The sequence below is a fragment of the Ostrea edulis genome, chromosome 9 (assembly GCF_947568905.1).
Source record: "Ostrea edulis chromosome 9, xbOstEdul1.1, whole genome shotgun sequence".
Taxonomy (NCBI): Eukaryota; Metazoa; Mollusca; class Bivalvia; order Ostreida; family Ostreidae; genus Ostrea; species Ostrea edulis.
The window spans coordinates 35,734,751-35,878,929 of NC_079172.1; the positions used below are offsets into that span (position 1 = coordinate 35,734,751).

The following is a 144,179-nucleotide window of genomic DNA, read 5'->3' on the forward strand; positions in this document are numbered from 1 at the left end:
TTTTTTTTTAAAAAAGCATCTTCTGCATTTGGTTCTCACCGTATCCGACGCAGGTAAGTAAGGCGTAAACTAACTCATTTCATTGATAATTTCACGGTAAACACGTGGTACATCTTGATTTATTCCATTTGATGTTACTGGTAAAATAGGATCGGGCTCTGGGGCCATAAAACGTTTGATCTAAGTACTCAGAGTGCATGTATGTGTATGTCTTGGTCGACTTTTAAGATAGGAACGTTATTTTCAATTATTTGAAAAACTTTCAGATTTCTAGGACTGTGTTGAAATGATTGATGGAGTTATTTTTCACTGTAAGGAGAGCCTATCTATCGTGTGATTGTCTGATTGATCCGGTTTAGAATCAATCCTCAGTACCCCTTCCTTGTCGTAAGAGGCGACTAAATGGGGCGGTCCTTCGGTAAACTGGTACCCTGTTTGACCTCGCTTCTCTCGTGTGTAACACCAAACAGCGGGTCCTTCGGACGAGACCGTAGTCTTGATCACTAATGAGACCGCATATAAAACCGAGGTTACGTGTCACAGCAAGTGTGGCACGATAAAGATCCCTCCCTGCTCAATGGCCGTAATCGCCGAGCATAGGCCTAAATTTGCAGCCCTTCACCGGCAATGGTGACGTCTCGATATGAGTGAAAAATTCTCGAAAGCGACGTTAATTATACAATCAATCAATTTTATTCCGTTTTGCATTAATTCGATACTTAGCAAATCTTTGTATGTGTAATTCTGTGAGACAAGCGTCCTGACCCTAAGACCATAAACTGAGAATATTTTGATTAGTTACACCTTAAGATTTACAGCATAGATGTTTAAAAAAAATATGCAGGTTTATTAAAAAAAAAAAATCAAATACAAACATTAAAAATCTTATTTGTTTATGAAAATTATTTCAATAGTTAGCGGGATTTGAAATTTAGACTTAAGAATATTCTCAGTTTCTGGATCTTAACATATTTCTATTCGAAACTAGATTAGATAATGAATATGATTAAAGAGGATTAAAGTATCACTTTTATTTTGAAATGCTCACGTTATGATGTGTATAGGAACTTACATATTAAAAATTATAACTGGTATCATGGGTATAGGCTAAGTATGTATAAACTTCTACAATTATTGTCTACAGAAAATTTCAATGAATTAAGTAATGCAGGGAAATTCCTACAGAGAGCAGTTCTTAACACTTAAAGACTCATTTTAATTGTTAACTAAGATCTCTTTTGATTTCTTGGGGAGGGGGGGGGGATATTGGTAAATTAAATTGTTTTTGGTATATATAGGCTACGTCATTTACTTTTATCATCATATGCTATGAACTAACAAAGGGATGCGGAATTGTGTCCAAATTTTACTATTAGTCCTATTGATTTTTAAGTTTTTTCCCCATTTTTCAATAAACTTTACTACTGGTGTACATGTATCACTAAATGGAAAGTCTTCAAGTTATAATATGATTACCATTTATGCACTAGGGTATTGTGTGTGCTAAATATTGTTCCTAGAATTGTCAATCTTTACCCAGAGTTGTCGTCCCTTGCTCTCACTTACACCTATGTTAACGTCTCAAAATAAGCAATGTTATTCCACATGTAAATCCATTTTGTTTTGTTTTTTTACGGCTAAAAAAAAACTAAGAACTATTTTATAAAATATCGGGAAAATATAGGACAAGCAACTATTAATTTTGTAGATTTTTTCCCATTACTATATATTCTTCATGTACCTATGTATAGGCCTGGTGCAATAGAACAACCCAATATCCACATGTCAACCCAAATCAATGCTTCTTGTGTCACAAAAAGACTTGATATCTGCTCAATATTTATTTATTTACGTATATTTTTGTAACGGAAGTGAAAACCATACATTATTTGAGCATACGTGCCATTTTACAAAAATCTTGTAAAACCCTTGAGACGTTGACAGAGGTGTAAGTGAGTGTAAGGAACGATAACTCAGAGAGAGAGAGAGGGGAGAGAGAGAGAGAGAGAGAGAGAGAGAGAGAGATCTTTGTCGTTAAAATAGCTTTGCCTAAAATAACTGCATTATATAGTGCCAGTTTATGATGTCCATTCAATGAAATTTAAAATCCTTTTTGAATTTCAAATGTCGAATATCACTTTAATGTTCATCATATATATATGCACATGTAGTAGACGGTTTAGGATATTCTTTGTTATCAGTAACATTTACCATATGTATCAGTCGAAAACAACTTTTAAAAATTCGTAGAATGAATGTAAAGTCAGTCCTTGTACACACGGTTGGCATAAAACACTTTGGAAAATAATTTTGTAAAAAAATTTTATATTGGAAATTTACAAGAAACCCCGATTTCAATGGAATAATCCAGGAGCTTCCGGGGGCTTCGCCCCCTGAGTTATCATTGATCAGGACTTTGCCTTAAACCCACTGGGGGCCTCAAGGCGGCCCTCAGACCCCTCGCCATAATTTGCGTACACTTCATTTTCTTTCTGGCTACGCGCCTGCGGAGAATTTACTTTACATGGATACCCACCTCGGTGCATGCCAACTCGGGGTTGTACTCATTGTACTCATAATTAACCCGCGGAACAAAATCTCACAGCGCGTGACATTGGCAAGTGAAATGGAAGAGCGGCATAGGCACCGGAAGTGTGGATAGCTTGTATACTAGTAGATATTATGTACATACCCCCCCCCCCCCACACACTTCTAAAAAGAAATTATTTTTATACAGAACCAATAATTTATCTGAAATATATTATTTCCTCATAAGTCGTTCTTATTAACTCTTGAATTTCTATTAGAACACAGCGCGATATGGGGGGGGGGGGGGGGGGGGGGGGGGGGGGGGGGGGGGGAATAATCGTATGATAACACATATGAAAATCAATAATATCAATCTGACTTTGGTTTTGGGACATATATTTTCTATAAGATAATTTCTTATTGTGGTATTTATTTCCTTACAATATTTTTTTTCATGAATTGATTGTTTTCCTGTTTTGGAAAACTTTGAAGATAAAACAATATTATGTCATCAATTTTATGACAAACAAAGTAATGTGTAACTTTTGTTGCGTTTACGACGATAGGTGATATCGTTTTCAGCCATAGCGTTTAAAACAGATCAGATGAAAGATGAAACCACATAATTTTTAGGTAAAAAACGTAAAATCTGGCCTACTGGATTTTTAAAATATTCCATGCATTACGCAATATTTAGTGGGCTTGGCATTGCAAAAAATAAAATGTAAACAAAACATCCCATAATTCAACTCATTTCCTGCCCAGTTTCCATGGTTTTGGTCTCAGTATCTGTCTCAAGTTAGAAAATGCTAAATGAGCTAAAACTAGCTTTATGGCACACCAAAAGTGAGACGGTCTAAGTTGAGTTTAAAAAGTGAGATTTTTTTTATAATCTCAAAAGTGAGCTAGCTAAGTTTTATGGCCCCGGAGCTGAATGGTCAGTTTCAACCTCCTGTAAGCTCTAGAGCCACTTGAGAGATGCTAATATATGTAGGTGTGCAACAAATCATGTAAACAGGGGGCTACCTGCTTCGAGACCGATTCATGGGGTATAAACCAACTTTATCGAAGGAATTTCTGCGAATATAGTTCTATAGATGACAATACATCATACATAAATATATTTCTATATCATGTTATTTGATATTTTAAAAACGGCTTACGAGATCAGAATTTCTTTCTCTTCTGAGTTGAGTAGCCAAAATAGATTTTGTTCATTATCTAAGCAGAAAAATTTGGATATTTTTTCAATAAATTGAAATATTTCTTTTCTTTCGTTATCATATTTTTCACATGTTATAAAAAAATGCAGTTCTTTTTAAATAGTATTAAATTTGCATTTAGTGCCTATTCGGTCCCTTCTGGGGGTATTGGTAAACCTACCCATTTCGATTTTGAACCCGTGAGAAGAAAGTCTTATTTTGCACACTGATCTTCTGTGATAATTTCTAACTATTATACCTGCGCGACTCGACTGCCACGTCCCTCTGTACAATAAATTCCCTAAAAACGAAAAATATGACACGTAATTTATGTATAATTGCAAACCATGAATTCTTTTGTGTCAACATTTTTTTTTTTCTACATTCATATGCATCATTGAAACCTTCCCAACTCAGATAGTACTGCAAACTTTGTACTTTTCATTGAAACCTTCCCAACTCAGATAGTACTGCAAACTTTGTACTTTTCATTGAAACCTTCCCAACTCAGATAGTACTGCAAACTTTGTACTTTTTTGTGAACAAGGATATATTTACAATTAATATGTGAGGTGGATTTCTCACACGGTAAATTTTTACAGCAGTTTCAACATGATAAACTCGATCTTAACAAAAGTATTTTAAACTGATTTATACGCATGCTACTTTGGAGAGGGTGGAGGCAAACTATTATTATATATATATAAAACACAGTATTACACACACAGTTCTCAAAGTAAAAGACTAATTTCACAGGACCAATGTATCCGTAAAATAAGATAAAATATACTATAAAGGTATTAACGTTTTTTATTTTTACTTTCTCTAATATGCACTGACCAGCAAATGGTCACAAAGGACGATAACCCAAACAGTGCTGTGAAAACATGTGTAATGGATTATCTCTCCACTCTCTCGACACATGTGGGTTATCTTTCTTTAAAGTTAACCGCATGTAGATGTGTATGTATTGAACGTCTGTACACAGTTAAAATTGAAAATCTATATCTAATATACAAGATGATAAAAATTCGATTAAACAATAATTAGAAAACACATATTAATAATATTTTAAAATCATAATATTTTGAATTTATTGGTAAATAAAAGAAAATTACAAGACTCATTTCTCTTGAATGAAAATATTCACAAGTTTTAATCAGTTAATAACAAGTATCCTATTTAAACATTAATAGAACAGTTATTAATTAAGATCATACTCTTAGGGATCATTTCTATAGTATGTATCGCCGGGACACCAGGTAAAACTGTGTGGACCAGAAACCACGACGATGAGTCAGAGTGGCCTCTTCTGAGCGTGAAGCGGGCGAGGGCTGCTGGGCTTCACCGCCCAGCTCGGCCCTCGTCATTGATGACCGTTCCTCTCTCCCTTAAGTGGTGAGTTGGAGGAAGGGGTCACATTCTGAGTGGTTTCAAAAAACTCTTAAAAAGAAATAGTAGCACACAATACAATTACTACTACTTTAATAGGGTCACGAAAAAGTGGTGGGAGGATTTATTTTTTAATATTTATTTTTTGAGAAAAATATTAAAGACCACCACTTTTTTTTTCAGCAGAAGTGCATCATTTAATGCTAGATGGATACATGTATCAACCTATGCTATTTTCACAGACAAATTCTAGTTTAAGCTCACCCAACTTCTTCAAGATTTATGCCTGTAAGAGCACGAGAAATTAAGAAAACCATATAGATTTCTCTTCATGTGGCTTTTCACGTTGCTATACCGGAAATGTAGTTGGACATGAAAATTTTCCGGAAATCTCAAGTTTCGCAAAATAAAAAAAATTCGGGGGGGGGGGGGGGGGGGGGGGGGGGAGTTGCATTGGCCTTAACTCGAAATTTATAATCTAAATCATTAAAAACTAAGTACTATTATACAATGCATAATAGTACTTAGTTTTTAATGATAACCAGAGTTGTTGGCTCCCCCTATTTTGACAATGTGAACTGCCTGCCCCCTCCCTTTTTATACAGTGAATGAGAATGCGACGCGTTGTGCCCCCCCCCCCCCCCCCCCCCTAAATTGAAGCTTGGGGAAATTATTTTTGGCAGCATTATATAAATTGATGAAGACACTATTATCCATCCTCCCTTCTCCAAAAATTTAGGTCTCTATTTTTTGCTAGTCTAGAAAATTTCAATCAGACGTTCTCCTCCGGCATCTTCACAAGTCAAGGGTTATTAATCGTTACCTCGTACTTTTAGGAGGTATGCTACACCAGAGAAATTTAATATGGATGAAAAGTGGGGGATATGTACAATATTTTGATATTGGAAATTTCAATATTTACTTTATTTAGTCAAAAAACGCAGTTTTAGTCGAAAGCAATTTGGAAAAAAATTCAAAACTCCTACCCGCGATCTACATTTCAGCAGTCGACGTGCTGTTTTTGTTTTTTCATCTTTTATTTCGACATGCTTACCTACCGAGCTACTCAGCTAGACGATAACCTTTTAAATGAATAGACAAATATTGCTAATATATATATTTTCATTTATGTTTTAGAAGGAAGTCAGCCATTATGACGACGTAGAGAACATCCTTAATAGTGCAAGGTTACTAATCAAGATCCCAAAGTATCAGGATTACGGGAATGCACATACATCAGTGACGTCTCCATTAAGGTGGCTCACTACACCCAGAAATAGATTCTCAAATCAGTAATTACAAAAGATATGATGATATACAGTAAGTATATACACTGTATGCCAAAACATTTATAAATCTGGATAAAAGCATGATTTCAAAAAAATTATTTCAACACACTCTGAGGGATTTGAACTCGAGATCTGCGGTTCACCAGCCCAATGTTTTAACCAACGAGCTACGATGATATACAAAGAAATCAATCCATACAAATAATTTAACAAACCATTTTCACCATCTTGTGACGTGGTGCCATACAGAGTATAAGCTAAATAGTGCAGTGAGCTACCTTAAACAAAGCATTCTCGGATATCCCAGGACGTGCGACAACAAACAAAACAAGAGGCCCAGGGGCCTTATAGGTCACCTGAGTATCATGTAACAACCTTCCAATGTTTGAATTAGGTTTGTGTTTAAATATAAGAATTTTACTTTTGGATGGAAGAAACATTGAATAGCTATGTGGTCATGAAGTACATGTGTCATTTTTATGTTCAATCAATAATCCTTTTTAAAAAACCTAGGTCCGAGACATCATAAAGAAAAGGGTTATTTACTCCTTAGATAAAACCAATATAAGAAGATTTTCAAAGAATTTCTACATTTTCACTATATGACCAATAGAGCCCCACCCTAACACAAGAACCCCTGCCCCAGGGGCCATGAATTTCACAATTTTGGTAGAGGGCTCAACGCTCATTATAATTATGCCCACAGTTTGGCTTCTTGATGTCCAGGAGTAAAGAAGATTTTTTAAAATTACACTCATTTTTATGGTTTTTGCCCCACCCCTCAGGCCCCAGGGGGGCAGGGACCACGAATTTCACAATTTTTGTTCCCCTCCACCCACAGATGCTATATGCCAAAATTGGTTGAAATTGGTTCAGGGGTTTCAGAGAAGAAGCTGAAAATGTTCAAATGTTAACGCAGCACGATGACGGACAAAAACAGATAGCAATAGGTCACTTAAATGATTCAGGTGACCTAATAAATATATCCACTGATCTGTGCAGTGGTTGTTAGTATGGTAACCATTAAATACTTGACATCGCATTTTCGGGCGCGGGCCTTTCCGGCAAGCGAAAAATGGCAAGCTTGCCAGAGACCCAAGGGGCTGCGAATGTTACCGCAGACTTGTGTTCGTGACTGATCATACGAGGTACACATTTTACTTTTATACATCAGTCTACCCCTAAATTGGAACGATCCTATATAGATTTACAAAACTAAATGAGGAGCACCTATTGGGAATAGAATAAAATTACTAGACGCCGATAAAAAGAAAAACGTCAATAGTTTTTCAAACATTTTATTGTTTTCCAAAAATAATCATTAAATAAAATGAACAATAAAACAATTTAAAAAAAATCATGTAAACACAATGTATAACTGTAGAAAAACTATGAATGATGACGTATGTCTAAATGTAGCACAAGGCAAGACTTTTACGTTTTCAACTCTTTCATTTTCTGATTGACAAAATGTAACACATCTAATGTTACAGGAATTCTCCACTTTTATTCAGCCAATGAACCAAAAATTAACAAACTGGGCTAATAAAATCTTATTCTGTTGTTTTTGTTTCATTCCTTATATTCTTGTGGAATACATTCTTTAAAAACAAGTCATTTCATTATTTTTTCTTATTCTTCTGCAAATTCATTTTTTAAAACAAATTAAAAATGGCATTCACAACTTGGCTGGGATTCATTTGCCAAGTACTGATCTAATACAGAACAGAAAGTCTAGATTTTTACAGATACACTTTGTAATAAAAAACTTTCATAGGTTTTCACGATGAGATTCTTGCACAAAACCAAAGATTTCAGAAACAGTGTCGAAAAGCTTATTGAATTCATTTTATTGATAAAACATAGAGAATAAACAGTCCATAGAGAGTTGATATAAAAGTCTTGATTGACTGGACATACTGGTATAAATATGATTATCACAGATCCAAGCTGTCGACATTTCACAGGACATGAACACAGAGGGATTCCCAAATTAAAAATCTCTAACATCTTTTCATTCAAACCTCTCATTACACTCACATCATACAGCAATTTAATCACCCCCTCCCCCACTTTCGTTTCACTGTCCTTGGAAGAATATGTCACAATTGCTTTAGAGTGTTTCGTGCACTTGACTTAATATCATCTGGTTTCCATGGTGAGGCTGTTGCGTTTCCTGCCCTCCACTTGTATCATTGAAGTCTGAAACTGTTCCAACATTTGTATTAGCACCTTTTTCTTGAAGCGTTCAGCTTCGCGTATGACGTCTTTGACAAAAGCACACTTGAGTTGTACATTTCCCTGAATTGAATTCAGCTGGTGGAACAAGGTATCATAATCTGAAAGACATTGAAAACATAGCATAAAATTAATTCAGCTGGTGGAAATAAAGTATCGTAATCTAAAAGAAATAAAGGACTTTACATAAAATGCACTACAGACAAGAAATTCATTTAAAATAACAAGCAAGAAAAAACTCTAAATTTTGAATCCAACTAACTTTTGAAATGATTTTCACAAATACAATTTTCAGTAAATGTTTGTATTTAATTTCTTTATAAACCAGCATTTCTTTTTAAACATCTGCGCTATATAGATCTTAAGGTATAAGTAATCAAAATTTTGACATAAGTTTATTCTCAGTTTATGGTCTCGAGACCTGGTTTTAATCAAATTGATCTTTTCATGGCGTCCAAAAAGTTGTGGTGAAATGAATGAACAAATGCAAGCACGGACATCTTAATACATGCAGGTCTCTTGCAAGTGAAATTTTGCTGCAACGGGACAATACATTTATTGTAAGTTCCAAAATCTATGAAGAAAAGTTTCCGAGGACTTACTTCTGCCAGGTTTTTTGAGCTCCTTGAACACCGAATGTTTTAAGCGGGTATTGTGAGTCCATATCAGAGAGTCCTTTTTACTGTTATGAACACCCCTCTGTCGTGAATTCACAGAATTATACAACAGCTGCTCTTCCATTTGGCTCCCCGGGACATTGTTTTCCTTGATATGATTTTTCCGCGAATCGTCTTGTTCCGGTTCAGCGATTATCAATGGCTGATCCTCATCCTCCTGCTCCGAGACGTTGTTTTCCTCGACTTCGTTATCTGTAGAGTATGAAAGAACAGTACAGCCAGGGGAGGACTTGCAGATTTACCGGCAGTTTACGGGTCGCCTCTATGGCTTAGTATTCAAAGCTTACTTCGTTATTCTATCAGTCCCTTGTGTGTGCATCATTTAATGTAAACAATTTATACTAATGCCACCATGTCTCAGTTTAAGGGTGATTTAGTACAAACACTACTGATGCCCTCGCTACGGTACACGTGTGATTTTATTAAAAATGGCACAATTTAGATACCTAGCATTTTCTAACCTTGAGAAACCCTAGGACTTTTATGATTAAAGGACACTGAGACTTCTTCTGATACTAGTACAGTAAAACATGGTTATAGCAAACCTCCAGAGCCAGCGAAAAACAGGTCATTATAACCAAACTTCATTATACAGTAAAACATAGTTATAGTGAACCTCCAGGGTCAGTCAAAAATAGTTCATTATAACCAAACTTCATTATACAGTAAAACATGGTTATAACAAACCTCCAGTGCCAGCAAAAAACAGGTCATTATAGCCAAACTTAGTTATGCCCAGTAAATGTTTTTGTTATTTTCCTCTCATTGAGGAATAAGTATCACTTTGCAGTATGTGTAAATTTATTATAAGTATGTTCATTATAAGTGTAAATTACTGTAAATTGGTCCATAACTATATATTTTGCAACAAAATTCTCATACATGTACATGTATAATTAGAGGTTTCTAGTCATATCAATACTACACACAGTCTGTGGGAAATAAGCCTCAATTATATCTATAATACACACTATCAGTGGGACCCACCGAAAATAAGCCTTAGGGCTTTCATGGGTTATCCTGCTAAAACAATGTCATACTTTTTATTCAAACAGTTTAAAAATATTTATGTTCTCTGATATTTTAAATTGTTATTTTATTGATGGTGTTAATTACATGTACAGTATAATCTGTCTAAACTGGATATGTGTGGTTCCAAAGAAATTGGCCGGTTTGCACAGAGTCCGGAGTGCAGAATGTTGACAAGAATGAGAGTTGCTTCCCTTGTATTCACTATCTATGCATACGTGTGTAATGATTGCTAACGTTTTAATATATCACAAAAGAATTCAAAATGTAAAATATAAATATCAGTGTTTTATTGACGTGTTCATTTGAAAAAGTTTCAATTTTTATTAAACAGTTTAAAATCTGGGAATTATTCGCGCAATTTTCTGTTGGTAAATTGTCGATTTCGTCTACATCATCGCCGTTATCAAGTGCTACATTATGTACGTTCGTCAAGTTTGTGTTGTGTTCGTTTAAAATTTGTCTTTCCCAGCTTTCATTGTAAATGTATCGCTTTCAACTGTCTCAATTTGTGAAACGGAAACTAATACAATGCCGAGTGATCGACCGGACATTGCGAGTTATGCTAACTAACTGCATATCATCACTGTCTGACTTGCCGTAGAGCTCCGAGAAGTCCACGAGGGGAAACCCTACTTTTAAAAAACATAACGGAATTGTTGCCGATTTTGCTTCATTCCAAGAATGTATCGAATCCATCGATTAATTGAATTTTGTCTTTTAATGTCAGTTCTCGTCTCTGTTGTTAGGGGGAGGGCGCCATTACCTCGAGCGTGGTGCTGTCATAATTGAAAAGTGCACCCCATAAAAATCGGGTTTTATTTTAAACTGATCGCGACTCATCGCCAGTTGCACTCTTTTACTTACCTGTGGCTTCTCTTGAGACACCTTTTGTGTACACCGCGTGTGATCGACCGAATACCGACAGGTTGGTCATCGTGGGGTGGCTGGTTTAAATGCGATAATTAGAGCTAATTACGAGCAGTTGGGACCTTGTGTACACCGAATACAATTGACCACAACCTTTAGGGTGGTGTATCATCGAGGGGCCGGTTTACACAGGATAATTAAAGTTAATTGATAGCAGTTGGGACTGTGTGAGCCGGCCGATATACAGAATACGCAGTATCCGGAGTACAGGGAATTATTAATAAAGGATTTGTTAAAGAAATGTTAGGGACTATATTTTATGGCCGGAATTGACAGAGCGCCGGAGTACTCAGAGGCCGGTTTGGACAAATTATACTGTATATAAAAGTTTGTTTAATGTTATAAACGACTGTAAAAATTGTATTATATATTTGACATTGTATACCAAATAAATCTAACTTTGACTTTGTGAGTGGAGGTCTTTATAGTAAACAAACCTGGAGGTTCAGGGTCCACATTAAATTCTGCCTCCATCATCTGGTCAGGCACCGGAGACGAGGGCGGGGAGGGTGTGGGGGTCCTACTGAACACATAATCCTTTGGGATGGGTCCTGCATAAAAGGAATATACAAATTTATATTGCAAGTTCTACATGACATTTGTACTGTCACATGTTGAAATCATAGAGAAGATATCGTATTTTAGAATAATCCCATAATCTAAACATGTTCTATTGAATCCCATAATCTGAACATGTTCTACTGAACCCAATAATAAAACCCGTTCTACCATATCCCATAATCTGAACATGTTCTACCAAATCCCATAATCTAAACCCTGTCTACTGAATCCCATAATCTGAACATGTTCTACCGAATCCCATAACCAGAACATGTTCCACTGAATCCCATAACCTGAATCTGTTCTATAATCCCATAACCTGAACCCATTCTATAGAATCCCATAACCTGAGCCTGTTCTATAGAGTCCCACTTGAGCATGTTCTATAGAATTCCATAATCTGATTTCGTTCTATTGATACTGACCAACTTTACGCCTTTTGGGACCAGGGGGAGGAGTTTCTAAACTTCGACGTTTGGACGGTTTGTCTATTGTGGGGTCATCTGCCTCATCAACCATATTCATCTGAAGAAACAAAATTAACATAGATACATAATGCAAATGATGTGTGATACAAGCAATGTGTGTGTGGATATTACAAGGTGTGTGTGTATGTGTGTGATGTAACAAAGTGTGAGTGTGTGCTTGTGTGTGATGGTACAAGTGGTGAGGTTACAAGGTGTGTGTGTGTGTGATGGTACAAGTTACGTAGGGAGGTTACAAGGTGTGTGTGTGTGTGATGGTACAAGTTAAGTGGTGAGGTTACAAGGTGTGTGTGTGTGTGATGGTACAAGTTACGTAGGGAGGTTACAAGGTGTGTCTGTGTGTGATGGTACAAGTTAAGTGGTGAGGTTACAAGGTGTGTGAGTGTGTGATGGTACAAGTTACGTAGGGAGGTTACAAGGTGTGTGTGTGATGGTACAAGTTACGTAGGGAGGTTACAAGGTGTGTGTGTGTGTGTGATGGTACAAGTTATGTAGGGAGGTTACAAGGTGTGTGTGTGTGTGTGATGGTACAAGTTACGTAGGGAGGTTACAAGGTGTGTGTGTGTGTGATGGTACAAGTTATGTAGGGAGGTTACAAGGTGTGTGTGTGTGTGTGATTGTACAAGTTACGTAGGGAGGTTACAAGGTGTGTGTGTGTGTGTGATGGTACAAGTTAAGTGGTGAGGTTACAAGGTGTGTGTGTGTGTGTGATGGTACAAGTTACGTAGGGAGTTTACAAGGTGTGTCTGTGTGTGATGGTACAAGTTACGCAGAGAGGTTACAAGGTGTGTGTGTGTGTGATGGTACAAGTTACGTAGGGAGGTTACAAGGTGTGTGTGTGATGGTACAAGTTACGTAGGGAGGTTACAAGGTGTGTACAGTGTTACCCTAGACTCTTCCTATTTGTAACTGTTGCACTTGCCTTAACTTTGAATGGATTTCCGAAGGTGTGAAGCCTTGTAGGCGAGGTCTCCAGCTCCCGTAGCGGGGCTGGCTGTTTCTTCAGGTAGTCTTGGTAATTACCCATCTGTTGAACAGGAATACTGTGTGCCTGATCTATGAACAAAGAAATTCACATCCATTGGTGATTAGAACAAGTTTCTACATCAGGCATTGATTCATCCACCAACAAATTTATATCCATTGGTGATGAGCAACTTTACACATAATTTTCTACATCCTGTTCAGCAACTTTACACATAATTTTCTACATCCGGTACCAATTTTTTGTTAGAAATTTATGTCTAGTGGTGAATGAAATGTTATATTCGATTCTCTACATCTGGTACCCGACTCACGAAAATCATTTTTTCTTCTTTCAGCAAGAACAATCCAAGTGTCATCTTATAATCAGATGCATAATTATACCTTCAAATGAGAGCTCACAGAAATATGTAGAGTTTGAAAATGCTTTGACAGAAACACTGCCATTTCCTACAGTTTTCAAAATACTCCATTATAAACTTTGAATGGTGACAACATTCATACCATCATCCACAAGTTTCGTCCTGTGGTAGGATTTTTGCAAAAAATTTGATCTCATCCTGGCTATTTGGTCTATTAGGTTTTTTCGAGGTATATCGTATGGATTCCTACAAATAAAGCATGGAAGTTTTTAAACACACAGAATCAAGTGATTAGGAACACACAGAACCGGGAAAATGTATGTACAGAATCAAGTGATCTGGAACACACAGAAATGGGAAAATGTATGGCTGTCATATGAAAATTAAACTGCACATATATTTCAACTGAATAACGAATGATTAGAGGTGACAATATGCATACAGTCTATGCGAAAGATATCGGACCGTCGGACCTGACCGATGTGCAGTGCCTCAGGTCCGATGCGGCAATTTTTATACCGGACCGGAATGTCCAATATCTCAGTGTTCGGTTTTGTGCTTTACTATTTTGCCGCGGAGTCATTTAAATGTTTGGTTTAAGTAAAAAAATATCACACAAATCCAAATACGTAAATGAATGTGATTAAAACCGCATGGACCGTCTAAAGTATCATGCAGGAGGGATCCCTGGTATAGTATTACTAGTATAATAAATAAGATTTCCTTGGTTTTGCATTTCCAAGTGTTTCACTTTTTTACATTAGGTTTTTCGGTCTGACAAAATTTGGTTCGGTCCGGTGTGTTTATTGATTACACAGGACCGAATATCCTGTGTGGTCCAAAACACTTTCGCATAGACTGTGCATAGATGATACATGTCTGCCACACTTGCAATTCTTAATATGCTGTAATGAAAGGTGAAGATAACGAACAGTGATCAATCTCGTAACGCCTAGATCAGGAATATAAATCAAGAGTTGAGTAAACATGGTCCACTGGATATACCAGAGGTGGGATCAGGTGCCTAGGAAGAGTAAACATGGACCACTGGGTATACCAGAGGTGGGATCAGGTGCCTAGGAATAGTAAACATAGTCCACTGGATATACCAGAGGTGGGATCAGGTGCCTAGGAAGAGTAAACATGGACCACTGGATGTACCAGAAGTTGGAACAGGTGCCTAAGAAGAGTAAACATGGTCCACTGGATATACCAGAAGTGGGATCAGGTGCCTAGGAAGAGTAAACATCCTCTGTAATAATTCCTTTTTAAATCAGCGAAGCAAGGTTCTAAAGGTAACACTTATGTAAAAGCAAAAATGACAAAATCAGCTAACGAATACAGACAATCTATTATCTCTATTCATTTGCTGATTTTGTCATATAGTACTGTGGTGATGACATACCTATAGTATTGTGGTAATGTCCTACCAATAGTACTGTGGTCTGATGACGTACCTATAGTAATGTGGTAATGTCCTTCCTATAGTACCGTGGTCTGATGACCTACTGTGGTACTATAGTACTGTGGTAATGACCTACCTATAGTACCGTGGTCTGATGACCTACTGTGGTACTATAGTACTGTGGTAATGACCTACCTATAGTACTGTGGTCTGATGACCTACCTATAGTACTGTGGTCTGATGACCTACCTATAGTACTGTGGTCTGATGTCCTTGTCGGCCACAGCTACAGTAAATGTGTTGAAGTCCGTCAGCTCCTGCTTCAGATTCTGCAGATTCCCACCTGCACTCTGTAACAACTGATTAAAGTCTCGTCGTTGTAGAATGGAAGTTTTTGTTCTGAAGGATGAATAAATCATACAATTACAGTTTATTCTGAAAAGAATTCCAGTGCAGAGTCGGCAGTCACACACTGGGACTCAAACTCATTCTCTCTCTCTCTCTCTCTCTCTCTATATATATATATATATATACAGTCAAACTTGTGTTAGCGGCCACTTGAAATCAGCAGTCAAAAAAGCCTAAAAGGTGGCAACATATACACTTTCTTGATTGTTAATCTAAATTAGAAAAAGTTTTTCTACTTTAAACACATAATAGTGCGAGTATAGAGCCACCTTAATACACTGGAGTAACCTAATAGGCGTTAATGGTTAAAGGGACTGGTTCACGATTTTTGATAAAAATATTTTTCATTTTTTGATGTTAAACATTAGAAATATAACTCATTTAATGTTGACAGCCAAAATTTTGACCTTCTGAATGCATGAATGAAAGCAATATTTTAGCCTTAAATATGTGTTATGTAAACAAAGACTCGAGTCTTTTTATGTAAACAAACAAACAAGTGAAATATTGATTTTGTAATATAATGCATCTTAATTTTGCATAGTCACAAATTTTAACTTTTAGATGACACATTTCACCCAAAAAATGCTTGAAAAATGAAAGATATAATAATGCTTAGATCGATATCCATTTCTTTTGAAAATTCCGTAAACAATAACATATTGCAATCTTTGTTTACAAAACAAATAATAAACTCTCTAAAATGAGCTTCTGTGATGATGTATAACCTTAATTTTTATGTGAACTCTTTCAAACACATTATACAGTAGATTTTGATCATTAAAAGTGAAAAACAAAATTTAAGGTAAAATCGTGAATCAGTCCCTTTAAAAGAACAAAAAATATATATTTGAAAATTTATTTATGGCGTATTTCAGTTTAGAAAACCTGTGAGAATGTGTTAATGTCCTACCTGATCTACATGTATAAAAGTGTACATAAAACAGAACATACCTGGAATCAACTTTAATGCCTTCATGGACGGGGATCTTTTGACCCACAGAGGCGATTAATCGGTCCATTTCTATCTTGGCCTGTGTAAAAAATAACAAGAGGTACATGCATTTTGTTTCCTCTCACATCAGACATGGCTCAGTAATGGAATCACAAAGACTGGTGACTCTCTCACATCAAACACTGCTCAGTAATGGAATCACAAAGACTGGTGACTCTCTCACATCAGACACGGCTCAGTAATGGAATCACAAAGACTGGTGACTCTCTCACATCAGACACTGCTCAGTAATGGAATCACAAAGACTGGTGACTCTCTCACATCAGACACGCCTCAGTAATGGAATCACAAAGACTGGTGACTCTCTCACATCAGACACTGCTCAGTAATGGAATCACAAAGACTGGTGACTCTCTCACATCAAACACTGCTCAGTAATGGAATCACAAAGACTGGTGACTCTCTCACATCAGACACGCCTCAGTAATGGAATCACAAAGACTGGTGACTCTCTCACATCAGACACGCCTCAGTAATGGAATCACAAAGACTGGTGACTCTCTCACATCAGACACGCCTCAGTAATGGAATCACAAAGACTGGTGACTCTCTCACATCAAACACTGCTCAGTAATGGAATCACAAAGACTGGTGACTCTCTCACATCAGACACGCTCAGTAATGGAATCACAAAGACTGGTGACTCTCTCACATCAGACACGCCTCAGTAATGGAATCACAAAGACTGGTGACTCTCTCACATCAGACACGCCTCAGTAATGGAATCACAAAGACTGGTGACTCTCTCACATCAGACACGCCTCAGTAATGGAATCACAAAGACTGGTGACTCTCTCACATCAAACACTGCTCAGTAATGGAATCACAAAGACTGGTGACTCTCTCACATCAGACACGCCTCAGTAATGGAATCACAAAGACTGGTGACTCTCTCACATCAAACACTGCTCAGTAATGGAATCACAAAGACTGGTGACTCTCTCACATCAGACACGCCTCAGTAATGGAATCACAAAGACTGGTGACTCTCTCACATCAAACACTGCTCAGTAATGGAATCACAAAGACTGGTGACTCTCTCACATCAAACACTGCTCAGTAATGGAATCACAAAGACTGGTGACTCTCTCACATCAGACACGCCTCAGTAATGGAATCACAAAGACTGGTGACTCTCTCACATCAGACACGCCTCAGTAATGGAATCACAAAGACTGGTGACTCTCTCACATCAGACACGCCTCAGTAATGGAATCACAAAGACTGGTGACTCTCTCACATCAAACACTGCTCAGTAATGGAATCACAAAGACTGGTGACTCTCTCACATCAGACACGCCTCAGTAATGGAATCACAAAGACTGGTGACTCTCTCACATCAAACACTGCTCAGTAATGGAATCACAAAGACTGGTGACTCTCTCACATCAGACACGCCTCAGTAATGGAATCACAAAGACTGGTGACTCTCTCACATCAAACACTGCTCAGTAATGGAATCACAAAGACTGGTGACTCTCTCACATCAGACACGCCTCAGTAATGGAATCACAGAGACTGGTGACTCTCTCACATCAAACACTGCTCAGTAATGGAATCACAAAGACTGGTGACTCTCTCACATCAGACACGGCTCAGTAATGGAATCACAAAGACAGGTGACTCTCTCACATCAGACACGCCTCAGTAATGGAATCACAAAGACTGGTGACTCTCTCACATCAGACACGGCTCAGTAATGGAATCACAAAGACTGGTGACTCTCTCACATCAGACACGCCTCAGTAATGGAATCACAAAGACTGGTGACTCTCTCACATCAGACACGGCTCAGTAATGGAATCACAAAGACTGGTGACTCTCTCACATCTCTAAAGCATATTATCTAAAATTTACATGTTCAGGCTTCCATTTCTTAAAAAAACTTAGGTAATCAAAACTTGGGACTGGAGTCTGGCATTTTAACAAAAATTGTGACTGCTCAAAATAAAAGAAAATTCAAACTTAAATTTTGAGTTTCCTCAACTAAGAAATGACACTGTAACTCGGACTGACCTGATTTCTGAGTTTCTTCAGGTAAGTGACTTAACTTTTAACTTGAACTGACCTGATTTTTGAGTTTCTTCAGGTAAGTAATGACACTGTAACTCAGACTGTTGTCCATGTTCTCAGGCACCAGATTAGGGGCTCCCATCCGTGCTAGGGCTCTCTTTAGTGGCTGTAAATAAACAAAACTATTTTTAAATCTGGGGTGTTCAGGTACTGTAAGTACTTACAACCTTTAAACACAAGGTTATTTTCTCTTAGTTCATATTACAAAACTCTTAAAAACGGTTGTCAGAAGACAACATAGCTGCAATAATGTAGCCCTCTCTGATTTTGGGGGTGGGGGGGGGGGCTACATCTCCTTAGGATCTCCGTAATGGTGCAAATGCTGTAGTGATTGACTCCCGCAACATTTTCAATCATTCTAAACATTTGCTGACTTTCTTTACGTAAATAAAATGATAATCTATGTTTCTTAGTCAATATATAAATTTACAACCTTCAACTTACGATTTGTGAGGCTCCATTCTACTGTTTTCAACAATTTCAATATATTCCAATTTCTCGATTCATATTTGTGTGCCATGTTTGATGTACTGAAGTTTCAACTTTTGATTGTCAAGTTATTTGCATATGCCATTTAAGGTAGTATTTACATCAATGGACAAGTACGGAGGAGAAAGATATTTCATCAGTATTAAAAAAGGTTTAGATTTAATATCAAGTTAAAAAACTAACAGCAGAGTTTAAATTCTTTCTGCAACCATATGGTTTTCCTTTCTTTGTCAGAGTGGCTCGAGTAACTACATTTTCGCGCAGATTGTCAAAGTTTAAGTTTTTCGTAGATCCACCTACGAGATCTCACGATAACAAGCATGGCGAAGCAGACGAAGAATTCTGCATGCTGTACATGCTGTTTAATGAAAAACACCTTTATTAGACATGCCCAAGCACAAAGTTGGTACTCCTTTTGGTGTAAACAACATTTGGGACTACCTGTAATATACGGAGCTTATCATTGGTTATTCATAAAATAATTTTGCACCATTACGGAGATCCTATGGAATTGTAGCCCTATCCCAAATGTCAGAATTAAAAAAAAAATTGTATAGTGCTACATTATTGCAGCTAAAGACAACATAGCTAGCTGGGAAGCATGACTCTACTGAACCTATCACCTTTGATTCAAAAGGTAACTTTTTGAAAAGTAAGTCAAAGGCCAAGGTCAATAGTCTTGGTACTAAAGGAAATATATCATCCTGAGGCATTTATTTGTGAGATATCAAAACCCTATTCCCCTTTGTTCCAAAAATATACATGTAATCAAGGTTAAAGTTTTAGAAAAGTAGGCCAAAGTCCAAAGTAAAGGTCATTAGGTCATAAGATTTGGTACCAAATGAAATGCCAGGTCATGACAAATCTACATGTGAAATATCAAAGCCCTACCCCCCTTAGTTTAAAATATAGATAAGAATAAAGTTTCTTTCTTTGAAGTGTGGCGCTGACGTCACAGTCATGACAATAGCTCTGTGGACATTTGTCCGGGTGAGTTAAAAATCCCCTCAAAAGATTTCTGCAAGCACAATCCATTTTAAGAGCAAGTTAAACCCAATATTTACGACTCAGTATATGCATTAAGAGGGTTTGTCATGTGATAAGAAATTTAAGTATTTACCCTGGCACAGTTTCACATGATAGTAGAGTGGGTTTGTCATGTGATAAGAAATTTAAAGTGTTTACCCCAGCATAGTAAGATGGCATCGTTTTCAAGTAAGCATCAAACTGGCCACGCCATTTCTGTGTTGGTTTGAACTTGTGAACTTTGAATAATTCATCTGAAAGGCAAGACCAAAACAATGTACAGAATTGTGAACAATTGTCAAGTGAGAAGGAAATAAAGTGTTGTTATATAACTGCTTATATTGTCAGCAGGCTGGACAGAGATCTGAAAATTGAACATATTAAACTATAAACTGTTATCGAACACCTTACATACTCTTTCTGGAGATTTGTATTAACACACATTCTCGTGATTATGATAAAACAACATGCACTTGCACAATGAGGCAAATACAGTTACATGTATTATACCTCCACTGTGTAATTTCTTTCTTATAATATCAATTTCGCATTTAAATTCACTCATATTTAACCATTTAAGTGGTGTTCATTGTTTACATGGAAATCTAATCAGTTTCTAATGTAACCATGTCTTTTGGAGGGAAAATGCCTCACTTGTGTGTGGACTGAGGAAGAGGCTGTTGCCATCCACTGTCCAATCAGAAGATGGCTTTAAGGTGCCATGGCAACCAGCTGGAATCCCATCGGACAGAGGGGAAGCTGCCTCGACAGGCTGAATTAAGAAGACAAAATCTGACATTGATTAGTCTTCAAAATGTGCAAAGCTCATATCACTCTCATGTACAAATCAATAATTAAACAAGGTGGTTCATGAATGGTGCAAGTTGCCCACATCAATTTTCCAAAAAATTAAGAAGTTACCGGTGATATACAGTTCCTTTACGATGAGAAACAGGAAGTTGACATGAGTCATATTGGTGATATATAGTTCCTTTATGATAAGAAACAGGAAGTTGACATGAATCATACTGGTGATATATAGTTCCTTTACCTGTACTCAAACATGATTCACATCCTACATCTATGAGCTACATGCATCACAAATGACATAATCTGTGTCATCCTTCCAAAATTCTTGAAAATGGATAAAGTGTGTTAATTCCTAGTCTTTTGATCAATTTTTCAAACATGCCTAAAACTTTGATTCAATTTTTTAAAAAGATTGGTAAAAAGAGCATTAATAGGTAATTAGCAATCAATAAAATGTTTTGAATCATTGACTGGGGCGATATAAATACCTGCTGTTAAACATCCACTTATAGGCTTGTTCTTAATAAAATCACAAAGTGTACTAAGTTGATTGCCTTGTACTACCATATATTAACTAATAGATATAAGTTTGGAATAAATAAAAATAATCAAAAGTCAACTCCTGACAGTTCTGCATAAAATATAATAAAACTTGACCATCATAAAATCGGATATCAACAGTGCCGGATTATACCATTCATGATCCTGCCTCTTTCATTACGTAAACAAGTCATTGTTTTCAGATTTGACTTAATATGACACAAGAAGAAACTGAAATGAACCACCTAAATGACATATGTCTGCTTGCATTCATTGGGCATGGCCATTCTTTCATATTTCCTACCAGACCATTTCACTCTGCAAAGTTGCAAGTTCCCGATTGCTATTCATTTTTACCAATAAAAAAATATACACTGTATAATGGTCTAATTGCTTATAAATTTTCAATGAAACCTTTGACATGAAAGTGAACACTTTTATTTGAAAAAGAAATATGTTTCATTACAAAAAATAAACTGCCTAGTTTTTTTGTAAAATGGGGGATGTGAAGACCGTGGAGGTATGGGGTATTAATTCATGTGCTACAGACTCTGCCAATTTTACACTACTCCAGGCTTCCATTGCTTCATTTAAGAAATAAATTCCTATTTTGAAAGTACATGAGGGTATGAACTGCAGTGCTTCACACCAGCATACTTCATCCAGCACAAAGTATGCTGGTGTGAAGTCTTGCAGTTCATACCCTCATGTTTATGAAAAATGAAATTTTAATTTTCATATGAACATTCTACTTTCATTTCAGTCAGAATTTCTAGCTGTTAAGGAGGTACTCTACATCGTCATAATGGCTGACTTCCTTTTAAAACATGGATGAAAATATAAATATCAGCAATATTTGACTATTCTTTTCAAAATTCATCACCTAGCTGAATAGCTCATCACGTCAACTTCTGAACTAAAGAGAGCAGGTTCGATTCCAGCAAGGGTTTTTAATTTTTTTTCAGATTGCTTTCTACTAAAACTGCATTTTTTGACTAAACAAAGTAAATTTGAGTTTTCAATTTTAAAATATTGTTGTAAATATCCTCCACTTTTCATCCATATCAAATTTCTCTGGTGTAGCATACCTCCTTAAAATAGATGTAATATAATCATCAAGATTTATACGTGCATTGTTCACAACTGCAGTTTATTAATGAGAAAATAGATTTATTACAATTTGTAAAAATATAGAAGACAAAACATTGGAAATGTAAGTATATCCCTAAAACACACACAAATAAAATACTAATTTCTTAAATACATACTTAAATATGTTTATACTTTGTTTAATAAGAACAGTGCAGACAAAAAATATTGTTTCTATATAAATTCATATTTTGAAATTAATTTCATTGTTTACTTTCAACAATGACCGGAATAACAATCCCTCATTCAACACGGACTGAAATAGCAAGCCTTCATTCAACACAGACTGAAATAGCAAGCCTTCATTCAACATGGACTGAAATAGCAAGCCTTCATTCAACACGGACTGAAATAGCAAACTTCACCTTCAATCTGTATATAATTTGTCAGGAATAAGATATGGAGAGCACCTTCGTTCTGTATATAATTTGTCAGGAATATGATATGGAGGGCTAGCATCACTGCTTTTCTGGTCTTCAGCCATCATTAATACACACAGTGCACTATTTGACACTTACCTAGCAATGGAAGCAGGACGGGGTAGTTGTAAGGCATGAGGAAAAGATTGACACAGCTTAATGTGCTGCTAGCCTTCAAGTATCCAAAGGGGTGTCCCACATCACTATATTTAGCACTGCCGTTTATAAACACCTGCCAACACGAGTTGGGCTGCCTCCTCTCTAGGATGTACTGAGTAAGGGGGGAGGGCTCCAGCTCGTACTTGTCAAAGGGGAGGTTTCCAATCACCATAGGCTCGCATGGAGTGCAATAAAACTTGACCACCGGGTGAGCTGAACGAGGAGGCTACAGAGATAAAATAAATTAATACAAATAAACTATAGCTGACTAGTGTAATGACTAGAATTCCTTATAACTGATGCCGATAAAATAAATTAATACAAATAAACTATAGCTGACCAGTGACTAAAATTCCTTATATAACCGAAACTGATAAAATAAATTATTACAAACAAGCATTCTGAGAGTATTGCATGGCAATACATAGTCCCCTACCAGTTGCAAAAATCACTGTACCACAACAATATTCAAAGTTCATTATGTAGGTTATGGTAAAAGGGAAAATTGGGGAACCAGGATACGAATGATTGGAAATCAACTACTATTCGAGTAGAGACTAGACCAAGAAAAAAGACAAATTTATAATTAGGTTTAGGTCTTTAACCAAGTCAATAAACTGTGTCATGTAGATAATCATGAATAATTATCTATATTGTAGTATTACTATGCTAGAAGTTTTAATGAGGGTAGTATTCTTAATTCTTATCTACAGAGATAAACTTGGATGTAAACTAACAATTCATGCTATTTTTCTACGTCCAAGGGCCATAACTTAATGGAAAATCAACAGACCAAGATGAAATTCAAACTTGATCTGTAACTTGTTATGGCAAAGCAATGTACCACATCAAATGAATATCTGCAAGCACAACCAAAAAAAGTCTGGAAAACTGATTATTCATGCTATTTTTCTAAATCCAAGGGCCAGAACTAAGTGAAAAATCAATGGACCGAGACAAAATTCGAACTTGATCTGTAACTTGTTATGGCAAAGCCACATACCAACTATAAAATAAATATCTGCAAGAACAGAGAAAAAAAGTGTGGAAAACTGGACTGACGGACAGACCGCAAACCTAAATCCCCTTGACTTCGTCGGTAGGGGACTAATAAACTATAGCTGACTAGTGCAGAAACTAGAATTCCTTATATAACTGATGCCGATAAAATAAATTAATACAAATAAACTATAGCTGACTAGTGACTAGAATTCCTTATATAACTGATACCAATAAACAGCTACATTCCCAATGCCAAACACTGTTGATCCCCCCCCCCCCCCCCCCCCCCCTCCAATTTTGAGGCTAAAAAACTTCCAATCACAGTATGAGTTAAAGGTATGCTATGTATAACGAAATGAGATTGGACAGTTTTGAAAGAAAATGCTTCTTGTCAAATGAAAAGAAAGCAGAAGTAAGCAAGCTCACATACCCCAATCTCCCAACATTGCTTGACAATGTCTCACATCATGAATGATAATGCATAAATGGTGATGCTATGCATTACTACAAGAACAGGACAGACTGGCTCGAAATTCTAAGTTCCATAGGGGCAAAACTCCCAGAAATATTATTGAATCAGAATTTCCTGGGAACATGCCCATCTACACAGTATGTCTTTATTAACTACAAAGTTTCATGAAATTCTGTTGAGCAGTCCCAGAGGAATTGCGCTGACAAGAACAGGACAGATGGGCTTGAAATTCCAAGATTAAAAGGGGGTATAACTCCCAAAAAATTATTGAGTTACTTTTAGAATTTCCTTGGAATATGCACATCTACAGTGCGTGTTTAAGAACTACAAAGTTTCACGAAATTCTGTTGAGCGGTCTCAGAGGAGTTGCGCTGACAAAAAAGGGACTGACGGATGGGTAAAACACAAAAATTAACACTCTCCGCAAAATATAATAACGATTAAAATCAAATTCACATGACTGGTTGGTAAATGATTAGAAGCTGATCTTTCGCACTTGAGTTTATGCTATTTTTCCCAATTAAATTGAATGGGTATACGGTAGGAAAAAAACAACAGCCAAAAACAACCGCTATATATATGTAAATATTTCAGCTTACTAGTGTGGAGTTGGTGCTGTCTGGCCAGAAAGCCTCAGGGATAGGCCAGTGCCCGACAGAGTATCCTTTCTGAGCTGAGCGTGGGACGTAAATGAGGCGGCGACAGTTATGCCAGCTGTTGCTGGGGAGGATCTGACCCGTCAGTCCTACCATTGGAGAGTGCGCCTTCTTCTCCTCCTCCACCTCCATCTTGATTGGCATGTTAATGTCCTGGTTCTCTACAAAACCATAAAAATTTAAATGACATTTGTTGATATGAAAGAAAATTCCCAATGTTCTATTTTGACACGATTTTTCCATCTGAATGGGTATGGGTACCATTTCTATGTAGCAGGGGAAAATAAGCTGCATAAGTAGATGAAGAAGAAATTTAGTCACACAGATTTTATGGATATAACGAATTAGAGGTAATTTGTTACAAATATGAAATGAATTGAGATTTGCCAGGACTTTTCCTTCAACACATCCAACAACTGAACAATAACACCTCTACCCACCTTTACTATTTCCATTGCTGTCTAGTCCGTTCTCAATCTTAATCTCAATGGGGGGTGGATCCGGCCCAATCTTCTCAAAGTTGATCACCACCCCTCCTTGAACTTTCTGTACTAGACTCTCCAATGCCCCATTCAGCATCTTTTGGGTGTGGACAGCATAGGAACGACCTGTGACATACATACACAGATGCACATTCAAATCGTTGCATAATGTGGAAATTTTTTATTTTACAGTGTAGTAAATAAAGCGAGTCAAAAAGACAGCCGATTTTACCTTAGTGTTGTAAATACAGCGAGTCATAAAGACAGCTGATTTTACTTTACAGTGTTGTAAATACAGCGAGTCATAAAGACTGCCTTTGAGGAGAGCAGAAAGTCCACATTTTATCACCTCATATGGAATAGTTCTAAAACTTTAATTCAGCTCCATGATAAACGGGTTCCCTGCTGTGCTGTTATTACATCAGTCAACACGAAACCAATTTAGCTCTGTGATACCTGTACTCAATATATTCCCTGATCTTCATTTTGACTCCATCATGATCATTGTGTATATGTGATGTGCTGGCGGTTCTAACCTCTGACAATTTACCGTCATTTCTTACTTTGTGCTATTTACTTACCTAAGCAGCACAATATCAATCCTCTACATCACGTACCTCCTGTGACATCACACATGGCATCCAGTGGATGATTCTCCGCAGATGGAATGTATGTATTGGTTGTCATGTCAACAGGAATGTTTCCTGGCAACCTCAGCACCAGTCCGAATATCCTCTGATCCCATCTGAACGGTTCCTTGGTTAGCTCTGATCCGGGGACTACTGAGTTCATGGGCAAATTGATCTACAAAACATGGGGACAATCGTCAAAACTTACAACAGTGGACCTAAAAAAAAAAAACAACTTTGCATTGAAACTTGAACATATTACTGCAATCAAGTCAAAGTTATAGAATAACAAAACGCTTTTGACAGACTCATCTTTGTATGGAAACTTCTTGTTTGAATTAGGAATAAGGGGGTTATACAGACTGAAACTGATTTTATAAAAACATTTTTAAAGCTGTTTTAGATAAATTCAAATTTATTTGTATTTCCTTTCCACTGCTTCTGAAAGCTAAAACAGATGCAAAGTGTTAAAATTGAATATATACGTTGAAATGCAGCAAATTTTCCAAGTTCCACGTGTTGCCTGTCATTAACTTGAAATTTTACCTAATTATGGAGGCCCCATCTCTCACGCTTATGACAATGTAAAGTGTTACAGATGGACACATGTAAGACACGTGCATCCATACATCACACATTGCTTTGCGGGAGACGGAAATTAAGAATGTCTCTGAAGGCTGAAAGAGTTATCAGAAAACAACAGCTATCACATAGTGTCTTAAAATGTGTGACAGCGATAGCGCAGGTGTCAGATGAATATGACAAGACTCCCAAATGACATTTGCGTAATTCCAAATCTGATCACATATTTCATGAACTGCATCCTAGCAGTTTTTAGAAGATTTTCAAAGTTTTTCCCCCTATTTATTCCTATGCAAAACTCTGAACCCATATTGTAACCCCCAGGATCATACATTAAAGCAATACAAGCTGTCACTGACAGCATTTTTTTCAATTATCCAATTATGAATCAATTAACTCCTATTGGTATAACTGATATAATCCCCAAGATCTGAAGAAAAATTCAACAAAATAAACAAGGGATATTGTTTGAGAGCATACCTACAATGAGCGTTTCGTATAAACCGCCATTGTGTCATATATACAGGTACAATGTATACAGGAACGATGATTGCCGAACATAATCGGGTTGCTGAGACCGACGTCATATACAAAGATGGAAACTGACGTGAGTGACTACACGTTTTGTTTGTTTAAAATATTACATCGTTTCATGAATGACAAGAAGTACTATAAGTGTAAGAAAGCAATAATTACGCAAATGTGCAACCGAAATGAAATTTTGACAGTGAATTTTCTATAAAATTGGCATATAAAATTGGCATGTAAAATTGTTTAGAAATCCGATACGTGCTCAGTGCCTCTCTTTCGCTTTTTTCCGAACTGGTGACCTCCGAGGTCAATGCACATCGGAGATTATGAGCAGGAATTACTGACAGGATGACAATGATTCATGAATCGACATTTTCTGCTGATTTGACGGGTTTATTGCTTCGGATTCACTCTGTTTCTATGAAGTTGTATGTATTTAATCAAAAATATTTGCTCTTTTATTTTTCAATTTATTTACCGTCAGTTACAGGTTGTATTGCTTTAAACAATAATGTACCTATGGAAATTTTAATGGAAGTTTTATTTCATCATACTTTGAGATTTCTTTTTTTAAAAATGCTACTTTCGGAATTGAACATGTCCCTTGACTCTGTAGTGAGATTGGTTGAAACTGGTCCTGAAGGAGAAGCTGAAAATATGAAACATTAACAAATCCCAATGACTGACAACAGACAAATCTTGATGAGAAAAGTTCAATGGAGGATGGGCTCCCGGGAGTTAAACACAACATGTCATCCATCTCATATCTGTTTGATGTTTCTTCAGGATTAATGTGTTTGACATATTTCTGACTAAAGTATCAGTGTTTTTCACACCAATTTTAAAAGCTACCTCATGCCTTATTGATTTGGGAATTTTTTGGGGGATAATATGAATTTTTCAATGTTGAATTCTTCCACGTTTGAAAATTTACATACAAATATACAACTATTGATTTTTGTAACTATAGCTTTTTTTTATTACATATATACAACTATTGATTTTTGTAACTATAGCTTTGTTCTGCGTAAAATGCTTCAAATTCTGTGACATGGCATACACGTCAGAAAGTTGATACTATAAAATATTCTACAAAGGTTTAATGAAACTATGAAAAATATCCTGTCAGTATCTACTATTTCCCTTTATATCCAGACACTATTTTCAGAAAGTTTGAAATAAATCTTTAATCACTTTTACTCCTTTGGAATTTTTGGCACTATTTGGGGAATTTTGACACTTTTTGTGATGAGAAACTGCCTGAATAATGTAGCAATTGTTAAATATATATATATATATAAATCACTGACTATCATTAGTACAGCTATGTGAAATCACCTATCCAGTACCTCTGGTTGTACGCCATTCATCGTGGTCAACTTCCCTCCATCAGTGATGACAATTATCACAGCTGGCTCAAGGTAAAATGGACACCGCCCCTAACAAAGATAAATTACAACACTTCTATTTCATCAAAAAATATATGATGTGCTTCTTGTCAACTGATATTTTGAAATTTGAAGACCAAAACTAATGTAAAATTGATTGGCAAAGATATTCAAAGTCAATATAAAAACCAAACTTCCGAAAGAAACGGAGTTCAACTGACACATGAGTCTGGGTACGACTAGTTTTTCTAATTTATATCCCTCTTCTGTTTTGGATTATTACCTGTCCATAGGTGTCTATGCCAGTCTGCATCCTGTTAATATTCAGAAGATCAAAAGCGTGCTTCAGGGCGGGGCCCATCAGGGTGAGCCCCTGGGTCTGTAAATTCTTCAGTTCATTCACAAATGTAGCATGACTCTCCTTCCAACCGGCCTGTGTAGCAAAATTCAAATCTTTACCATACAGTTTATCACTTCTGTGTAGCAAATACCATACAGATTATCACTTCTGTTAAGAGCATCAAGGCACTTAGAAATAAAATTGTACCATTACATAGATCTATAATAAAAGTAGGAGAAAAGTTCATGTCAATGACCAGACAATTCTCTCAAGAATGTTCACCTTGAGCTTCTGCAAGTTCAATTTATTCACTCAAACCATATAATGGTACACGAGGAACATACATATCATTACAATTATACATTAGACTTGTCAGAGGTATATGAGAGATAATATGTAGGCTCAAATATACAAAGTATGTTATAATGGAAAGAGACATGGAAGGCATGGTGGACAGACTATCCAACTACATCATATATTTTTTTAAATAAACAAATAGATTTTTTAATGTTCATATGCAAGGCTTTAATTTTTATTCATCAATTAAAGCATTACATTACAGAGGGGGTCTCAACCATATGTCAATAACAATTTATATTGTACTTGTCAGTGTCTCCAATTAGTATCCGAGTCATTATTGAGCAATATGCTTGTCCATCTACTAATTTGTATACATTTGATATAGATCTGTGATCTTTTTTCTTCTGTATTATACATGTTGCCTCCACTGGGCCCATTTGGGAAATAATGTAATCATGGTAGAGTGCATATTTTTTTTCTGCAAGGAAGTTGTTCAGGCAGCAAGTTTCGCAGTAATACAGCAAACAAAAACATAGCAAAAAATTAATCCAATACGAGGGGAAATACTTCCTGGTAAAGCTCCCTCTAGATCTTGTGTGGGTGGGCATCTGGGGGGGGGGGGGGGGGGGGGGAGGTTTAGTGATTTAAATGCACCTGATGTGGATCAGTGGATGCATGCTTCATTTTTATACTCCACTTACTGCACACATCTAGGCTGCAGATCGTTTTGTAATGAATTCTGATTCAAAGAAGCTTTGTAGTTTATAGTTTTGTCTCCCCTCTTTCAGGGGAGACATTTTCTCAGCCTGTCTCACCAAATCTTGTGTACATTTTCCCTCCTGAATGGCTCATCAAATAGACTTGACTATAGACATATTTGTACAATGCTTCATTGCCATTTGTAGATGTGCATATTGGTGGGACAGGAGGATCCAATCATTTTCCTAAAAGTTACAGTGGATCTAATAGGGGTGGAGGATGTAAAATAGCTTAAGAGCACTTCTCCTCCTGTATTATCTGACTTATATCCGAAAGACAAAAAACTTTGTACAATATTTCATTGCCATTTGCATAATGTCAGAACAGGAGGATCCAATTATTATCATTAATAGTTTTAGTTGAACTAAAAGGGGTGGAGGGTGTAAAATAGATTGTGAGCACCTCTCCTTCTATGTAGAATGGCTTAAATCCGATATACTTGAAACTTTGTATAATGCTTCAATGCCATTTGCAGATGTGCATTTTGTCAGTATAGGAGGATCCTATTTTTATCCTTAGTTATAGTGGATCTATAAGGAGTGGAGAATGCAAAATAGCTTGTTAACACTTCTCCCATTTGGCTTATTGACCTTAAAAATTTGTAACTTACTTCAATATCATTTAATGATGTTCACATTGTTCTAACCCTGGGATCTAATATTTTCCTACAATTGACAGTGGATCAAAGAGGAGTGTTTTATAGCTTTTTTTTTCATGTACAACAGTATGTTCACTTTCCTACTGGTCTTCAGCATAACAGTCATTATTTTTGTATCATATACAACAACATTTGTTACATCGATGTTTAATCTTTTTTTCTATCTTTTTCCTTAATGCACAAAGTGTAGTTCTAATGTATATGTGTTCCTGTGCATGTTTTCTTCTCCACACCATACAGTACATTAAGGGGAGGTGTGTAATTTGGTACACTTTGAATTTGGGGAAACATTTCTTTTTAACAATATTTTGTTGTTGAAATTTTCTATTAAAACAGTTCCCGACACTAATTTTATAAGGACCTCATTCTGTCTCGCCAACATTTAATTTTCTCATTATGATGGGGAATTGTGTCTTCAGGTGAAAAAATTGAAAATCCCTTTCCACAATTGGAAATTTTGTGTCAAGTTGAGTTGAAAGCAGTCCTATAAATTTTTATATGCGACTTCATAAATAAGGCCATCAACAGGAAATTGTGAGATTGTTTAAAAAAATCAACTTCAACCTCAATATTAGGTGAGGAAACAAGAGGCTCATTGGTCACATTGCTCATCTGAATCAAAGTGGTCCATTGTTCAGCTGTTGTGATTTTTAAAGTTTTTTTTTATCTATCTTTATTCTCACGTAAATGTTGACCCTATATTGTTGCCCCAAGGGATCACAACAAACTCAAAATGAATTCACATAACACAGAGAATCTGAAATGCATCAATACCAATATGACTAACATGACCTTACTGTTCTGGATAAGGCCAAGGTCACAGATCATGGTATGATATGAAAGACCTTGCCATAAGAAATCTAGTATATACAAAATACGACTGATTTATCTTAAAGGGACTGGTTCCCGTTTTTTTTTAACAAAATATTTTTCGTTTTTAATGTTAAATATCAAAAATATAACCCATTTAAAGTTTAGACCTTCTGAATGCAAGGATAAAAGCAATATTTTAGCCTTCACTCTGTATTATGTAAACAAAGACTCGAGTCTTTTTATGTTAACAAACAACCAGTGATATGTTAATTTTGCTATTTAAAGCATCTTAATTTTGCAGTTACCAATTGCACTTTCAGACGACACATTTTCCCTAAAGGTGCTTGAAATGTTATAGATACAAACTTAAATCGATATTCAATTCTTTTGAAATCTTCGTAAACAATAACACACTGCAGTCTTTGTTTACAAAACAAATAATAAACTCTCTAAATTGAGCTTCTGTGATAATGTATAACCTTAATGTTTTTGTAAACCCTTTCAAATACATTAGACAGCTAGTAGATTTTGATCATTAAAAATGAAAAAAAAAAAATATATGGCAAAAAATTGTGAGTCAGTCAAGGTCACAATATCAAACATCAAAGTATATCAAGGTCTTGCCATAAAGAACCTACATTAAATAATATGAAAGCCCTACCATAAATAATTAAGGAGATATTGAATGGGTCAGGTTTTTTTTTTTAAAGTGGGTCAAACTCCAAGGCCAAAAGATCAAAGAACATTATGTATGCAAGGTCTTGCTGTAAAGAATCTATGTACAGAATATGAAAGCCCCTAAATACAATAGCTTTAGAGATGTTTAATAGGTTACGTTTTCTTAAAAGTAGGTAAAACTTTTAAGTTCAAGGTTAATCAATCCTGGTGTGATGTCATGGGTTTTTGCAAAAATTCTTATATTAAACTTTGCGCATGATAGAAAAATATCTTTCAGAGGAATTTTATTCACTGCATAAAATAAAGAATTTGGTAAACTATTGATTTTGAATTTTTTTTAGATTTTCCATAGATAATCAATTCTTTGTAATTAAAAAAATGTTGTCAAGGGCAATATATTTCTTCTACTGCATGTCTATTATACATGATTTCCCTAATATCCACAATCAATTTATACATATTTATGAATTAATTTTCTTTTTAAACTGTTGACATTTAAAATTTGTCATTTCAACAAGTTTTTATCTATTTTAATTATTCTGTATAACGAAAATGTGTGATTTTCTGATGTTAACATATTAGATGTCGGACATAAAAAAAACAGAAGTATATCATATACTTCTGTTTTTTTTTTATGTCCGACATCTTTAAAAATGTGGCAACATGCACATTTTCTTTGGTTTATATTGATTAAATTCAACTATCTTTAATGCAGATTTTGCACTTTTAACCATTAATATTGATAAGTCACATGAGGATCGACCCACCTTAAATAGTTAAAGAGATATTTTTAAAGATATTTCGAATCCTGTTTATCAGCTTACAACAATTTTGATCTCCAATTGAGGCCCCACCCTACATCCGGAGACCAAGAATTGCTCAAATGTGGATATACTTTATGGCCAACCCAATTTTTGCATTTTCATGATTATTCCCCCTTTGAAGGGGGCATGGCCCTACATTTACACAAACTTGACTCTCTTCACCCAAGGATGATTTGTACCAAGTTTGATTGAAATTGACCTTGTGATTCTGGTTATACATACAGTGTATATTATGTTCCTCTCTGGTATTTAAGAAAGTTGCATTGTTCCATATATGAACCTGTGACGATTTTTCTTGCATGAATTATATTTCTTGTACCTCATGTACCTTTTAACATGGTTTGAGCAAATAAATTGAATTGAGAAGAAAATGAAAATGTGGAAAGTTTACAGACAGACAAAAGGTGATCAGAATAGCTCACTGTTAGGTGGGTTAAAAAAAACCACAGCACTGTGACAGCAGAATATTACTTTGATATATATCATACAAATAATTTTTCTTTGAATGTTTGAATTGATCCAACTCACAGGAGTATATTCTGCACTTTGATTTATTTATAAATGTATTTATTCATGTATTTGTTATTGAGTAGATTTTTTTGTTTTAAATTGCGATATATAAAAATTTGAATCCATATTGTGGCCTAAACCTACCTCTGGGGCACTAATTTGACAAAACTTAAGTTTGCACTCCTACAGATGAAACATATTAAATATGGTATATCTAATACTCATCCTGTTGGTCTTGAAAATAAGATGTTTAAAGATTTGCTCCTTTAATTATATTAAGTAAAACTATGATGAGAAATTTTCTGGAGTTTGGAGACTTCTTACTATATATCTCCATGTAAACCTTTGATCCCCTATCATTGGCCCCACCTGCTACAAGTTCCCGGCGAGATACTTTTGACTTGGCGCCGCGAAGGTATATAAGGGACGTTAACCAAGGCTCCAACTTGTTGGGAGCATGGCCCTACCCTACCACCTGGACCACAAATAGATCAAATGAATCTGTACTTTCTGAGGCCACATTTAAAAATATGTTTGTTTCCCCTCTCCCGACCCTAAATTTCAGAGGAAGGTCGGTAGGTAGGTAAAAAGTTTGTTTTTTTTTTAGCTAGCAGAATTTTATTTATTATGAAATTCCCATAACCATTAACAATGCCCGATACCAAACGTCGTGAAGCACATCATCCATGTTTCCTCATCAAACTCGTATAGTCAGTTCTCGCGTAAATTCTGCTTTGATTGCCACGTTTTGCAATTAGGGAAGGTGTCGATATTTCGGACAGTACTTCATGTATTTTGGAAATGCTCATTATCTAACCACTAAACTTAGGCATTGGACTACATGTATACATATTGGTTGATTCGACGAACATTGGGTTTCATCAGAATTTTCTCTGCTATTTATGCCACATACTAACACTTAAATAAAGTTAGGGAGAATGTTGCAACTATGGACAATGGTGTTAGTTTTGGACACATGGTGTTATAAAATTGGTAAACTCCGTTGCGGTCTTTTATTTATGGTTCACTGACATTTTATGCTTTTGTTTTTTGCACATTATCTTAATTTGTATATGATAGTGATTTTGATTATATTTTTAAATGATATCGGTAGATCTAGTTTACCAGAAAACGTTTTAACGGGACTTGATTTTGCCGATCAAACAAAATGGATGCTGACATCAACCAATCAGAGCTGAGTTACACATGTGCATATAATTAGGTGTTTTCCAGTTTGTAAATATAGCATTAGTTCAGAAATAAGTTAAATTGAGAATGCTTCTGATTGACTGTCAAAAATATCGCATCCGTCCGAAATATCAACACTTTCCCCTACTGAAGAACACAACTTGCACACTGGATGTCCCGAATTCTCTTGTTTCCTCGCTCCTCGTATAGACAACATTTCTCCATCTCGATCTTGCAGATCACTAGTCCGAATTGCAAGCCGAATTCAATGTTAAACTCACTTGTAACTTATCAATAAAACAATCATGATTCTTGTACTTATTAATATCGATTAAAAGAAAATATCAATCCAAAATTCGATATTAAACAGAAACCAACAGTTGTAGTCAACCGAATTTTCACTGCCATTTGAGCAAACGAGTCTCGTGACTCAAAACAAAGCTCGACAGTTTGATAAAATGTTTTCAAGAGACTGTTTATGTGATGAAAGAACCCATAAAATCGATATTAGTAAGTACAAGAAGAATCGTTTTATTGATTAGTTATGAGCTTAAAATTGAATTCGGCTTGTAAGCATTTGAAATCAGCCAGAGAATGCCGCCTCCAGCTGGAGGCGGCGAAATTTCTAGATTTCGGACCAGAACACCTCCTGTATTCGTATTATTATTTTTTAATTTTGGATCGAAACCAAAGAAGATATAGAAAATTTTTGTCATTATAAAATACTGATCTGCACCAGAAATGACCTTGAAATTTTCTTAAAATCAAAAAAAAAAACTTCACCAGAATGGCGTAATAAAAACTTATGGGTCGGTGTGAATTTTCAGACTCGGTCGGGCGAGGGGAAACAAACAATATTTTTATTTTGGCCTGAGGAGGCTCACATAATAGGGTGGGTATTTTTACCGCCAGACACGCTCGATCACCTTAAATATTATGTATATATTAAAATAAATACCCAAAATAGACCATATGTGAATAATTCAACGTATTTAATTCTCATAATGAACTTATATTATTAATGTGATAGAATACTGTAAAAGTTTTGTACAACCAACGCCAAACATCTGTATACTACTGTCGAACACCTAAGATGTGCTTTATAGTATGAAAGGTGGGTATCATGATTCTTGTAACAAATATCATAAATAAACTACGATGTTTTTAGCATTTTTCAAAACCTAAAAATAGGAAAATGCAACAAATTTCGTGTGTATCTAGGCCTATCTGTGACCCGATAAATCACCGCCTAAGTGGTCTTGCGGAAAAGTGCTCTGGTAACATTTCATAATTCAGCGCCAAGTAGGCCTACTCACTTTTTGTAGGTGTTTATGCCTCAAGTTAACTGAATAAATATAAAACTTTGGAATACAAAGTGTATTCTTTCATTATTTTTGGAAATACATCAAGTGTTTGGAGGTTTTGCAGTGTTCGGCTGTGTCTGGCAGTAAAAATACCTACCGCACATAATAGGATTAATCATGCATGGTCAGGTCATGTTGCTTAAGGAAAAGATTTAAAAAATATTTTTCCTTATTACTACCATATAAAACTTTTGTTTCTCTATTGTGGCCCCATCCTAATGCTCATGCCCACGAGTTTGAACAAACTTGAATTTACAATACCCAGGGATGCCTACATATATGACTAATCATGGCCCTGCTGTTCTTGACAAGTTTTTTCCTGTATACCTTTACGTCATGACATCAGGGATTTTTTTTACCCCTTGATTCCAGGGGCCAAGGCCTTCAAGTTTGGGAAAAATAACGATATTTCATTGAAATTGGGAAATTTGTTTCATACAAATAAATAAGAAAAACAAGGAAAAACTTAACCATTTCATAATCAAGGTGGCTTAAACAAGCTTTAATTTCTAGTTTTTGACAGAGAGAAAAAAATGTTTTGCAACAGAATGGCACCAAGGTTGGATGGCGCCTCATGGCATATTCTCATGAAAGCATCCATCATTAGGGAATTTTAAGGCATCATTTTAAGAAAAACACCTGCTCTTTAGCATTGGGAATGGGGTCGAATTTCGACCCTCTATAGACCCTTAAAAAAGTCCCTGGACATGCAAGACTTTCATTCCATATTGCAGTCTTGTCCTACCCCCAGGGATCATGAATAGACAAAATTGAATTTTCCATATTTAAAAAAGCATCCACATAAATTTAGTCTTTGTTGACCCAGTGGTTCTCAAGATTTTTAAATGATCCCTACTCAAGATTTGGCTTTTCTTGATCATCTTCATTTGAACTAAGCATATTCTGACAGATGAAATTTTTAAAGCTGATGATGCCAACTGACAAAGCTCAATTGTTGGAGCATTTGGTTCTGGTGAGCTTAAAAACTGCTCTGCAATCAATAGCTAAACTTGGCATAATATATGGTTATTTCGCCATAGCTAAACACCTGCACTTTACAGGTTTAATATCTAATACATGTTACTTTTGGCTTTTACCCGTAATGACCTAAATCATCCCTCCCCCACCTGTCATCCTGTGATGGAAAACCATTGAACCATGACTCAGACTGCATGCTACGTGCGTCTTCGGACTGTATGCTAAGTGTATACCTTTCTTCTTGTTCTTATACATAAATTGCTTTCAATTCAAGGCAATATATAGACTAGCTTTTTTTTTATTTATTGACATATCAAAATAGCAACAGAAAGTAACAAAAGGGTTGAAAATCTTTGATCCACCACCATTTAATTCCCCGTGTTAAACATTTCCTGTCTTCTCTCTCTCTCTCTCTCTCTTTTTTTCCTTCATATTTTAGATCTACAGCCTTGTCATCATTTCGATGTAAAATATCTTAAAACAACACTTTATGTCCTAGGTTTTGTGAGTTGTAAGAGAGTTTTTGTAAAATTACCCCTTGGTAGCCCCAAATACATTATGCAAATTAACGACAATAACCCACAATGCATTTTCCTTCCCTGCCAGAAGCAAATGGCGGAGAAACAGTAACAAGCAAGTCAGTTGTTCTCCAGATTTTATTCAACGAAAGCGCGGCGTGATAGCTGTTATCATTATCTTGTTTGGTCTACAGCGACTGTCCTGTTATGGAATTTACATTTACGGATGGAATTCCACGCGTCTTGCTCAAATAAACGAAATATTTACCTTGATATTTGCAGGCGGGTCTTCGAAAGTCAGGAGCATGTATCGATCCCATCTGCAATTTGGATCCCTTGATCTTATCTAAACATAATAAAATTACACACACTATAAAATCGAAACTTACGACCTAAAGCGACCTTCGGATCGTCTTAATTCGAGTGTTTTTACCTTCATGAAAGTCTCTACCGAGGCTTTGGCAATATCAATCAGAGAAGTTCCCAAATAAGAACGCTGGTTCATAGAAGCACTTGTATCAACGAGAAATAAAATGATTGTCATGATTAGAATTCATCTGAAGGACCTGATATGTCTTAGATGAGGAGATTAAAGCTGTCATTCAGAGCTTGACATACCCCGTCCGCTACGTACCGCGGCGCACTACAAAGTGCTGCCTTACAAAGCCGTTTGCACGCCACGATAATATGTCACGTGATCTCTTCGCCATTACGCATTTTCATTGGATTAGACGGGGAGTTGCAGTAATTTGTTCTTTCATTTTCTATAGGTAGTTTATGATTTACTGAATTTTGAAATAGAATTGTGTATAATTGAAATATTTAGTGTTTTCAATGCGTTAATCTTCATTTAACCCTTGTCATGTGTATTTCTAATCCTTGAAATCACTCTGGCAGGACCTCCGAGATACAATTAGTACTCCCTTCCAGTAGTGCTGATCAATCGACACATTCGAGTCATATTTGTTAATTAACGTTCGTCATGTTACACAAGTCTTTGATTCGTGATGTGTTTGATTATTTTTACAATATTTTTTTTAATTCATTGACAGGATTTCCTTGATACGATCGAAATGTAATTGAAAATACCCCGGATGTAAACATCTAAATATATATTCCACGTGGTATTGTTTACAACTACGAGCACGTGTTTATGGAATCGCTGTTACTGTCTTTCCTTGGGATAATGGTGGGCATGACACACGCATGTCCAGAGGTATGCAGGTGCTCAGGAAAAACACTGGACTGTAGCCTCAGAGAGCTGACTGACTGTCCTGTTGTAGTTGAGGATGATTTTCAGATTTGGAATTTTAGTGGAAATGAAATACCTAGCTTAACATCCAGAAGTGTTATAAATAGTGTCACCAACGTTGCAAATGTTCTTGATATTAGCAACAATAAAATCACAATCGCTGAAGAAAACTTTTTTTTGAACTTCAAAAACTTGGGGGAGTTGCGGATTTCAAACAACAATGTGAATAATTTTGGATTCATCCTTCCTCCAGCACTTGAAATACTAATAGCTAGTAATAATTCAATTCAAAGATGGCCAGATATTAATTTACTGCAGCTGCAGCATTTAAAGAAAGTTTATTTTGATCATAATTTTCTCAAGAGTGTGAGCTGTTCCTCAGATACTAACTTAATATTTAATAGACTTGAAAAATTAGACCTATCCTCAAATAAAATTGATCACATAGATATTTGTGTATTGCAAAGCATGCCTATTTTACATGAATTAGATATATCATTTAATAAATTGGAGACATTAACAGATGGATTATTCAACTCTAATGCACAATTAGAGAGGCTAGATTTTTCTGATAATTTGCTAAGAAGCATTCCAAAAGGAATTTTTGAAAAACTACCAAATCTTGCCATCTTGTTATTGTCAGGAAATAGACTTGTGACTTTTCCCGTACAACTGCCTATACTTGAAGTTCTGGATCTTTCATTTAATCAGATCTCCAATATCAGGGAGCATAACAAAGAGAATGTCTACCCCCACGAGTTTCTGTTCCTGGGGGGAAACCCATTTCATTGTGACTGTGGAGTTCAGTGGCTAAAAGAATTCCTGGACACAAGAGAATATCAGTTGCATTACTTGAACATTCCAGAGGAAAAGTTCATTCCTGTGTGTCAGAGTCCATCTGATTTGATGAACGAATCCTGGAATTACCTAAGTAGTGATTTGTTTGTATGCGATTTCCAAAACCCTCGAAAGGAAACGGAGTTTGACGATTTAGAAATTCAAAAGAAACTGGAATTAGAAGTGGTTGACATTGGAGATACGTCGGTCAAGTTACGATGGAATAGTTTTCGGGACATGACTGTAGCCGAGTCGACTTACCAGTTAAAATACCATCAATTTGGCCACAAAGATAAACAGACCACACACACCTTTAGATCCCCCTCTTTGTCATATATTCTCCAGAATCTCACAGCTGGTACAGCCTATGTTATTTGCCTAAGAGAGCTTGTCACATATTCAGAGAACTTAGAATTTGACTGTGTAGAGATTATAATGAAAGAGGACAATGTCCTATTTGCATATATGATTTTTGCATGCATATTGTCAATGTTGTTTTATGTCTTCAAGGTGTGAGTAATAAAACTTTAAATGTCTGCATTTTGCTGTCCTTAAATCCTCAATGAGGAGGGGACCTTGGTTTGTTGTCCTGAAATCCTCAATGAGGTGGTGACCTTGGTTTTTTGTCCTGAAATCCTCAATGAGGTGGTGACCTTGGTTTTTTGTCCGGAAGTCCTCAATGAGGAGAGTGACTTTGGTTTGTTGTCCTGAAATCCCTAATGAGGTGGTGACCTTGGTTTGTTGTCCTGAAATCCTCAATGAGGTGGTGACCTTGGTTTTGTCCTGAAATCCTCAATGAGGTGGTGACCTTGGTTTTTTGTCTGGAAGTCCTCAATGAGGAGAGTGACTTTGGTTTGTTGTCCTGAAATCCTCAATGAGGTGGTGGCCTTGGCTTTTTGTCCTGAAATCCTCAATGAGGTGGTGACCTTGGCTTTTTTTCCTGAAATCCTCAATGAGGTGGTGACTTTGATCAATGAATAGATCGACCTTGTTTTTTTTTTATGGATGATTATCTATGCATTTGTTGTAAAACATATTGGGAGTTTTAACTTTGTTACTTTTAAAAACTGCATTTACACATGAATGATGCATGATATTAATGTTGGAATCTTATGAGATACACAATATATAAATAAAATTAGACATTCGATTTCATCAACAATTTACACTACAGTAAACTCAACTACTCCTCTCCACTTCAGATTCATTAGGTATGTCACCACATTGTAAATTTTAAATCTAAAGCATTGGATACAGATTGGTTTTGTTTCTTTGATGTTCCTTTGAGAGTATTTCACTCATATCAGATGTTTAACCAGGAATAAAATGAAGTGTACTCAAAGTACTGCAGATGATCTAGGGGCTGCCTTGAGGTCCCCAGTGGGTCCAGGGCGAAGTCCTGGTGGGGTTCCAGGGAGTGAAGCCCCCCAGAAGCTCCCGAGTTTTACCAATGAAATCAATCTAATTAGTGTAATGATATACATGAGCAGATCAAAGGATCTAATTTTAATTAGATTGCAAGGAAATCTCATATTTTTCAAGGTTAAAAATTTGGTTTCTTGTCAATTTCCAAAACAAAAAGAATTCACAAAATTATTCTCTATTAAAAGTGTTTTATAATGCCAACTTGTACTGACTTTAATAAATACATTGTACATTTAAATGTTACTGTAACTGATAAAGAAAATCCTAAATCTGTTTACTACATGTACATATTATATGTTAATATTTGACATTTGCAAGTAAGGAAGATTAGTGATTGGAAATTCATAAAGGACTTTAAATTTGACTGAATGGGCATTATGATGTTTGAGGCAGATATTTTAACGGCAGCTATATTTTCTCTTGGCAAATGATGTGTACACAGCACTTACTTGCGTATCTGCATGCATATCAAGACATCACCAGCAGTAGGTGAAGGACCACAAATTTAGACCTGGACCCCAGGGTCATAGCAGTGAGGGTTCTTGAACATGACAAAGTCTGGCAATACACATGCCCTCTGTTTTTATGATCATATTCAAAAGACCTGGGACTCTCAATTCAATTTTAATATTGAGTCTTTGACAGTAGAGAAATCACTGCCTATTTTTACGTTTTAGATTTGAAGCTATCATGGTATGAGAAGGGCTCAGACAAATGACCTCTCCATCATGCAGCAAATGCTTTTAGCTTTAACCACTGAGCTACTTTGACTGGTGAAGATTAATCTTATAAAGAGTAATTAAATCTACAGCACAATCTAGAAACATTTTTATATTTTAAGGTTTCCAACCCATATTATAGTAGGTAGTGCCACAATCTACTTAACGTAGTTCCACAGTCCTGTGACGTCATAGGATTTTGCAAAGTCAATGATTTAATGACTGGAACATAAATTTTGTTGGAGTCTTTTTCAATAGTTATTGTAAAAAATCCTTTTAACCATAACATATCAAAAGTCTTGGTTATATTTGAATAGTCAATGATATGGTTCAAAATATTGAATACAAGGACAATAACTCTGTTTTCATTAAATTATTTATCAAGTCCATTATGCGATAGATTTCCTTTATTTTTCACAAACATTTTACCAAGGTGATAAAGAATCATTAGCTGTGTCCTTTCATGAAATTACATGAAATTTTAATCCACAAGTGATTTTGAATAGCTCAGCTGTATGGTGCCAGACTTCAATTTTTTATGGGGGTATACATACTCTGGAAGCTATAGATTTGAAATTATCAAGGAAAGGTATGGATTTGTTTTCATAAATAACTATAACAGATGTACATCTACTAATATAAACAGAAAAAATGATATGTAAACCATGCTATAAGAAAAATGTGTCCACATTTATATGTTTTTTAATATTTTGGAAGTAACGCTAATTCAATAATTTTGCACATATTATTCTAAAACTTGATGAACATATTGAAAATGACACGTGTTTTAGTTATTGACATGTTTCCTGATAAATAAATGCAATTCAAAAAATATTTTGTTGTTTTTATTTTAAAATAACAGCAAATAACTCTTTCCAATGAATTTCATAAAAATCTACATATAGGGGTACATGACTTCAGTAGTGCCTGTAATGAAAATTAATAAGGAAAACCTTCACTGTTTTGCCTTTTATCATTACTCTGAATGTCAATTTATTGATTCCAAACACAAAAATGATACCTAAACCCCAAAAATCCAGGACTAAGGACCCACCTTAAAATTAGATCCTATGATCCACTCATCTACTATCGCTACACATACTGTAATAAGATTGATAGTGTCATTAATATTTATAAATGAAAGAACAGATTACTAAAGTCTCTGTATCATTTTGAAAAACATGATTCAAATGTTCTACTCTGTATTTTCAAAATGATAAATACTTTTGATCAACATGGTTTCTTAAAGTTTGTGTTGATGCCAGTGGGATTAAATCCTCTGATGAAATATTGCTTTACAAGAGCTCTGCAAGGCAGAACATATCCTTTCGCAATGAGTGTCTACATACTTTTTCTATGAAGTTGCATAGTGACCTTGACCTTTGGATCTCAAAATCAATAGGATCCTTCTCTTGATAACAAAGCTACATGTGAAGCATGCAATTAATCAAGCAAATAATGTGGCCTGTAGAGTGTCTACAAGCTTTTTCTATGAAGTCCCATAGTGACCTTGAACTTCGACCTTTTGACGTCAAACTCAAAAGGGTTTGTCTTCTTTTGGTAACAAAGCTTCATGTGAGGTATCAAATTAATCAAGCAAAAAATGTGAGTGTCTACAAGCTTGTTCTATGAAATCCTGTATTGTATGTAATATATCATGTAATCTTGTGGATGTAATGTTGTGTATATAAAATCGTGTATGTATTGTCATGTATATAATATAGTATATGTAATAATATGAAATTTAATATGAATGTGTTACGTGTGTAATATACTGTACTCTGTTTATTGTTTGTTTTACTTCCCTTGGACAATTTTCACTATATTGAGACGTCACCAGCTCTAGGTGAAGTACCACAAATTTCAACCTACGCTTAGCGTTCAGTGAAGGTTCTTTAATGTGCTAACACCTGCCGCGACACAGGACTTCCATATTCAAGTCACATCTGAAAGACCTGTGATTCTCGCATGTAAATACCCGGCATTTGGCAACGTCTTTCATGTCTTGGGTTTGGCGTGAACTCGCAGCCTCCTAGTCATGAAGCGAATGCTCCTACCACTACTAAGCTCCTGTAATGGTACTCTATACAATGTAATAATGTGTACCAGTATGTAAGATTGATACAGTGTTTGTAATATACATGTATAGTGTATGTACATGTGTAATATCATGAATATAGTGTATCATATGATACAGTGTTTGTAATATATAGTGTATGTAATATCATGAATATAGTGTATCATATGATACAGTGTTTGTAATATATAGTGTATGTAATATCATGAATATAGTGTATCATATGATACAGTGTTTGTAATATATAGTGTATGTAATATCATAAATATAGTGTATCATATGATACAGTGTTTGTAATATATAGTGTATGTAATATCATGAATATAGTGTATCATATGATACAGTGTTTGTAATATTTTGTATGTTTATATTTCATGTATGTAATATTGTACTATGTAATACGGTGTACTATGTAAGATAGTATATGTAATATTGTGTATTAATATCAGTCAATTGAAATGGTTTTTTTTTTTATTTTAAATTAAAACAAAATCAAACTTAATACAAAAACAAATATAGGAAGCTATTATACATCACATCATAAATATACCCTTGGAATGTTTGGATTTCCTATAGTTATAACACCCCTATTCAGTGCTGTATTGGAAGCCTGGTACACTAGTGCCACCATCTAATGAGTACTGTACTTATAGGTACATCACATACAATGTTGCATAGCACTAAAATATCAGTCCTGTTAATGTTCATCATTTTGGCTGTTTTATTCAACCCCCCAAAAAACTCTTGCATGTAGGTATTTTAGTATTTCCTGCATGTTTTTCGAAACGAAATAGGAAATGCATCTCTTTTGAGAGAAAAAAACCCCACACCTCATTGATTTTCTACACACTGGAGGTCAAGAAGTCAAGGTCAACAGAACACTGGTCAGCCTCCACATGTGGTTCTCCGTCTGATGTTATGAGTTATTTTCAGAGGATTCATTCTCTGTGTCTAGATCTTGAGTATCGTCCTCTTCCTCAAAATCGTCTTTACATGTAGGAAGTTTATCCTTCTCTTCCTTTTCAGCCTGACATAATTCAAAATTCCCCTGAGCTTCGAGTTCAGGCATCAGAACACCCCCCTCGCCACTGTCCACATTTAAGGGAGTGTTTAAATTGGCCTCTTTATCCACTGTCACTTTAACGCGGGCAGTGTCTTTTGCACCCGCTTTCCCACCTAGCACAGGAATCTGCGTTCTGTATGTTTTTATGGCTTGAAATTTACATTTGGTGAATGATATGATGCAGTGTAGGTTTCCCCCAATTTTCTTGGTTTTTCGTCGCTGCATACCTTTCTCTAACCTACGGATGTCCAAAAAGTCAGGGTTCACACAGCCAATGTCTGTCACAATGTCTGTCCATCTGCCAAAAAACCAAAAAATATGTTAACAACAAATAGAATTGGTTTCAATGTTTTTAATATTATTTTTGGTGATTGTCCATTACAAAATTCCAACAAAGTAATAAATTTCATAATTTTATATACCAAGCAATATATATATTTATGTTGCAAACAAAACAGATCACCATCTTTTGAGGGTGTATTACAATATATTAGGATGAAATATGAAATTGAACATTGTATATTTTCAAAAAACTGTAATTTTAAAAAATTCAGTACAATCTGGGCTGTATGGAAAAATATTTTTGATTAATGCCTTTCCTCTCTTTACTTGGTACTGTCAACCTTATTATGTTATTATAAATAACTATGTGTGTGAATGTATGTATGAATGTTATTATCAAATACTAAAATTTGCAAATAAAAAAAAAAAAAAAAAAAAATATGTTAAAGAAAATTACTCTTGCTTGTAAATATAATGCATAAATAGGACTGGACAGAAATGACATCTAAAATCTTTCACGCTCACGAGAGACTGCAATGTGTACAATATATTTTTAAATGGATTCACACTCACGAGAGACTGCAATGTGTACAATATATTTATAAATGGATTCACACTCACGAGAGACTGCAATGTGTACAATATATTTATAAATGGATTCACACTCACGAGAGACTGCAATGTGTACAGTATATTTAGAAATGGATTCACTCATGAGAGACTGCAATGTGTACCATATATTTAGAAATGGAAACCAAACACAGCTGTAGTGTGTATTTTTAATAAGGATTTCAATAACTATGAATAAATGTCTATTCGCGGGTACGTTAAGGCAGGTTATGAAAATTTTTACTGGGATAAAATCCGCCAAACAATGTGACGTCATAATTGAAATAAGTATAACACTAAGTATATATTAAATTCCGATTTTATTTTTTATTTTAGTTTTATTTATGCATAAAATAAACCATGCAGCTACTAAGATCCAACGAAATTCGAAATGCTATACTGCTGTTGTGTAATTTTTGTCTGATCGATATGAAAGTAAACTGATGACGTCATGACTATACATCGAGTGACGTTGACACATGCAAGGAATTTGTTTATGTGTGCCATGCAAATATCGACAAAATGTGGAGTATTTGAAATATATGACATGGGATATATGGAATATATATGTGAAACGCTGAGAATTTATTGATATTAAGAAGGTATGTTGATATCATTCATTGACAATTTTGTTTAACGAAGAAAACATTCCATTTAGCATGTCGATCCGATTTTCCTCTGTCACACACTGAAATAAAACGGCAAAAGTAACACATTAGGCCGCATACTTTTAGAGACTTTTTATACACCGTGTGAAAGGTCATAAACTAATGTACATGGCAATTACTGATAGAATCGTCTGTTAAGAAAACTTTTAAAGAAAACTGCACAGCATCAGTGAAAAATGTAAATCATGGGCTAGATGGTTTCGTGTTTAAATGTTCAATAATTATTTCTTATTGAAAGTGGTAGGATTCTATCAGTAATTCTGATATACCACGGGTATTTTACCGTCATTATCGCCAGTTAGACCAATATTTAAATCTTGGGATAATGTGCTACTTTTACATTTTCTATTAAGGTACCTCCATGATCTATTTATAACAGTCATGTAATGACATCATACGGAAGCGCATGTTTGTCATGTTGTTATGATACAAAATGTTCTCATGTAAACAACCAAAATAGTTTTTAAGAGTTAGCAGCTCCCTCTCTCTTTGTAAGACAGATTTTAAAAATTATGCAGTTTACGTGCATAAATGAAGCATGACCTGCCTTAACATACCCGCATTTCCACCCATTTTAGAAATGAGATATTTACAATTCCTGACCAAATCTCTGAACAGGATCCAGACATTACAATTTGTGTTACATATCCCTCTACTTTGTGATGATATAACTGATTTGATATGTGAGGGTTTGTTCTGTGTATGATCAATTTTTAAACTGAGGCAGACTACTTACAATCCCGAATAGGATTCAGATGTTACAATTTATAGTGTATAGCTGGATGTCCACTGGCTGGATCTCTGATTAGGATCCAGGTGTTACAAATTGTGACATACCTTTTACAGTGTATAGCTGGATGTATATTGGCCAGATCTCTGATTAGGATCCAGGCAGGTGTTACAAAGTGTGACATACCTTTTACAGTGTATAGCTGGATGTCCACTGGCCGGATCTCCAATCAGGATCCAGGTATTCAAATCCTCCTGGGATAGTCCACACCTAAAAATTAATAACCGTGGATGTGTGTAAAGCACAAATGTAGAAAGGAAGAGTTTAAGATTATGTTATTGTATTCAGAGCAGAAGAGGCCATGGCTCACCTGAATAGCCTTGTATGGCTCACTTGAAAAGCCTTGTTCATACTTATATATTTACTTAGTACATGGAGCACTTAAGTTCTACACTGTAAATCTCCTATTGCAGTCCAGCCCTGGTACTATGATTCATCATTAAGGTTTAAATTAATGGGGATCATTATCACTCCATGGGACTCCAGGTGAAAAGGGAAATAACTTATGGCAAGGAAACCAATCTTTCCACAGTCAGACAAATGAATGGACCTGGTTCCAGTAACCCCACCCACCCCCCTTAATCATATATGACCTTGAGCTTGGTTAAGTTCATTTGTAGGAAGTCTGACCTTGATAAGTAACCATGAGCTTCACCAGGATGAAACTCTGTTTTGTTTATTTCAAAAGTTGTGACCAAGATTAAAGTTGTGAATAGACAAAGAGGCAGACAGTATCCCAAAGCACAACCATGTTCAGTTGTAGCATTTTAACTACACTGTGAGATACCTAGGGCTGATTTCGTCTTTTATTCATTCATGTTCAGTTGTAGCATTGTATCTACACTGTGAGATACTCGGGGCTGATTTCGTCTTTTATTCATTCATGTTCAGTTGTAGCATTTTAACTACACTGTGAGATACCTAGGGCTGATTTCGTCTTTTACTCATTCATGTTCAGTTGTAGCATTGTATCTACACTGTGAGATACTCGGGGCTGATTTCGTCTTTTATTCATTCATGTTCAGTTGTAGCATTTTAACTACACTGTGAGATACCTAGGGCTGATTTCGTCTTTTACTCATTCATGATCAACCATGGGCATCCGACAATGGTTTGACAATGACCTTTATCTTTAATGGTCACAAACCAATGACACTGACCATTTATTTCATCAAGTATGAAGACTTACTTTCTATACCTCATATAGTTCAAAAGTAATGACCTAGATCATAGAGGGTGAGGATGGACTGATAGACAGACAGACCAAAAACAATATACACCCAATCTCAGTCAGCATATTACTCCCCTCCCAAGGTCATTGAAGGTGAGGATGGACTGATGGACAGACAGACCAAAATCGATATACACCCAATCTCAGTCAGCATAATAATACAGCCCCCTTCTTTCATCGAAGGGGAAATAAAAATCTTACCCATAAGCCTCTGTACATTTCACAGGAGTATCCTCAAATCCCATAGGACAGAAGTAGTGGTTCTGGCAGTGGTATATAAAGGCAGTGGAGGGATCCTGCAGTCCCTTTTTGAGGTTCCACAGGGCCTCCTCTGGGGAGGTACCATAGGTTTTGTTCTTTCCATGAGTTTTATACAAATAGTAACCTCGACCTCTGACCTTGAAATGGTCATTCAAGGTCTTAAACCATCTACAAGATAAAAATCTTTTTTGATGAATTTTGATTCTTTTCCTGAAAACATTGCCTAGAATGATGACCAAATGACAGTTTACCTTGCACACAATGAAGGCATAACTGAAGTACAAACCTCAGTAGAGTCGCATTGCCAGTAAATGGCCCAAATCGAATCTCCCCAAACGGAGGCTTGAATCCCAGGATTGTCAGAGCCTCTTCCTGAGTTATAGGATTAAGGCTAAAAGAGAATAGTTTTGTTTAGATCAAGAGATTTTATGCGTAATGGTAAAAAAACACTGTCGATTGAAATAGATGCATGGGTGTGGTTCCATATGTAACTGTAGAGTCATAAGACTGTAGACTTTTAAAATTTCCTTTTATGAACTGAAATACAGTCATTTGTTCTAATACATGACATACCTTCCACATTCTCTACCCAGAGTTCCGTGCGCTCCTCACACTACACCTCTGTCAACGGCTTTTTACAGAAATCTTGTAAAAGTTTCTATTATCCAACATTTATGTTTTGGACTAAATATTTAGTCATATTATAATATGTTTTTGGTGCAGTTAAATTGATGCTTACTGTAAATTGTTTAAAATCGCCGTTTTCTGATCATAAATTTGGAACTACTTCGTAATATGCATATGAATGTAGGACATACACGTGGTGGAGATTTAAATGTAAACATGGAATCAAAAGTAAGAAAGGCTGTAAAAATAGGATAAAAGTTGTAAAATAAGAGACAAACAGCTAAATGGTAAATATGTACTTATTAAGTGTCAGTGGGCTATGAAAAGAGCCTGATGTATCACCTGTTGCCTGAACTTTTAAAGGGAAATGAAACAGAGAATGATTGTTTATATCATGTGATTATATAGTCACATGATTCCAAGCGTTGACAGGGGTGTATGTGAAGCTTGCGTAACGCGCCCTCTGGTGAGAGAATGATACCTTCCATTGCCAAGAGTGCTGAAGAGGAAATTCCAACATGACACAAGGGAGGTCATCCCGCATGATTTGCTGTATTGCGGTCGACTGATGCAGTTCCTGAAATATCACGACAAAATCTTTTACAGCCAGATAATAAGCATTCAGGATATTTAAATCTATGATGGCTTTATCTGTGTACAGTAATTCAATCTCCCACCAAATACATTGCATTTGGACATTTAAAATCTTCAACATGATACTCGTGCACCACTGCAGAAAAAACAAGAAGTCGTCCTTGCACTGAATGATGAATACAAACCTGGTTTTCAGTCAATTCTCATATAATATACATGTAGTGTTAAAGGAATTCTGGGACTTCTAATTATTGTGCTTGTAAGTCTGTGGTATTACTCACCATCTTTTTTGGTCCAGTACTTTTCTGGTAGAGATTTCGGCAGTTGTGGCTGTGACTTTAGGGGGGATGAAACTCTCGTAAGATTCATCTGTTTCTTTTGGTTGTAGTTGACTAGTGAGAACTGAAATTCATTATCCAATACAAAAATTAAGAGCACCTGCATGGCCTAAAGGAGGTAGTACATGTACCAGTTTAATGAGTTTTAACACACTTATCAAAATTCTCAAAAATAACAAAAATAAGGACATGGGTAAATAAACATTATTACTACAATAATTTGATCCAAAGAGTCGGATCATGTTGAGTTGACAGGCACAGTTCATCAGACCCAACAAGATGCAATCTGTACCTGTCAATGAGTCATAATCCAACTCTTTGGATCAAGTTACTGTAGTAATGATAAATTCAATCATGATATACCAACTTATGTATTTTTGACTACATGTTTTTAACAGATAATGATTCCCAATGATCAGTTTAGTTTATTCTCTCAAACCATTATTGTTACAAGAGGTACAATTAGTAACATATGTACATTAATGAATGAAACTATAGTCAGAGGTACAATATATAAAAAGACATGACAAAAAGTAAATCTGGGAATCAAGGAGCATAGACACCATCTTAAATTTTCAAAATAAACATACAGAGTTTTTTCAACATTCTTTTTGAGTTGACATTAGTTCTGTAAATTTAATAACATTAGGTCTTTGGGAGTAATCTTTTCTTCTATCAATTAATGCTGTACATTCTAGAATATGATGATCAAACTCGTCAGCATTATCACATAATGAATAAAGTCTTTCACAAAGTGGCATCCCATGCCATCTCCCATTATCTCTACTAGTAAACAATTTGTAGTATGAAATTTTAAAAATATATTTCTGAATTTCGAAGATAACTTACTTATAAAATTTTCAAAACTGAATTTTTGTTTAAAGATTCTGTATATACACTTGTCCTTTTGAAGAATTATTTACGTCACTGGACCAGTGACTTTTATATAAATTGATCATGTAATGTTTGTTTAAAAGAAATTAGCCATTTAATATTTTTATTGCAACCTTGTTCATGCCATATGTTTGATACACCACATGTATTGAAAATTTTCTGTATACAATCCAACCACGGGTTTGTTAACCATCAAAGCACAATTTCAACAGATACTTGTACAATTCTATTTTCTGGGCCTGAAAAAAGTTTGGCCTAATATCAAATCATATTCTACAACATACTTTAATATTCGGGGAAGTGACCTGTTTCGATCATTGGATTACTCAGTAGAGTGAACCAGCTCCAAAAACACTGCTCATCCAGCCAACAAAATGCCCTTGAAATTAAAAACAAAAGAAGCAAAATAAAACAAACCGGGTTTTTTGCCAGTTTGGCCGTGTGGAAACCAATCTGATACATCCACCTCCCATGCAAGGTTACCATCACCATTCTGAAGGTCATTACTTATCATGCTAGAGTTACCAGGAATTTGTGAACTTCCGTCTCTAATGGGTGGCAAGCGAAACGGCCTCTCCTCGGACTTCAACATACTGTCAGGGCAATCTCCTAGAGGTATGATCTGCATTTGCTTGGCGCTGTTGGATTTCTTGATCTCAGAGCTTTTTGTAGAGTTGGCTGATTTTCGGACCTCTGCATTGCTGTATCTGTTTTCAGTGGCATTGTTCTCCCCAATCTTTGGCAGTCTGTCTGTTGGCAAGGTTTGTCGTGTGTTGTTGTTTGGGGCGTGTATTTGGGTACTCTCTACTGAAAGTCTTCTCGTTAAGTTTCCTACAGAAACAAGACAATCTGTTTATAAACCACAATAAAACAGTGAAAGACACCTTCAATTGCAGCAAACTTAACAATAATCACATAACTTTGCCCTTCATATATCAGTAATTTCTTCTGATTCAAATCATTAAAAATTCAATAGTTGTAATCTCCAGAAATTTGAGATGAATCATTCAAAATACTATAACCATAACTAAATCACACAGAATCTCAAAACATAACATAGATCACTCAAAATCCTAGACACTTATCCAGATCCTGAACTTTTACTTAGAACATCCAGTAATCTGAACTAACATCATCCAGAACCTCACCTAGATCATATGATACCTCAAGTACCAAGAACCCTTATCTAGATCATACTAAACCTTATCTAGTCATACAGAACTCTAAACTTTTACCTAAATCATACAGTACCCTGAACTCTTACCTAAATCATACAGAACCCTGAACCCTTATCTTGGTCATACAGAACCCTGAACTTTTGTCTAGGTCATACAGAACCCTGAACCCTTATCTAGGTCAAATAGAACCCTGGACCTTTATCTAGGTCAAACAGAACCCTGAACCCTTTACTAGGTCATACAGAACCCTGAACCCTTACCTAGATTGTACAGAACCCTGGACTCTTACCAAGATCAGCCTGTTGCAATATTTTGGCAGTGTCAGCTGCTGCCTGAAAGTTTTCGTTGCTCACATGATGCAGCAGTTCTTCCACCTCCTTCACGAGTTTGGCCACAATAGAGGCATCTATCATGGCTGGAGGCGGCACTGAGGGCTGATAGAAAAATCAGACACATCTAATTACAATCCCCACTCATTTGATCTACGCATATGTGCTTTGTTAAAAACCAATGAAAATGTACTTTAAAAAGTTAACTATATCTAATCAACACAATCAAAAACACTTTATGATGAGAAGACAGGCAAATACCTGGAAATGTAATTACTTTACCTGAGCAGGGGGAAAATTATCGCTCGCATCAAAAAACTCCTCCTCCTCCTCTTCATCTTCTTCGTCATCATCATCATCGGAGTATGGCACAAACTGCGGACAACTCCCACGATTGGTTGACCCTCTTGGCTGGTCCTCCGGCCTGGGTTCCTCGGGTGGAGCCGGAACAAAGCCTGAGAGAGACTTTCTACTGGCGTTCCCCATCGACCGCTGAAAAGTATCCAATATACAATCTCGTCAAAATCCCTGTGTAATAATTAATCAATAATGTATACCTTAATTATCACATTAAATATCCTTATAAAAGTCAGGTCTAAAATTTCAGGTTTTCTTTTTTCTTTTTGGTATATATACATTTATTATCTACAGATAGAGCACTCTACTTGATGAAAACTTCAAATCAATACATGTACAATCTGTGTACAATTGATGGATTACTCATTCCATTAGTGAGATGCAGCATATGTCTGTAAATAGTGTGCGCATATCACATAAAGTGTAAGATGCTATTTGTTAATAAGGTGATGAAATGCATGTCATGAAATAAAAAACAACTCTTGATATAAAAGATCACAACGGTAAAATAATGAGAAAATGCTTTTGGGATACATGAATTTGTCATGAACAGTAAAATAATGAGATAAAATGCTTTTGGGGTATATGAATTTGTCAGTAATTCGAAATTACTGACAAAAAAGTTTACCAGCATTGATTATGCAATTATTACAATGACTTTCATTTTTTCATACAAATTTTTAATTATGGGTAGATGACGTATTAATTTCAAAGAATTATGCATGATAAGGGCCCATTTTGGCCCCTAAATATGTAAAAATCCATGTGAAATCTTGAAGATTTGAAACATACTGCTCTCAAACTTTAATTCTCATGTGATAAAAACATGATGATATTTGCAAGTAATTTCATGCCATATTCTTTATTATTTGGTGAAAGATATGAAGCATTTTATGCTGCCATCGCAGTTTTTGACCAAAAACCTCTGACACATTGGGCCAATTTGAAAGATTGATCTGTCCATCTGTGGCATACGTGCTGATGAAAGATATCTAATGTGATAACAATATGATTCGGAATCACAAAATTGCTCTTCTATATCTTTGTCGAAGGGAAAAATGTATAAAAATCAGTATTTTTCATCTCACATCTATGAGGTTAGTTCCAAGGATCACCAGCACTTTTCTTTACCCCCAAAAGCATGTAGAAGAAAGTTGTTAAAATCTCTTTTGCCCCAAATAGAGTAAACTCTGCTTTAAAGATCACTGAAATTTTGTCGGGGCAAATTGGGTCCAGATCATATATCATATGGAGCTCTTGAAAGATAATTATGATACACGCAAACTTTTACAGGAAAATTGATTCAAGAACAGAAATGGCCGGGTTGCTTTAAGATATGTTATCTTATAATTATAGAGACAGCAGTACAAAGCATACTGGAAAATGACATATCAAATGTGGAATTTAAAAAAACCCAGAAGTACTTTTGAAATGTCGCATGTATATTTTCAATGTATGACTATAATGTACAAGGTCTGAAAAATGTCAAGAAAAAGCTGTGAGAGGAGTTGGTTACACAAAGTAGGTACCATGCTTAAAAAATGACAAAGTTCAACTACATGTACATTTTTTTGAAGAATGTCTGATCACTTCTTAAACAAGAGGCCCAGGGGCCTTATAGGTCACCTGAGTATCATGTAACAACCTTCCAATGTTTGAATTAGGTTTGTGTTTAAATATAAGAATTTTACTTTTGGATGGAAGAAACATTGAATAGCTATGTGGTCAGCCCCGCCTTTGCACCAGAACCCCTGACCCAGGGGCCATAAATTTCAGTTTTGAAAGAAGCATCCTTGATCATCATTATCATACTATTAGTTTGTCTACTTAATACCCAGCAGCAGAGGAGAAGATTTTCAAAGAAATAAAATGCATTTTCACTATATGATCAATAGGGCCCCACCCTAATACCAGAACCCCTGACCCAAGGGCCATGAATTTCACAATTTTGAAAGAGGCATCCTTGCTCATCATAACCATGCTATTGGTTTGTCTACTTAATACCCAAGGACAGAGAAGAAGATTTTCAAAGAAATAATGCATTTTCACTATATGACTTATAGAGCCCCACCCTAGCACCAGAACCCCTGATCCAGGGGCCATGAATTTCACAATTTTTAACAAGAGGTACTGTGAACAATGCTCACTAAGAATACCCCCCGCTTACCCCAATCTCCCAAAGGGTGTTGGTAATAGGTATAAACTACCACTTTTCTGAGTGTTGCTACTTCGATGTCCAGTGCGCATGACCTTTGACCTTTTGACCCCAAAATCGATAGGGAACATCTTCATCCCATGGGTAGTCCATATGTATGATATGGTGACTGTAGGTGGAAAGGATAACGCTTTAGAGCCCGGAAACCATATTGCTACTTCAATGTCCAGTGCACGTGACCTTTTACCTTTTGATCCCAAAATCAATAGGGATCATCTTCATCCCATGGGTAGTCCATATATATGATATGGTGACTGTAGGTGGAAAGGATAATGCTTTAGAGCCCGGAAACCATATTGCTACTTCAATGTCCAGTGCGCTTGACCTTTGACCTTTTGACCCCAAAATTGATAGGGAACATCTTCAGCCCATGGGTAGTCCATATGTTTGATATGGTGACTGTAGGTGGAAAGGATAACGCTTTAGAGCCCGGAAACCATATTGCTACTTCAATGTCCAGTGCGCTTGACCTTTGACCTTTTGACCCCAAAATTGATAGGGAACATCTTCAGCCCATGGGTAGTCCATATGTTTGATATGGTGACTGTAGGTGGAAAGGATAACGCTTTAGAGCCCGGAAACCATATTGCTACTTCAATGTCCAGTGTGCTTGACCTTTTGACCCCAAAATCAATAGGGAACATCTTCATCCCATGGGTAGTCCATATGTAAGATATGGTGACTGTAGGTGGAAAGGATAACACTTTAGAGCCCAGAAACCATATTGCTACTTAGATGTCCAGTGTGCTTGACCTTTGACCCCAAAATCGATAGGGAACATCTTCATCCCATGGGTAGTCCATATATATAATATGGTGACGGTAGGTGGAAAGGATAATGCTTTAGAGCCCGGAAAACATTGCGTCTACAGACGGACGGACGGACAATCCAATTCCAGTATACCCCCCACAACTTGTTGCGGGGGGTATAAAGAGGCATCCTTGCTCATCATTACCATGCTATTAGTTTGTCTACTTAATACCCAGAGACAGAGAAGAAGATTTTCAAAGAATTTCTACATTTTCACTATATGACCAATAGAGCCCCACCCTAACACAAGAACCCCTGCCCCAGGGGCCATGAATTTCACAATTTTGGTAGAGGGCTCAACGCTCATTATAATTATGCCCACAGTTTGGCTTCTTGATGTCCAGGAGTAAAGAAGAAGATTTTTTAAAATTACACTCATTTTTATGGTTTTTGCTCAGGCCCCAGGGGGGCAGGGACCACGAATTTCACAATTTTTGTTCCCCTCTACCCACAGATGCTATATGCCAAAATTGGTTGAAATTGGTTCAGGGGTTTCAGAGAAGAAGCTGAAAATGTTCAAATGTTAACGCACGACGAACGACGAAGGACAAAAACAGATAGCAATAGGTCACCTGAATGAATTCAGGTGACCTAAAGACACATATGTAAATCTTCTATGCTTCCATAACAGCTGTACAAGGTCTGAATGATGTCAAATAAATGCTGTAAGAGGAGTTGATTACAAAAATAAGTACCATCTATTTAAGACATGCTTAAAAAATGACAAAGTTCATCTACATGTAAATTTTTCGAAAAAAGTGATGACTTTCAAAAAGTCATGCATATCCATAACAACTGTACAGGGAATGTCAGTTAGAGGTGTGAGAGGAGTTGATTATACACAAAGTATTTACCCTATTACAGGGATAACCACCCATCTGCCCACCCACACACCCGCCCGCACATCAACCCACCATTCACCATATATTTGCTGGATGTATGTTTTGCAACCCAGCCAAAAATTGAATTAAGAACTTTTGCATTATAAATCAAAGTATCATTCTATTGTTAAAATGTGGTATAATCAATATATATATTCACTTGATTGAATATTGCAGGGGAGGATGACGACAAGTTGACCTTGAACTTCAAACCAAGTTTACGACCCATGAGATCCATACTACGGGTCAAGGCTGGTCCACGCAAGGTCGTTTTAAAATAGCTGTTGGAATTCTCCATCACCATCACACAGAATCCTGTTATTTTAATTTTTCACAATGCAATACTCTGACTGCTTGACGTTAATCTGTAGCGAGGGTTTAAATATTATCTCGTCAGATATGTCACTGTTGACATTATTCTGTGATTGAACGTATGCAGGATGATATGCAATAAGGCATGCACATTATTCCAGATTTCAATGAATAACAGACATATAAAATCCTCTTATGGAGGCAAGAACACCTGGTCAAATCTGAAATATTCCAACTTTTGCATGAACTTCATTTCTCCACATCAAAATGGCTGCAAGATAATGGTGTGGTAGTAATTAAGACTCTGCAGTGTTATGCGGACACAAAGCTGGGCTTGTCTCACAATCGGTGTCTAAGTGTTCAATTCTGCATCCTTTGCGCTAATAGAGGTATCACACCATGTGATTTAAAGCAAAAAAATCACAGTCATTATAATCTCAGATTTAAAGTCCATCCAGGGAATGGAATATTTTGAGGCGACTTTTTAATGACTTGAGCAAACATGGAAAAGAACAATAAAACCTGGCACACTGAATAAAAAATCGCTGGATACTAAAGACAAATCTCAGGAGATGTTTGAAATGGTCGTGTTACATAAGGCGGGTTAAACAGTCTCAATCAAAGTGCCAGATAAGCAGAACTTGTTAATTCCTGTAGATCATTAATTGTTGTTAGGAATTGTCACGTGGTGTTTAAATTAATAGATAACTACTCCGGGATACTATTGTTACTAAATTCACACGGGTGTGTATGCTGTGAATAAGTTATATATATATATACCTTGGAAATCAACCTCATGTCTGCTGTCAACTCTTAACACTGCAAAGCAACATTCAGATGATCATAATCAACTATATAACAACAAAATGGAACATTGTTTTTAAATGTGACACTCTGAAAGAGACAGAGAGAAAGCAGGGACAAAGAGAAAAAGACAGTCTCAGAGAGAGAGAGAGAGAGAGAGAGAGAGAGAGATACCTGTAAACAGAGAGAAAAAGATAGGCAGAGAGAAAGAAAGACAGAAAGAAAAGAGTCTCAGAGAGAGAAACACTGAGAATAAAAGAGAGAGAGAGACGGAGAAAAAAGGACAGTCTCTGAGAGAGAGAGAGAGACAGTCTGAGAGAGAGAGAGAGAGAGAAAACAGTCTCAAAAAAGAGGGGAAAAAATACCTATAAACAGAGAGAAAAAGATAGACAGAAAGAAGGAAAGACAATGAAAAAAGAGTCTCAGAGAGAGAAACAGAGAATAAAAGAGAGAGATGGAGAGAAAAAGACAATTTGAGAGAGAGAGAGAGAGAGAGAGAGAGAGAGAGAGAGAGAGAGAGAGAGTCTCAAAGAGAAAGAGAAAAATACCTGTAGACAGAGAAAAAGATAGACAGAGAAAGAAAGACAGAAAGAAAAGAGTCTCAGAGAGAAACACAGAGAGAGAGAGAAAGAGAGAGAGAGAGAGTCTCAGAGAAAGAGAAAAATACCTGTAGACAGAGAAAAAGATAGACAGAGAAAGAAAGACAGAAAGAAGAGTCTCAGAGAAAGAAACAGAGAGAGAGAGAGAGAGAGCTAGAGGGAGAGAGCCTTTAGATCACATTCTTTCCATCTGAATGTTGCTACCTGTATCAACATTTAAGTGACACCTGGAAAATCAATAATGCTTAAGCCTAAATCCATCACTATGTCAACATTATATGTAACAAAGTTAAAGCTCTTCTCAAAACACACACACCTGATTTTAACCTTGCAGTACTGACAAATGACTTTTATGATGGTGATATGTGAACATTACAGACTTCAGTGCTCCTTGTATCTCACATCATAAATAACATCTAATTAAAATCTCAGATAGTTATCTAATATTTTGGTGAGCCTTCTATTATTTCAGAAAGCCGTCTAATATTTCGGGGAGCCTTCTGATATTTCAGAAAGTTGTCTATTATTCTGGAGAGCCTTCTAATATTTCAGAATTGGCCATCTAATATTTCGAAGAGCCTTTTTATATCTGAAAAAGCCTTCTAATATCTCCAAGAGACTTTTAATATCTCAGATAGTCTTTTAAAATCTAAGAGAGTATATTCTAATATCTCAAAGAGCATCTTAATATCTCAGAGGTTTTTGATATCTCAGAAAGCCTTCTAATACCTGAGACAGCCTTAAAAAATCTTGGAGAGTCTACTAGCACTTCAGAGATTCTTTAAACATCCAAGAGAGCCCTCTGATATCTCATACAGTCTTCTAATATTTCAAAAAGCTTTCTAATATTTCCACTAGGTCAACTTTTCTTATCTAAAAGGATCGTCTTAGATTTGAGAGCTCAGAGATATTTCTTATATCTTGAATTACTGTATAGCAGAAAATTCTTGGTCTGTGTTAATTTCCAGCAGATGCAATTAAAGTGCAATTTTGTCTTCTATATAATTTGTCCAAATCCATTTATTACTACTTTAGGGAAATCAAAACATTCAAATTAATCCATTCATGATAAGGAGGAAGTGGTAGTAATTAGTAACACAGGAGAGGATGTCCTGATTGTTCCTGTGAATTTTATCTCGCATTGTTATGTACAGTGGAGCCTCGTTAATCCGGACACTTTGGTTCCCAGCAAAATCGTCCGGATAAATGAAGCGTCCGGATAATTGAATCGCATATTTTCTAGCTTTGCATAAGTAACCGATATGTGCCTACTTTATTGATGCATAGTGAATTAAACACATTCTATCATTGGATTTCACCATTTGCATTAGTAAATAAATTATGATAATCGTAACATTTACATGTATTTCAAAGCACTAAAATTTAATGTACGTGTTCAGTGTATTTGCCTGTGCTTACATTGTACATACATATGATCCCTACAAGTAAATATACAAAACTGTGTACCGTATGCACTAAAACAAATAATGAAGTACTTTATGTAACTATAAGTAAATAAATCATTAGTAACTAACATAATCATTTACACTTCAAACATTTCATCACACTTTTACTTCTTAAAGTGGCCGGTAATTTCAATCTGTCACGATTCACAGGTTCGGCGGTCTGTTAAAACAATCTTCATCATCCAAAGTTGATATAAGAATTTCGTGATTATCATGTCAGTTGACAACATTCTTTAACCAAAATTCAATCTGCCAGAGTTTATATTTCTTATTCTATAATTATCGAAGACAATATCGGGAGAACAAAATCATTTAAGCTCGTAATATCAAGACCCACTACTGCTTTGATCTAGTCACGCGCACCTATTATTTTCATGATGCGATAATAACGGAACAAAACTCGGGTGAAACTAACATTACAGAATTTAATTGTCATTTTCCTTAAAATGGTAATTTTCTCACTTCTACCCAGAGTTTAAAAATTCGAAAGCAATAAAGCTCTACAACATCGTAACAAGAATCAATCGTACACAGGTACATTCTACATGCGTGACATTCTAAACATTAAAAACTTATTACATATACATGTGCATGAACATACATGTATATTTCACGCCAATCAACAGTATAAAATCCAGAATCTAGAAGTATAATCTACACTCTTTAGATTTGAATAAGCCGATATCAATTTACGAATCAGTACAACTGATATGTGTAGCAGTTAAAAAAATATCATTACGGCATGATGTTTAATTTATTAATACTATTAGGGTATTGATCAAGACTATAAAATAATATGCTACAGATTTATTTACAAAATTCAACACTACATGCAATAAAGATCTTATGTGCGAAAATTGGCAATACAATGTCTCGATCGGCACGTGCTATCAAACGGACTTACATGTATCATCACACACCACCTAATTAGAAGGATGTGTTGACAGGGTACAGATAATCGCTTCAATTAGACAGTTTGGCTTGTTTTCTTTATAATTTACACCTTGCTAAAATTGTCCGACACAGACCTTCCCTAAACATAATTACCGTCCGGATTAACGGTACAATTTTCATTGCATTATAACGGTTTGTAGTAAAAAGTGACCGTCCGGATCTGGAACACGAATTTCCGGATTAATGATGCAAAATAATGTATAAAAATTCTGTTCCCTAGAAAAATCGTCCGGAAGGTGAAGCGTCCGGATTAATGGCGTCCGGATTACCGAGGCTCCACTGTACTTAATCCAGTAAACCCATGTAATGAAAGAATTCGATAAAAGCGCAAACTGGCATATTGAGAATTGAAAAATAGATATTACATTCAAATCTCTGTATATATTACAACATACTTAAGTCAGTCTGAGTCTACCCACCCAAATCTCTATGTATATAAACAGATCACCCCAGAGTCTTGAATGCTTATTAATTCTGTAAAACTTCCTCCAGGAAAAATCAAGACGTTTCTGTGAGTCATCAACATGCACAAAGGATGATGGATCCTTTTAAAGACAAACACGCAGGAAGGGGGGAGGAGGGGGAGGGGAGGGGAGGAGGGGGGGGGGGGGGTAAACTTCACCTCTCAGAAATTGCAAGGAACTCAACAACAGTTACAGAAGTACAATACAAAGTAACAATGAAAACTTTTCTAAATTACCAAAATTCAGAGAAACTGACACTATAACACTTTTAAAATAGGAATGATTTTCAAATTACAAGATTTACCTCAATAACTGGAAATTTCATCAATGATTAGTAGCCATAATCAATAAAAAGCTCTCTGTGTTATTCCATTGCCTGTTCTTCACATTCAACAGTCATAAACCTCGACATTGACTTAAAATGGAAAGGTGCACTACCAGAGTACAGGCAATTGTTTAAAACGGTTCAATGAGTATCAAATCTGATTAAGGACTTATAATAACAAGCGTACTGCAAATGAATGTCTAAAAGTGTGTCGACTTTCATGATTTTTATAACTTGTTCTGGAAGGAATTATTAAAAAAAAAAGAAGAATGAATTAAAATATTGGAAAAGTTTTCTGCCTTGTGATATAATCATTTGGAAAAAAAGAGGGCAACAAATTTTCCTTTTATACTCTTTCTTAGAAAATATAATGCAGTATTTATAACACAGTATAAAAACATTAAGTTTACAAAGAACTAAGGTATCTCTTTACCTGACACGTACTCAATCTTACAAAATCCTCCTCCGCAAAACTTGACAAAAGCTAGAAATTTACCTCTTCCCTGTCCTTCCCACTCACCCCATCGATATCACACCATCCCCTCACACCTACACCACATTAAATTCTCCCAATCCTTCCTTCTGACCCCCTCCCTCACACGTACATAAATAACATAAAATCCTCCAAGCCCACCCTTTTACCCCCTCCCCTCCCACACATATCAAATCCTCCCAACCCTTACTTCTATCTCCCTCCCTTGAGTCCCTTCCCACACATTAAATCCTCCCAACCCTTACTTCTAACTCCTTCCCTTGAGTCCCCTCCCACACATTAAATCCCCCAAGCCCTTCCTTTTTAAACTCTCTCCCCTTCTACACACATCAAATCCTCCAAGCCCTTCCTTCTAACTCTCTCTCCTTCCAGACACATCAAATCCTCCAAGCCCTTCCTTCTAACTCTCTCCCCTACCACACACATAAAAGACTCTTCCAAGTCCGTCTTTCTAACAACCTCCCCTCCCACACACATCAAATCCTTCCAACCCTTTCTTCTAAACTCTCTCCCCTCCCATACACATTAAATCCTCCCAGTCCTTCCTTCTAACTCCTCCCCTTCCACACACATCAAATCCTCCCAACCCTTCCTTTTAACTCCTTCCCCTGAGTCCCCTCCCACACACATCAAATACTCCAAGCCCTTCCTTCTAATTCCTTCCCCTCCCACACACATAAAAGACTCTTCCAAGCCCTTCTTTCTTACTCCCTCCCCTCGCACACATATCAAATCCTCCAACCCTTCCTTCTAACTCCCTCCCCTGAGTCCCCTCCCACACACATTAAATCCTTCAGCCCTTCCTTCTAACTCCCTCCCCTGAGTCCCCTCCCACACACATCAAATACTCCAAGCCCTCCCTTCTAACTCCCTCCCCTGAGTCCCCTCCCACACACATCAAATCCTCCAAGCCCTTCCTTCTAACTCTCTCCACTACAACACACATGAAAGACTCTTCCAAGCCAGTCTTTCTAACAACCTCCCCTCCCACACACATTAAATCCTCCCAGTCCTTTCTTCTAACTCCCTCCCCTTCCACACACATCAAATCCTCTCAACCCTTCCTTCTAACTCCCTCCCCTGAGTACCCTCCCACACACATTAAATCCTCCAAGCCCTTCCTTCTAACTATCTCCCCTCCCACACACATCAAATCCTCCAACCCTTTCTTCTAACTCCCTCCCCTGGGTCCCCTCCCACACACATCAAATACTCCAAGCCCTCCCTTCTAACTTCCTCCCCTGAGTCCCCTCCCACACACATTAAATCCTTCAGCCCTTCCCTTTAACTCCCTCCCCTGAGTCCCCTCCCACACACATCAAATACTCCAAGCCCTCCCTTCTAACTTCCTCCCCTGAGTCCCCTCCCACACACATTAAATCCTTCAGCCCTTCCCTTTAACTCCCTCCCCTGAGTCCCCTCCCACACACATCAAATACTCCAAGCCCTCCCTTCTAACTTCCTCCCCTGAGTCCCCTCCCACACACATTAAATCCTCCAAGCCCTTCCTTCTAACTCCTTCCCCTCGCACGTATATCAAATCTTCTAACCCTTCCTTCTAACTCCCTCCCCTGAGTCCCCTCCCTTACACATTAAATCCTCCAAGCCCTTCCTTCTAACTCCCTCCCCTGAGTCCCCTCCCACACACATCAAATCCTCCAACCCTTCCTTCTAACTCCCTCCCCTGAGTCCCCTCCCACACACATTAAATCCTCCAAATCCTTTCTTCTAACCTTCTCCCCTCCCACACACATAAAAGACTCTTTCAAGCCCTTCTTTCTAACTCCCTCCCCTCCCACCCACATTTTAAGACTACTTCAAGCCATTCTTTTTAACTCCCTTCCCTCCCATAGACATTAAATCCTCCCAACCTTTCCTTCTACCTCCCTCTTCCCACACACATCACTTTAGTACTTCACTAAACATCACCCCCCCCCCCCACCCCCCCTTCATAACCTGACTGCTTTTTCTCTCCCTGGTTTCTTTCTTGACCCCTCATCCTTTTCACATCTACCTCTACTTCCCTTTCATCTTCTGATCCCATCATCCCTTTTATTTTCCCTTTAAATTTTGCTTTGATCTGCTAATGCCCCCCACCCCCCTCCTACATTCATGACCCTGTTCTGCTCCCACATCCATCAAACCCCCTAAACTCTGAATTCACTGAACAAAGATACAGGTAGGTAAATAAGACTGTGATAAATATAACTATACCTCCATCTTTCAATCCCTGTATCAATTATTGATCAAGTAAAAAAAAGCGACAGAAACCTGGCTAAATAACTAATATCACGGTCCACCAACCTCACAAATCAATGACAAACTACACAGAAGTGACACAAAACTTCTCAGCACCTTCCCACCATCACAACTGCAACATAGGATTTATTTGTAAGAAATAAATTTCATTTTTGAAAACACTTGAGGGCATAAACTGTTACGCTTTACATAGCATTCTTTGTGAAGCATGTTAAGCGCTTCATGAAAAGTATGCCGTCCTGAAGCTATGCTGTTCATACTCTCATGCATTTTCAAAAATGAAATTTATTTTTCATATTTTACATTTTACTTTCATTTTTGTTTGAATGTTCTCAGTCACTAAAATAGTCATACTATATGTATCAAAATTTAAAAGCACATTGTTCCCATTCATGAGGAAATGCTATTATTTCAATTGGTAGAGGTAGACCTCTGCTTCCACAATGGAGGTCTCCGAAATTTTGGCCTAAAAAAATCTCAAATGAGAATTTACATGCAAGATCAAAATCCTCAGACATGCGCACCATACTTATGAAATACCGCTGGAGATGGATTGGGCATGTCTTAAGGAAACTCATCAATGACATCACTAGGGTCTCACTTCGATGGACTCCAGAAGGAAACACAAAAGCAAGGCCATCCAAAGACCACCTGGAGGACTCAGCTGGACCGTTGAAACAGAAATGAGAGAGGTTGGGCGCCATGACCTGGGGCAAAATTGAAAAGACTGCTAAAGACAGAGAGGAGTGGAAGAAACTAGTCCTTGCCCTATGTGCCCACGGGCGCAACAAGGACTAGGAGGAAGATACTTCTACCAATTGAAATAATAGCATTTCCATATGAATGGGAACAATGTGCTTTTAAATTTTGATACATATAGTATGATTATTTTAGTGACTGAGAACATTCCAACAAAAATGAAAGTAAGGTAAAAAAAAAAAAAGAAAAAAAGAAATGTAAATATCTAGCTTTTGACTTATTTACAGAAGTCACACAAACCTCAAAACCATCCCAACATCACTAATGCAGCAGAGGATTTATTTAACACTGATTTAAGGAGGTGAACTTCTCAACATAATTTCCAAATCACCAGATTAATTTAATGAAGTGCATTGCTAGGGTACATGATATGCCAAACTGGAACTACATGTACATGATGCATATCTATGTTCACATACTCCAAGATCCATCAGCAGATCACATTGATGGAAACACCCTTACCCCCAAAGATACATCAACTGACCAAGTTCAATAGTCCTAGACCTCATAATGTGAAAGGTACGACCAGTACACACAAAAAAGCTAACACAAGTACAGATTGTTATGTCCATACCATAGTATGACCCGCCAAAAGATGGGCATCTAAAAATATTACTATTGAAGCAACACAAGACTAATCTTATCACCTTCTCAACATCGCTATTGCAACATCAAACTTATTAATAACAATAATACTGAAGTTGAAGTACTATCAAGAAATTACGATACATAAGTGCATAATTTGAATCGTACCACAAATAACATGTCAATCACATTGAAGTTAGAAAATGTGATTGACAGATAGAACAACAGACAACAGATATTTCTCATCTCTTTGTGTTGTCTATACTGCCTCACAATATACTGTAACAGAAATTCCTACAGAGAGTTGATTGTATGAAATCAGGAGATATGATTCAATTGTTAAGTAAAAAAAAATTAACAAGCACTATGTTAAACTGCAAAAGTTCAATATGACCACATCAATGTGCTCTTCTAAATGACAAATTAAAAAGTACTTTTCATAAGAACTAGATGGGATCGTTTTTATGACCTGTAGTTGAGAAATGTTCTGAAAATCAGTGATTGAAGGGAGACAACTCTTTCTCATGTTGTGCATACAAGGAACATTGGCCACTGCATTTGTTTGTCAGTTATATACAATCACATTAAGCTTACCTGCTGACACATCCAGACCTGTGTGCCACTAGTCACCCTCCTCATCTTAAAATCACAATGCATTAAATTTTTCATGGCAGTCGACATTTAATTTGAAATATTCATGAAATATTCAACATGTTATGAAGGTTTTTAAATACCAGTCCTCCAAAAAAGATTCTATGGCTAACATGCACTGACGGGGGGCATGGTTCCAAACATTTACAGACAGTAATTGATTTTCTTTTCAGAGGTTCGATTTTCCTGAACCCCATTTGATAGTGATCATTTTACAGGATCTGCATGGCTTTAAGCCAGCAAAACTCTCTCCTCAAACTTACAAATTGTATGTCTGCACTCTGCATTATAAAGATTTTCATGCTGTCATTGAAATCTTTAAATAGCTAATAAAAAAGATTCATACAGAGACAATCCAATAGTTTGTCAATGTATGTAACACCTTCCTTGACACGTAAATTGCAGAATTCAGATTAAGTTTTTTTGTTTTTTTTGTTAATGTCTGTCACACAACACCTGTACAACATGATCGATCCATTACACTAATCGTGAAGTAAAATCACATACATTATTGACTGAAGTTTTCATCATTTCTATTTACAGAAAACTACACAAGAAGCAGGACAATATTGATTAAACTTGATATAGATACCAATATCACGCCTTTAAAAGAAAAAGCATACTGTCACACAGAGTTTGGATTCGTGTCGGGTCTAATGGAATCGATCTTCAGAACGGTTTACAATATGTAATACACCGGTTTCCTTTTAAATACCCCAGTACTTAACCTATATACAGCACAAAACCAACAAATGAATGAGAAGTCATTTGTATACATAACTCTGTGAAGCGAATAAATTTTGTATCATAGATTTCAGGATATATTTCTTAATTCACACTGAGGAATGAAACTCCATTGACCTAAGTAATCAACTGGTGTTACAGAAAATTCAAACTGTGAGGAACAATGATCTTTAAAGTATACACAAGACATCTAGACAGAACACAATATTATTAAACAGGCAGGTCTGTAGCAATCAATAGAGACCCCCCCCCCCCCCCCCCCCGAGATTGCCTTAACATGTTGTTATCACAGGCAGTTACCTTAGTCAGGCCCCCACACTTCCTTCTCATTTGTCGTCCAGTATGACGAATACTTCATACCTGCTTCAAGATGAGATTCAATGGATCAGTATAGACCACTTGTGTGAAGATTTAAATCTGGGGCACTGTCACAAATGTCACTGAAATCTAGAAGTGAAATAAAAAGGCTTTGATTTCATTAGGTTCCATAATCTACCTCCAATTTACACATTTTAAAAAAGCAAATCTAATTAAGGGTTAATTAAATGATTACATAAAATACTAGTGACATGTACACATTTTTTTTTAGAAAACATCATTTGATTGTTTATATGCTTTCATATAGATAATATATATATATATTTGATAATTCTCCTATACATGTATTAGCTGGATAGTTGTTTTTTTTCCACTTTTGTGACCCCTCTGCCCCCCGCCCCCCGATAACTTCATTTAATCTAGCCCTTTTTCAGGGTGGCCCCATTCCCACATCTGAGTGACATCACTGAACCTTGCCCCTTTTTCCTGGGTGGCCCAAGGAAGAGAGAAAATGCAATGGCACAGGCCGGAATTCGAATTTCTGGAATTTTGTTGCTAATTAATTTTAAACAGGATGCAGTATGTTCAAAACTTCAAAGTGAATATTCACTGTATAGAGTGAAATAATCAGAGCTAAAACACAAGTTAAAAATATCAATTGGTTCCGCTACCTTCCAAGTCAAAACTATGGTAGGCTGGTAAGAATTAAATTACATCTTTTTAAATCTCATATTTAATTTCAAGAGTACACATTGAAACATTCTGGTCGCAGTCTCCAGTGCATTATAAACATATTAAACATGGGACTCACTTTTTGCTACTAATGCATCTTTTTCTAAGTAAACATTGTTTAATATGCTTTGATATGAATTACCTATTACAAAGAAAATACACATATAAACTAAAAAACAATGTAATACATCTAATAATCTCTAGCACATTAGCAATATGTTTTTAAAAAAAATGTAATTTCTGGGGTAGAGGGTGTAATTCATGGTTGATTAATGGATAAGCAGATCTAAAACACCATTTTAAGGTCTGATCATTGAAGTATGTTTATCCCAATCATGGTCAATCAAAATATGACTATCCCCTGTCATTTTAAATATTGGTCTTAGTGAAGAGATCTAAGAAATTTTCTATTAGTACTATTGGTGGGAGACGGTTTTTATATGTTCGATTCCAGGAGGCTTGCAACCAAGATGAGGGGTATCAATCCATGATTGCAAGCATTAGGCTCACTCTTAATTCTTTAATATTGCAAACACAGAAATTTGGATCTCCTCAAATTCATCTCTCAAGGACAGCCATAGTCATCACATATTCGCAAGCCAAGGGTTTTTGGTCTACTCCGCTCCCCACTTGGCTAAGATGTATTCATCAAGGAAGGGCAGAACTAAGAAATAACACAATAAGTGTAATATACTTCATGTCAGTTTGTGAAATTTGATTTGGTAACCCTGCTTCCATATCATTTCATTGATCCTTCACACTGAGTTGTGTGTCTTTTAGGGTGAAAACAATTGAAGGAGGGAGGACTGGAATGTAGTGGTCACACAGGTTTGATCGCCGATGTCTTTAATATGAAAAAAGAGGGAGGACAACAACCAGGGAGACCAAAGATGACCTGGAAAGCACAGCTAGAAAAAGACCACCGTCAGTGGGGACTTCGTGATGTCAACCCATTGGACAGAGATGCCTGGAAGCCAAATGTTAGGTCTGCCATGCGTGCAGCAAGCCAGTTACCTGGAAGGGAGCCCACTGCTGTGGAAGATGCACCTAACCCTGCACGTTAATCAAAATACCGATGATGATGATGATGATGATGATGATGATGATGGTGACCTGATGACTCTGTTGGTAGAGCACTGGAATGGAGATTCAGTGGCCCCAAATTCAAATCCAGGTCTGGTCTGATGCATTTTCTCCATTCCGGTTACAAATATAATTTAACAACAAGTCCAAACAAATTATATATAGTACCTAATTAGCTGCTAACATTATCTGAACGAAAAAGTAATTTTAGTATTAACAAAGCCATTCGTTAGAATCTTTGCTAATTAATGCAGTATAGCTTGCTGCTAGTTCAGAGTTGCTGGAAGTATGCATTTCTGAAAGTAGCAACTAGACTAAAAGCACAAACACACCAAATGGAAAAAAATTATGTCCATCTTAAATTAATTTTGTATAACAAAAATGATGTCACATATATTATTTCCAAAGTGAAGGGAAAAAAAACCCACAATTGTATGATGCATTTTGTAATGTAAAATTCTTATCTGATTTAATCAATTCGAATGCAGATTCAACTTTCTCTATAAATTTTCAAACACTATGTGAATTAATATTCAATTAAAAGATTAATATACATGTGTACAAATTTCACATTGCTGTTCTGTATAATGGTATAGTTAGGCCGGCAGTTTAGAATAAACTCAGAAAGTTTTATGGTGTCCAGAACATGTGCATATGTAGCGGTCAGGCGGATTCGTTGGTAGAGCACCTGACTAGAGATTCAGGAGGCCCGGATTAGAATCCCTGTCTGGTCCGTTAATATGCATTTTCTCCCTTCCTGTAATTTAATTCACATAATTATATACATGTTCAAACATTACACGCCTGCTTTCGTATTTTAGTGGAGAGAACTTAATTTTGGATCCAAGGCAGACATATTCAAAATCAGAGAGTAATGGCAAGTCGACTAAACATAATTGCAATACCGGTAATTTCATCTTTTTCATTATGTATCAATAATTTTCATTTGTATCGTAAAAAAAACCTTTCATATTGTATTTTTTTTTTCATTTGTATGCATAATTTTTTATTTGCATTGTACATTTTAACCAAACTCAACAATCCTTTGGATACAATACAAATGAAATATTATATAGGACTACATGTATATCAATGAAAATTATAGAGGGCGAAGCCCTCTCACGGTCCGAAGGGCCGTGAGAGCGGAGATCTCCCTATAGGTAACACGTATATACATGTTTAAAATGAAAATATAGGAAAATAATGAAAAATTAAACCATACCTATGGAACTTGAAAAGTTTGGTACCAATGGCGTCCAATCTGACTAAAGTACAGACCTATATATATAATAATATAGGTCTGTACTTTAGTCAGATTGAATGGCGTCGATTCGAATATTAGCGCGTGGAAATGTATTCCTCCATTTTGAATCTCGTCTACCCTAGTTCACGTCGTTTTGAGATGTTACATAAAATCCGTAAAAGCATGTAACCCTTATTTTCTTAATCATATATAATCACTCCACGATTAATGCCATGTTTTTTGTTGTGGTTTGTAATGTCTATATCTTAAATAGTTCATTCAGATTGAATGTTTTCCCACACTTAGGAATGTGCTCTATCAGCGAAAGCTATATATTTAGTATTTAGTCAGTAATTGATGTTGACAGCCTCAGAAGTTCAGGAAATATTCGATACCCTCGGTGACACGGGAGACGACTTGGAGGGCGCTAAAACGAAATTGGATGAGTATTTTCAACCAAAACGGAACATAGCGTTCGAGCGCCATTTGTTCAGAAATGCGGCACAAGGTGAAACAGAGAAAATCGACAGTTTTGTGACTAGGCTGCGCAAGTTGGCCGTAACCTGCGAGTTTGAAAAGCCAGATGACAATATTCGCGACCAAATCGTTGAAAAGTGCAAATCGTCAAAATTAAGGAAAAGGCTCCTAAAGGAAAAGGAACTAACTTTGAAAAACGCGATGGATATAGCCCGAGCTGGCGAAATTGTAGACGAGCAAGCAGACAGATTTAAGGGCAGTGAAACGTTTTCAAACTCTGATGTTAATACTGTCAGACCGTCGGTGAATCACCCAAAAAGGTACGGGAGTGAGAAAAGTTCACAGAGGGATGCCACGTGTTTCCGTTGCGGGCGCAAGGGCCACATTGCAAGGAATTGTACAATCACTAAGGACAAAAATTGTAATAAGTGCGGAAAAAAGGGACATTTCGCAAAAGTGTGTAAAACGAAATCGGATACCCCCCGCACAAAACCAGGTAGGGACCGCAGAACAAAACATGTTCATTTAGCATTCTCTCACCAGAGGGCGCGCTACGCAAGCTTCACTTTCACGTGTTGTGGAGCGTAGCGTAACGCCCTCTGGTGAGAGATTGGTTCATTTAGTACAGAGCGAATCTTCGGAGGACGAGTTCGCGTTTGCCGTGCACGACAACAATCTCTCACCAGAGGGCGCATTACGCTGCGCTACAACACAAAAAAAGTACAAGTGGTACTTGATAACTAGGATCGAGCCAACTCTGTTATCGGGTGTAAATAAAAGCAAACAAGCGGGTATACCCCTTGTTTTTATCACCAAATACAACCCACCAAAAAGCAAAAGCTTTTAAATTAATGACACACCCTCCAGAGAGACAAAGACGTTTTCTCTGTTCTACATTGTACCTATAGTGTGGTTCTTACCAACGCAATAAAAATTTAAGGGATATGCTCACACCTTCATTTCAGAATAATCAACCTGCATGATAATTGTGAAGTGCAAATAGACTTCTGATGAGGCGGATATGCATGCAGCTAAACTTCAATCTATCGATCAATCCAATCAATTTGCTCAATTTTCACACCGCCGAAACACTTAATTAGTGTAGAGTCAAGTGATTGTTGAGGTATGTGGCTGATGGGAGCCATATATATTCTTAGATTTATGGGGGCTAGTGTTGAAGTAATTTTGGAGAAATCCTGTAATCCGATACACGAGGTTTGGGACCTTTCAGCGAACATAGTAGATAAACGTGTAGTGAATGGATAAGTTGGCTAATTTGTAATGTCATTAGATTTCTGTAAAACTCCATTGGCGATGATGAAATCGCAGTAAATCAAAGAATTAGGAGCCATGTTTCCTTCCTTGTTAAGCTCCACTGACACACACACATTATATTCTCAAAAACTGTTCTTGATTTCGTTTTTTATCTAATATTTTCGTTTTTATTTATTAATTTCGTTTTTTATTTAATAATTTCGTTTTTTATTTAGTTTTGGTATGCACTAATGGGCTTCCGTACAAATGGCATGATAGACATTAATGTGGGCGGAGCTACAGTGCAAATGCTAATCGACTCTGGCGCTACCTGCAACATCGTAAACTCCGATATATGGAGTGCCATCCGCGCTAACAACGAGAATATGTCCCTATCGAGAAATACCAAAAGATTGTTTTCTTACGGATCAAAGGAACCACTACAAATACTAGGAACTTTTCAGACAGTTGCAAAGTATGGGTTACGTGAAACATCTGCAGAATTTGCTGTCGTTAAAGGTGATTATATTTCCTTACTAGGGAAGGATACATCAGTCGAGCTAGGAGTTCTACGTATTGGAGTCGAGGGGTCAGACCTTTGTTCTGTTATAAGCGGAATAGATAAGATCGTTGCCTCAAGGAATACTGTTTTCGATGGAGTAGGGAAGCTTAAAAATTTTCAGCTTAGAATTCATGTCAACAAAACTGTGACTCCAGTAGCACAACCGCTACGACGCTTACCATTTAATGTAAGAAAAAGCGTGAACAAGAAGCTTGAGGAGCTGGAGAAGATGGACATAATTGAGAAGGTAAACAACCCCACGGCTTGGGTATCACCACTTGTCGTCGTGCCAAAGAAAAACGGGGAAATTCGAATTTGTGTCGATATGAGACGGGCCAATACTGCAGTTCAACGTGAACGATACCCGATCCCGACGGTGGACGAAATGCTGGAAGACATGAATGGCATCAAGGTGTTCTCCAAGCTTGATTTACGTTGGGGATACCACCAGATAGAGCTGGACGAGGAATCAAGGGAGATAACTACGTTTGTGACACACGAGGGCCTCTATCGCTATAAGCGCCTCATGTTTGGAATTTCCTCAGCATCCGAAATCTACCAAAGGGTGATAGGGCAAGTCATTCAAGGAATTGAAGGAGTCCGAAATTTGTCTGATGACATAATTGTTTACGGAACAGACGAGGTGGACCATAACAGGAAGCTTACAAAAGTGCTTGACAGATTGGCAGAGAAGGGACTGACTCTAAATAGAGAAAAGTGCAAATTCGGTCTGTCGAAAATTGTATTCCTCGGACACGTGATTTCGTCAGAAGGAATCCGGCCTGACCAAGAAAAGGTCCAAGCAGTATCAGAGACCAGGACGCCGACGAATAGTTCTGAAATAAGGAGTTTTCTTGGACTAGCTAATTACTGCGGCCGTTTCATACCGAATTTTTCGACGATTGCAGCCCCACTACGCGAGCTAACAAGGAAGAGCACGCACTGGAGGTGGACGCAAAAACACCAGGATGCGTTTGACATGCTTAAAAAAGCCCTTGTGAGTGCTGAAGCACTAGCATACTACAACCCAAAAGCCGAGACGAGGATAATAGTGGATGCAAGTCCCGTAGGACTGGGAGCCATACTAGCACAGAAACAACCAGACGGATTGTTTAAACCAATTGCATATTCAAGTCGATCTATAACCGATGTAGAGCAGAGATACTCACAGACTGAGCGCGAAGCGCTGGGTGTAGTGTTCGGTTGTGAAAAGTTCCACATGTACATATACGGACTAGAGTTCGAAATCTGGACTGATCATAAGCCACTGACCTACATTTACTCTCCAAAGTCAAAACCACCAGCCAGGATCGAGCGATGGATTTTGCGACTACAGCCTTATAAGTATAAGATCGTCTACATACCTGGACCAAAGAATGCTGCTGATGCTCTATCGAGATTGAGCCGAAATCGGGTTGGCCGAATACGCCACACTGCAGAGGAGTACGCGTATTTCATCGCAGAAAATGCTGTACCAAAAGCACTGACCATCCAAGAAGTTCGTCAGAAAACATCGGAGGACCCAGAACTCGCGGAGATTGTGAGGAAGATCAAGACGGGGGACGGCCGTCTGAGTCCAAAATTTCGTACCGTGGAGGCGGAGCTTTCAGTCGTTGATGGAATAGTATTACGTGGATCGCGCATCATATTGCCCAAGTGCCTCAGGAGGCAAACAGTATCCCTGGCCCACGAAGGACATCAGGGTATTGTCCGGACGAAACAGAGATTAAGAGAGAAGGTATGGTGGCCAGGTATCGATATAGAAGCCGAGCGATTTGTCAGAACGTGTCATCAATGCCAACTTTTAACAAACAGCAATAGACCCGAACCAGTTCGAACAACTGTTTTACCTGACGGGCCATGGCAGGATCTGGCTATAGACCTTATGGGACCGTTTCCCTCTGGGGAATACCTATTAGTCGTTATAGACTATTTCTCCCGATTCCAGGAAGTAGCCATAATGAAGAAGATAACTAGTGAGAGGATCATCTTCCAACTCGAAAGTATGTTCGCAAGGCACGGCTTACCTTACAGCATGCGGAGTGATAATGGACCACAGTTTGTGTCGGAGGAGTTTAAGGGATACCTGGATTTAAATGGTATCAAACACATTCGGACCACACCATAGTGGCCGCAAGGGAATGGCGAAGTAGAAAGGCAAAACCGAACATTACTAAAAGCTATAAAGGCGGCAAACGCGGAACGTAAAGATTGGAGACGAAAATTACCAAAGTTCTTACTTGCGTATCGCACGACCCCGCATTCTACAACTGGAAAAAGCCCTGCTGAGTTGTTGTATAACCGGAAAATCCACACCAAGTTACCAGAGATGAGTAAAAGGATCGATCACCAAGAGTTACGAGAAACAGATGCGAGACAGAAATTAAAATTCAAAAGAAGGGCGGACGAGAGGCGTGGCGCCGTAGAGTCCAAAGTTGAAATTGGCGACACAGTTGTACAACGTCAGCCTAAGCGCGATAAGCTGTCAACCGAGTTCGCGCCTGAAAAGTTTGTCGTGAGGGAGAAATGCAGGAATGCAGTGACACTCGAAGATGAAAATGGATCATCAGTAAAGCGAAACTGCACAGCTGTAAAGAAATTCATATCGAACCGCGAAAATGAAGGCACCGTGTAATTCATGGACTGGAGTTATGGAGTGGAGTTTGGAGTCAAATTTTGGAGTCTGAGATTTTAAAAAAATATGAATGGAAAAAGACGTTCAAGAATTTGCATTAGTTTGAAAGTCTTCAATATTTTTGTATGATTGTTGGCTGCTTCACATCTGATTAGTAATTCACAGGAACAATGACCCAGTTAAAATTTATGTTTCTGACACTTATGTAAGTAGTCAGAACTTGGGAAAATTAAACCAGAAGTGAATAGATAGACATGATACTGACGAAATAACTACGGTTCTTTCAAAATATTTGGAAATATTTTGAACATAATTAATCAACAGATTTAGTCTGCCTTACTGGTTGTTTAAATGCAGTTTCATTAGATGTGTTAACAAGCCTCTCAAGAGCTATTAGGTTCAGATTTTATAGCAAAGAAAGCAATTTTTCGGTGTTACACCTACCGTTTTTCATAAAATTTCAAGAATATTAATTAATTAATTTTTAAAGCTATATATGGCGTATCTGAGCTTAAAAAATGATATGAAATTGAGCGTAGATATACATGGTATATGTTATGTACGCTAAAATTAAAATTATCATCGATTTTGAACTCGGTGAACCTCTTGTTTCTATAGTTAAATTGACATTCAACTTTTCTGTTGAATCTTAACAAGATCCGCCTGGCGCATGACTGCGGGAAAATACAGAATTAAAGCCATGATGGAAGAATGTACATAATATTGTTAATATAGCATAATTTTCTCTTTACTTCTCTCCATATCTCCCTATCTCTTCCTCGCTTTTCTCTCTAAATCTGTTAAACTGCTTGTGTTCGCTGGTCTACCCCTCGTTTTCATTGTTCGCCATTATTGTTGATTGCCTAGATATAGTGTCGTGGGATCAAATTAAGGCGGAGCTATTCAAATATATTATTTTTGTGGAGTCGGTAAATAAATCGGTTATTGTTTTAGATTTTTTATATCTTTGAAACACGATTGATTTAAATTGTGTAATTAACAGAAAAAGTCCTATCTTTATAGAAAATAATAAAAACAAATAGAAAGATCTTTTTCATTTGGTTATCTGAACTTATCAAAAATATATTTAAAATAAGTTATACACTTATACCACTACATAGTAGTGATAGTCCACTCCCTCCCTCAAAAACTTTCACTCTTGCATTCCTATTCTGTAAGCATTCTCTCCCTTGTGCTAACCTAATAATTCTAACAGACAGATGCAATGTAAAATATCTTCATTAAAATGCTGCCTGAGAACAACAAAATCAGCCACGGGTCATATCACACCTCCAGTCAATTAAAGCAAAGTATTTATTGTTTTTGAAACAGATTATCTTTATTAAACATTGAATAAACTGTCACAGTTTTAGATAGTACACTAATTGACAATGAAAGCTCTATTAGATTACATTAGCTCATAGATAATTTTCTAAGTGAAAGCCCAGAATCCTTACACCCTGAGTAAACTGTGAACAATGACCGTTTAATTTTGATCTATGTGACCTAGTGTTGGGTTAACTTAGTTTTCCGCAGAACAACATGAGTCACCAATATATTGAATGCATAGCAAAGTATATTATTTAAGTAAATGTATATGTGAATTGATAATCTTTTTAAAGTGCCATGTTAAGAAACCAAGTTGATAGTTGCATATTTAAAGTAAACGAGAGAAAAATCATTGAATAATCTTCCTCAATATGGATTATATGGAAATGCATATAAACAATGGAAGTAGCTATTTGAACGAATTTGCAAAAATCAAACAACCTTGTAACATTTTATTAACCTACATTGTACAGCTGTGTGGTCAAAAAACCTCTAAAAGTTTTAGCAGACATAACAAAGATGTGACAGAAAGATAAAATTTAGTTTAGGGGTTTTATCACCTTCCAATTATGTGTTGAAAGCAATGGTGGTCGTTATTTATGTAACAGTTAAATTTGATTAAAACATAGAATAAACTGTCACTGTTTTAGTTAACATACTAATTGAAAATGAAAGCTCTGTTAGATTACATTAGCTCATAGAATTGTTTTCCAATTAAGTGAAAGGTCAGAATACTTCACACCCAGTTTCAGAGATGCTGGTGTTTTTCATAATGTCTTGGCTAAATATTAAACTAATACCTCTTACAGTTCAATAGATATAAGGTGTCACCTAGTGGCAGAGGGACAGACAGACAATGGAAGGGTGTTCCATTAGTGCCCATGCTTTAGATGACACAAAATTAGATTCCATTGAACACTACTTCTATTAACAAACAAAACCACAAAAGAAATTAATTTAAGTTTTTGCTTGAAAGCAAAAATTAAACTAAAGAAAAGAGAAAAAACAGACTCCAAAATTTGACTCCAAACTCCACAACTCCACTCCATAACTCCAGTCCATGAATTACACGGTGCCGAAAATGAAACAGAATCGCGTGACCCGGAAATTAGCGCAGAAGAATCCGGAGATGAATCTGATAAAGACCGTTCTGTCACAGATACCGGAAGACCATCCCGGGAACACAAGCCACCTGCGTATCTAAGAGACTATGTGACCACTTGAGGAAAAAAAAAAAAAGGACCTGATTATTATTATTAGATTATAATTTTCTGACTTCTTAGATTAGTTATTAGATTATAATTTTGTTTTGATGTTATAAAAAATGAGTTTGTTAGCATTTTAAAATTTAAATCAACAGGCTGTCATTTCTAAAAATTTTAAAAGTTTGCTTTTGTCTAAGGTGAAGAGGGATGTAATGTCTATATCTTAAATAGTTCATTCAGATTAAATGTTTTCCCACACTTAGGAATGTGCTCTATCAGCGAAAGCTATATATTTAGTATTAAGTCAGTAATTGATGTTGACAGCCTCAGCCACGCGGTTTGTGAAATTGCTTAGTTATGTAGTTTTAGAATTAAAGAGTTGAATTGGACAGACGAGTTCCTCTTGAGAGTGTCTAGAGTACGACAATTACGGACAGTACATGGTTCAAACGCTATGTTTGTAAATTTGCGAAATAACGACGCTGAATATGACGTCACAATGTATTGTTTACACCGATTGCGTTATATTTCCCGCGTTCAATATATAGGCGGATCAAATGTCCAAAATTAGGATGCTTTGATACAGCTCCGTCCGCGTGCTAACTTCGGGTTCTTTTTGTCCTGTTTTGGATATAGATACTAATGTCAAAACTTTTTTGCTTCGCCCTCAAACACGGTCACGCCGTAAAACATATTACATAATTTAGAATAGAAAAAACCCACCATGCAAAATAGGAAAATATAAAATGCAAATGGAAAATTATACATATTACAAATGTAAAGAACAAATACGGCAACGTTTGATATATCACATTCAAAGTTGAGATACATCCTCATATACATGTAGATCTCAGCTGGGTTTAGATAGGGTTGCGTTGATTAGTGTCCCGATCTTTATTTCGGAATTAAATCTCTTGTTCAAAATCATTTTTATATTCCTTGTCGTGAAATATTTCCTGTTTAAACCCATATGATATTTTAATGTAACCTTTGCTAGAAATACCTTTACCAAGGTGCTATTAATTTTCTGCTTGATGTCATTATTTAGAGTCCTTGTCAAGTTAGACTTGCGAAATTCGAAACGTGCATCAGAATCTGTCTTACGAAGCACTTTTCGCGCGTGCTTTTCATTCAAGGCAACAGCGGAAGTTGTTACAGGCACTTCCGGAACCAATTTTAGTACCAGACGACATACATTTTGCACGATGCCAGAGAAAAAGGGATTCAAGAGATTACCTTTAGACGTAAAACCTGAGAACTACAATTTGCGTCTTCAAGCAGATCTGCTAAAGTTTACTTTCAAGGGACAGGAAACCATTGACGTCAAGGTAGAAATAATTTTTAATTAGGCCCAGTGCAGGTGGACTCGGCACATATAGAAAACAAATATTCATTGTCTCTTCTACAATATCAAACATTTAATATGGATTTAGTTTATATGAAAAGTAGGTTATTGGGTCTGTGGTTTTTGTGCCATTAAAATATTCGTAATTAATCTTCTTTCATTCTAGTAATTTTTTTTCTTCTTTCACTTTAGAAACTCCAAAACTCTTGAAAAGCAACCATATTTAACTCAGTTAACCACCTTTAAATGGCTGAAATATTGCCAAAACAGTGTTCAACCACAAACAATCAATCTTTCACGTTAGAGAACTGCTAAATAAAGCAGTTATACCCTGTGACAGTTCAGACTGCAGACTGTGCACAAGTGACAATAATATGTCCTTACGGCGTGACTGTGTTCGAGGGCGAAGCAAAAAGTATTGGCTTTAGTATCTATATCCAAAACGGGACAAAAAACAACCTGAAGTTAGCACGAGGACAGCTTTATCAAAGCATCCTAATTTTGGACATTTGATCTGTCTTCAGGCTGTGAGAGGGCTTTGCCCTCTAATAATCCGAGATTCGTCTAACTCTTAACCCCGCTTTTATATTGTAAATGGCAAAACGGTAACCTAATTCAATTGATGCTTCATTTGTCGGTGTTAGGGCCGTTAAACGGCTATAGCATCGTATTAATCAGGATCTATTTGTTAAATAATCATCTGACAACTGAATCCTTGCGTCTTGGAAGATAAATCCGCGAAATAAAGTTGTAAGAGGTAGGTAAAGCAGTTATACCTTGTGACAGTTCAGACTGCACTAGTGACAATAATCCGAGATTCCTCTAACTCTTACCCTCACTTTTATATTGTAAATGGCGAGACGATGACCTAATTCAAGTGATGCTTCATTTGTCTGTGCTAGGGTCGTTTAAACGGCGATAGCATCGTATTAATCCAGTGATTGGGATAAGCAAATTGCTAAATGTGACAATGAAGCGTTACCAGCAAGTCCAATGTGACATTTCTAAAATGAATACGCCATATTGAAATTTTTATGGAATATTTTAAAATGACAAGTCCGAGGGACCAGTAAATTATAATCTAATCACTACTGACAGACTGTATTGCCATAGGTAACTTTAGTTTTATTATTATACCCCCCGCAACAAGTTGTGGGGGGTATACTGGAATCGGGTTGTCCGTCTGTCTGTCTGTACACACAATGGTTTCCAGGCTCTAAAGCATTATCCTTTCCACCTACCGTCACCATATCATATATATGGATTACCCATGGGATGAAGATGTTCCCTATTGATTTTGAGGTCAAAGGTCAAGCGCACTGGACATCGAAGTAGCAATATGGTTTCCGGGCTCTAAAGCGTTATCCTTTCCACCTACAGTCACCATATTATACATATGGACTACCCATGGGATGAAGATGTTCCCTATCGATTTTGGGGTCAGAAGGTCAAAGGTCACGCGTACTGGACATCGAAGTAGCAATTAACAACACCCTTTTGGGAGATTGGGGTAAGCGGGGGGTATTCTTAGTGAGCATTGCTCACAGTACCTCTTGTCTGTGTTAAATTTACGTTTTGCTAAAGTTAGGATTCTCATTGTGATTGTCTGTTTTGACATTTCTGCGTTATTGTCTCCATCTGCTCCTACAATGTCTACTGCCAGTACTGACTTATCATTCAGGCGAAAATTAAAGTCAGGTTGCCCTTTGTCAGGCTTAAGAATTTTTTCATTGTGGCATCTCCAGTCCGTGCACATTGAAAATGCAATTTAACGGTATTAACCAATCAGATAGCTTTTTACTGTTTGATAGATACTGAGGAAATCTAAGTCATAATTGCGCTTAAAAGAACGTAAAGTTGTACTTTTACTTAAGCATTTTTCAAGCACTTAATCGATATAGATTAAGTGAGGGATCAGCTCAAAAGTTGAAAAGTTTGTATATCTACGAAGTGGGGAAAAGTTCAAACTAGATATATCGACGATATGCGCCACAACGGCGCAGTGTTTCAATATTTTATGTGTCATTTTTTTATTTAATGCGACTATGGCGCAGGGTTCGTGCTTATCCCAATCATTGTTAATTAAGATGTATTTGTAGAATAATCTTCCAATAACTAAATCCTCACATCTTGGAAGATAGATCCACGAAATAAAGTTGTAAGAGGAAGGTAAAACATTAATCCCTTATTGTCACCCTAACCTACCTCTGGGGGCCGTGATTTTAACAAACTGGAGTCTGCGCTATGTCAGGAAGCTTTCATGTAAATGTAAACTTTTCTGGCCCAATGGTTCTTGAGAAGATTTTCCCTATATATTCCCAAAGCTGAACTTAGGACAAACATAAGAATGAGCTGGAAAATAGTTGCAAAAAATATTAAACGCATCATTTCGGATTATTTTTATGGTGGATCAATTGCATAAATATTGAAATTACTGCATCAGAAAGAACTTTGGGGTGGGTGATGATAACAGCAGAATTTTTTACTATTTTGAAGCAAAGTTTTTGAGTAAAAATTCATCTCATTCCTTGTTTTTTATTAGGGGGTGGTATGTTATTATTTTAACAGACAAAATTACTGGTTCCTGTGCTTGAACTTTTGTTTCCATGGTGATTAATGCAAATAGCACACATCATTTCAGTTTTGGATATGTCAAAACAAAGCCAATCATGTCCGACCTTCCATTTTAATTTTTCAATGAGTTTTCTTGGGGGGGGGGGGTTGTTCTTATTTATATTCTTTTTCTTTCTTTTTTCTTCATCCATGTCAGATTCTTTTCCTCTTGATATTTTTGACTAGAATGGCCCCGGTGACGTACTTTAGCCCAAGCATTTCACTTCAGATTTGTCAGCTGTTCACATCATGACACATGTTGTTAAAATACTTATTGATCAGAGTACAGTTAATGCTTTATTCACCAGTTATTTATTACCTAATTCAGATGCTTCAAAGACGTCTGTAGTTTCACAGGATATTGCTCAATTGTATTATATCACCCTCTCTGGGAAATTGAAGATGATTGCAAGTTATTTATATATTTGAGTAAAAAGGAAACATGTACTTTTCTGTTTGCAACGATATAAAGAGCAGAATAAAAATGACAATATCTTATCATATATTTCATTAAAAATATATATATATATATTTATCAGACACTTGGTCTGGCCAGCAATTGATATTTATCGTACCAAACCAAAAAACCGATGGACCTTTGGAATCATTGCTATCAAAGTGAAAGTGGAAACTTGAACACTGTTTTACTAATTTATTTCACCTGAGCTTTTCTGATCATTTTTGTTGTTGTTTTTATTGGTCTGTCGTCTGTCCATCTGTCTGTCTGTAAGATTTTCACATAAACTTCATCAACCAGTGGGCCAATTTCGTTCAAACTTGGTACAAATCATCCTTGGGTAAAGGGGTTCTCAAGTTTTTCCAAATGAAGGGCCATGCCCACTTCAAAGGAGAGATAATCACGAAAAGGCAGAAATATGATGGGGGTCCTTTAAAAATCTTCACAAGAACCACTGGGCCAGAAAAATGGAAATTTACATGTAAGCTTTCTGACATAGTGCAGATTCAAGTGTGTTAAAATCATTTTTGGTACCAAAATTTTCAAAAAATGTTTACTTGACTTTGCGAGTTTGACCTACTTTTAGGAAAGCCTAACCTATTCAATATTTCCAGAACTGTTTACTTTAGTTAATATATAAATTCTTTCATAATTTACGTCATAGATTTTTTTATGACAAGACCTTTCATATCATACTATGGCCTATGATCTCTTGACCTTGTCCTGCTCCAAAACGGCAAGTTCATGTTAGTCATATTGGTGTTGAGGCATTCCTATGTTTTGTGAATTCAAGTTCAGTTATATCATGGCCCTTGGGGCTGGGTTATGGCCACAATATGAGGGCAAAAAATTTCATGGGAATAAAGATTGAAAAAAAGTCCTTTTTAAAAATCACAACAGCTGAACAACACAGGGTCAGGGGGACTTTAAGTGAGCGATGTGACTCATGTGCCTCTTGTTATTATTCAGTATTATATATTGATGTGAAATGATTTTATATCAACGACATCTCTAATTGTTATACCAGGGCTTTCAAAAGTAGCCGGTAGCCAACGGATTTCCGCCGCCTATAGTAACATTAGATCCCGGCTACTTTAGTGACAAAAATGTATGACCAATGAAAAAAAAACTTTTATAAAACTTTAAACATCTTCCAAACTTTAGTAGACTCAGAAATCGCGGCCGTATCAACCAGGATGTAAAAACGTGTTTACTTGCGCTAAATTTAGTTCAGGTAAATACCGGCACCTTATTGGTTGTCTGTTGGTGTAGAAAATAATACGTCAATTGCAATAGTCGGAAAGCCTCGGATTTACCCAATTCGTGACAACACAGACGAGAAGTTCCGAAAGATAACAACAAGTCCTGAACGTAAAAATCAATGATGTTGACGGAATGAAGAGAACAAATACCCTGTTCAGTTTCGGCTTTAGAAAGGCCAAAAGTGAAAGTGACACGAGTATAATATCAATCAACAATTTTAAAGCGAAAACAGAATTTAATCAGGAAAGATTTCAGACTTGATATTCTTTTTAATTTGCAAATGCCCATGTGGTATTAAATAAAAACGAAAGTAGAATTTTTCAGCACAAATTCGCTATGTTACCAACAAATCTGTAGCTGTTAACTTGAATTTGTGGAAAAATAAAATCATAGGTCATTTAAATGTTACTTATTAATTTGTAATAAAGATTGTTTGGGTTTTATTAAAAAAATATTGGGGTGAGCAAAACATGCAGTTTAGTTCATTTCAACAATACTTTCTGCATGTAGAAACTTTCTTACAAAACAATTCAGTCTTATAAACTTTCAGTACAAATGTAGAAATAAAAGTGAAAGTTTCTGTTCAAGCAAAGACACTTAAAAATTAATTGATACAACATTGCAAAAAATAATTACATGTAGTTATCTTGATGCACTTTATTTTTCATTTTGCATCAAAATTAGTACTTTGCAATGTTGAATTTTTTAAGTCTTTGCATGAATAGAAAATTTCACATATGAAACAATAAATTCATGGCAAAAGTAAAAATTTCAGGCAAAAAAATGACAATTTCAAAGCTGCATTTAAGTGCCAGGAAACCGCCAGAATGCAGGATTTTTCGTCATTTACCCCAGACCCCCGGCCGTAAGGGCACCAAGCATTGGATCGCCTTCTACTTTTTCATTTCAGCCTCCTACTTTTAAATTTGTTGAAAGCCCTGGTTATACGCCCGCATAAAAATGCAGGCGTATTATGCTATACCGCTGTCGTCCGTCTGTTTGTCCCTTTAACTTTGTCTTCGCAATTCCTCCTAAACCCTTTGGGGGATTTTGATAAAACTTGGTACAAAGAAAGATCACAATGTGGAGCTCTGCATATTGCAAGGGGATTGCTGTCCAGTGTTTTTTAAAGGAGTTGTGGTCCTTAGACCTAATTTTTTTCTATTCAAAATACTTTGTCTTCTAAACTTCTCCTAAATCCGTTGGGGGATTTTGATGATACTTAATACAAAGAAAGATCACAATGTGGAGATGTGCATATATTACAAGGGAAATGCTGCATCACTATTTTTGAAGGAGTTACAGCCCTTGGACTTGGATTTGTTTGATGCAAAATACATTGTTATTGCAACTCCGACAAAATCCTTTCTTGGATAATCCTTTCTTAATTGTACAAATTCCTGGGTCAACAATGTATGTGGGCGTATCATGTACAGGTTTAGCAGTGCCCTATTTTTAATAAACTGGTCTCTGATTCATGTAATAAGTGTTAGTGATACTTGGGCATTATAGATCTGTGTTGACATCATGGGGAACAGCATACTAGAAGTGTTCTGATATTTTCATACAATACTTTTAGTAGCAAAACAAAAAATTTGTCACTGGGTTTGATGTGGATATCGGCCTTGGTAGCTCAGTAGTCAAAGCACCTGATTTATGTTACAGGTGGTACCCTGGGTATGATTCCTGGTGCAGTCATATCTTTTCTCCTTTCCTAAAACAGGTTTACTTCGAAGGCTTATTTATGGAAGATTGGCTTTTAAAAATATTGTGGATTGACATTTTATGTGATGTTTCCATGGTCCATCCATTGTTTTTCTTAATTTGTTGACCACCTGATTCTGTGATGAGTGGGTGGTTTGTGACCTGTGGACTAGACAGTAAAAAGCTAACAGAAACTTTATATACTCTTTCACACAACTTTTTAAATGGATTTTAAGAATCCTCTGTATTTTTCAGATCCTAAGCAGCACTACCAACATAACCTTGAACAGCGAGGAGATTGAAATCCAGTCAGCTTGTTTTAAAGCTGCAGGTATGTCTACCACTCAGAATCAAAGTACTGAAAGTACTGAAATGAGGTAAGTCGACTCACTCAAGTACGTCTACCACTCAGATATGTCTACCACTCAGATAAATTACTTAAGCTGCAGGTACGTCTACCACTCAGAAAAATGACTTACTTGACTTATTTGCTTCTCTCCCTGTGGAGAATAGAGCTGTGAACAATTCTATAAATTTTTCAAGGTTTCCATAATCTACTTGTTTTTATGAGGTAGGGTGTTTTAATGAATCAATCTGTTACTTGTAGGGTCGATATGTTTTTTTGCTAGGGTTTTCTTTCCCCTAAATGATTGCAATCCGTTGCTAACGACCTCCATCTAGCCAGCTTTGCTTTCTTGGTATGTTCCCATATAGCCTTTGTATCTCCCAAGACATCCACAAGGCAGTTTTTGTGGAATATCTTCCTTGATTTTCTGTTGGGGTTTACTCCCTTAGCCCTGGACTTTCCCAAGCCTAAGCAATAATTTAGTGGTACAATTTTCCTATAGTTGGGGACTACGATGGCAGGCACCAGGGCATATCCTCTCACTGGTGGGCCATATATGCCATGCATTTAGGGGCCTAGTCTCCTCCTAGACCTTGTGGTTCAGTTTGGGGCTATAAGATACCCAATTTCCATCTACAACATTGAAGAGGATTCCATATCTGGGCCACATAGGTCTGACTGTGGAGAGGCTTTATCTGGCAGAGAAGACTTGCACTTTCTGCTTCCTTTTCACAGCAAGCTGTTATCCAGGGATGGAGCTGAAAGCAGGAGTAGAAACACAGACAACACGAACACTGTACACGTAACACAGCCATTTAGTAGACACTCAGAAAAAGAAAAAAAGAAATCTCTTTACATATCCCCCTCCTTATTTTCTCCTTTCACTTGGTATAATGTCAAACAAAATGTTCACAATGTGAATCATTTACTTTTTCTCTATATCCACTTGTAACATGTAATTTAGACTGGGTACTAAATGTTTTTGGTGTTGTTTGTTTGTTTGTTTTTTTGTTTTTTTTTTTTTTTTTACATTACACCAAGTGAAAGGAGAAAATAAGGAATGGGATGTGTGAAGAGATTTTTTTTTTTGAAAGAGAGGGAGTATATTGTTTTGCACCTGTTAGTCTGTCTGTATACCAAGTCTTTTAAGAACCCTTTGCTTGACAGACTTGGTATGCTGGTACATCTTAAGTGGTAGATGACTCCTGTTGATTTTGAGTTCACATGGCCAAGGGTCAATCCACTCTGGACATAGGAAGATATTGTCTGCTCAAGGTCAAACTTGACATAGTAATATATTGTCTCATCTATGATTTGAGAAGCATTTGCTTGATTTACACCAAACTTGATACACTAGTACATCCTAAAGAGTAGATGACCCCTTTTAATTTTGAGGTCAAGGGTCAATCCACTCTAGACATAGGAAGATATTGTCCACTCAATATCTTGAATTGTTTTGGCAATACTATTAGTTAAGTGATACATGTGTATAACCCTTTTCAATTTGCACCATGGGGCAGGGGCATACATTTATCTGAAACATTACTGGGTTTTTGTTTGGGTTTTTTTTTTTTTGGCATGCGTTGAAATAGAATTCCATTTTCTATACAACTTAATTGTAATTTGGAATTAAGTTAATTTCGAAATTGAGTTGCATATCTTGTACCCATGTTGCATTTCAGAACAATTAGCAAGGGAAAAAATACATTAGTAATTGTATTTGGAGCACAAAATGATACTGTACTTATACATATTTATGTATTTAATCGCAATTGTAGAAACTTGAACAGTATAATCCTGCTTTTTTGTAGATGCTGGAGACCAGAGTATAAATGCTGAAGTGAAATATGAACCTGAGAATGCCACAGTGGTATTATCATTCCCCAGTTCTCTCCAGGTAAACAATTTATCTCGCAGTGTATTATTGTTTCCCAGTTCTCTCCAGGTAAACAATTTATCTCACAGTGGTATTAATGTTCCCCAGTTCTCTCCAGGTTAACAATTTATCTTGCAGTGGTTTTACCGTTCCCCAGTTATCTCCAGGTAAACAATTTATCTCGCAGTGGTATTATTGTTCCCCAGTTCTTTCCAGGTAAACAGTTCATCTCAGAGGTCCTAAACACCAAAATCATAATGTCTAAAAGATTCCTTATATCAAAATAACAAAATGCTACTGCAGAAATTGAAAAGGAATGCAGAATTGATTTACTAATTTCAGGGATCATTGTAAAAAAAATTCCCAATTGCAGAAAATACCTGTAATACTATATTCATTTTATTTAAGACAAAACAGGAGGTGGAGTTGTTTGTTTAATCCTGAAATGGGAATGTGGGCTACTCTGCATATGGGTATTTGAGGGTCAATAGTTATCACTTTAATAATGTTTGGACATGCAGCTTGGGTGTTCGTAAATCTCGTCCATACATACGCAAATCAAGCTGTCCTGTGTTACCGGCCGATTCGCGCACGGCATTTACCTCTGTGAATATTCTAAAATCCCCTGATGCGCACGTGATTTTAGTGCCATCATTTAGCGTTGTAAATGAAATCTTCGTGCATCATTATATATTTTTTATGTGGATTGCACGTAAATTGTTCTCCGTGTTTATCGTTGGTGAGAAAAGTGTGTAAGTGTTGGGTATCGTGTATGTTTTGTGTCTATAGTTTTGTTGTTTTTTGGATGGGATTTTTTTTTATTGCGTTGAGTATTTTGTAATTAACGAACTTAATAAAAACGATGTTTTGTTATTTTTTTAGTACGCATGTTGAATACGAACCAGAACGAGTTATTGAGAGAAATTTACATGAACGCATTGTTTTAAAGTTGAACAAAATGGCGGTCCAAACGAATGCAGAAAAGCAACTTTTATCAAAACATCCTTATGAATCCTACACCAGAAATAAAGGAAAGGGATAAGAACATGAAGAATTACGGACATTAAAGATAAGATGTAAATAAAACAAAGTATCATAGTCTTTTAAACAAAGAAACAGTAAAGATATATTCACACACCCCTTCACGGAGTACCAACGGACGATATACAATTTCCAAACGATATTTTTAACGGATTTCACTGGGAACATTTATTACGTTGCCCCCGGTATTATGTTATTTTATCGTGACAAAATGGAAAACGTAATAACGGGGTTCCACTGTATATATAGTAATAGTTCCTTTGTTCATTTAAAACTCACTAATTAGGCTATTATAAATTAGTTTCTCTATTTATTGAGTCATGCTTTAATTTTCTTGCACATGTTGAATATTACAATATAGTTGTGAATGTACTAAATCTTAAATAAGTTCCTAGTCATACAGCTATGGCAGGGTTTCTGTGGCCCACATTGACATCTTAAGTCAGTCCACCAGGGCAAAGTCTGGATAGACGCGATGATGCACAACCCCAGGAAGTCCGTCTAGGATAGAAGATTGAATGATTTATGATCTTTTGCTATCTTCACCACTGATGTTGGATTTCACTGCAGATATTTGATTTTCTTCACTTGTTTGTTTCTATATTGAGCAACAAACAGATTGTCCTTTGAATCTGTACACAGTCCCTCGGGTTCATTCACTCTACAGTCTATGTAACAGAGGAACTGACCATCCTGGTCTATGATGTGGACACAGTGATTTTTATCATCGGTTGTAAGGATGTGACTCTGATTGTCTGTGGTGATTCCTCGTGGTCTGAATAGATTGTTCTTTGGAGTAGGAGTATGTCCAGTGTACCTAAATCTCAGTTTCTCGGCCTGATTGACCACCATTACTGCTCTAGCTCCACTGTCAGCCACACAGATATCCAGGTTTCTGTTCTCACTGATGTATTTAGGGCAAAAATTATAAGGATTATCGGTAGATGAAAAGAGAGGACGTCCCTGATCATCAAACTGAATGGTTTGTGTCTCTGTGGAGTCAGAGTAACGGACAATTTTGGATTGTTTGTAATCATTACTGTTCATGGTAACCAGGAGGTCACCAGTGGAGGTACTGCAGACATAGAGAGGTTTCCAGTTCTGTAGTCTGATCATGGTCTGTATCTCTTCATTCTTCACGATGTTCACAGTACTATCCCAGTGATCAGTATAAACCAGGTTCCCACTGTTCGTCATTGCGATGTCCTGTGGACTGTTCCCTGTCTTGGTTCTCATTGATTTGAGTAGTGATCCCCGATTGATACTAAAGAGTTTCATGGTGCTGCCATCTCCACATGTCCAGATTTCTTCATCATTCAGACAGGTCACATTGTGAAGTTTTCTATGCTCAGTGTGTATGGTGGTGACAGTCTGTGGTTGATCAAGCAGCTGTTTGATGACAGGAGAAGCTTCTGGGGATTTCTGTGTTGTCTTTATATTGTAACCATGTTCTTCTGATTGGACAGAAATTGATGATAAAGATCCAAACAGTTTACCGAGTTCTTCATCTTGAATTCCTCCTAGGCTGAATTTAGGTGAAGGTGGCTCTATTTTTTGTGGAAGATCTTTATATTGATCTACATTAGGCGTGACACTCAGTACTGTAGAAATGTCATAAGAGTCCAAAGCACCATCAGCTGATTCAATTTCATCATTAATGTCAGAGATTTTCATGTTAACTTCATCCAGATGTTTCTGTAGAGTGTGTAACTGTGTGGTTTTCATCTCCTCCACGTCAGCTTTCAGTTTCTGGACAAGTTTGTCAATTTCTCTGTGCCAGTGCTCTCCATGTTTTGTTATGGCTGTTGAGAGATCTCCGTATTCCTTTTCTAACTGACTGATTCTGTTTTGTACTTCAGATGCAATACTCTGGTAAACTGGAAAAATTGTTTCATTCAGTTTGTTTTTTTCTTTCATGATCTTTTCTTTCTTTTTATCCAGCACCTCTAAGATTTTTGATAATTCGTGACCTAAGTGTTGATTTGATGCAACACAAGTAACACAGACTGGAATATGACACTGATTACAGAACATTTCACAACGTTTTTTGTCATGAGAGGTACAGCCAGGGTAGAAGGGGGTGGATTTTTGAAACCTTAGAATTTCATGCTTCTTGGATTCATCAGAAAATGTGTGTTCTCCCACGCAGGCCTTACACAGGTTGATGAGGCACGTATCACAGTACATCTGTACCATGGCGGTCTCGCACAGGTCACATCGCATCACATCCTGGGCACTGGTATGGGGGGTCCATCATCTAAACTCTTGGTGCTGAAGTGACAATATTCAGCATTTTTATCAAATCAACTTTTTTATAATGAATAATGTATTGATTCTATGTACATAAGAATTTGAAACAAGCGAGTCTTTTAGTACATCTTCACAAGGGCTGACTTCCTTTTAAAAAAATGATTAAAAATACGAATATCCAGCAATATTTGTATATTCGTTTTAAATTTGATTGTCTAGCTAAGTAGCTTAGTAGTTAACATGCTTGCTCTTGATTTGTAGATCATGGGTTTGTCCAACATGGATTTTAAATTTTTTTCAGATTACTTTCTACTAAAACTGCATTTGTTGACTAAACAAAAGTAAATTTGAAAGTTTTCAATTTCAAAATATTAATGTACACATCCTTGTACATTGTATAAAATTTCTCTTCTTAACATTTTGTGGGATTGTAGTTTGATTATTACTCAAGAGCACAAGAATGGATATTACATTTACAAAATATTTATATTACATACAATTTGAGAAGATCAGATTATTACCTTAGTTCTGACAATAATGGAGGTCGCCTTTCCCAGCTAAACTCCAGCACAGTTATGTCTCTGTGTACTTGGATCACATTACCTATGTTATGTACCTGTCGGGTGCAGTCAGGTGTTTATTTTTCCTGGTCTTAGCAAAGAGGAGATAACTCTTAAGATGTTAAATGTTATGATTATTTGTGGAAATAATGTCTTACTAGAATTTTATCTCAAATCAATTCAGATAATGACAATGTATGTTTATAAGTATTTGCCCTTCTTTTTGAAGTCTTTAAGCTCAGAGGAGTATGATGTTTAAACAATACTTTCTATGTTGTTTTATCGGGTGGTGAATTTTGTCTGCAATGCATACTACCTTCATCACTCGATAAAACAACAAGGGAAGACATTTTGTTTAAAATACCATATTGTTAACCCATTCATTACTTCAAATGGAACAGCCAATACACTCTGACTTTGGCAGTGCTCCATATTTGGTAATGGTTACACAGACTGGTGGTACTAAAAAAGTAGATCGCACTAGAATGCAACAAATATGTATTCATTGTCGAGGATGAAAGCAATGTCAATTTTGAAAGAAATATAAGAAAAGATTCAGTGAATGTAAATATTATGCAATAATGTCTATGACATATATAACTGTAACAAAGGTTGATGACCGGATCCTGTCAGAAAAGCTCACTGAAGAGAATCACTCTAAATAAAGGTGGAAAAGGGAAGATCTTGTTCTAAGTAGTTCTCTGAGGTTAAAAAGTACAGTCAGAATGATAGACCAGTGAAGCAGAAATACAAGTTTATTTTATTTTAAAGCATCCTGAATAAAAAAAGCATTTCTAGATAACAGTTTGATTACTTACCGAATATGAATAAGACCCTGACTCGGTGTATGATACTACGGTCAAACCAGCCCTAACAACCACCGCTTCAGATCCTTCCTGACAATTTTGTTTTCACTATATATATAAACAGTTTTGGAACTATGTAGCCTGAATGTGTAAAAAAAAAATTCATTTTCTTTGTTTTATAGCCAGGAAATGGTCAACTATCCATCGACTTCACCGGTCAGCTGAATGACAAGATGAAAGGTTTCTACAGAAGCAAATACTTGTCACCGTCCGGGGAGGAAATGTATGCAGCAGTCACACAGTTTGAGGTTTGTGAAGTTACAGCGTAGAAATGTTCAGATGATTACTTACGGAAAAAGGCTGCAGTGAATAAAAAGGTTTAAATGTTCACAAGTCAATCACAGATGTATGTAAACATAATTCATGGTTTGCAGAACAGATTTGAGTTTGAATAAAATTTCATTCAATTTTAGCTCACCTGAGCCAAAGGCTCTTGAAAGTGAGCTTTTCTGATCAAAATTTGTCTGTTGTCTGTTGTCGTGGGTGTCGTAAACTTTTCACATTTTCGACTTCTTCTCATGAACTGCAGGGCCAATTTCAACCAAACTTGCCACAAAGCATCCTTGGGTGAAGGGCTTTCAAGTTTGTTCAAATAAAGGGCCATGTCCCTTTGAAAGGGGAGATGATCACAAAAAATAGGGTGGGGTCATTTAAAAATCTTCTTCTCAAGAACCACTGAGCCAGAAAAGCTGATATTTACATGAAAGCTTTCTGACATAGTGCAGATTCAAGTTTGTTCAAATCATGGCCCCTGAGGATAGGATGGGGCCACAAAGGGGGGGGGGATCAAAGTTTTACATACAAATATATAGGGAAAATCTTTAAAAATCTTCTCAAGAACCACTGAGCCAGAATAGCTGATATTTACATGAAAGCTTCCTAACATAGTGCAGATTTAAGTTTGTTCAAATCATGGCCCCTGGGGGTAGGATGGGGCCACAATAGAGGATCAAAGTTTTACATACAAATATATAGGGAAAATCTTTAAAAATCTTCTTCTCAAGAACCACTGAGCCAGAATAGCTGATATTTACATGAAAACTTCCTAACATAGTGCAGATTTAATTTTTTTAAATCCTGGCCCCCAGGGGTAGGATGGGGCCACAATAGGGGATCAAATTTTTACATACAAATATAGGGAAAATCTTTAAAAATCTCCTCAAGAACCATTGGGCCAAAGAAGTTGATATTTACATGAAAGCTTTCTGACATAGTGTAGATTCAAGTTTGCAAAAATCATGGCCGCCAGGGGTAGGTTGGGGCCATAATAAGGACTAAAGTTTTACATGCAAATATATATGGAGACTTCAGATATGGGCTAAGATGACTCAGATGAGCGATGTGGCCCATGGGCCTCTTGTTTAAAGTGGTGACACCTTAACAATTTACTTGGTTGATTTAGGTGTAGACTTTTTTCTGTGTTATCAGTTGTAGGTTTGGCATCAGATTCAGTTTCATCATATTTTACAAATAATGAAATAATGGACTTGCACACCTGTCTTTGAACTTGCTATTATGAATTTCCAATGACAGCACTTTTATTTTTATTTTTAAATATTCGGATGTTTAGACACAGAGTTCGTGAGCCTGATCTTTAGTTCAACATAGATAGAGAGTGCTCATTGTAGTGGGTTAGCAAAATGCAATGCAACATTAATAGAAAAAACTTCATTTTTGTTCTTTCTCTAAAAACTGTATTTATTGTAGTAAGTAGGAACATGTCTAAATGAAAATAAGATTAAAGATAATGTCTCTACATTGTTTAAGGTTTTAATTATACTTCCTTGTGATCCAGAAGGTGTCCTTCTGTTGTATTTGCAGGCAACAGATGCTCGACGTGCCTTCCCATGTTGGGACGAACCGGCTGTGAAAGCTACGTTTGATGTCACACTTGTTGTTCCTAAAAATAGAGTGGCACTCTCTAACATGGTAAGTTAAAGAATTCAGCAAGCCTGATTCTCCAAATATACAAACACAGAGTTCTTGAAATTTCTTTTAAAGTGTCAGACATTTGGTCTGACACTGTTAGAAATAGTGTCAGCCCAAACAATATTTTGTTAGTCCAGAAAAAGATGCATCCCTTTAGAGGTTTTCATAAATTTTATTTAAAATCAACTACATGTGTAATTGTATTCAATCTCCATCTCAGCTATAAGTTCATAAATTATCTTTTCATAACCTTTCTCATCTTCCCTACACTCTGAATGAATCTTCCTCACTTTCACTATCTGAGTCACTTTCTTGTTCTATTTCTCTCTCACCCTCCACTTCTCTCTCATCCTCCATTTCTTTCTCTATCCTGTATATTCCTCTCAACTTCTTTCTCATCTTCCTCTGCAATTGTTGTAACAACTCTTTCTCTCACTTTTGCCCAGGTGTAGTTGGTCTTTCGTCAGTTTCGACTTTGAGCAAATTGTGTCACCAAGCAGTAAGTAAAACCGCTGCAAACTAAAGCCATTGTCTCCCAGATTGCCAGGTGGATTGAAACAATTGGTTTCTCTTCTCCTCGTAGTTCCTCACAACTGATTTCTCGCATTTACATTTCACTGTGTTGCTGGATTTTGCATCGGATTGAAAATCTATGGGCCACATGGCCGCCATTTTTTCCCGGTAAAAAACGGACTTCAATCCCGATCTTATATCAGCCATCAGGACCGACAATTAAGTAACTTGTGTCGGACAATTACTACTTTTATCCGATAATCCGACACGACACTTTTCAAGATCTCTGCAAACACATGAATTCAGCAAATGATCAAGATGTATGAATTCTACAACAAAGTGGTTAATCAGATTTTTGATAATTAATTCAGCATTATGACCTGAAGATGAAGTCGTGTTGTGTTTGGCCTCATTGCCTCTTAACAAACACATTTGGAAATCTTTTAAAGTATATACATGTAGTGTATGATCATCTTTAGCTAGTCTGTTCTATGATCTGCAACTTAAACCATGTTAAATTTTTCACTCTACAAGAGAGTAACTTCATATTTGTGCACTGCAAGGTCAGGGTCAGGGCTACAAAAAGATTAGGTCAAAGTTCAAATATCAGATTTGCTAAAGTAGCAATAATAATGGCTAGGGGCAATTTTTTTTTACGAACATCCAATTATTTTTTTGGAATTGTATGGTTCTAAAAGTTGTTAGTTATATTGCATGATGAATGATGGGGACAGATTTTTCAAGAAGCAAACTAATGTAAAGTTTGACATGAAAAGGAAAGATGTTTGGAGGGAAGAATTGATGAATTATGTCATTCTATGTAAATGTCATATGCATGGCTATGGTATGACGATGTGTTAGTGTAAAACATTCACTTTTCCAGCCAGTAAAATCTGAGAATGACTTGCCTGAGGACTCGGCGTGGAAGGTGGTGACTTATGAGAGAACCCCAATCATGTCTACGTACCTGCTGGCTTTTGTTGTGGGGGAGTATGATTACGTTGAGGCCAAGGATGCGGATGGCGTGATGGTCAGAGTCTATACCCCCGTGGGGAAGAAGGAGCAGGGACAGTTTGCCCTCGAGGTTGCTGTTAAAACTCTACCATTTTACAAGGACTACTTCAAGATCGCCTACCCTCTACCTAAAATTGATCTCATTGCTATTGCTGATTTTGCTGCAGGTTATGATTTATCTATGAAATATTAAGTACCAGTATTACTAAGAATTGTGCAAGGGTCTCGGGATGAAAAAAGAAAATTACAGATATTTGTTTATGAGAAGTGATCATATTTGTGCATAAATTTTACATCCATTTCTCTGTTCTGATGTGTAGTTGCATTGAATCAGTTCAGTGATTATCAGAAGAGTAGAGAACTCATGAGAACCACTGTATAGTGTGAATGAGATGGGATTGATCACAACATCAACCCTATTTACTCTATTGTTGTACAGTACTACAATTGCCAATAAGCATATTAAATCAGTTTTCAAATGTGTTGAGACCTGCATTTTTTCTGACCCCCAAGTCTTAATGATTCTGGTACATCATGGTATTGAAAATTTTATAATGTTCATATGGTATAAGAAATAATTTTATAATTGGTGAGTGTTTCTGTAAATGCTCTTACTATGATTTTCAAATATACATGAGTACAAATATTGCTTTTAAATCCATTGTAGATACTGATAGTATATATGAATTTTCTTATTTCAACCAAGTGTAGCTCTGTGTTGATTGTTTGACATTGTGATGTTTATATGACCAGGTGCCATGGAAAACTGGGGGCTTGTGACATACAGGGAAACAGCTCTGCTGATCGATCCAAAGAACTCCTCCTCCAAAACAAAACAGTGGGTGGCTCTGGTAGTCGGCCATGAATTGGCTCACCAGTGGTTCGGAAATCTGGTCACCATGGTAAGAATTATTACTGGTTTGGAAATCTAGTCATGATTGTAAGAATGGTTTGTGGTTCAGAAATCTGTTTGAAATAGTAAGAATGACCGATGGTTCAGAGATAAAAACGAACAGTGGTTTGGAAATCTGGTCAGAATGTTAAGAAACCATGATACTATTTACTACCTGTGCAGACATGATTTTTCTCCGCTTTAAAGCGGAATTCCGCTTTCCGGATTTCTCATTTCCGCTCTAAATTTTAAAATCCACTTTTGTTAGTATTCCGGAATTTTCCATCATTGATGCGGGTTTTACTTGTTGTAAAATGCTTCCTCAAGTTATATATGTCTTCTGATTGTTTATTGGTTGAATCGTCGTCTTTCTATTCGGTTTCTCCAATCAACAGTTTGTTTAAGTAACTGATCTCGTTTTAAAACAATGTCCGCACACGTTGTGCAGCGAGGTGGCGATGTAAAAACTATCGATAAGGGCCTACGTAATGTATGGAAATGGGAATGGCTGGAGAAGGTAGTCAAACCTTCACAACTTTAATATGGGTCTCTGGAGGTCATTCCTGAGGGGTTTTCAAATGTTAAAATAGCGATCTTCGGCCCCCTGGACCCCCAGATCAGGGGCGTTGCCCCTTAACACCCCGCTGGGGGAGGACCCCCAGACCCCCCATCAGCTTTTTTTTCTTTTCTTAGGAATCATGTCTGCCTGTGTCACAGCATTTCTTGTACATTGTCTCAAATGATGCATTCATTGCTTTGTTTTATCACCGATTATGTCATTTTTAGTGCTTTAAAGAACTTAGAGTGCATTAGAGATTTATTTTTCTACCATTGATCTTCTCAATCTTCGATAAGATACAAATACATATATACCATAATTAAGTAATACACTATCATTGAGATATACATGTGTAGAAAAATCTCTATGTACTCTAAATGGTTTTAAGATGTGCAGTCTATCATCAAAAGTTCAACAATCTGGAAAACCTGTACATTTAGATTTGTATGATGAACCAGTGGGTTTTCTATAAATATCATTTATCGACAGCAAATGTAAAATATTGTGCATACACTCTTCATCAACATAATCAAATAAAGTCAATTTTATTTCAATAAGTTTTAAGTAATTTTAGGAGGCTTGAAGCTAACTTTTCATGTCACCAGTCCAGCCGGACTGATGGGGTATAATTTCAACCTGTCCGCAGAAAAATTTACCAGTCCAACAGTTTACCAGAAATAATTAAGCAGATTTCGTTAATGTTATTAAAATGAAATTTAACTCAATATGCTTCAGACAATATTGTAACACTTATGTGGGATTTATATTTACGAATCAAATTCATTTGATATCTACAGACCGAAGCATGCCAAATGTGTGTATAAGATTTCATAAATATATTTTCCAAAATGATGCTTTAGAAAATTAACCAGTCCCATTGGACTGACTAAAACAAATGTCAGTCAGTCCGCCAGACTTTTAACCATTCACAGACTGACAGGCATATGTTAATTTCGAGCCCTGCCATTCATAGTTTTTTGCAGATATATTCAACAATGATAATGATATATTTTGTAACATCAGGAATGGTGGACACACTTGTGGCTGAATGAGGGCTTCGCCTCCTGGATTGAGTACCTTTGTGTGGACCACTGCTTCCCGGAGTTTGATATCTGGACACAGTTTGTGAACTCTGACCTGGGCAGGGCCCTGGAGATGGATGCTCTACACAACAGTCATGCTATAGAGGTAGGGGTACTGAGAACCAGTTTTAAGTCCGAGCTTGACCAACTTGAAAATCTGGTGGTAGTGCAATTAAGCAAATTTGATGTTGGGCGATGCTTATTGCTGTAGCCAAGTTGGAAATGAATTCCAGCATACTGTTAACAGATGAGCTATGGAATGTGTGTTACTTGGTTAAACAAGTGACTCGTCAGTTAACGAAAATTAAAGTAATTCCACCTTCCTGTGATGTCATCAGATTTTGCAAAATCAATGATTTATTTAGATTTATGCATGATAGGAACATGAATTTTGTTGGTTTCTTTCTTGTTAGTTATTGTAAAAAATCTTGTTAATAATAAACTATTGCAAAAGTCTAAATTATATATGAATAATCAATGATAAGTTAAAAAATATTGAATCCAAGGGCAATAACTCTGTTTTCATTGATTTCTTTATTAAGTCTATTATGTGATAGGTTTCCTTTATTTTTTACAGACATTTTGTACATTTTTGTGAAGAAACAGTTTCATGAAATTGTTATGAATGCTATGATATCGTCATAACCATGATAACCAGTTTTTATGGAATTTTGATAACACTGTTTAAGGAAAATTGCAATTTTCTGATGGTGATATAGGATTCTGTTTATGTATGGTTCACATCGTAAAAAGTGTGATGAACTATATATTTTATTTGATAATTTGTTAGTTTTAATTCTCAAAAATGGAAATAAATACACTTTTTAACCTTCTATCACATAAAACTGTGAGTATGGAGTTACCTTAAGAAAAGTATTACAAACAAAATAATTCTCCTATTTTGGTCCTATAGAGCAAAATTATATAAGGTAATAGACCATTCTCTTATCACTCATGTTATCATGTGAGGTTGAATTGACTTCACACCAATGAAAATAGATGCTCTGCTTCACACTTTCCCCTGGAAAAAAAAACAGCTTTGTAAAAAAAAAAAATATATATATACAGTAAAATATCTGTATCTCGAATATGGTTTATCTCGAATACCCCACTTGAGTCGAAGTCGACCGCCGGTCCCGGCCGTTTTCCTTATATAAATGATTTTAAAAACTTGTGATATTTCGAACACGGTAATCTCGAATACCCCGCTTATGTCGAAGTATTTTCAAGGTCCCTTGCCCTAAATTCACCTGGTTTATCTCGAAGTGCAGTCAATTTTCCGCTCTGCTTACCATACCTGACGTCGTAAGTCACAAATTCACACCTGCGGCTACACCAATTATAATTAATGACCGCTAATCCATGCTCGCCTTTTCCGAGTAGACCCAGGTCACAATAAATAGTTCAACAGCTTGGGTGATTAGTGAAGCCTTCCAACATTACGGATTAAGTCCACTTATGAACTAACACGCCCGATTCCAGGGAGGGTGTTTTGAAGGACACACGCTATATCATTAACATGTGGGTTAGATAAACGCACAATATTGTCGAAGTGTGCTTGAATGTAATGCTCATAATAACGATATTGCATTTAATAATACACGCTTCGTCATTAAAACTAGGACAGAGAAAACACGAAATTTTATTTAATTAACATTTAAAAGTTGTTTTTTTTTAAATCCGTCTTTTTTGTTTCTTACGTGATAGGTTCTTTCACTAGAACGCAATAGCTACATCCCAGTCGAGCCTAGACATTAGTAAACTTAAAGTAAGCATACAAGCATGATCATCTAACATATTGTGAATTCAATGGGATGTTTATATATATTTAAAAAAACCCGAAATGTTTGTCTTTGAAATTCTGCCATATCAATTTATCAACTTGCATTAAACTATAAGAAAAATATTCAAGGTCGATTTTGGATATCTCGAACTCCTGCATATCTCGAAGTTTTTTCGAGGTCCCTTGGACTTCGAGATAGAGATATTTTACTGTATATATACATGTGTATATATATATATAGTAAATTTGATTTGTGTTCAGAGATGAGGCCAAGATAAATAAATAGTGTGTTTCCTATTCCAACCTGGAAAAAAGTAGGGTAGGTAGGTAGGGAAAATATTTTATCTTATTTTAACATTTTAGAGCAGCTTACTAACGGCGGTTTTCCATGCAGATAACAGTCTTTACAAAGAGGAATAACAGTTTTATACTGTTTTTAGCTCACCTGAACCGAAGGTTCAAGTGAGCTATTCTGATCACATTTTGTCCGGCGTCCGTCTGTCTGTCTGTCCGTCTGTCTGTCCGTCTCTCTGTAAACTTTTCACATTTTCGACTTCTTCTCCAGAACCACTGGGCCAATTTCAACCTAACTTGGCCAAAAGCATCCTTGGGTGAAGGGCTTTCAAGTTTGTTCAAATGAAGGGCCATGTCCCTTTCAAAGGGGAGATAATCACAAAAATGCAAAAATACGGTGGGGTCATTTAAAAATCTTCTTCTCAAGAACCACTGGGCCAGAAGAGCTGAAATTTACCTGAAAGCTTCCTGACATATTGCAGATTCAAGTTTGTTCAAATCATGGCCCCCGGGGATAAGATGGGGCCCCAAGGGGGGGATCAAAGTTTTACACACAAATATATAGGGAAAAGCTTTAAAAATCTTCTTCTCAAGAACCACTAAGCCAGAAAAGCTGAGATTTACATGAAAGCTTCCTGACATAATGCAGATTCAAGTTTGTTCAAATCATGGGCCCCTGGGGTTGGATGGGGCCACAATAGGGGATCAAAGTTTTACATACAAATATATAGGAAAAATCTTTAAAAATCTTCTTCTCAAGAACCACTAAGCCAGAAAAGCTGATTTTTACATGAAAACTTTCTGACATAGTGCAGATTCAAGTTTGTTCAAATCATGGCCCCCGGGGATAAGATGGGGCCCCAAGGGGGGGATCAAAGTTTTACACACAAATATATAGGGAAAAACTTTAGAAATCTTCTTCTCAAGAACCACTAAGCCAGAAAAGCTGAGATTTACATGAAAGCTTCCTGACATAATGCAGATTCAAGTTTGTTCAAATCATGGGCTCCGGGGGTTGGATGGGGCCACAATAGGGGATCAAAGTTTTACATACAAATATATAGGAAAAATCTTCTCAAGAACCACTGAGCCAGAAAAGCTGATTTTTACATGAAAACTTTCTGACATAGTGCAGATTCAAGTTTGTTCAAATCATGGGCTCCGGGGGTAGGATGGGGCCACAAGGGGGATCAAAGTTTTACATACAAATATATAGTTAAAATCTTTTTCTCAATAACCACTGAGTCAGAAAAGCTGATATTTACAAGAAAACTTTCTGACATAGTGTAGATTCAAGTTTGTTCAAATCATAGTCCCCGGGGGGTAGGATGGGGCCACAAGTGGGGGGGGGGTGTCAAAGTTTTACATACAAATATAGAAAAAAGCTTTAAAAGAACCATTGGGTCAAAGAAGTTGACATTTACATGAAAGCTTTCTGACATAGTGTAGATTCAAGTTTGCAAAGGGTAGTTTGGGCCATAATAGGGACCAAGGTTTTACATGCAAATATATATGGAAAGTCTTCAGATATGGGCCAAGGTGACTCAGGTGAGCGATGTGGCCCATGGGCCTCTTGTTGAAGATCCTGAGACATTTCACTGCCACTAACAACCCTGTGTCTAATGTTGGCTCAACGTCCGGTTCACATATAAACTCTAAATATTTCGTTTCAAATACGGCTAAATCACCAACAGAATTACTGCCCTGAACTTCATACGGCTCTGTGTTTTTGGAATGCAGTTTATTTGGCCAACATAAAATTGTAGTTTTGCAGTGTTTTGGCCAATCAGATGGCCCTCCATGATGCATCTCAAAAATACTAAACAATGAATTATGATTCATTGTTATACGCCCGTCTTAAGACGGGCCGTATTATGTTATGGCCTTCATGTCCGTCCGTCTGTCCGTCTGTCCGTCCGTCTGTTAGCTTTTTCGTGTCCGGCTCATAACTTAAATACTATAAGGCCTAGAATAATCAAACTTTGTCAGTTGATACATCTTGGGTAGAAGGTGTATCGCACATTAAAACCAGGTCGCTGTGACTTTTAATTAAGAAGATATGGCCAAATATGGTAAAACCCTGTCCGGCTCATAACTTGAAAACTATTTGATCTAGAATCATGAAACTTGGTCAACTTATGCATCTTAGGTAGAAGGTGTGTCGCACTGTACTTTAAGGTCACTGTGACATTTAGTTGAAGTGATTTTTTGAAAAAAGTATGTTATAATTGGTACAATCCCTACTCATATAAGAGTTTTGTAGAAAACCTCATTCAAAAATGTTACATCAAGAAAACACATATTTTTTTTATGATATACTGTACAGCTTTTTTTAGCCTATGTAATGTTTCCTTTGTTTCTAACAATAACATGAGAAATTCCACTTGTCCCATGGGAGTAGCATGCAAAGGGCATTTTGACAAGACTAATTAATGAGTTTTGTGTAGAACATGATCAAGCAGGTGTTATCTTCATCTCTAGGGAATTGGGCAGAGAGATCTTAGCCTCTTAATTGCAGATATACCAGAAATTATTTGTGAAAGTGAATTTGTTTGTTGTGGTTAGTCTTTATTTTCAAAATTAATTTGACATTGTACTATATAATTTTTAATTTTTTTTCTCAGCAACCTATATGCAGAGTATCATTTCTCACTAAGACAACAAATGGTTGCAATATGTATAAAGGCCTATTTTAATGATTAGTATTTTGATGTTTTGTTATGGCTGTGGCATTGTTCAGAAAAAAGATATACAATGAACAAAGCTGCAGATTGGGCATTTGTGTAAATCTGAACAGATGAAATAGTATTGCAATAACCATATTAAAAAATGTTAATTCAAGAAACTACACATTCTTCATTATATACACTGTACTATACAGCAGTATATAACAAACAAATTATTTCTTTTGTGTCAGTAACAAGAGAAATTTCCCTTGTCCCATGGGTGTAATTATCAAGCAATTCAGGAGGCATTTTGCTAACAGAAAAATTGCATTCTGTCAAATTACAGATTAATTAATGAGTTTAGAAGATTTCTGTTACAGCAATCTGATCAAGGAGGTGCTATCTATATCTCTTGCAATCGGGAATTGGGCAGAGGAATATGGCCTTCTAATTGATCTGTCAAATTTTAGAACAGTTCTAATTGGTAGCCATTACTTTGAAAGTTAATTTGGTATAAAGTTTAAGAATTAATATGATATTGTAAAATATATTTTTATTTTATATCTCAACAACAAGGTGCAGATTGTCATGTCTCACTAAGATGACAGTTTTACAGTCTAAGAATAAACATAATGACTAATGTTTGATGTTTTATTACGCTGTGCATTGTTCTTCATTCCTTAAAATACAATGAGCAAAGCTGCAGATGTGCATTTCTCAAGTCTAACACAACCAGTTGAGAAATATATGATGGATTATTTTTTTCTAATTAATAACTACACAATAGGAGATGCACCAGTGTTTGAAATAACCGTTTTTAATCTATATTTATTTATATTGACATCACCATGCATATTTTACTTTTATACTTGAAGATTTGACAAAGGCAGATACTGATATATGTATTTTTTGATATGTTGAATAAATCAACCTTTTTGAGTACTCCCATTTATTGTAAGTTGTTTGCTTGGATAAAGGGCTATCTTGCACTTTAATCATTTCATTGAAAACATTTGGGGAAAATGTTTTTATATCCTTTTAAAAATCATTAAGCTTACATTATCAATATTTGAAGCAATGTCACATGAGGCCATAAAGTGGGTAAGATTCTTAAAGGAAGGTTGACATTTGGTTCCATGCATACCTATCTCTTCATGGTGATATGTTCATGTTAACAATATGTGACGGGCGTATCATGTGCCGTGGCGGTGCACTTTATTTTTTTACTCTAGTCACAAAGTTTTTTCCCCTCTTAAACTGAACTGAACTGTTTGCATTTTCCTATCATAATTGCCAACAATGTGCTTGGCAAGCATGCTGCCATTTTCCCTGGGGAAATCGCTGTCAAAACATTTCTGATTAATGCGTATCGGATATGTATTTTCTCAAACGGAAGTGATCGAGATTAGGATTTCTAATTGTGAAACCGGAATTGTTTACTTCTGAAATTATATCGGCTGATAAATTTTTCAGAGTTGGCTCAAATATTTTAGGGTCGGTGGGGAACCAGAAACATACAATTTATTTATCTAGGCCTGAACACCGAGAAGAAGAGTAAGCCCAGCAAACTTGAATCCGTACTTTGATATTTGTAAAAACTCTCTACAAGCATTTTAATACTGTGTATGTTGTCATATTTTAGATTCCAGTTGGACATCCAGATGAGGTGGATGAGATATTTGATGCTATCTCGTACAGTAAAGGGGCCTCTGTTATCAGGATGCTACACGACTATGTTGGAGATGAGGCAAGTCCTACAAGTCACTGTGTGTTGTGTGGTTGTTTATTTCACTGTCATAGTAAACGTAAACAACTACTGTGTAATCAACATTGTTTATTTCACTGTCATAGTAAACATAAACAACTACTATGTAATCAACATTGTTTATGTCACTGTCACAGTAAACAACTATTGTGTAATCAACATTGTTTATGTCACTGTCATAGTAAACAACTACTATGTAATCAACACTATTTATGTCGCTGTCATAGTAAACCTAAACAACTACTATGTTATCAAACATTGTTCATGGGAGATCAGTGTTCATGGATTTCATGAGTACTACATACATGTATACATGAAACATGAATTTACATCCCCACAAATATTGATATACAATAAAAAAAAATATTTTTTATAGCTCTAAAATTCATCCTGATCAATTTTGTATCTACATTGTGTACAATGTTATTCATTTGTCATACTACTGATTTTGTAAAGGCAGTAATGAAGTTACCCGTATTTTTGGAAAAAAACGTAATTACTTTAATTTATGCATCATTAATTGAAAAACAAGCAGTGTCACATAATTGCACAGTCACATTTATTTTGTTGTCTTTAAGAGTTTTATAACATCATGGGATTTTGTTGTCCATCAGAATTCTGTTGTCTTTGAGAGTTTTATAACATCATGGAGTTTTGTTGTCTTTCAGAGCTTTAGAAAAGGCATGAACCAGTACCTGACCAAATTTAAGTACAAGAATGCAGTCACCGAGGACCTGTGGGAATCTCTTGGAACAGCTAGTGGAAAACCTGTGTTAGATGTCATGACAACCTGGACCAAACAGATGGGGTACCCAGTAGTGAAGGCAGGGATCAGAATTATTTGTATTAGAAATGATAGAAGGTTTAGTAAGATATAACAAACACTGACTTTCATGTTTCTGTACAGTTATATTCAGAATATACTGTTTGTCTGTTATCCCAAATCCTCAGCAGTTTTCTACTGTAACTAGAACTTATGGAGAAGTATTACTAAGCTAATATTTCACCACTTTTTGTGGTTGAAATTGAATTGGGGCAGTTTAGGCAATATAGATTGGAAGCTGTTTATAGGAAAACAAACCAAGTTGTACATCATATGAAGGGGTCAAACATGTAGAAACATACTGAAAATCTGTATGGTGGCACTGTCATATGGCGTGTACCAGTAACAGACCAACATATTCCATGTAAATTGTTTTGGTGAGCAATGATCAACCAATCAAATATTTGATGTAAATTGGTTTTAATTGGTCAACAAGTCAAATTGTGTGTTGCAGCTTAGATTATATTGAAAAAAGTTTTATTACATGTTAGTGATGAAACGATTGTCGCTGATGATCGATTGTCAGTCGTTCAGAGACCTACGATGCTACTAATCGATTACAAAATAAAAGTCGCAGACATCGTTGACCAAACAAAATCCGGAAATCAATTCAACTTTGTTCAAATTTTATTTTCTGTATGTCAAACCCGATCAAAAATAAACAAACAAAATGGTGGGAGATGTGAAGGACGGTAACAACAGCATTTAAATAAAGGAGCGTATCTCTGATATCATTGATACATTGAGATTATAGATAAATTCCATGACTTGATATATTGATATTCTGATTTATTCAACTGTGAACAAATGAGACAAAGAATTCAAATGTTGTTTCCATACATTTAATGATTCTGTTATGTATTATGAGGGGAAACACTTAAATGTCAATTCCGATTATTAATCGATTACATGTGTCCGATTATTGCCGATAATCGATTATGGTTTTTGGTCCGATTGCCCATCACTATTACATGTACTTTATCGGGGATTCTAAATGGTAATAGAACTTATCAGAATAGATCAAGTTTTAATATCTCTTGTTGCTTTGTTTGGCTTATCATCAAGTTAAACACAAAGGGTTTTTTTCTACTAGGTTACTGAGAGACAAGATGGCAGTAATAGAATTTTGACCTTGACCCAAGAAAAGTTCTGTGCAAATGGAATACAACCAAAAGGTATCCTTGCTGTTAAGATTTTTATTCAATTTTTATCTCCCCACCCACTCACCCACCCACCCATGAATTAAGATCCAGAAGATGATGCTTTTTGTTTGTCTTTTAACCTTTACAAAAAAAGGCTGCAATCTAAGTTAAACAAAAGGTCATATTAGCCACATTTGAACTTGGTCACACTTGTGTGCATAGTGTTTCACAAATACTTCTATTGAGTAGGAAGAATTATAAAGTATTTAGGTGATTCAAAGGGGTGGATATGTTTGAGAGAGATTGAGATTTTGGAAGTGTGTACATAATGTACAATGTACAATCATTAGGGAGGGAGTCGGGGCAGAGATATTAGGGAGAGATTGAGATTTTAGGAAGTTTTGAAATATATTGAACACATTGGGGGTGTTGGGTGTTTGAGAGAGATTGAGATTGAGGGAAGTGTTGAAATACATTGTGTCTGTATGTATTTTCCTACAATAAAGTCTGTACTTGTGTATATATTTCTACAATAAAGTCTGTCCTTGTGTTTATTTTTCTACAATAAAGTCTGTACTTGTGTATATATTTCTACAATAAAGTCTGTCCTTGTGTTTATTTTTCTACAATAAAGTCTGTACTTGTGTTTATTTTTCTACAGTTATCTCCGTATCTTTATGTATTCTGTAGATGGCTCATATACCTGGATGGTTCCTGTGTCTATTAGTGCAGCTAGTAATCCAAAGAAACCAGCTGTAATCACACTGCTGGACAAACCAACACAGGAAGTTACAGTTCCTAATGTCAAACCAGACGAATGGGTCAAGGTTGTTCACAATTTCATATATCAAACTACATTCATATGTACATTGTTCATGTGTCACTTAAGAATATCACAGACATTTTATCATTCACACAATTTAGAGCTTTATACTAGATATCTGGTATTTAAGGGTTTTTTCCCCCGTCAAAACATTCAACGAAAGCCATATTTAGACCAATTTAGATTTTTTTTAAAAAGCCATTAAACTTATGAATATGATTAGTTTCTTAGAAATTTACAATAATTTCACTTTAAACTGGTGCAGAAATGTAATGATTAAGTCACAAAAAATGTTTACCTTTTTTTAAAACTCATGTACATGTGCATATTTAAATTCTTTTATTCCTTCTAAATATTAAATTATTCCTGTACTAAGAAGCTTCATATATACTTCAATTACATACCTAAGTTACACTTGTATATAGAGAATGATTTCAATGAAATTCAAGTACGTGTATGTGTTTAAATAATCATTTCTCTGCACTGATATTAAAGTCATATAATTATTCTGAAATTGAAAGAAAAAGAGGGTTATGACCATAAATGAAGAAAATACATGTATATATCTCATCAAAACTGGGCCCAATTTTTTCTCTAAAAGAGATGGTTTTGTACGAATTTCATGCATAAAGGGGAAAGGTTTTGTTTGTGAAATCATTGCACTATATCTGTGTATAGTTAGAGACTGTTGATTGATGTCTAATATGGTGACAAGAGTTAAAGAATTTCTTTGCAGTAAATAAACCTATCAAGTGAACATGTATTATAGATGGATCCAAAACTGTAATCCACTGAGATTATGTGAATATCTTGCTTATTCTAAAGGAGAAAATCGTGAAATTCCCGTATTGAAAACTTGTATGACTTACGCTCAAAATGTTTTGATCAGACTGTCACTCAGTATACAATATGTTTTTCACATGTTGATTGTTATAGATTCTAAGATGTACAGTGTTTTTCATCATATTTGAATACATACATGTACTTGTAGAAGAGCACTTGTGATTTGTGAAGATGACAGATTCTGTTCTGTTACAGGTGAACTGCGAGTCCGTTGGTGTTTACAGAGTACAGTACACTTCGGAGACCCTGGACAGATTCATACCCGCCATCAAAGATAAGACCTTACCCCCAAGGGACAGACTCGGGCTTCAAAGTGATCTGTTTGCACTGGTAAGTCTTAGCGCATGCAACACTTTCATTTAATAAGCTGAGAATGATCCATGACTTAGTCAATGAAGATTGTATTTAAGGCATCATTAGACCTTTTTGATGTTAAAAGTTTTCAATTTCATTTCAACCTATAGACCAAAAATGTTTCAGATTCATGCTTATGTCAGATAGTGTTTATATCATGGCTTCAAAGTTTGTCAGATATGTATGGATAAGGCACCAATGGCAATGAACACCTCTGTCAAAATGTCCCTTGAAATTTTTTTATTGTTTTATTAAATAGATAAATGTGTTGGTACTATTGTATTGTGCAATCACTTAGAAACATGTCACACACACAAGATTAATTACATAATAGTGTAAGAAATAATGGCATTCTTTGACATGCTGCAGGCTCGGGCTGGAATGATCTCCACAGTGGACGTTCTGAAGGTTGTGGGGGCGTTTATTAACGAGGACAATTACACGGTGTGGAGTGACCTCTCCAGTAACCTTGGACAGATCAGCATTCTGTTACAGAACACGGACGGATACAACGACTTCAAGGCCTTCAACAAAAGACTCTTCAAACCCGTGGCACAGTCGCTGGGCTGGGACTCCAAGGAGGGGGAAGGTCTGAGACATCTTCAGTTTTTATATTCTTTGATGGACTGAACCCATATCTATCATGAAACCATATTATTGCTATTTAGTCAACTTCTTCATGTTGACTAATTTCTTGTATTATGTAAACAAAGCCTGGGTCTAGAATTTCATTTTGATTACATGTGACATACATCGGTAAAATAGTTAAACCTAATACACACCTGTCGGCGTTTAGATTTATTTGCAAAATACAAGGTAACAAGATGTTTAAATTTTCTTCAGTGCACACGTGAGATGTAATACATGGTGTGGTCACACTTACAAACTACATAGTAATGGGAAGGTTACTCAAATTCTTTAAAAACAATATATATGACAGTTCATTGGGTTATTGGGTCGTCAAAATACAAGATTTACAACTGGGCAGTTGTTGATTAGTTAGAAAAACTTGGTAGTAATTAATATCACAGGCAGGATCTTCCTTTTTTGCACTTTGTGAAGTTCCAATGATACATCTCTTCAGTGCAGGATGCCATGACATTGATATTTCAAGAAAGATAAACCTTGTCAGATTTACTTGACAAATGGTGGTAGGATGGATGTATCAAAAAATTAGTAGCATTGTTAGCCCAAGATATTAAACATTGACAAATATGGGGTATATCTTCACAAAAAACAATCAATTATAATATAAAGAAAAAAATCACACCTTCCCCCAGCAAGATTTTTATAGATAAACATTTCCTTTGCTGATTTCATTTATCAAACCTCATATCGCACATGTTTACACACAATTTACTTTCTTATTATACCCCCCGCAACAAGTTGGGGGGGGGGGGGGGGGGGGGGGGGGTATACTGGAATCGGGTTGTCCATCCGTCCGTCTGTAGACGCAATGGTTTCCGGGCTCTAAAGCATTATCATTTCCACCTACCGTCACCATATCATATATATATGGACTACCCATGGGATGAAGATGTTCCCTATCGATTTTGGGGTCAAAAGGTCAAAGGTCAAGCGCACTGGACATCAAAGTAGCAATATGGTTTCCGGGCTCTAAAGCGTTATCCTTTCCACCTACAGTCACCATATCATACATATGGACTACCCATGGGATGAAGATGTTCCCTATCAATTTTGGGGTCCAAAGGTCAAGCGCACTGGACATCGAAGTAGCAATATGGTTCGGTTTGTCATGCCATTTGTTTTTTACACTCAGAAAAGAGGTAGTTTATACCTATTACCAACACCCTTTGGGAGATTGGGGTAAGTGGGGGGTATTCTTAGTGAGCATTGCTCACAGTACCTCTTGTTCTAACTGCCTATGCAGTTAAGGATGATTTCAAGGTCAAGATACATGTAATTGATGATGAGTCAGACAAGTGTGTGACATATTCCCTACATAGTCTAGTCAATCTAGCTCAAAAATGAGCAAAACCTCAAACTAATTGCAACAGAAATGAAATTTTGATTATTCATGCAAGAAAACACATGCAAACAACATATTAAAAATCGGCTTTTGTATTTCCATGGGAAAATTGGAATTTTGGGGTAAAAGGATGTGTTTTTTCATGAAAATCGCTGAAAACTGGAAATTGAAGAAAATGTCTATTTTATGTAACATACAGTAAAAATAAGTTTCATATCTCAAATTTCAACCTGGAAATGTTCGATTAATTTTTTTTACAGCAGAATATATTCTTTCCTTGACTGTAATTTTTGGGTAAAATCTTGCTTTTTTGAATATAATTGTTAAAGGTTGAAATTTTAAGAAGAAAACCCACATTTTGTCATACATTTGAGTCTACCAATAAAAAATTGAAGTTAGGATTTATTTTTAAAACTGCTCAACAAGTAAGATATATAGATTATTGGCAATATATATATGAAAATTACCATTTTAGGTAGAAAAACCTACCTTTCTCTAAAACAAAAATAGTGAAAAACTGGAAATGACTGTTTTATAGAAGAGATGACAGTGATCTTATAAATTTAAGAACAAAACGTCCAAATCCACAACTAAACTTTTCTGCACCAAAATTTATTTTCCCTTGCCGAATTTTGGGCTGAAATCTTCATTTTCCAACAAAAATCGTTAAAAACTGGATTTTGGAAGAAAATACTTTTTCCTGTCCATTAGGCATATATGAGTTACCACATGAAGATTTATACATTAAAATAAACTGTTAACACAAAACAAGTGCCCCTTCAAAAATGGTCTGTAAAAGATGACCTACATTTTTGCAGTTACTCCCCTTACATCGGAAGTTGGAGGCGCGCTTACCATTCTGGTCCTATGTTTCACATAAATACATGTAGTATTTTAAAACAAACAGTGTATAGTAAAGCTTACGTTACCAAATTCTTTATTAAGCTGAGTTTTAACAGTTTGTACTACATCTATGACGAAACAAGGTTCAGTTTCTTCGATTTTATAAAGAAATCTTTAATACGTGCACTTCGTCAAGTTCTAGAGTTTGGGAAAGGGGGGGGGGGGGGTTATAGCCGTATTTTATGTTTAGTTCTGGAATGGACACATAGAATTAAAAGCAAAATGAATCAGGCACGCAGCATCGTAAAAAAAAGGGGGGGGGGGGATGTGAATATAATTTCACAATATTGCCTGAAAATTGTCAAGTAAATTTTAATCCAGAGTTATAAAAATCCTTGATGGTGTGTGGTGGTGGTGGGGGCCCCGGGGGGGGGGGGGGCTAAGGTTGTTCTATCAGTTCAATTTTACACTTCCACTGTGTACAGTTCACGACAATGCTATTTTTAAAAAAAAGAGGAGGGAGGGCAACCAATCTGTCTAAAATTCGACCTCTGTACGTAAAAATTTATCAACTTTGCATGTAATGATAAAAGGTGTAGAGCCATTATTGCTACGTGCCTGATAATTATATAAGTGATCATTTGAGTAATTGCAGTACAGTTCAGTCCATGTTTTTACAAGTACAACGGCTAGTGTCACAATTTGCCTTGCATTTACAGCAAAAAACGTTCAAAAGTTTATCTGGCGCGACTTGTAATTTAGTTTTAACGGATACAAGAATTGCTGAAAGCAGTGATAAGCCCCAATTCGAAGGATCCAAATTAATCATTTCTTTAGTCCACTCTATGACTTAAAAAATTCTTGCAGTGCTCCTTTTCTGCAGCTGTAGTTAGTAGATAGTGGCAATGACTGAACTTATAAAAATGATATTGTGTTAGACAATTCTTCACAAAGCAAATCTCCTATAAGTGTCTCTATGGTATTCCATCGTACAAAGTCGATATGACATCGACACCAGAATATATCTTTTTCACTATGAAATCCTCATATAGGAAGGTGAAGATAACGAACAGTGATCCATCTCGTAACTCCTATAAGCAATACAAAATAGAGAGGTGGGCAAACACGGACCCCTGGATATACCAGAAGTGGGATCAGGTGCCTATGGGCTATAAGGAGTAAGCACCCCCTGTTGACCGGTCACACCCGCCGTGAGCTCTATATCTTAATAAGGCAAACGGAGTTACCCTTATTCAATATCATTGTGCCAAAAACGGCCTAACAATCAAGTCAGACAGATTTGACCCAATGATAGGTTGTATTGGCAAAGTAGATTGTTATAACGACCATATAATTCGCGAAATGCTGACTTTAAACGAAACAGTTGAAACACCTTCACCATCAACTTGTTTGTCAGTAGCCTGCCTCCATTTAAAAATTAATCTTATACAGAATTTTTTCTCGATTTGTCTACATTTTGACTATACAGGACCTGTTCCGATGCCGAACATTCTTGACGTTGTGTCGCATCCTGTGAATGCATGTAGAATGGGCAAGGATTGACAAACTTCGTTTCCTAAAAAGACGTCTGGTTTTAACGATATTCTTCACTTAGGGGCAAGATCTAAAATTCAATGTCTCACAAAAAACTAAGTTCACATAGTTTTCACCAAGAACCCCCCCCCCCCCCCCCCCCCCTTTAAAACTTAATATGACAAATGTTGAAACTAATCGAATAACAAGAAAAGAAACGTACAATTATAAATAACATTCTGTATACCTTTTCTACTGTTTATTCACAAATGAAAGTGTACATTATAGGTATTAAATGTTCATTAATATGTTTTAAATATTATGTGGTATTCAACAGTCGCTTGTCTTTTTCCTTTTTCCACTAAAGTGTAATCGATGTCGGATGACAGAAACTTGCGGGAGTTTTTATTCCCCTCCCCCTAACTAATTGAATTTAAATTTTCATCCGACATTGATTTCGTCCCTTGGGGCAGTTATGTTTATTTCAGAGTTCGTTGCTATTTCTGTGCTTTATATATAGACATTTCAAACACAATGTGCATTTTGTATGATCCTCTAAAATTTACAATAAATAACTGTATCCCATTTCCATTCTCAATGATCGTGTGCCAGCGTGGCGAGAATTCCATCGTCATCGAAAACAAGTTTTGTCTTGAATAGATGGCCGGGCGGTCTAGCGCGCTGTTCGCATGCTGCTAGGAGATGTGGTTCCACAGGTCGTGGGCCCAAGACTAATTAGAAAGAGTAACTACTCGATTTTACATCAAATCATGATACTATGCACAAGTGTTTACTTACATTGATTTTTATTATTTATATTATCAATGTTTTATTATCATTATTATTACCCATGAATGACTCCCCAAACCTGAATTTGAAAAAGAAAAGCAAAAATACTTTACTTACTTAGTTTTATAAAAGTTTTTAATACAAAACGCTTGCTCAAATGATGAAGATACAAAATAACTGAAACTTTTAACCCGAATGGCTTTCCATACTTTTTTTTTAAACAACCGTAATTCCCCCTTGTAAATTGACACTAATTCTTAAGATTTCATTTATAATTGATTATTCATAACTTCTAAAGTAAATATTGTGTTTTATAATTAAAATTAATTCAGTAGAGGGTCAAACAAAATATTTTGAAGTTTTATTCGCGAAAGTTCCCCGGGAATCATTATGGAAGTCGGCAAAGAATATGAGATGCTGAGCAATATTGTATGTATATAGAAGGTCTTAAAATCACCTTTTTAATACAACTGTTAAGCTGTTTAATCACGTTTTTTATTACATACACTTTAGATCGTCGTGTATAACTTTATTCCGATGACTGTCACAGTTAAGTTACTCCCCTTTATGTGTACGGCGTGCCGTAAACACCACAAAATATCGATGGTTTACTAAAACATATAAGTCTAAATTTTAAATATTTCCCATTGTCCGATTTTGTCCGATTTTTTGTATGTTGTTAATCACGCTTTTGTTTATTAAATTCTGTCGAGTTTGTTTCTGTTGCAATTACTTTGAGGTGATTTGCTAGATTGACTAGACTATACAGTAGAGGGATAGACTTGTATGTTTTGATGTACTGTTTGTGACATCATACAGTGTGATGTGCACTACAACTCAGTTTGGAGAACCTTATCTAAGCTGAGAACTTCCATGACTTTTTAACCTTCTGTCAGTTCAGATATTTCCTTACTGAGCTTGTTTGGGATTTATGTTATACATGTATGTATTTTGATTGATCCCCTTGCAGCCATTTGTGTATTGCATTTTGATAAGACCACTTACAGCTATTTGTTCATTGTATTTTGATAAGACCACTTTCACCCATTTGTGTATTGTAATTTGATAGGTCCCCTGGCAGCCATGTTAAGAGACCTGGCACTGACGAGGCTAGGAAAGTGTGGGGATGAGGATACAATATCTGAGGCCAAGAAAAGGTTTGATGCCCACGTCTCGGGGGAGAGTCCTCTCCCAGCAGATCTCAAAGGACCGGTAAATATAAATCAGTAACTATGCATAAAGTTAAAAAAAAATTTCATACATTTTATTGAAAGATGATTTTGCTGGTTTTGATATTGATGATATATGTTATATATATCTGATGAGGTTAATAAATTCAGGGGTTTTGATATTGATGATATGTTATATATGTGATAAGGTTAATAAATTCAGGGTTTTTTATATTCGTGAAATGTTGTTTATGTGATGGGGTTAATAAATTCAGTGGTTTTTATTTTTTATTTAATGTGCATTATAGGTTTATGTGACAGTGATGGTTAATGGAGATGAAGACGCATTCAACAAAATAATGAAGGTAAAACAGCCGAATGTAACTATCATGAGCATATTGCATCAAACCTACTAGTCAGTAAGGCCTAAAAAAAAATTAATTACTTGGTTCTCAGGCCCGCCCACATCTCTTCTAACAATTTGCATTACCCATTTTTATCATTAAATGAATAAAATAAAATTTCTCTCATGCGCTTGTAGGGTGCTAAAAAAAAATCTGGAAACCCGGGCGCATTTTAGATACTCTTGTCAGTAAAATGTTTGACAAACGTCTGGATGATACAGACACATGCAATCAAATTGGGCCATACATACAGTTTGGTTTGAGTTAAGGAGAACGTTTTGGGGTTTACGATCAACTTCTAGAGATAATCGATTATGTACCTCGCCCAAATGACGATAAAGGACGGTATGTGCTGGAATAAACTGAACAAACTCAGCAAAATTGAGTACCATATTAAAACAAAAGTAGAAACGCTGAAATCTGAATGGCATGTTTTGATACATGATTTATGCCTTAAACACAAAGATGACATAGGCTTACAGCAATTATGCACACATAGATAAAAAAACAAAACAATTTTGTTGTTTTCATCTGTCAACTTACACATGTAACAGAAATTATAATGAGTTATCTGATTCACTGGGTTTTGACACAATCTGAGCAAAAAGGTATATATACTATATATACCAGTTTGCTCAGATTGTGTCAAACCCTGTGTTTTAGTGCTGGTATATTCCCTCCAATATGCTTTTACTGTGCAGATGACACAGTTGAGCAAATTGAAGGGGTTTATAATTAACACTTGTGAAAGCTGTAGGGCTACTCACCAGTTGCCACACAAAAGAGAATGTAGAAAATGCAAGAGAGAAAAAAAAAGAGAAGGAAATAATGATCTTGATTTCTTTGTTCAATGTTTATTGAGCACTGGATTAAAAAATGGGAGTTTCGAAATAATTTTTTTTTTAAAAATTCCTTGTCTGTTTTTTATGAAGTTTAAAGGGGGAAAATAAAGGCCTCCTTCCCTCATTTACATGTATTTTTGACAAAACTGGCCTGAGAACCATGTAATTTATTTTGGCCTTAGTATTAATTTTGTTCAGGGAACAGTTTTAAAAAGTACATTATACAAGGAAATATTCACCCTGTTTTATTTTTGCCCTTTCAACCTCATTGTCAGAGATCAAAAATTGACTGGGTTAAACAGTTTTCTCTTATCTCTTGTTAACATAACTGTTTAGTTGAATTTAAAATGGGGCAAAATCATTTGCAAATGTGAAAGGAAGAAAAAAGAGGGAGGGGGAATAATCCAATATACAGTGTCTTTTGAGCACTTCACGTGTCCCATTTTGACAAGATCTCGCTTTAGTATGACATCCATTGATTTCTATATATCTGCCATTGATATGTCATTCCTTTAAAGATTTTTTTGTCTGCATGAGTAAGAAGATGCTCATGAGATTTCGTAAAATCAAATTGTTTGTCCAAAAACAAGGGGAAAACATACAGCATTACTTAAACAATAAAGTGAGTTAATGAAATCTAAATATTTTGTATATTATGTGCAGATATTAACTGCTCATTAACTGTTCATAATAAACAAAGCAGGGTTTGACACTAAGGCACGTCCGACCGACCGAGTCTACTGAATGATGGGTCTGGTCGGGTAAAATGTCGATTTACTAGTCCGACTGGTCGTGTTGAAAAAATAAACAAGAAACTTTAAAACAATAAGATTGTAAAGAGTTTGTGAGCAATTTTGAACCGTGTGATGACATAATCTTTATTTCTATTTCTAATACATAAGTCGCGATCGGAAGTGATGTTTTACAACATCTGCTCGATGATGGGTGTGAAGTTATGTTTCGGATAAATAGATATAAATTTAATTCATTTTTTAAAAAAAAAAACGTTTATTTGAATGAAATATAAGAAAGTGTTTATCAAATTAATAAATTACGTCGTAAAGAGCCATTTTTCGGTGTTGACATATGTGCGGGAATGTCTCTATATTCAAATACGACGTCTCGTCCTCAAGGAAAGATGTCCCAAGAAAGAAAAGGAAAAGGTTGGGAAGAAACAAAGCAGGGCTTATGAAATAGAAATTTTAAAAAAAAAACGGTTGAGATCATTTTATTCTAAATGGACTAAAGAATTCCCGTGCCGAGTAGAATTTAACGAAACAGAAAATGTGTTTGAAAATTAAAGCATATCAAATTGATTGACGAGACTGATGTTTTTGAGACAATCAAATAAGGATTAGTTCAAACTTAACGTTTGTCATTAGAAGTAAGTAATTAAATATGGTGAAACTATCACTTTTTTTCTGTACAGTTGGTCAGGGCTAGTGGATGTAAGGTCAGGTCTAGTAAAATTCATTTGAAGTAGCCCGACTGGTCTAGTGCTCAAAAAAGTAAATGTCAAACCCTGCAAAGTGTACAGTATGGGTATATCTTTCTTTGTGACCCTGTGTTATATGGAGGTGAGGATAGTCTTAAGATTCTGTTTCATATGGAATTGAAGATGGCCAAATGATTCTGTGTTGTGTGGAGGTTAAGATAGCCCAGAAAACAGTATACATAGTGTACATTCGTCTTGATTTTATGTCCTTAGTTGTACGACGAGGCCGACATGCAAGAGGAGAAAGTGCGGATCAGCCGATGTATGGGGTCCATTCAGAGTGACGATCTGAAGAAGAAGGTGCTAGACTTTGCTATGTCGGACAAAGTCCGATCCCAGGATACAGTGTTTGTGGTGGGAGGTGTTACAGGAACAGTCCAGGGGAGAGAACTCTGCTGGCAGTTTCTCCAGGACCGATGGACTGACCTCCACGACCGATACAAGGGCGGGTTCCTGCTGTCCCGTCTTGTCGAGGTGAGTCCTTGATAATGTTGGTGTATTCTGCTGACTAGGAATACCCTCATTTCATGCACACTTCTATGTCTACTCTATGGAACTTGATAATGTGAGAAGAGCATTGTTTATGTTTACTAGATGTTTACTTCTTTGATTGTATGTGAGAAATAGCTCTACAAAATTAATATTCTTGATAACCTGATTTTACAATTTATGTAAAAATCACCATTTTATGTATCTTTGCAGGTTTCCACTGAGAACTTTGTGACAGAAGCACGAGCTAAGGAAGTAGAGGTATGTTTTTTAGTAATTGATATTCATGTAATTTTATTCCAGGAATGTTTCATTTTTAGATAAACAGCAACTCATCATGTGACACAATATGATTCTAGCATGTAATTAAGATACATCTAATTTTATGAATTTCAAATCATAACTTTGATTAATGAAAATTCAAGTTTCAAAATGCCTTCTGGTAAAAGAAAAAATCTATTCTTAAATGAAATGTTACTCCAACTTATATTATACAATACATCTTTTCACCACAGCATATGTAGTATACTTTGTATTTGATAAACAGAGTATCCCCATTAAGACTTCAATGTAATTTATAATGATTAATTACTGCTTATGTAACTAAATTTTTAGCCGAGTTGCAACGAAGTTGAACTCGGCTATTGGTTTGGTGATGCGGGCGGTTGGGCGTCAACAATTGGTTTCCGGATGATAACTCGAAAAGTTTACAATCTAATCAAATGAAACTTTGATATATTGTTGGGTACCAGGTAAGGAAGACCCCTATTGATTTTGGAGAAAAATGATCAAAGGTCAAGGTCACAGTGACCGAAAATAGAATGAAAATTTCAGGAAAATTTGGTTTCCGGATGATAACTCCGAAAGTTTAAATCCAAATCAAATGAAACTTTGAAATATTGTTGGGTACCAGGTAAGGAAGACCCCTATTGATTTTGGAGAAAAAAGGTCAAAGGTCAAGGTCACAGTGACCGAATATAAAATGAAAATTTCAGAAATATTTGGTTTCCGGATGATAACTCAGAAAGTTTAAATCCGAATCAAATGATACTTGAAGATATTGTTATGTACCAGGTAAGGAAGACCCCTGTTGATTTTGGAGAAAATGGGTCAAAGGTCAAGGTCACAGTGACCGAAAATAGATTTAAAATTCCAAAAGGATTTTGGTTTCCGGAGGATAACTCGAAATTTTTTAATTTGAATCAAATGAAACTTGGATATATTGTTGGATACCAGCAAAGCAAGGCCCCCTATTGATTTCGGAGAACAAAGGTCAAGGTCACAGTGACCGAATATAGATTGAAAACTTCAGACAAATATGGTTTCTGGACAGTAACTCGAAAAGTTTAAAACTGAAATTAGTTCTTCCCAATTATAAATATACCACGTTATTCCTGGCTTTACAATGTATCCCATGCAACTCGGCTCATGCACCCCTGGGTGCATATACTGATTTTTAAAAATCTGTTTCTACTTCAAATTAAGTGTCAGTGTACTGTACTTCATATACGACGGATATTTAATAATACAGATTTATGTCCTATCATGGGTTGAATACCTTAATAGTCATTTATTGGTCAACATCATTTTATATGGCAGATCAGCTGAAGCGAATGAGTGGTAATTTGACATGTAACTATCAAGTAATTATCTCCCCTCGTTACAGAAATTTTTTGAGAGTCACCCTGCTCCAGCGGCGGAGAGAAAAATCCAGCAGTCAGTGGAGAACATCCTGCTGAATGCCAAGTGGATGGAGCGCGAGTCTGCCAAGGTTGTGGAATTCCTCCGAAGTCAGTGAGGCTAAACAAACTTTTCCAGCACATCTAATGTGACAAAGGGACCAGGATTCTAATGCTAATTGTTGGCTGTGACTGCATAATCAAAAGTTTAAATTCGCAATTATTTGAATTGTTATTTGTCTGATATTTTCTTTAGCCATTGCAATTAAACAGCTTACTGGTTGTGTTAGTTAGATGAGGGTTTTTTCAGGTTGCTTAGTGCAGTTTTTATTACATTGAATTATATTATATTTACCATCCAGGTCAATACAAAATGTAAAAGTACAAAATGTGAATATGAAGGTGATATCTGTCCCAACTGGTAGCAGCTTTAAGGTGCAGTAAGGGCATTTGATACCCCCAAAAATTGGTGCATGGGTTGATATATACTTATTGGCTTAGTTTGGTTGCAAAGTATAAATATCAAATTTCAACAAAATAAGGGACTTGTAAATTTCTATTATGTTCAAAAATTTCAATATATTACCCCTCCCTACGCAACCGTACACAAATTTCCCCTCTTTTTTTAACTTAATTGAGAAATGGGAATAAATTACATTCCATCCATTAATTTTTTTTTCATATTACTTATAAAAGCATGAATTTAGTTTTTATTAATTTTGACAAAAGTTTTTTTGAGCAAGTATTTTGTTGCCAAAAAGTTGTACCAGATAAAATGGCTGTCACAGGTGAGAGCAATATATCTGACTTTTATTCATTTTCAACTGATACATGTCAAAACCCTCAGCCTGGTCATTCATTTGACAGAGCATTTGCATCTGTAGAGTCAAAGGTCATTGGTTCAACCCACAGGAAAGACAAATGTTAAAAAGATGGGGTTTTTTTTATATGAACATATTGTATAGATATACCAAAGGATTGGTTGCAAGTTCTAGCAACTTAGAAAACTTCTCCCGATAATGATGGTTCTTTCATCAAGTGCTTGATAAACATATTCCAAAAGTTCAGATATAATCATTGCATGGATATTCTGGTCTTTATATCGCTTGTAGTCGCATTCTGAATATTTTAAAAAGTGATAGGAGCTCCTTTTTCAATTTTCGAGTATAAGGTGCTTGGGAATTCTACTGGAGCTAAGTGCATTGAAGGCTGAATCTGACTAAATGCAAGACACCTGCTCACCGTACTTTCAGTGTTAGAATTTTGTCCTCTTTAAATCTGTATAATTTTGAAATCCAATCAATATGTGTATAGTGTTTAACTAGTATGTTTTCTTTAACTAATTAAGGACCTAATTTATGCAAATTAGCATGTCAAGTGACACAGCTGATGCTAAACACATCGTAGACGTGTTATGTACTGATTTTGATTTCTTCACTCATGTCATTTTATATCATTTCTTAAAATATATCAATAACGTACGAATCTCTGAAGTAATTTCTTATGGTTGTTCTAAACGTAGCTGTTTTTGAGACAAGTGTTTAGACCCCTGCCTGAGAGAGTAGTCTATAAATAGCCGGAGACAGGTGTCTAGGACCCATTCTAAGAAACAAACTCAGAAATTGTCATATGCAGGTGTGTAGAACCCAGTCTGAGAAACAAACTCAGAAATTGTCATATGCAGGTGTGTAGTACCCAGTCTGAGAGGGGAGCCTAGAAACGTTCTTAGAACCCGGTCTAAGATCGTCCTGGGCAGGTGTGTAGTACCCAGTCTAAAAACAAACTCAGAAATTGTCATATGCTGGTGTCTAGGACCCAGTCTAAGAAACAAACTCAGAAATTGTCATATGCAGATGTGTAGTACCCAGTCTGAGAACCAAATTTAGAAATTGTCATATGCAGGTGTGTAGAACCCAGTCTGAGAGTGGAGTAGAGACACGTGTATAGAACCAATCCAAAACACTTGTCTAGGACCCAGTCTATAAACAAACTTAGAAATAAACCTAGGCAGGTGTGTTGAACCCACTCCAGGAGATGAGCGTAGAAGTTGTCCTAGACACGTGTATAGAATCCAGTCTAAGAGAAAAGCTTTGAAATGTATAGAACCCAGTCTAAGAGAGGAGCTTAGAAATGTATAGAACCCAGTCCAATAGCTACCTAGGTATTTAAACCTACATAAAGTAGCTACTTCTACCTACTTTGACCTGTTTTTAAAAATATAAATAAATAATAATTAAGGCACATCTTTTAAACAGGTCAGTCGTTTTATGTATCATGTTAATATTTGGAGTGTAAATTTGAATACTTGACAAGGGTGGAGAATGTAGAGGAAATGCATGAAAAATCGCCCCAAAAACCTTTAATGTAAAAATGCATGCAGGTAAACATTAAAATTAATACAGATTTGTATGACATTCTAGAGGTTTTATCACAGATTTGATCCTAAGCTCCTAGGAAATGGAACTGGGTGTAGTTATTGATGCAAATTTGAAAGGTTAGAAAGTAATCATTTTTTGTCCAATATTTTTATGGTATTCATCGTCAGTGTAAGTGAAACAAGAAATTTGGTGCACACCATATTGCCCCGTTCCTTCGTTTGGCCATGAAATGCAAGTAAAGGAAAAAGTAGGTAAAAATAGCTACCTGGAGTAGGTTTAAATACCTAGATAGCTATAAGTAGCTACATACAATGTAGGTAGAAATAGTTTTTGGACTGGACCTGTAGAAAGTGTCCTAGACACGTGTATAGAACGCAGTCTTAAGAGAGGAGCTTAGAAATGTATAGAACCCAGGCCAAGAGAGGAGCCAAGAAATTGGCCTAGACACGTGTATAGAACCCAGTCTAAGAGAGGAGCTTAGAAATGTATAGAACCCAGGCTAAGAGAGGAGCCTAGAAATTAATCTACACTCGTGTGTAGAACACATCTAAGAGAGGAACTTGGGAATAACCAGGTACAGGTGTGTAGAATTCAGCCTGATACAGGTGTATAGAATTCAGTCTGATACAGGTGTGTAGAATTCGGTCTGATACAGGTGTATAGAATTCAGTCTGATACAGGTGTGTAGAATTCAGTTTGGTACAGGTGTATAGAATTCAGTTTGATACAGGTGTATAGAATTCAGTCTGGTACAGGTGTGTAGAATTCAGCCTGATACAGGTGTGTAGAATTCAGTCTGATACATATGGAGCGCCAAATTAACATAAACTAAAATAATTGAAGATATCTTCAATTATTTGAAGATATCATCAATTCAATTATTGATCTCTTTAATTGAATTAATGCGCGCATTAAATCAATTATTGCTCTCATCAAATGAATTAATGCGCTCTTCAATTCCATTATTGCTCTCATTAATTGAATTAATGCGCTCATCAATTTAATTAATGAGAGCAATAATTGATATAATGCGCGCATTTATTCAATTATTGTTCTCTTCAATTCAATTGATGAGAGCATCAATTGAATTAATGAGAGCAATAATAGATTTGATGCGCGCATTAATTCAATTATTGCTCTCATCAATTGATTTAATGCGCGCATTTTATCAATTATTGCTCTCTTCGATTGAATTGTAGCGCGCATCAATTCAATTGTTGATATCATTAATTCATTTGAAGAGATCATTAATTCAATTAAAGCGCGCATCAATTCAGCAGAAGAATTAATGCTGTCATCAATTCATTTAATGCGCGCAATAATTCAGAATTGAAGATATCATTAATAATTTGAAGATATCTTTAATTAAATTGTTGCGCGCATCAAATGAATTCATGATATCTTCAAATAATTGAAGATATCTTCAATTATTTGAGTTTATGTTAATTTGGCGCTCCATAGAATTCAGTCTGATACAGGTGTATAGAATTCAGTCTGATACAGGTGTGTAGAATTCAGTTTGATACAGGTGTATAGAATTCAGTCATATACAGGTGTATAGAATTCAGTCTGATACATGTGTGTAGAATTCAGTTTGATACAGGTGCCATAAGCGACGAGCATAGGCCTAAATTTTACAGCCCCTCACCGGCAGTGGTGACGTCTCCATATTAGTGAAATATTCTCGATAGAATTAAACAATATTCGATTAATCACTCAGTATATAAACTGTAAAGTATATGAAGTATCTTATGACATTCATTAGATATCTTGTCAAAGATAGAATATATATAATATAAGATATCTTTATAGAGAAATAGATATGCCGTGTCATACCAAAGAACATGCGTGCTTCGCCTGAGATCAATGACCATTATATAATTTGAATTTCTAGCACACAAGGAAAATATGCATGCTTTAAAATCAAACCACTATCTCCAGATACAATTTCAAAGTTGTAGAATGTAACAGATAGACAGACTGGCGGACAACCAGATGGAGAGATGGACACTTTCGCTTCGTGACGCGGAAACGTCTTGAAATCAAATTTTAAGATCATATTACATTTGGGGTTGGGGGATTATATATTGATGGTTCATTATTCACACCTATGAGAAAACGAAAATTTAATGTTTTACAGGATCTTTAAAAATGCTAAAAGTTTGATATATATTAAAGGGTGTGTATCGTGTTGGTAAGAGAGAAGCGAATTTACGAATCCTGTGAGGTTAAAGTCCCCGAAGTTAGATCACCAGGAAGATACGTGTTAATATACAGGGTATCTATATACTGCTGACGGATTCTAATATTATATCTCGCTTATTTCTAGCTGTAAACATCAACCCCAACCCCCCTATTTTGAACTTGTGGCTACCAGACCCATTTCTCTTTTGACTTTGGGATTGATACTGTGTCATTACCAGTTCTATGTTAAAAAAAAAAACAATAAAAAAAGAAAAAGAAAAGAAAATACGTGTGATTAACTTTCATTCTGTAGAAGTATATTATGGAGGCATATACCAGTGTGATAGGCCTATCGTTTGATGTCGGGTATCTGTTGTCTTTGACCGCCATCATAATCCAATTTTCATCCCGGTGCTACAACTTTCGAGGTCACAGAATCGTGGTAAATTTTCCACATTTCCCCGTTGAATATGTTTCTTCCAAACAGACCTAACGGTGGATTCAATAATATTCAACAATCTAACGATTTCAGAACTTTGTGATTATTCAACAATCTAACGATTTCAGAACTTTGTGATTATTCAACAATCTAACGATTTCAGAACTTTGTGATTATTCAACAATCTAACGATTTCAGAACTTTGTGATTATTCAACAATCTAAGGATTTCAGAACTTTTGTGATTCTCGTCTTTAAGAGTTGCGATTGAATTTTAACTTCATCACTCAGTTCATTAGATTTTCGAATTGCTTCATTTCAATTACGTAATCAAAGATAACTCAGTTCATAATTAAGAAAAGTCGATTTTAACGAATCTGTAATTTTTATTTCTTTATCTATCTCCTGGACAATCACTTTTTTAAAATTCATGTACATGAACTTTGTATGCCCTCTGGGCCCAAAATTGGAAATACATTTGTAAATTACTTGCTCAGTCAATAAATAAATGGTAGATAATATATGTCTCTGATTATATATGTACACTGGAGTAAAAATTTAAAATGATTACAAGGTCAATGTTTTAGCAAGAAATAAAAAACAGCGCCGTATTTATATTATTTTCAAATACCCCCCCCCCCCTTTTTGAAGTTTTGTTTTGATGTTTTTTACAAGTTATCTGCCCCTTATTATGCAGCGTTGATGATTCCGGTGTTGTGTCGATTCGGGGAAGAAACCACTAAACTCGTCAGTATTTAAAGCCATGTCACTGTGCTTTATCATGTTCATTAGTGTGATAGACCCGCAGAGTAAGTCAGGAGGGGGTCCCTAAACCAGGTATGCATTTAAATCTATTCGCGCGGCCGGCGGTGCGGCGTATTATGTAGGATGATGCAATGCGATCAGCTGATTCAGCGCTGTGAAGGTTTCTTTGTATTTTCAGAGCAAGGAACAAATCGGATCAGAAAAAGCACCAGAAATTATCTGCAGCAACTTCAGATCAGTCCCGTTGTGAAGTTCAGGGGTCTTTTTTGATACACGAAGACACTAAAATATGCTGCTTTACTTGAATTAACAGAAGAATTGGTAAGTTGATTTTTGTCATAAAAGTTTAAAATCAATTAGTTTGCATTCCGCGACTTTACCAGATTTCTCTCTCTCTTTTTTGTCAGCCTGCAGTGCTTGATGATTTACATGTTTTAGACTGATCTGATTTCTTTCTTATTTTTAATAAGATCATATATAATTTCTGAATTACTTTATTGTGTGTTTGGGGGGTGGGTGTTGGTGTTCTACTCAGCACCATATGTTAGTTGCCAGTGAAGTATAGAATATCAAGCAGATGAATTCGAGCTTCCCAATTCAATTTATAAATCTACACTCTGCTAATCAAATATTAAGTTTATACTCTGATCTACAAAGATGAAAAGATCGAGTATATTTATCCAAATTAACAGCATCCACTGGTAGTGATTTCCGTGGAATCTGCACATAATTGAGGTGATGTCATACTGACCTATAAAGATGATTAGAAATGGAACTTCTTATTTTGACACTGATTTCCTCTTGTTCAGTGTCCACTCCACCTGATCCACCCCTCAAATCAATATTATACATCCAAAGTCCAATTTACCAGAACTGTTCGTCAATACTATATTTCATGTGCACAACAGCTGTCTTGAATCTTGACGACAGTTACACTTCACACACAAATCATGAGACGAATGGATGATCTGTGAATAAGAAGGCTTATCTTTAGGCATTGCAGATCTGAAAAGATAATGTGTATACATGTATACTTACTCTCTCTCTCTCTCATTCTCTTAGTGTAAAATACAGTTGTGTGTGAAAACAGTGGGAATATAAAGTAAATTTATGTTAAGATTTTATCACCTGTCACAGAGAGGGGGAGGTTAATAATTCTTCATCTATCATTTATTTGCATGCTTGAGGCTGAAGTCAATTTGGTATTGATCCATAATTTGCACTTGGGTGTGAGATTAGGAAAGTAGGAGATAGAAGCCAGCATAGATGTTGCATGTGAATCTCAGGAGGTATTTAGGCCCCCTATGTGTCCCAGGAGTTATCGAGGCGCCCATGTATCTCAGAAGTTTTCGAAATCTCCCATATATCTGAGGAGGTGTTGAGATCCTTTTGTATTTTAGAAGTTTTTGAGATTCACTGTACCTCAGAAGTTCTTGTCAAGATCCCCATCTCAGGTGGTATCAAGTATCTCTTGATGTCCCCGATATATCTCTGGAGTTCTCAAAGCCCCTTATGTATCTCAGAAGTTCTTGAAATCCCCCATGTGTCTTAGGAGGTCTTGATGCCCCCCCCCCCCCCCCCCCCCATATTTCTCAGGAGGTCCCCTATGTATTTCAGCAGTTCTTAATAAAGGTCCCCTATGTATCACATGAAGTCTCGAGGTAAGATCTCAAGGTCCTCTATAACACTCAGGAAGTCTCACTCCTTACCTAATGATCTCGGAAGAGCTCGAGACTGCCTCAAAGCCTCCTTTGTATCATAGGTCTCAAGCCTGCATCAAGGTCCTGTTCATTTGGAAATCATGATAATTGAGTGATTGTATATCGTTTAACATCCCTCTCGAGAATCTTTTACTCATATTGAGATGTCACCATTGCAGGTGAAGGGCTGCAAAATTTAGGCCTATGCTCAATGCTTACGGCCTTTGAGCAGGGAAGGACCTTTATCGTGGCACACTTGGTGTGACACGGGACCTTGGTTTTAGTGGTCTCATCTGAAGTGCCCCATTTAGTTGCCTCATACAACAAGCAAGGGGGGCAGGATGGGCGTGTCACTGTGAGAATGCTCTGTATTTGTGATATCGGGGAGGACAGAGTGGACGTGTCACTGTGAGACTGCCCTGTATTTCTGATATTGGGGGGGCAGGATGGGCGTGTCACTGGGAGAATGCTCTGTATTTGTGATATCGGGGGAGGGGGGGGGGGCAGGGTGGGTGTGTCACTGTGAGACTGCCCTGTATTTGTGATATCGGGGACAGGGTGGGCGTGTCACTGTGAGACTGCTTTGTATTTGCCATTGGTTTGGATTTCAAGCCTTTGCATATCAGTGGTATAGTAATACATCCTTAGCGTATTCATTCAAATGAGCGCCCTGAGCTCTTAGATGATTGGAAAAGGGGGAAGTTATTTAGAACTTTATTTCCATTGAAATTTTTCACTTCAGTTCTTGTCAACATAACTAATCTGTAGATTTTCTTGAACATATTTTAAATAATTCTCTAGCATAATATTTCAGTTCCCAGATTTCTTGGGGAAATTATTGTAAAATAATGTCTTATGGATGAAAAAAGAATTATGAAATTTTGCAGGTACATTTTAAAAGTAATGGATTTCGCTTTTGCAGAGTAAATCATGTACCATACAACAATGTTAAGTAAGTCTAGTCAGAGGCTGTGTCTAGGGTGGAGGTCAAGGTCAGTCAACATCACAACCCTCTACCCATCCAGTCACATCTCAAACTTCTCCAGCGTGGCCAGAAGCATTCCTCCAGCATGGTCAGGTCCCACTGTGCTTCACAGTCGCTGGAGACAGCCCTGTGCCAGTTTTTCTACCTCCCCAGTGAGAGCTTCTCAACCGATGTTCCGATCTGACCTGATGAATTGTAAGCTGGTGGTCATCAAACTTGGCAGTGCAGTCATCACGCGGGAAGATGAGTGCGGCTTGGCTCTCGGACGACTAGCATCCATTGTAGAACAGGTACAGCAAGGGGAAAGCTTACAAAGACAAGTACAATGTCTTCTCATTGCAAATATTTACATTTCTAATGTTTTTGCTTTTGATATCTTTACAAATAGTAGCCATTTCCTCATGAATATGCCACAGGTGTGAACATTGTGTGTATATGAATCGTGATAAATATAGTACATGTACAGGCCTGGCATTCAGACAGAAATGAAAGTAGGATGTAAATATAAAAAATTAATTTCATATTTGTAAATATATGAGTGCATGATCTGCAAATCTTCACGGTGGCATACTTTTCACGAAGGCACTAATGCATGCTTCATGATGCATGATAGCGTGAAGTGTTGCATTTTATACCCTCATGTATTTTCAAAAAAAATTTTTCTTAAAAATAAATGTTTCATCCTGTTTATGCATTTTGTGATCATAGGCCTGTGAGCTGCATGCTCTGAACAAGCAAGTCATCATGGTAACAAGCGGTGCCATTGCATTCGGAAAACAGAAGCTCCACCAGGAAATGCTGATGTCAATGAGTATGAGACAAACGCTGCACACGAGCAAGGTACGGACTCAAGCGTTTCCTGTTGTTAAAAGTATCAGTTCTTTTTAGGGTGTTCTAGTGCAGTGTTCTGCCCCATTTTAATGCTTGTTTTATAAGAGATTACTATAGTTTTGATTTATAACATAAAATACACTAGACATGTAGTAGGTGACAGTCATTTTCCTGTTAGCTGTTGACAATAAACACTATACATGTAGTAGGTGACAGTAATTTTCCTGTTGGCTGTTGACAATAAACACTATACATGTAGTAGGTGACAGTCATTTTCCTGTTGGCTGTTGACAATAAACACTATACATGTAGTAGGTGACAGTCATTTTCCTGTAGGCTGTTGACAATAAACACTATTCGTGTAGTAGGTGACAGTCATTTTCCTGTAGGCTGTTGACAATAAACACTATTCGTGTAGTAGGTGACAGTCATTTTCCTGTTGGCTGTAGACAATAAACACATTTTTGTATCATAATTCAAAATCATTTAGAATTTTTCTCCCTCTCTTGTAAAAGCAAATTATTTTTTGAGGATTTGATGATCTACTGTTATCAACAGTTTAACTGCATGTTCATGTTGTAATTTCTTTCAGAATTATGTAAGTAAATCTTGTTTTCTTGGTGCTTCTGAATTGGTTTATTATAGTTAGCATTGGCTAGCTGGCAGTCTGAGTATCGATTTTTTTGTATTGTCCGTCTTTCATGAGTTTAATAGAGTGTCAGCGAGCTGGCAATCTAAGAATTTCTTGTTGTCCGACTCTTGCTGAAATTTTATGAAATCTCAGACGTCAGTGGCAAGTTGCTTGGTGGTATTAGGCGTAAATTGTGGTATATTATAAGATAACAATATTGACATTGAAAAAGATGGTCAACCTGCGCTTTGCTAGATAGTAGTTGCTATACATGGGAACACTGTGGTGTAGTTGATTTGATATACATGGGATTTTTTAAGTTTATTTATTTAGGAATAGGCAAATATACAAGAAAATCTCACAGAGAGACATACATTTAAAATGAGGAATCTTGTAAAATACATAGGCACAAAGGAAAACTCTTTGAACTATTTGATATTGAAATATGGTGGATAAGGGTAATTTATAAATTAAATAAAAATTTTTGTTGATAAACCTGGGTTTCTCTCAAAGTCTGATTTTTAGTTATGATAAAGTCATTCAATATTTTTTTTTGGATAAAAGTTCATGAAGACTTCGTCATAATTAAGCAGTATCAGTGTTACTATTTTAGTTGAATTTAAACTTCCATTGTTTGTGTGACTGTTTCACGTGTGGGCAGTCAGCATCTCAGTGTCACTGTGATGTACTGTGACCATCTCACTTGTAGGGAATCATTGTCTCAGTGTCACTGTGATGTACTGTGACCGTCTCACTTGTGGGGAATCATTGTCTCAGTGTCACTGTGATGTACTGTGACCGTCTCATGTGTAGGGAATCATTGTCTCAGTGTCACTGTGATGTACTGTGACCGTCTCACTTGTAGGGAATCATTGTCTCAGTGTCACTGTGATGTACTGTGACCGTCTCACTTGTAGGGAATCATTGTCTCAGTGTCACTGTGATGTACTGTGACCGTCTCACTTGTGCGGAATCATTGTCTCAGTGTCACTGTGATGTACTGTGACCGTCTCACTTGTAGGGAATCATTGTCTCAGTGTCACTGTGATGTACTGTGACCGTCTCACTTGTAGGGAATCATTGTCTCAGTGTCACTGTGATGTACTGTGACCGTCTCACTTGTAGGGAATCATTGTCTCAGTGTCACTGTGATGTACTGTGACCGTCTCACGTGTGGGAAATCATCGTCTCAGTGTCACTGTGATGTACTGTGACCGTCTCACTTGTGGGGAATCATTGTCTCATTGTCATTGTGACATACTTTGGTTTGTTTTTATACGCCCGTTTTTAGACGGGACGTATTATGGTACAGCGATGTCTGTATGTCCGTCCGTTAGGGGTTTTCTCTTTATAATTTCATTTCCCTTTCACATATCATGCTGAAACTTGCTGTGTAGCTTCTTTATGGGTCACTCTAGATCATACTGCAATTTTGATCCATTTCGACCTTTTTTCCAGGAGTTTTGCCCTTTTATTTGGAAATAATTATTATATGGAGGATACATAATTTGTCCGCCCTTCTCCTCCCACAGTTTTCAAGTGAGAGCCTTCTTATTTTGTGGAGTGTTTGTATGGGTATTGAAAATGTGCATGTGATATGGATTTTGATTTTCTACAATTTTTGAGAAAATTACAGGTTGTTGAACTTAGTCTATTTGGAAATTAATATTCTATGGAGGGTACATAATTTGTCCGCCCAACTCCTCCCACAGTTTTCAAGTGAGGACCATCTTATTTTGTGGAGTGTTTGTATGGGTATTGAAAATGTGCATGTGATATGGATTTTGATTTTCTACAATTTTTGAGAAAATTACAGGTTGTTGAACTTAGTCTATTTGGAAATTAATATTCTATGGAGGGTACATAATTTGTCCGCCCAACTCCTCCCACAGTTTTCAAGTGAGGACCATCTTATTTTGTGGAGTGTTTGTATGGGTATTGAAGATGTGCATCTGGGGAAGGATTTTGATTTTCTTCCATTTTTGAAAAAATTACAGGTTGTTGAACTTGGTCCATTTTGAGGAAATCTCAATTTTTAAGCTAAGACCCTTTGTTCATATGAAAGTTTGTCACAGCCTCATGATGGCTGATACTACTTGAAGCAAAGTTATACAAATTATAGCACAAGAAAAACACCCTATGTAAGCATTTCACGGGTGTATTATGTACCGTTTGCGGTACCCTTGTTTAAACTTGTGGAAAACTTCTCCATTTTCTTCTTCATGACCAGAAAATGTTTTTTGTTGATTACTGGATTTTGCCACATCCATGACAACAACGAAAACTGGTATTCATCAAAATAGTGATGAGACCCGCAGTACGTGTATGTTTTTAACAATAGACTTGTATTCACAGTTAGTCAGCCCTAATGAGTCCCATTTCCTTTTGATATACGGTGACACTGATGTTTTGTGACTGATTAGACATATTTAACATGTTAAGTTGCAGTTTTTGTAACTGATCATTCATTTACATTGATGAATATGTAAATGTACTTTTTTTCAGCGACAGGGATCGTTGATTGAACCACGCGCCTGTGCAGCGGTGGGACAGAGTGGCCTCATGTCGCTGTACGAGGCCATGTTTAACCAGTATGGAGTAAAAACTGCCCAGGTAATTTAACTAGACAGATGAATGAGTAAAAACTACCCAGGTAATTTAACTCGTCAGACTAACGAGTCAAATATTTCAGTGTTGGACAGCAAAATCGCAAACTTGTGTATGCACATTTGACTTAGAAATTAGTACACATAGTATTTCTACATACAGTCACTCAGATACTAGTGCTTTATGATGGTACTAATGAATTGGGAGCAGTCCTGGTTGATTGATGGGTGAATGCAATATATTAAGCAGTGGATTCTAAATGTGTTCAGAAAGTTTAGATTTTGCTGTTATTTTTGACAGGTTTTCATCAACTTTAGACTGCGCTGCACTACCGCTTTTCTAACTGGCATTCTAGAATGTAGGAAAAGCTATGATTTGTTTGTTTATGATTGACATGGATTTGACTTATATAACTTTCAGGTTCTGATCACCAAGCCGGACTTTTTCCACGAGGAAAGTCGTAGAAACCTGATAGGGACGCTGAAGGAACTACTACAGCTGAGTATTGTGCCAATCCTCAACACAAATGATGCCGTCGCCCCGCCCCCTCAGATCGACAAGGATCTACAAGGGGTAAGCAGATGTATAGACACAGCTTTAAATTCTACAGCTCAAGGGGGGAAATATTTTAAAGAATTTCCAATAACAGCGTATCATAAATTCTGTTGTTGAATGGAAATAATAGACAGTTAATTTTTTTTATAACCAAAATAGTAATAGACTTGATTTAGGACTTTTGAAAGACCAAGGAATTATTGCAAAGTTTGAGAAAGATTTAGCATACTTGAGTATAGTACTGTTTTGATGTTTCAACCAAATTGATTAAAGTATTGTTTATAAAGCTGAAACCTTTTTATGACATAAAATTCTTTGAATTATTCAAACTTGCTTGTAACATAGATCTGACTTGCCATATAAGACACTTGATTTCAGTTTGTGTGATATGAAAATGATTATTTCATTGACATCACCATTTTGTATATAGTCAATTAATGTATACCAAACAATTAAGACCATCATCGTTAACAAACATGCAAGATGTCCATTGATGCCATTCTTTACATCAAAGGACAAACATTTTGTTATTTATGGTACTACCCTCTTAATTGTGTAAATGATGAGTCTATATATAGGTCTACCCCCTATACTATAAAATAGGGACTTATCATTTGTCTTTTACGAAATTCAAAGGCAGAAGTACAAGTAACTGCATATACATTTTGTAAATATAAATCATTCTTGTTTTGATGAATTTCCACAGGTTATCAGTCTGAAAGACAACGACAGTTTGGCTGCCCGTTTGGCGGTGGAAGTCTGCGCGGACCTGATGATTCTAATGTCGGATGTGGATGGCCTCTACACAGGACCCCCAGATGAGGAGGGGTCTCGTCTCCTCCACACGTACTGCCCAGAAGTGGACGAGACGGGGGTCATCTTTGGAGAGAAGTCCAGGGTTGGTCTGGGTGGGATGGAGTCTAAGGTGATTAAATTTGTTACTTGCTCCGGTTACAGACCCACTAAATTCTCCAACTGCAGCACTGGCTGCTTACAGTTACACTGTGGGATGGGGAACCAAGTGTAGAGCAAACCTGTACAACCTGTTCTCTGTCTCAATATTTCTAGATGAGCACAAAAATCTTGCTTAATAGGCCTTTATATATCATTGTTATACTGTATTTTGTGATAGCTCAATTTTCATAGATTTTATGGGTATCCCATTTTCATAAATCTAAACCCTGAATAAAATACACAATTATATGATATAGAGATATAGATATACAATATCTATAGAATAAAATTGCAACAAAACTGTAGGAAGTTTTGGCAGCCAATGAAAATTGGCCCCCACAAATTTAAATAATGGCACAGTTTAGAGTTAAAAAGAATTTGATACATCTTAGAATTTGACCTATGCATCACACTTATGGCTGTAGAAGTGAAGGCTCTTTATCGAATCAATGCCTACTGTGACAGGACCTCAATTTCTAAGGTTATATCCAAGAATTTAAGATATCGAGGGTAAAATACTTAAAGAATAAGTGTTTGGGACTTCCAAATCACTTTGACATATCCATGGTATTCGAGATACCAGAGTTCATTTGTGTTTTAGAGAGAAGCATAGTTCTGACTAATTAATTAAATAAAAGTCTATAAATCTGCCTCATGATCCTGAAGCTTGGAGCGTTAGGGGAATGTTTCGTTATTTATGTTATACAACCTTACAGGTGAGAGCGGCATCCTGGGCTTTAGATAACGGGACGTCAGTCGTCATCTGCAATGGACACGAGGATCGAGCCATCTACAACATTGTGGCAGGCAAAAACGTGGGGACATTTTTCACAAAGTCCAAGGTCCAGAGTGCACCGGTGGAATTAATGGCCATGCAGGGTAAGTCACAATATGTGACAATAAAACAGGGCAAAATCTTCCACATCTGTTTTCCCTTCTCTGTTCTAGTAAGAATCGTGAAAAATAACTAAAGTCTTTTTATGGATATAAAAGGAAATGTTGTGAGGTACTGCTGATAAAGGATCCATTTTTATGAGAAGTGACATTCAGATTCATGATATTTATTCATAGAGGCCAACTGCATACTGGCAAATTATCGCCCTAACCCATGTATTTGTGGTGCAATATTATATAAATATTGCATGTATTTGAGGGTAACATTGAAAATTTTCACCCTGAGAAAACCATTGTCAACCGAGGCGTAGCCGAGGTTGACATTGGTTTCTCGAGGGGTGAAAATTTCAATGTTACCCTCAAATACATGCAATATTTGTTTTATTATACTGAATGTTATGTAAACTGGAAAGCAGAAAAACTTACGTCTGTTGACATTTGATCAATCACTGTCATACGATATTTCGTATTTTGATGCGGGTACTCGCGTTTATTACAAACACTCAAATGACGCCGTCTAGCAATCTACGGCAAACCGTACGTGCATAAATTTGACGCATGTGATAATTTTTTATAATATCACCCGTTGTCAAGTACTGTTACCCGTTGCTAGATACTATCACCCTGGGTCGCATGTTTTCTGTTCTTAGAGGGTAACAATATGTTTTTTCAAATGCTTCTCGACCAATCAGGTTCGAGTATATTACATGAAAGTATAATAACAATCAATATTAACCTAGTTCTATCTACACCCAAAGAAGACAATGGAGAAAGAGTAAAAATCCATTAATAGCAAAAATATCCAAATGTGTAGATTTTAGAATTCGGAGGGTTATATTTTACTCTCAGATCTTTGACATTTTCAGCGCGAGAAGGAGGCCGAGTTCTACAGACAACAACAGCCAAACAAAAACACCTCATCATTACCAAACTGGCAGATCTTCTGTTGGAGAGGCAAAGAGACATTCTTAATGCTAACAGCAAGGACATAGAAATAGCCAACAGATCAGGTACACAAGTCATAGAATATAGAAATAACCAATAAGTCATAGAATATAGAAATAAGGCCAATTCAACTTAATTGATAGATTATCATTCCTGCCCACCCCTCAAAAATTGGCCCGCCCCGAATTTTTTTATTTTGCGAAACTTGCGATTTCCGGAATATTTCATGTTCAACTCCGGTATTTACACTTCTTGTTTACATTTCCGGTATAGGAACATGAAAAGTCACATGAAGAAAATAGATTTATATGGTTTTCTTAATTTCTCGCGTTTTTACAGACGTAAATCTTGAAAAAGTTAGGTATATTTCTGTTATATCCTTAAATTAAAGCTTAACCTGGAATTAGTGTATGAAAATAGCATAGATTGATATCTATCTGCCATTAAATTATGCGGATCTGTTGGGAAAAAAAACTCGTTTGTCTTTAATATTTTTCTCAGAAAATAAAAATTAAAAAATAAAATCCTCCCAACCGCCCCATACCTTTTGCTGACCCTGGATGATAATCTACTAATTAAGTTGAATTGGCCTAACCAACAAGTCATAAAATATAGAAATAACCAACAAGTCATAGAATATAGAAATAACCAACAAGTCATAGAATATAGAAATAACCAACAAGTCATAGAATATAGAAATAACCAACATGTCATAGAATATGGAAATAACCAACATGTCATAGAATATAGAAATAACCAACAAGTCATAGAATATAGAAATAAACAAGTCATAGAATATAGAAATAAACAAGTCATAGAATATAAAAATAACCAACAAGTCATAGAATATAGAAATAAACAAGTCATAGAATAAAGAAATAACCAACAAGTCATAGAATATAGAAATAACCAACAAGTCATAGAATAGAGAAATAACCAACAAGTCATTATATACAAATAACCAACAAGTCATAGAATAGAGAAATAACCAACAAGTCATTATATAGAAATAACCAACAAGTCATAGAATAGAGAAATAACCAACAAGTCATAGAATATAGAAATAACCAACAAGTCATAGAATAGAGAAATAACCAACAAGTCATAGAATATAGAAATAACCAACAAGTCATAGAATATAGAAATAACCAACATGTCATAGAATATAGAAATAAACAAGTCATAGAATAAAGAAATAACCAACAAGTCATAGAATATAGAAATAACCAACAAGTCATAGAATAGAGAAATAACCAACAAGTCATTATATAGAAATAAACAAGACATAGAATAGAGAAATAACCAACAAGTCATAGAATATAGAAATAACCAACATGTCATAGAATATAGAAATAACCAACAAGTCATAGAATAAAGAAATAACCAACAAGTCATAGAATATAGAAATAACAACACATTATTTCACAATAAAAATTGTCCATAAATTTAACAAGAAAATGTTTACATGGAGCTTTCAGGATGATTATTTCTAAGAGCAATTCTCAAATGTAGTCATGGGTGTAACTAACACTTTAAAGATATGTTAACGAAGTTAAAGCTGGGGTCTTGAGGACCTCTTTAAGGCCGGCCTCCAGAGCATCTTGATGGGGGCCATGAGAGCAAAGCTGCCTCTAGAAACTTCATACTTCTAACAAATAAACAGTAATTCTCGAGTGAAAGCTGCTATTCTGAGTAAAGTTGATGTCCAGTTTGATAACGACTCTGATTAATCGCTTAACATTATGCAACTCTAACAACTTTTAATATATGACACAGTAAATATTTTCTTTTTCATTTCTAAATTCATCCCTTTTTTTGAAAATGGATGTGATATTGTAGTTAAAAGTAAACTCCTAGTCGTTTAAATCAAATGAATGTTCAGCATGATTGGCAAGAGTTATGCCCCTTGTTAATGGTAAATCCTATAGGAGGGATCAATTTTATGGTAACAAAAGAAAAACTAATTGGAGAGATAATTTTTCTGGAAAAAGTTATATTGTTATATCAACTATCATTAGGTTTGTTTTGCTGTATATATCTTTGAATTTTACAAATTTACAAATGTGAACCTACAAACTTTATATTTTGTGAAGCTGAAATTAACTTTCAAAGTTTACCTAAACAGTGTTACCCCTACTTTAGTCCCTATTTTGGCATGAATTTTGGTCTTTAAGTGCTTCAATGCAGGCTTGTACCTAAATGAAATCATGATAATTTGATAGGTCGCAATCTTTAGGACAATTTACAATAGGATTTTTTTTTTAAAAGACTCTGGGTTTTAAATTCACACAAAACTTGCAAAAAATTTTTTGAATGCATTATTTTTTATTTCTTGTTCTGGAGCCTGCATTGGTGTCTCATTTTGAATACAGTACTTTTGATTTCTAGGTCTGGAGTCTCGTTTTGAATACAGTACTTTTGATTTCCAGGTCTGGAGTCTCGTTTTGAATACAGTACTTTTGATTTCCAGGTCTGGAGTCTCGTTTTGAATACAGTACTTTTGATTTCTAGGTCAAGAGTCTCGTTTTGAATACAGTACTTTTGATTTCCAGGTCTGGAGCCTGCATTGGTGTCCCGTTTAGTTCTCAGTGAGAGGAAGCTTCACACCCTGCATGAAGGACTGAAACAGATCGCCAATCAGAGCTCGGATATCGTGGGTCGTGTAGTCAGGAGAACACTGCTGTCTGATGGCCTTGAGCTCAAACAGGTCACAACCCCAATAGGAGTTCTGCTAGTCATTTTTGAGTCCCGTCCAGACTGTCTGCCTCAGGTGAGTGTTTGTGTTTAGATATCTCAAGTGAGTGTTTGTGTATAGGTATCTCAAGTGAGTGTTTATGTATACATGTAGGTATCTCAAGTGAGTGTATAGATATCTCAGGTGAGTGTTTGTGTTTAGATATCTCAAGTGAGTGTTTGTGTGTAGATATCTCAGGTAATTTTTTGTGTAAAGGTATCTCAGGTGAGTGTATAGATATCTCAGGTGAGTGTTTGTGTATAGATATCTTATGAAAGTGTTTGTGTATAGATATTTATGTGATATTCTGACCAGATTTATTTTTATCAGAAAGGAAAATTTTCAACGTCAAAAATTATTTTTGGTTTCATGGAATCTGATTGTATACGAAGATGAAATTGTACATTTTCAGTTAGATTTCAAGGATTTTGAAATGCACGATATAACCACTAAAAGATTTTAAGTTTGATGGAGCTCTCTCTAAAAATGAAATATGCTGTTGTAGCTTGTGATAATTGTAGGTTGCTGCACTTTCCATCGCCAGTGGTAATGGTCTGTTGTTGAAAGGAGGGAAGGAAGCATACCATAGTAACCAGATTCTCCACTCATTGGTCCAGGAAGCCCTGGAGCCTTTTGTTCCCAAAGATACTGTTTCTTTGGTAATTATTTATAAAGTTTTAGATTTAGTGCTTTAGGGAGTTTTATCAATTGAAAGATTTATGATGAATTTAGCCGACATGATTCCTTATATAACAATAAGGAATTAATTTGGCAAAGTCTTTGTTCAACGGCAATTACCAAGAAATTGTGATGATGTGAAATATTGTATTCTAATCAATGACTTCCAATTTTGATTGTAATTTTGATAGTGATACATATATAAAAAATATGGGAGATAGGCCTCATGAACATTGATTGCTCTTGTATGAATCTGCCACGTAGCGAATTAATTTAATATGTAAATAGGAACATGTCTCAGTAACATACAGATTATGAGGAAAATACATAATCAGAGAAGGATTTTCAGAGAGAACTTCTGATGTAGTATTAGTGATTCTATATTTCAGCCATCCATGTTTGTTGCGTATGCAAGTGTACCTCCTTAAAGGACACATCGCATGTTTTTAAACTTTTTAATTTTTTCAGCAAAATTAATTCATTTCATGCCTAAAACTACTTTACATGTGTTTTAAATGAAACAGTTTGCGTAGTTTTCGAGTTTGAAAGCGATGAAATTCAAATCTTGCGATATGCATATTTTCTTCGATATTTTACGCGCCATTATCTGTGACGTCATATGCGACCTCGAGCGAGAAGATTTGAAAACAGTTGATAGCCATTTCATAAACAGATTAGATTTAATAGACAAACAAACAATTATCACATTAACAGCTTGTAAATAACATTGCATTAGGGTGTTTTGTGCCGTTTAAGGATGTACTTGCTGTCAGTAGAGAGGATTTGGACTGTATTTTTATCAATTTTCGAGGGACAAGACGTGAATATTTTTTGTCGGCACAACGACTTTGCCATAAAAACCCCCAGTAAAATTTGTCCCTGTACTTTTTCTAACAAGCACTTGGACAAATACGTAGATAAACTGCGAGAAAGTGGTTCTATCGAAGCTACGCACTATTACATATAGGCCTACGACATATGCTTTCCGTTCTGCTCTCGAATTCAATACACACTCGCACCAACTGACCTTCACCTTGTAACAACATAGGCAGAACTTTGCTAGCAGTGTCTACCAACTGGTAGTTTTAAAAAAAATTTAAAAATAATTGAACTTTCAATTATAAATAATAAAATATAATATTTCCCGACTTTGAACTGAATTATAATGCTTTCATTTTTTTAAGGAACGCGTACGTGTTTACAACAACAGCACGCCGCGCTCCCACTTCCTACGTAACAACGTGTTGATAACAAAAAATAATAATTAGGCCTAATAAAATTACTTTAATAAAATAATTTAAAAGTATTGTGATTTTCACAATAAGTTTGATCATTATTATTATTATTTCTTTTTCGAAATGCACCCGTGACAGTAGGCCTAGTTGTCAATGATACATAATCGTATCATAATTTAAGCCTATCTAACTTCTCCAAAAATAAATTTAATAATAATTGCACTGTTTATTTTAGAAAAGCAACAACGCTAATTACAGTTGTTTACAGAAATGGCATTACCAAATTGTGTTTAGACAGGGATCCGATGTAAACATTATTTACTCGCAAATTTATGCAGATTTCATACTCGCTTTTCTCGCTACATTTGGGTCGCTATTTGTATGCACTGGTGGCTAAAAGATATAAGACTCTGGAAATTTGTCAACATCGAAATAAATGTTATCCATGGTAAATAAATTAGGCCCCTAAAACCCGAGTTTTTAAAAATATCTAACACTACTTTTACAACAAGTTGATCGACGAAGGTCGCATATGACGTCACTGTACCACGTGACTACCTATCTAATTAACTAGGCTTTTTGAAATCGGGGCTTAGATTTAAGTCCGTATTGTGGCTAATTATCGCAATACTTCAGCGAACGAACTATTACAATTAATTTCTATAAGCATAAGGAAGACAAAATGCATATAATTCTGTATACTTTGAAAACACGAGATGTGTCCTTTAATTACAGCTTGTTTTGTTGTACATACAGGTAAACCTCCCTATAAGTACAGTGTTGTTCTTTGTACAGGTTAGTACGAGGGAGGAGATCGAGTCCCTGCTGGTTTTAAATGAATACATTGACCTGATCATTCCACGAGGATCTAACGAGCTTGTCAGCATGATTCAGAAACAGAGCCAAGGGATTCCTGTCCTAGGACACAGTGAGGGCATATGTCATGTCTACATCGACCAGAATGTGGACAAGGAAATGGCACTTAACATAGGTAATGCTGTGTTTATTTATTTTTTGTTGTCAGTTAATTATAGTACAGTATTATTTCCAGTTCCATTTGTTCATGTTTGAGGGGAAAGAAATAAATGCAAATTAATTGTAAAGTACTATACTGTAAATGGGGAAATGATTGCGATGGTTTTAATTTCGCTATGTTCGCGGTCGGGGATTTTTCCGCGAAATTAAAACAACCGCAATCATTTTGCAAGTGTGACACGTTTTGAACAGTCATAAATTTGAATTCCGCAAAAATAAAACCACTGCAATTAGACAAATATGAAAAACCATGAACTTTTAGCACCGCGAAATTAAAACCACTTACAGTATGCGACAATGAACAATTTATTTTGTGAGGAATTCTTTTCTCCTTGCAGTGCGTGATTCTAAGACGGACTACCCAGCTGCCTGTAATGCCGTGGAAACGATACTGGTCAACAAGACGCACCTTAGGACGCCGCTTTTCGAGGATCTGTTTGACATGCTGAAATCTGAGGGAGTGAGTGCCACACTGGACAGTTATTTATAGCAGAAACAGTGTTCACTTTTTAATGTATTGATCCACCAATCTGATTAACATTGCTTAGCATGATATTGATAATGAGAGCAGGTAATGATAATGTGGAAGCTGTTATATATAGAATCTAATTCAGCAAAATTTCAATCATGGCAATGCATGCATTTGATACACAGGCACTTGTTTCTGTAAATGACTTATGACCTCTGTATACTAATAACAACACAAGGTACCTAGCTTCAAATGACACAGAATGGCACCCCCTGAGAATCTCGGCCTTTTGAGCTTCCAGGGAATATGCTATGTAAATGTATTTACTACCGTTGTATTGTACAATCATTCAACTTAAAAACCATGTATGACATGACTGCATTCGTTGCCTCTTATCGCCGAAAACTGCAACAAAACATGGATTTTCCGTTTTATACCACGAAGTGCTATGTACTGATACCGCACAGAATGAAAATTGTATATTCGTTGTGTTGAAAAATAAAGTCTCATTGTTTTATTATCACAATAAATTGATACGATGTTTATTACCAAAAAATCTTGAACATTTGCTTTGTTAACAAAATAAAAATTTTGAATATTGAAGACGCTGTACGCTATTTTTAGTTACTCAAAAAAACCAAAGCTGTTCGTACGTTTCGGGATTTTACATGTCATCAGAAGATAGAAGCTAAGACTTCCCGAGTGGAGATATAAATATATTTTCATGTCGGAATCATTTCTGATGAAGATAATAATGAAATTATGACTTGCTGTAAATACGACTTCGTTAACTAGTATGAGAAATATTTCTGCCAATTGCATGTTTCATGCAGATCTATGGAAAGTCAGAGAAAATACAGATAAAAGATTATTGGGAAGTATGCAAAATAGAACAAGGAAAGTTTTTTAGTGATGTGTTATATTGACTTTGTGGTATGTATTGATGTGGCAAGTACCTGTTGTTACATTGAAGTTTTATGAAACCCACCATAAGTACAAAGAACGCTGCAGGCACATATCAATGTTATTCGGAGGCAACTAGCCAACCCTTAATATCAACTGTTATTTTCATGCATGCAGATGAAGATATATTGCGAGAATGGCCCCTCCACTATTTTTGATAGTACTATGTAGTAGTGAATGAGAAGATATTAATGCATGTAAGCTTGAAAGTTATGAATTGAAGCCCTGGAGCAAAGAATGACCCCCCCCCCCCCCTTCCCAGCCTGAGGGGGAAAAATTGAGACAGCAATGACGAACACTATAACCCCACCCCCCCCCCCCCCTTCAGGCCCGTAGGCAGGATTTTTCAAGGGGGGGGGGGGGGTACATAGACTCGCAATGCGAGTCTATCACCTCGCACCACGAGGTGCCACTACGGCAGGGGGTCTGGGGTATTTGGTGCAAAATCCTGCAATCTAGCAATTTCCTGGCACTTAATTTGAATTTTGGAATCATGCCTTTTTTACTATGAATTTTCATGATTTTCATAAAAAATCCCGACTTTAATAGTCACAATTCAAACAAAATGCCGACTTTAATAGTGCTTAGTAGTTTTCAAGGGGGGTTCGTACGAACCCCCCCCCCAACCC

General features: G+C 36.2%; 6 protein-coding genes and 1 non-coding gene across 16 annotated transcripts in view; 4 read left to right on the forward strand and 3 right to left on the reverse strand.

Moving 5' to 3' along the window:
* The first annotated feature begins 4,941 nt into the window (after positions 1-4,941).
* Positions 4,942-5,163, forward strand: LOC125660514 (small nucleolar RNA U3). Its single transcript, XR_007364386.1, has one exon. It is a non-coding gene; the product is annotated as a small nucleolar RNA U3 (small nucleolar RNA).
* Positions 5,164-7,694: 2,531 nt separating this feature from the next.
* On the reverse strand, positions 7,695-38,416 carry LOC125657599 (integrator complex subunit 6-like). Its single transcript, XM_056148979.1, has 18 exons — positions 38,277-38,416; positions 38,112-38,189; positions 29,197-29,346; positions 28,875-28,964; positions 26,401-26,587; positions 25,742-25,909; positions 25,245-25,462; positions 23,112-23,397; positions 20,254-20,348; positions 18,575-18,685; positions 16,446-16,525; positions 15,333-15,482; positions 13,821-13,924; positions 13,255-13,388; positions 12,273-12,372; positions 11,724-11,837; positions 9,253-9,519; positions 7,695-8,751 (listed from the first exon to the last, which is right to left on the reverse strand). The coding sequence occupies exons 1-18, from the start codon at positions 38,385-38,387 to the stop codon at positions 8,555-8,557; spliced, it is 2,640 nt and encodes an 879-aa protein (XP_056004954.1). The 5' UTR covers positions 38,388-38,416; the 3' UTR covers positions 7,695-8,554.
* A 62-nt stretch (positions 38,417-38,478) lies between these two features.
* Positions 38,479-40,468, forward strand: LOC125657606 (slit homolog 1 protein-like). 2 transcript variants are annotated; one of them, XM_048888295.2, is made up of 3 exons: positions 38,479-38,613; positions 38,896-39,059; positions 39,807-40,468. In XM_048888295.2, exons 2-3 carry the CDS (start codon positions 38,997-38,999, stop codon positions 40,446-40,448), a joined length of 705 nt encoding a protein of 234 aa, XP_048744252.2. In that variant the 5' UTR covers positions 38,479-38,613; positions 38,896-38,996; the 3' UTR covers positions 40,449-40,468. The 2 variants fall into 2 exon arrangements, with proteins under 2 accessions (XP_048744252.2, XP_048744251.2); XM_048888294.2 differs by having other exon boundaries at positions 38,896-40,468.
* Positions 40,469-44,606: 4,138 nt separating this feature from the next.
* LOC125668333 (basic immunoglobulin-like variable motif-containing protein) lies at positions 44,607-70,532 on the reverse strand. Of its 7 annotated transcripts, none has more exons than XM_056148985.1 (11): positions 70,517-70,532; positions 67,996-68,142; positions 53,300-53,509; positions 52,978-53,122; positions 51,928-52,341; positions 50,560-50,680; positions 50,166-50,261; positions 49,344-49,448; positions 48,998-49,225; positions 47,692-47,775; positions 44,607-45,514 (listed from the first exon to the last, which is right to left on the reverse strand). In XM_056148985.1, exons 2-11 carry the CDS (start codon positions 68,023-68,025, stop codon positions 45,070-45,072), a joined length of 1,878 nt encoding a protein of 625 aa, XP_056004960.1. In that variant the 5' UTR covers positions 68,026-68,142; positions 70,517-70,532; the 3' UTR covers positions 44,607-45,069. The 7 variants fall into 7 exon arrangements, with proteins under 7 accessions (XP_056004960.1, XP_048758307.1, XP_048758283.1 ...); XM_048902350.2 differs by lacking the exon at positions 70,517-70,532 and adding an exon at positions 69,760-69,780; XM_048902326.2 differs by lacking the exons at positions 67,996-68,142; positions 70,517-70,532 and adding an exon at positions 66,895-67,040.
* Positions 70,533-71,271: 739 nt separating this feature from the next.
* Positions 71,272-120,851, forward strand: LOC125668311 (puromycin-sensitive aminopeptidase-like). 3 transcript variants are annotated; one of them, XM_048902293.2, is made up of 19 exons: positions 71,272-72,044; positions 86,171-86,246; positions 88,073-88,158; positions 92,977-93,102; positions 94,676-94,783; positions 96,180-96,477; positions 97,064-97,212; positions 98,785-98,949; positions 105,229-105,333; positions 106,020-106,175; positions 107,268-107,349; positions 108,007-108,143; positions 109,178-109,312; positions 109,706-109,925; positions 115,561-115,703; positions 115,969-116,025; positions 118,615-118,875; positions 119,104-119,151; positions 120,557-120,851. In XM_048902293.2, the coding sequence occupies exons 1-19, from the start codon at positions 71,898-71,900 to the stop codon at positions 120,686-120,688; spliced, it is 2,631 nt and encodes an 876-aa protein (XP_048758250.1). In that variant the 5' UTR covers positions 71,272-71,897; the 3' UTR covers positions 120,689-120,851. The 3 variants fall into 3 exon arrangements, with proteins under 3 accessions (XP_048758250.1, XP_048758243.2, XP_048758263.1); XM_048902286.2 differs by lacking the exon at positions 71,272-72,044 and adding an exon at positions 79,464-79,861; XM_048902306.2 differs by lacking the exons at positions 71,272-72,044; positions 86,171-86,246; positions 88,073-88,158 and adding an exon at positions 88,244-88,255.
* LOC125657605 (pyrin-like) lies at positions 89,469-92,057 on the reverse strand. The gene is made up of 2 exons (XM_048888293.2): positions 91,950-92,057; positions 89,469-91,449 (listed from the first exon to the last, which is right to left on the reverse strand). The coding sequence occupies exon 2, from the start codon at positions 91,399-91,401 to the stop codon at positions 89,740-89,742; it is 1,662 nt and encodes a 553-aa protein (XP_048744250.2). The 5' UTR covers positions 91,402-91,449; positions 91,950-92,057; the 3' UTR covers positions 89,469-89,739.
* A 5,388-nt stretch (positions 120,852-126,239) lies between the features above and the next one.
* LOC125668359 (delta-1-pyrroline-5-carboxylate synthase-like) overlaps positions 126,240-144,179 on the forward strand; it is a 23,944-nt gene continuing 6,004 nt past the window's right edge. The window contains exons 1-13 of the mRNA XM_048902416.2: positions 126,240-126,406; positions 126,513-126,655; positions 128,957-129,309; positions 129,728-129,859; positions 132,987-133,094; positions 133,509-133,661; positions 134,350-134,568; positions 135,314-135,476; positions 136,358-136,501; positions 138,989-139,206; positions 139,692-139,829; positions 141,879-142,074; positions 142,457-142,578. Coding sequence (XP_048758373.2) covers positions 128,965-129,309; positions 129,728-129,859; positions 132,987-133,094; positions 133,509-133,661; positions 134,350-134,568; positions 135,314-135,476; positions 136,358-136,501; positions 138,989-139,206; positions 139,692-139,829; positions 141,879-142,074; positions 142,457-142,578 — 1,938 coding nt within the window. The 5' untranslated portion in view covers positions 126,240-126,406; positions 126,513-126,655; positions 128,957-128,964. The remainder of the gene's footprint in view (positions 126,407-126,512; positions 126,656-128,956; positions 129,310-129,727; positions 129,860-132,986; positions 133,095-133,508; positions 133,662-134,349; positions 134,569-135,313; positions 135,477-136,357; positions 136,502-138,988; positions 139,207-139,691; positions 139,830-141,878; positions 142,075-142,456; positions 142,579-144,179) is intronic.

Excerpts from the sequence above, each read along its gene's own strand:
- LOC125657599 (XM_056148979.1), bottom strand. The coding sequence starts at position 38,387 with ATGACAATCATTTTATTTCTCGTTGATACAAGTGCTTCTATGAACCAG. Across the intron at positions 38,190-38,276 it reads CGGTAGAGACTTTCATGAAG|ATAAGATCAAGGGATCCAAA; the intron begins GTAAAAACACTC and ends TATTATGTTTAG. Across the intron at positions 12,373-13,254 it reads GAAATCCATTCAAAGTTAAG|ATGAATATGGTTGATGAGGC; the intron begins GCAAGTGCAACA and ends TTGTTTCTTCAG.
- LOC125657606 (XM_048888294.2), top strand. The coding sequence starts at position 38,997 with ATGGAATCGCTGTTACTGTCTTTCCTTGGGATAATGGTGGGCATGACA.
- LOC125668333 (XM_048902319.2), bottom strand. The coding sequence starts at position 57,584 with ATGGTGATGGAGAATTCCAACAGCTATTTTAAAACGACCTTGCGTGGA. Across the intron at positions 49,226-49,343 it reads GGCAATGCGACTCTACTGAG|ATGGTTTAAGACCTTGAATG; the intron begins GTTTGTACTTCA and ends TTTATCTTGTAG. Across the intron at positions 47,776-48,997 it reads AAATGTACAGAGGCTTATGG|GTGTGGACTATCCCAGGAGG; the intron begins GTAAGATTTTTA and ends ATTAATTTTTAG.
- LOC125668311 (XM_048902286.2), top strand. The coding sequence starts at position 79,568 with ATGTCATTATTTAGAGTCCTTGTCAAGTTAGACTTGCGAAATTCGAAA. Across the intron at positions 97,213-98,784 it reads TCGGAAATCTGGTCACCATG|GAATGGTGGACACACTTGTG; the intron begins GTAAGAATTATT and ends TTGTAACATCAG. Across the intron at positions 108,144-109,177 it reads AACCAGACGAATGGGTCAAG|GTGAACTGCGAGTCCGTTGG; the intron begins GTTGTTCACAAT and ends GTTCTGTTACAG.
- LOC125657605 (XM_048888293.2), bottom strand. The coding sequence starts at position 91,401 with ATGCGATGTGACCTGTGCGAGACCGCCATGGTACAGATGTACTGTGAT.